Source organism: Saccopteryx bilineata, chromosome 5, assembly GCF_036850765.1.
Source record: "Saccopteryx bilineata isolate mSacBil1 chromosome 5, mSacBil1_pri_phased_curated, whole genome shotgun sequence".
In the NCBI taxonomy this organism is placed as follows: Eukaryota; Metazoa; Chordata; class Mammalia; order Chiroptera; family Emballonuridae; genus Saccopteryx; species Saccopteryx bilineata.
Window position 1 is genome coordinate 5,476,613 of NC_089494.1, and position 142,177 is coordinate 5,618,789.

Consider the following 142,177-nt stretch of genomic DNA (forward strand, 5'->3'; position numbering starts at 1 on the left):
CGATCTTGGGCAGGCGACTTTGCCGTGCCCTAACCGGCTCTGGTTCCCTGTAAGTCATGTGATGGACTGAACGGGACAGCATGCCACGCCCGTGACCCTCGCCACACAGCCAGCCCTCGAGACTCAAACAGTGAAGAACGGGTCGGCTCTGGGAGTCCAGGGACGGGACGGGCTGGAACCATGGCTCTGTCTCACGTCTCAGATTCCCCCCCGCTCTGCCCTCGGCAACGCGTCAACCTCTCCGTGGAAGGAGAAAGGCCTGTAAAACAAGGCAATGTGTCCAGCAGCCTCTAGCAAACTCCCCCTTGCTCACCACCCCTCCCACCCCAGCCTGAGCGGATTCACACGCCCATTTCTGAACCCGAGGCTGGGAGGAGGAGCTGGTACTCCCGCCACTGGCTCAGGCCACTCTGACCCAGGTGTCCAGCGGGGTGACACTCAGGCCATTCTGACCAAAGTGTCCAGCAGGAGGAGACTCAGGCCACTCTGACCAAGGCGTCAGTGAGGAAGGGGGGAGGGAGACTCGGGCCACTCTGACCCAGGCGTCACTGATGGGGGGGAGGGAGAATCAGGCCACTCTGACCCAGGCATCCAGTGGAGGGAGGAGACTCAGGCCACTCTGACCCAGGCATCAGCGAGACCGGGAAAACTCAGGCCACTCTGACCCAAGTATCCAGTGGGGGAAGAATCAGGCCACTCTGACCCAAGTGTCCAGCGGGGGGCCACTCAGGTCACTCTGACCCAGGTCTCCAGTGGGGGGTAGACTCAAACCACTCTGACCCAGGCGTCCAGCGAGGTGACACTCAGGCCACTCTGACCCAGGCATCAGCAAGGGTGGGGGAGACTCAGGAAACTCTGACCCAGGCGTCCAGCGGGAGAGAGGAGACTCAAACCACTCTGACCCAGGCATCCAGCGAGGTGACACTCAGGCCACTCTGGGACCCAGGCATCCAGCAGGAGAGGGGACTCAGGTCACTCTGACCCAGGTGTCCAGCGGGAGGGAGGAGACTCAGGCCACTCTGACCCAGGTGTCCAGTGGAGGGAGGAGACTCAGGCCACTCTGACCCAGGTGTCCAGTGGAGGGAGGAGACTCAGGCCACTCTGACCCAGGTGTCCAGCGGGAGGGAGGAGACTAAGGCCACTCTGACCCAGGTGTCCAGTGGAGGGAGGAGACTCAGGCCACTCTGACCCAGGTGTCCAGTGGAGGGAGGAGACTCAGACCACTCTGACCCAGGTGTCCAGCGGGAGGGAGGAGACTCAGGCCACTCTGACCCAGGTGTCCAGTGGAGGGAGGAGACTCAGGCCACTCTGACCCAGGTGTCCAGTGGAGGGAGGAGACTCAGGCCACTCTGACCCAGGTGTCCAGCGGGAGGGAGGAGACTAAGGCCACTCTGACCCAGGTGTCCAGTGGAGGGAGGAGACTCAGGCCACTCTGACCCAGGTGTCCAGTGGAGGGAGGAGACTCAGACCACTCTGACCCAGGTGTCCAGCGGGAGGGAGGAGACTCAGGCCACTCTGACCCAGGTGTCCAGTGGAGGGAGGAGACTCAGGCCACTCTGGGACCCAGGCGTCCAGCAGGAGGGAGGAGACTCAGGCCACTTTGACCCAGGCATCCAGCGGGAGAGAGGAGACTCAGGCCACTCTGACCCAGGCATCCAGCGGGAGAGAGGAGACTCAGGCCACTCTGACCCAGGTGTCCAGTGGAGGGAGGAGACTCAGGCCACTCTGACCCAGGCATCCAGCGGGAGAGAGGAGACTCAGGCCACTCTGACCCAGGCATCCAGCGGGAGAGAGGAGACTCAGGCCACTCTGACCCAGGTGTCCAATGGAGGGAGGAGACTCAGGCCACTCTGACCCAGGTGTCCAGTAGAGGGAGGAGACTCAGGCCACTCTGACCCAGGTGTCCAGTGGAGGGAGGAGACTCAGGCCACTCTGACCCAGGTGTCCAGTGGAGGGAGGAGACTCAGGCCACTCTGACCCAGGTGTCCAGCGGGAGGGAGGAGACTAAGGCCACTCTGACCCAGGTGTCCAGTGGAGGGAGGAGACTCAGGCCACTCTGACCCAGGTGTCCAGTGGAGGGAGGAGACTCAGGCCACTCTGACCCAGGCGTCCAGTGGAGGGAGGAGACTCAGGCCACTCTGACCCAGGCGTCCAGTGGAGGGAGGAGACTCAGGCCACTCTGACCCAGGTGTCCAGCAGGAGGGAGGAGACTAAGGCCACTCTAACCCAGGTGTCCAGTGGAGGGAGGAGACTCAGGCCACTCTGACCCAGGTGTCCAGTGCAGGGAGGAGACTCAGGCCACTCTGACCCAGGCGCCCATGGTGGGAGGAGAATCAGGCCACTCTGACCCAGGCATCCAGCGGGGGGACACTCAGGCCACTCTGGGACCCAGGCGTCCAGCAGGAGAGAGGGGACTCAGGTCACTCTGACCCAGGTGTCCAGCGGGAGGGAGGAGACTCAGGCCACTCTGACCCAGGTGTCCAGCGGGAGAGAGGAGACTCAGGCCACTCTGACCCAGGTATCGAGTTAGAGGGAGGAGACTCAGGCCACTCTGACCCAGGCGTCCAGCGGGAGAGAGGAGACTCAGGCCACTCTGACCCAGGTGTCCAGCGGGAGAGAGGAGACTCAGGCCACTCTGACCCAGGTGTCCAGCGGGGGGATACTCAGGCCACTCTGACCCAGGTGTCCAGCGGGAGAGAGGAGACTCAGGCCACTCTGACCCAGGTGTCCAGCGGGGGGAGACTCAGGCCACTCTGACCCAGGTGTCCAGCAGGAGGTAGGAGACTCAGGCCACTCTGACCCAGGTGTCCAGCGGGAGAGAGGAGACACAGGCCACTCTGACCCAGGTATCCAGCAGGAGGGAGGAGACTCAGGCCACTCTGACCCAGGTGTCCAGCGGGAGAGAGGAGACACAGGCCACTCTGACCCAGGTATCCAGCAGGAGGGAGGAGACTCAGGCCACTCTGACCCAGGTGTCCAGCGGGAGAGAGGAGACTCAGGCCACTCTGACCCAGGCGTCCAGTGGAGGGAGGAGACTCAGGCCACTCTGACCCAGGCGTCCAGTGGAGGGAGGAGACTCAGGCCACTCTGACCCAGGTGTCCAGTGGAGGGAGGAGACTCAGGCCACTCTGACCCAGGTGTCCAGCAGGGGGACACTCAGGCCACTCTGGGACCCAGGGTCCAGCAGGAGAGAGGGGACTCGGGTCACTCTGACCCAGGTGTCCAGCGGGAGGGAGGAGACTCAGGCCACTCTGACCCAGGTGTCCAGCAGGAGGGAGGAGACTCAGGCCACTCTTACCCAGGCGTCCAGTGGAGGGAGGAGACTCAGGCCACTCTGACCCAGGTGTCCAGTGGAGGGAGGAGACTCAGGCCACTCTGACCCAGGCGCCCATGGTGGGAGGAGACTCAGGCCACTCTGACCCAGGTGTCCAGTGGAGGGAGGAGACTCAGGCCACTCTCACCCAAGCGTCCAGTGGAAGGAGGAGACTCAGGCCACTCTGACCCAGGTGTCCAGTGGAGGGAGGAGACTCAGGCCACTCTGACCCAGGTGTCCAGTGGAGGGAGGAGACTCAGGCCACTCTGGGACCCAGGCGTCCAGCAGGTGAGAGGGGACTCAGGTCACTCTGACCCAGGCGTCCAGCAGGAGAGAGGGGACTCAGGTCACTCTGACCCAGGCGTCCAGCAGGAGAGAGGAGACTCAGGCCACTCCGACCCAGGCGTCCAGTGGAGGGAGGAGACTCAAGCCACTCTGACCCAGGCGTCCAGTGGAGGGAGGAGACTCAGGCCACTCCGACCCAGGCGTCCAGCGGGAGGGAGGAGACTCAGGCCACTCTTACCCAGGTGTCCAGTGGAGAGAGGAGACTCAGGCCACTCTGAGACCCAGGCGTCCAGCAGGAGAGAGGGGACTCAGGTCACTCTGACCCAGGCATCCAGTGGGAGAGAGGAGACTCAGGCCACTCTGACCCAGGTGTCCAGTGGAGGGAGGAGACTCAGGCCACTCTGACCCAGGTGTCCAGTGGAGGGAGGAGACTCAGGTCACTCTGACCCAGGTGTCCAGTGGAGGGAGGATACTCAGGCCACTCCGACCCAGGCGTCCAGTGGAGGGAGGAGACTCAGGCCACTCCGACCCAGGCGTCCAGTGGAGGGAGGAGACTCAGGCCACTCTGACCCAGGCGTCCAGTGGAGGGAGGAGACTCAGGCCACTCTGACCCAGGCGTCCAGTGGAGGGAGGAGACTCAGGCCACTCTGACCCAGGCGTCCAGTGGAGGGAGGAGACTCAGGCCACTCTGACCCAGGTGTCCAGTGGAGGGAGGATACTCAGGCCACTCCGACCCAGGCGTCCAGTGGAGGGAGGAGACTCAGGCCACTCCGACCCAGGCGTCCAGTGGAGGGAGGAGACTCAGGCCACTCTGACCCAGGCGTCCAGTGGAGGGAGGAGACTCAGGCCACTCTGACCCAGGCGTCCAGTGGAGGGAGGAGACTCAGGCCACTCTGACCCAGGCGTCCAGTGGAGGGAGGAGACTCAGGCCACTCTGACCCAGGCGTCCAGTGGAGGGAGGAGACTCAGGCCACTCTGACCCAGGCGTCCAGTGGAGGGAGGAGACTCAGGCCACTCCAACCCAGGCGTCCAGCGTGGGGAGCTTTGCCTGCTCCTGCTGTGGCCCTATGAAGCTTCACCTAATTTTAAAGACTCAATAAGTTTTGTGAAATATAAAAAACAAATAAATTAAAACAGAAAAAGTAAGGAAACCAGAATAGTGACATGATAAGAGAAAGAAATTCTTTTATAGAATTTAACTAAACTGTCCCTGGGTCTTCCAATGATACTGTGCTCAACTTGACGACCAGTGTCTGCTGGCTCTTTGTTAACTTCAAAGGGGCGTTGGTGGATGTGACATCTTGTTTCCTCATATGAAGTGGTGTCATCCCTTCCCAGAGAAGAGGAGAGGCATCAAGGGGAAGGGGAAGGCTACTCTGTGTCTGTCCTGTCCCAGTTAATGTCTGTGCACACGTGTGCCGTTTTTATGCATCGTAGGCATGTATATATAATACATGCGTATTTTGTGTTTCTCTCTTAGAACCAAGGAGTATGATTCAACAGGACTTGGTTAAACTAATAATGAATCTCCTATTTGATTGTACTAATCAGTATCTTTCTAGACTAAACAGTGAAGCCCAGGTCACAGTGATATAGACATTCTATAGACCTGTTTATGTCAGGTCGCAGTCTCTTATAAACAGGCAAATGAGACATAATAGTTAGCTGAGTGATGATGCCATGATTAATTTTATTGTCTCTAATTACAGCTTTGTGTATCCAGATAGCAAGTGATGTAACAATCCGATGTTTTATTCAACTGGATAAATGCGGTAGGCCCCTGGGACAGCCGCGGTGAGTGGTCTAATGCAGTGGTCCCCAACCTTTTTTGGGCCACGGACCGGTTTAATGTCAGAAAATATTTTCACAGGCCGGCCTTTAGGGTGGGATGGATAAATGTATCACATGACCGAGACAAGCGTCAAAAGTGAGTCTTAGACGGATGTAACAGAGGGAATCTGGTCATTTTTTAAAAATAAAACATCGTTCAGACTTAAATATAAATAAAACGGAAATAATGTAAGTTATTTATTCTTTCTCTGCGAACTGGTACCAAATAGCCCATGGACCGGTACCAGTCCACGGCCCAGGGTTTGGGGACCATCATTTTGAGGTTGTTATCTTGGCCAGGTCTTCGCGTCGGGTCCCGCGTTCGAGTGAGGCACTAGGAAGGGTGAAGCACTCCAGACACGCTGGCCAGTCCTGAGACACACGCTCGCCAAGGCCAGGCCAGTGGGCCGCCGGAAGCACGTTCGCAGGCGGATAGAATCTGGGGAACGGCAGAGTTCGTTTAGCCCACCGGCTCTGGCCACCCAGGGGACGTCACCAAGGTTGGGTGACCCAAACACTCTCAAGATGAAATGAATATGAGATGCCAGCAGACTACAAATTGAATCCCAGATCCTTTGCTTCGAGATACATATAGTTGCAGTCATTTTTTTTTTTCAACGTTGACTTCTTTAGAACGAAGATGTCCACAGACTCCACAGGGTAACATGACCCCCAACAGCTACGACGACGACGATGAGGACGTTTGTGTTTGTTATTCAGTATTCAGGACGGAGGAAGGAGCCTACCCAAGCCACGTGTGTTCTGGGGGTTTAGGGACGACTTGTTATATAATATTTCCGGGCTTGCTTTTAGAGTTGAGACCAGTAAAGGAAAAAGCACAAAGGGACACATTTGTAATACACAACTGGCACCAAATTGAGGGATGTCAGCTAATTGTGACTGAAATGTCTCAGATGGGCAAGTACAGGCTAAGTACCAGGTGTGCCCCGGTTTTCAGAGGTGGCTATTCAGGCTCACAAGGGCAGCATCTGTAAGAATTGTTATAGAAATGAGTCACAGAGTTATTACATATCTTGTACCAACCAACATAAAATAATATTTACAGAAATTACAGGCTTTGAGCAATTGGCTTCCTGTGTGTGTGGGGGGGGGGGCACAGCAGAGCCGAGGGTGCAGGCTTCGCCCCGATAGGGCCACCTCCAGGAAGCCTTCCTAAGGAAATTAGCACACACTCGACCTGTACTTTCAAGTGCATTTAATTCTTTATCTTTCAGTTTGTTCAATTTTTAAATATTGAACATTTTATAAGAGAGTGTTGATAGGTTTCCTTGTATGACAGGATAGTGTGCTATCATTAAAAGTAATTACCACGATGTCTAATAACAGGGGAATATGTTTATGATATAATTAGTGTGCTAGTGTTCTGGGACTTTCATAACAAATTACCACAACTGGGTGGCTTAAAACCACAAAAAAATGTATTCCCCTCACCCCTGTGGAGTCTCAAACTCTGAAATCAGGGTGTCGGCCAAGGTGTCAGCAGGCCAGCTCCCGCCCGAGGCCCTGGGAAGGATCCTCTTCCGACTGCTGGTGGCTCCAGGTATTCGACGGCTCAGACTGCATGAGTCCCCCATGCCTGCCTTCACATCACTCTCTCCTCTGTGACTTTTTTTTGTGTTTTTCTGAAGTTAAGAGCAAGCAGGCAGACAGATAGACTCCTGCATGCGCCTGACCAGGATCCACCTGGCATGCCCACCAGGGAGCAATGCTTTGCCCATCTGGAGCCATTCTAGCACCTGAGGCAGAGGCCACAGCCATCCCCAGCGCCTGGGTCAACTTTGCTGCAATGGAGCCTGATTGCGGGAGGGGAAGAGAGAGACAGAGAGGAAGGAGAGGAGAAAGGGTGGAGAAGCAGATGATTGCTTCTCCTGTGTGCCCTGGCGGGGAATCGAACTCAGGACTTCCACATGCTGGGCAATGCTCTAAGCCAACCAGCTGGGGCTCCTCTGTGACTTCTTGTAAGGACACCTGTCATTGGATTTAATACCAACCCTAATTGCAAGAAGATCCGAACTTGAGGTCCTTAAGTGAATTATATCAGCAAAGGCCCTTTTTCAAAGTATGATCATATTCATGGGTTCTGGAAAGACATGTCTTTTTAGGGGGAAAGGCATAATTCAACCCACTACAGTTTGCTGGAAATGTCTCTCTATTGACTTTGTACAGCCCTACCTCAGCAAGGTAACACCGTATTCATGTCCACAGCACAGGTAACAGGTGCTAGGATGGAGCTGGGGGACTGGAATGAGGGTGAGAAGACTCCACCACGACCCCCGATGTGCAGAATTTCGAAGGGAATGAAGGAGAACCCGTGGCCCAGTGCCTGGACCTCTTAGCAAGACCAGACTTGCAAAGGGATCCCAGGAGGGGCAGTCTCTGAGGAGGAGACAGTGAAGAGGTCCCCTTGGAGGGAACAGTCACCTTGCTGTGCAAGCCCACCCTTGGGGGGAGAGGCAAGGGGATGCTGGGGCCCCACTCATAGCTCGGTGAACGGTCAAAGCGAAGGCGGGTGACACCGAGGGCTGGTGCCTGGTCCAGGGCCGAGAAGGGGAAAATGAACTGTGGACGGGTGTCCAGCTGCCCCCGGGACACTGGGAGCTGAGCAAAGGCTTTGGAGGCAGGGCCAGGGGACGGCTGCCCTTGGGGGACCCACCTGCCCTCCGGGGTCTGTCGGGGCAGATGGGGCGTGGGTGCTTCCTGGGACCAGACGTGAGTGACTGGGGGAGGAGAGTCAGTGTGTTCATTCCCTGGGGCGGCCCTCATCTGCTAGCATCTCATATACATAGACAAGGAAGAACCACAAACCAGGGGGCTTACAACAGCAGACGTGTATCCTCTCATGGTTCCAGAGGGGTCAGCAGGGCCGGCTCCCCCTGGAGGCTCCGAAGGAGATGCTGGCCGGGCCTTGCTCCTGGCTCCTGTTTGCTCCACAATGCGTGGCTGTCTGTCCGATCTCTGCCCCCAACCTCACATGGACTTATTCCCTCCGCTCCTGGGTCCCTGGGACAGACCCACCCTAATCTACCACTACCTCATCATAACGAGTCACATCTGCAAAGACCCTTACATCCAAATAAGGTCCCGCCCCGGGATTCTGGGGAGACATGAATTTGAGGGGATACTATTCAACCCAGGGCAGCTGGCATGGGGCCATCGTGAGCCAGTCGAGCATGGCTGCGTGGAGGGGCGAGAAGTCCGAGAGAGGGAGGGTGGGGTGTCATGCAGGACACCTCAGGGCTGGGCGAGGGGTCACAGGGACTACTGAAGGCCCATGCCGAGGGAACTCCAGGAGAGAGAGCAGTGGGGGAACCAGCCTTACTCTGCGTCAGGCCCCAGGACGCGGGGCTACCCGGCCCCCAAAGAACGTGCCGGCCCTTCCCAGGCCTTGCAGACCGAGGGTGAGAACAGACCATGACCCGTCCCCTTCTGCACGGCAGGCTCGGCCCAAATGTGCCTGAGACCAGAGACAAGATGTGACACTCGGCTCTTAGAGTTTCGACTGTATCACAGGATGTATGCTAATACGTATCTATTTGTACATAATATGCATACATGCCCTACAACAGGGCCTTATTCTAATTAAAGACATGAGTCTGCTTTAGGACTAAAATTAACCAGGGAGCTTTTTACTAACTGACCGTGATCAGAAAAGAAGGTGGGGGAAGCCAGTGTCTCATCTGTGGTGAAATTTTTTTATTTTTTTTTGTATTTTTCTGAAGTTGGAAACAGGGAGGCAGTCAGACAGACTCCCACATGCGCCCGACCGATATCCACCCGGCATGCCCACCAGGGGGTGATGCTCTGCCCATCTGGGGCACTGCTCCACTGCAACCAAAGCCTTTCTAGCACCTGAGGCAGAGGCCAAGGAGCCATCCTCAGCACCCAGGCCAACTTTGCTCCAATGGAGCCTTGGCTGTGGGAGGGGAAGAGAGAGACAGAGAGGAAGGAGAGGGGGAGGGGTGGAGAAGCAGATGGGCACTTCTCCTGTGTCCCCTGGCCAGGAATCAAACCCAGGACTCCTGCATGCCAGGCCGACGCTCTACCACTGAGCCAACCAGCCAGAGCCCGTGGTGGGATTTTTGGTGTGTTTTATTTATTTTTAAACTTAATCCTTCTTTTTTTAAACCATGCAACGCATGTTCTCTAAATGTGGGTAAAGCTCAGTGTTCGAGCTGAGAACGGAATGCCCTGATCCTGATGCATGGTGTGGAGCGGGAAGCAGGGACCGCACCCGCCCTCGGGGTTGGCCAGGGCCAGCCCATCAAGGGGACCTATGGGAGGACTCGCTATGACAGAGCAGCAACAGCGACGTTGCTCCTGCCCCGAGAATGACACACATTTCCCAGTGTCGCTGTAACCTAGTTACGGGGACCGCGAGAAAGCACCCAGCCTGCGCCCCTCGACGCCAGTGCCCGGGGCCCCTCCTGCTCCCTAGTGCCCGGGGCCCCTCCTGCTCCCTAGTGCCTGGGGCCCCTCCTGCTCCCTAGTGCCCGGGGCCCCTCCTGCTCCCTAGTGCCCAGAGCCCCTCCTGCTCCCTAGTGCCCAGAGCCCCTCCCGCTCCCTAGTGCCCGGGGCCCCTCCCGCTCCCTAGTGCCCGGGGCCCCTCCCGCTCCCTAGTGCCCGGGGCCCCTCCTGCTCCCTTATGCCCAGGGCCCTGCGCCCCGTGCCCCGCGGAATCAGGCACCCAACCGCCAGCTCTCTTTCCCCCTCTCCCATGGCCCCCAGCTCAGAGGAATAAACAGGCTCAGATGTCTTCTCTGCTCATTCATTTTGATTTCTCAAGGTGGGTTTGTGTGCCCTTCAGGGATGCCAGCTTTCTGTCGACTGGTCACCAAGGCAGTGTCTGTTTGGATATGAAAAGAGAGCTCGCCGGCCTCATGGGCAAAGGGTCACTGGGGAGGAGCCCCCGCCTCTCCTCTAAGGTCCCAGCTGGGACTCAGAGCCTTCTGTCCAGGCGAGAAGAAAATGGAAGGGAAACTGCCTGAGTGTCTAACAGGTTTCTCGGGGTAAAACGATTCCCCGCCCCGGTACTCACGGGGTCCCTGTGGCTGATTCAGAGAACCAAGCTGGCGGGATCGCTGTAGCGCACACGTGTCAGGGCAGGTGGGACAGCGGTGGTGGGGGGGGGGCCAGAGCGGGGGACAATGGTTTTATAAGAAACATCATGGCGACATCTGACGGCCAGAATGACCCATCAAGCCAACAATTTGGCAGCTACCTTCTTCTTTGAGAGACCTTTAGACTCATTGGTTAACTTTCTAAAGATTTCATTATGATAAATAATATTTTCTCTTTCTTTTTTTTGGGAGGGGAAGGAAGGGCAGAATTTTGGAGAACTGAGATATGAGCCCTATTCACAGAAAACAGAGGTCTCCACACAGGATGATGGACCAAGATGGAAATCTCCAGCTTTGCCTTCCTGGGGTTGCTGAGGACTGACCACAGCACAGCCCAGGGGAGGAGAAGACAGGTGTTGAGGAGAGAAAACAGAGCAATAAGAAAAGAGGCAATCCAGAAACTCAGAGCTGATCGATCTGAGCCTTGTTGTAAGAAGGCCCCAAGTTGGCATCAGCAGTGCAGAATGTTCTGTAGGATGGTCCTTACTTTGCCCCCGTCCCCCTGCCTCTGAGCCACTAACGCCCCTGCAGCCACAGAACACATCAGACCACCTGCTGTGAGATGTGCATAAAACCAATCATGTGATCAAAATTAAATTGCCTGCAGGCCCTGGCCGGTTGGCTCAGCGGTAGAGTGTCAGCCCGGCGTGTGAAAGTCCCAGGTTTCATTCCCGGCCAGGGCACACAGGAGAAGTGCCCATCTGCTTCTCCACCCTTCCCCTTCTCCTTCCTCTCTATCTCTCTCTTCCCCTCCCGCAGCCAGGGCACCACTGGAGCAAAGTAGGCCCGGGCACTGAGGATGGCTCCATGGCTTCCACCTCAGGTGCTAGAATGGCTCTGGTTGCAATGGAGCAATGCCCCGGATGGGCAGAGCATTGCCCCCTGGTGGGCATGCCAGGTGGATCCCAGTCGGGCGCATGCGGGAGTCTGCCTCTCCGCTTCTAACTTCAATAAAATAAAATAATAATAAAAAAAAATTAAACCATTTGCTACAATCCAGAAAGAAAAATAACCCAGCACCCTAGGAAGCTGCCCCAAACGTGCAAAGGACACAGGTGGATGTTTGGGCGGAGGCGGCCCCAGAGTTGAGACCTTGCCCATGTCCCTGGGCAAGGGAGGAACGCCACACATTGGTCACAAGCCAGGCCACATCGAGACATTCCAGGAATGGGAAATAAGGAAGAACATTAAATATTTGAACTCTGGACAATTTTTAATCCAAGCTGTGAAGAAACAAGGAAGGTAAACCCGGTCCCTCGACAGAGGTGTGCGCTGGTCCCCGGGAGACGAGCCCAGTGAGACAACATCGTCATTCCGCTGCCACCGCTGAGAAGTCCCACATAAAAATCCACTCCAGACAGGGTGACTCTGGCCACACCTGCCCCTGGAGAGAGGCCAGAACTGTCCTGCTGCGAGCTTCAAAGTGGCACGGTGACATTTTTATGGAGAGATTTATGGATGTTTTGTCTCATACGGGATTTTTATAGGGGTGGCTGTTGGAAGGACAGGAGTGCATTGTTCAAAGGACAGACATGAAACCTCTTTTTTAACAGAAAATTGCTCTCCTGAATTCTGACCTGGAGGAATCGGATCACGTGTGTCCTTGGAACCAACGTCCCTGAGCGCACAGAGCGTGTGGGTCCCCGGCCCTCCATTTGCATTTTTCACGAGGTCTCCCTTGTTGCTGGTTGCCGCGAGCCCAGCCCACGTCCCCACTGAGGGCAGCCGTGCTGGGAGCAGGCCTGGGCTGAGCGAGAGCGTGGATACCGTGCTCGGTGAGGGTACAGGCTCACACAATCACAATGGACACGTTCACTGAACAAGTCAGACCGTTCCTTCCCCAGATGCACGAGCCAGCAGAGCCCGGCCCCTCAGACCCTCGAGTCGATCACGAGTCTCTCCCTCCAGAAGAAGGGGGAAGCAGTGTGCTGGCAAATTCCCCAAAATGTTCGGAAAGGCAGGTGAATTCAGAGATTGGCAAATTACAGAAACATCTAACTTACTACTTTGTATGTAATGACTCTCCTATTCTGACCACTAAAGGAATCGCACCTGCCCTCCACCACTGTTCCTGTGTCAAGCCAGGGCGTTGGGAGTTGGTGGACAGGGGAGAGAGGGTAAGCAGAGACTGGAAAAGTGTCACAGAATTGATACCAAAACCAGAGGAAGTCAGCACATCCGGACTTCCTAAATGAAAGAGCAGCAACTATTCCTCGGCAGCATGGCAACAGAGTAGCAGCTATTCCCCCGCAGCATGGCAACAGAGTAGCAACTATTCCCCGGCAGCGTGGCAACAGAGCAAACCACGAGCTCGTGGGGTTGCTCCAGAGATGGAAAGGTTTTTCCATGTAGGCAACACAGCAATGTCATTCACCCTGTTGTTTTTTTTTTAACAAAGAAGAAAGATAAATTCTGAATTTGAATTGTACGTACAAGAAAGGACAAATTTCAAAAGATGTTGGATTAAATTCGATAGACATGTAGGTTGTAAACTCTTGACCGTGGAAGAACAGACACAGCCTCAACAGGATTCAAACTATAAATAGCCACCGAACCAGAAGCCAGCGTTGTGCTCAACGCTGAAACACTACACACTATCTACGTGAGGCTATCTACGTGAGGAACAAGACGGGGACGTTTGTCACCGTACTGTTTGTTACCCAGCCCTGTTGGAATATGTTCAAAGAACATGGGAGAAAAGAAAGACGTGACAGCCAACAAAGGAAGAGGAGGCACAATTACTATCATCTGCAGAAGTTACATTGTATGCATGGAATACCCTAGAATATTAACTGAAAACCTATTTAAAAGAGTCTGAGAATTCAGTAGGAAGACAGGCCAAAAACCTAACATATATTAGTCAGTTTTATATCATAAGATATAATGACAAAAGATCTCATTTATAATAACAACAAGAAGAATAACACCGATAAATAAATTATAAACAAAACATGCCAAATACACACGCGCGCGCACGCGCGCGCGCACACACACACACACACACACTCTGAAACTCTATTAAGGGACATAAAAGAAGACGTCGGTGAATGGACACATGTATCTTATTCTTACAAAGCAAAACTCAAAATTTGAAAGATGTCTTTGTTTCTAAATTCATCTACAGATTTGATGTAATTAATTTGATTTTAAATATCAACAGACTTTTTGTTCGTAACTGGATAGGCTGATCTTGAAGTTGAAATTAAAAAAAAAAAAAGTATATGGGAGCATCCAGGAAAGTTCTGGAAACGTATGGGGGGGGCGAGGTAGACACAGCCCTCGTCGGACATGTGAAAGCTGTGGTCAGCAGAGTGGTTTGCTACGACGTGGAATAAACAGCCACAGCTGAGTCAAGGTGCCAATGCCTGAGAGTGACACAATGCAGCACCTGTCCGGAAAATAATTCTCGGGGCCTCCTGACATCTTCATGGAGAGCCGTGGCTACTGACGTGGGTGACGTGGGTTTCAGCCCCTCTGGGAAGGGACCGCATTCCAATCTGGGGGTTCTCGAATCTTCTAGTGCCTCTCACTGCTCAGTCAACCCCCACTGCAGGCTGGATGCAGAAACACCTGGCTCCAAATTGGAGCAGCCGCAGATTTCTTAAGTAAGCGTCCTGGGGACACAGTCCTTGGGTACTTTTCTGGTGACACCTGCTATGTCAGAAAGCCAGCTTTGCCATCGATTCTGTGGATGAAGAAATCTGAAAGGGAAGAAGCAAGGATGGCTTGTAGGTAGGGAAAGGGGGGAGACTGCCTCTTGTCCCTAATCACCAGACGGTTTGTGTGCTGTTGTGTTTTTAATTAAAATTAGTCACAAAAGGAAAGACATTCTTGGACACGGAGCTGCCTGGGATGGCTTGTCTTTGTAAGAACAAGGCATTTATGACCGTTGCATATTGATCTAAAGCAGGGGGTCCTCAAACTATGGCCTGCGGGCCGCATGCGGCCCCCTGAGGCCATTTATCCGGCCCCCGCCGCACTTCCGGATAGGGCACTTCTTTCATTGGTGGTCAGTGAGAGGAGCACATTGACCATCTCATTCGCCAAAAGCAGGCCCATAGTTCCCATTGAAATACTGGTCTGCCCTGGCCGGTTGGCTCAGTGGTAGAGCGTCGGCCTGGCGTGCAGAAGTCCGGGGTTTGATTCCCGGACAGGGCACACAGGAGAAGCGCCCATCTGCTTCTCCACCCCTCCCCCCCTCCTTCCTCTCTGTCTCTCTCTTCCCCTCCCGCAGCTGAGGCTCCATTGGAGCAAAGATGGCCCAGGCGCTGGGGATGGCTCCTTGGCCTCTGCCCCAGGCGCTAGAGTGGCTCTGGTCGCAACAGAGCGATGCCCCGGAGGGGCAGAGCGTTGCCCCCTGGTGGGCAGAGCGTCGCCCCCTGGTGGGTGTGCTGGGTGGATCCCGGTCGGGCGCATGCGGGAGTCTGTCTGACTGTCTCTCCCCGTTTCCAGCTTCGGGAAAATCCAAAAAAAAGAAATACTGGTCAGTTTGTTGATTTAAACTTACTTGTTCTTTATTTTAAATATTGTATTTGTTCCCGTTTTGTTTTTTAACTTTAAAATAAGATATGTGCAGTGTGCATAGGGATTTGTTCATAGTTTTTTTTTATAGTCCGGCCCTCCAATGGTCTGAGGGACAGTGAACTGGCCCCCTGTGTACAAAGTTTGGGGACCGCTGATCTGAAGCATGCTTTGGACATGACTGTGCTGACCATGGCCACATCAGGTCCCAACTCCTCAGATCCTTAGCTGATACTAATCCTCTCACGGCACTTGCCCTTATCTAAAAATCTGACAGTTACTCTTTTTTTAAAAAAAAAAAAAAATCAGACAATTAAAGAGAAAAGGTAAGGGCTTTTTATTAAGGACTACAACCAACCAAAAGGAAAACTTACATAACCCATGAAGTGGCTTTTTTCACTGGAACTTTTCCTTCCAAAGCATTTTGCTGTTAAAACGAGAGAGGGACGAGAGGATTGACTAGCCCCTGGGGCATGCACCTCACATTCTTGCAGTGGAGGTGCAGGACCCGGGAGGGCGAGGAACCCAAGGTGGCACCGGAGATGAGCTGTGACCAGGCAAAGCGTCCGGCTCCCCGAACCAAGTCCAGGTGGAGGAGACACAGCCCAGACAGGAAGCCCGGGTCTCAAAGACGGACGGTCCAGAGGGGCCCCCGAGGAAGGGTCGCAGTCACGTGCTGGGGCTCAGGCTGATCTGAGGAGCAGTGGGTGGTGGCAGGTGGGAGGGCAGGAACCAGTCCAGCCAGTAGAGGGGAGGGTGGCCTCAGCTGCCGGTCATCCGAGGGTGTGGGGCTGGCGGCAAGAAGGGTCAGTCATTCATCCATTCAATGAACATGTAAGCATTGAGTACCTATTGGGAGTTATAAAGATCAATAAGGCATAATAGCTCCAATCACCAATAGGAAGGAAGGAAAGAAAAAAGGGAGGGAGGGAGGGAGGAAGAAAAGGAAAGAGGGAGGGAGGGGGGAGGGACAGAGGGAAGGAAGGATTTTAAACTAATGGAGAAGACAGAGGCAGAGGACAGCGCAGTAATTTCCAGAGACGCTATGTGCAGGGAACCCCAGGAAAGGGGCTCCTGGAGAAGACAGGAGCTGGATCCAAGGAGAGCTGAGGGTGGGGTCCCAAAGTCCCGCAGCAGGGACATGGGCATGTGCTGAACACATGCTGAACACATTGATGAAACCACGAGTCGGATTCTTTTCACCCTACAGTGACGGACAGAAGGCCTCGCTGAGAATGGCCTCCTTTGCTGGTCGTGGGCGTAGAGTTTAAGAATTCCACACCAACCGACAGTGTGAAGGAAAATGCGTCACTCACGCCGCTGCGGTGCAGGCGCACTTGGTGTGGTTTGTGGTCTTCTGGCCACTACGTAATGAACATGTCTGCACTAGTCCAGCTAGAAAGACCAAGGAAGGGCGAGGCCCTCCGGCAGGAGTCCTTTCGACATGCGTGTTAGGGCCTGATTTGCTAGCGTTCCTCTTTCAGAATAGCAAATAGGAAAAAGCTTCAGAGCTCTTAGTTTAAATAATACCTTTCACGAGCCACTCGATCTAGGAAATGGTTTTCTAGTAACCTGGAGGATTCCTAGAACAGTGTTTATGATGTTATAAAAACACTTATTCAGCTCCTATTCTGTCCCAGAAACGGGGCCAGGCTCAGAGGCGTCTGGGCTTCGTGAGCCGAAGTCTCCGCCGTCAGAAAGCCACCACGGGGGACAGGCTGCTCACGATTTGAAAAGGGCCACCCTGGTTTTGACTGCACAATCCTTCCTTCCTTCCTTCCTTCCTTCCTTCCTTCCTTCCTTCCTTCCTTCCTTCCTTCCTTCCAACCTGACTGAACCCTTCGTATACTCTAGACACCGTTCTCTTTTTAGCATTATGAAACAAAGGACACTATTATTAATAATTTAAGGTAGACATCGTTAACCATGTTTTTCTTATGGTTACACTAAAATAATTCATGAGGACCACAAGAAGCCAAGACATTCTCAAGGAGTTCATGGTCCAGTAGGGACAAAAACAAGTAAACAATAATAATAATAATAATAATAATAATGAATCTCTGAAGGACCTGAGTCTTAGAGGTTAAGGAGTTGAACCCTTGTCCCAGCTCGTTAGTGGCGGACTGGGCTGGGAGGCAGGGCGGCTGGTTCCAGACCCTGCGGGTCAGCTCCTCGCCCGACTCCCTGGGTGCGCCTCACCAGCCTCAGTTTATGATTCTAGGAAGCTTCGAGCACAGTGTGGACACCTGCCCTGCAGAAGGTCACGGGAAGGCAGGGACACAGCCAGGATTGCAGTCACAGTGAGTGTCCCAGCCAGGGTGGCAGCCTTTGGCCTTTCATCTGTGCAGTCTTTAAAGAGACGGTTTCTTTCTAGAAATCAGGTCAGGAACTTGTATAGCAATCCCATGGACGCACGCCGCACATAAGCCTGTTATTAATAATAAAACACAGCGCATTCATGGAGAATTCTGTCTCTTACCCCTGAGGAGGCTCTGTAAATCAAAAAAACGATTTCAGTTTATATAAAAAGGAATGTGATGAGTCTGTTCCCTCCTAATGAGGAGTATCTCGATCTCGGTCAGAAGCTGGTTTTCGTGTTTAGGGTTCGCACAGATGAAAAAGCAACCCTAACCCTTGGCCGTCTGCCATCCAGGGTGACCTCACTGGTAAGCTCTCCTTCTATTTTAGTAAAAAGTCAGTTGACTTCTTTCCAATTCTAATGGCTAAAAGTTAATTATACTGTGCTGGTCTGAGTTTGTTTGTGTTTTAAATAAGAATCTCAAATTCTCAAAGCGAAGAATTCCATCGTTCACTCAAAAAATAAAAATAGAAATAAAGAACAGCACACTTCCTGAAAGCCGGCTGTGTGCCAAGCTCTGTGTGGAGCACAGGAGGCAGTGGCAGCTCTGTGCCCGGGGAGTCTGTCTGGCCGGAACGGGCGAGGCAGACAGGAGACAAGCAGTCGGTCGTGGTGTCCTGGGATGAGGACTTCCGGGAGCCGTACGGGGAACACATCTCTGACTCGGGAGGGCCCCTGAGCTGAGTCCTGAGCGGTGGGGAGGAACTAGCCAGGTGGTTGTTCCAGGTGGAAGTCACAGCAGGAGAAATGGCAGGTGCGTGAGTTCTGCAGGAGCACAGGGGGGTTGGGAGGGATGAGGCTAGAGAAGTGGCCGGGGGCCAGGTCACCAGGCTTTTGTGGGCCATGCTACGCAGTCCAGACTTTGTCCTGAAGGCACACAGTGCTATGTACACTGTAAAGCCTGTGGAAGCCCAAGCTTTATTATTAACTCGTGCGTGCGTGCGTGCGTGTGTGTGCGTGTGTAAACGAATGCCCCCTGAATCAATACCTATTATTGCATCCAAAGACTCTGTAAGTGTGTCCTTCATGATGTCTCTTTACCAAATGCCTTAGAAGAGAGAGAGCTGCACTTGCTGCAGTCCCTGGGAACTGGGGATTGCAGCCCCCGCGAGTATCGGTGCTCAGCGCAGGTTTGGAAACCCAGGGCTCTGTCTCCAGCTCCCCACAGTGCTCCCTCTGGCTCCAGGGCTGACTTCTGCACAGCTCTGCTTTACCCCATAAGTGGAGCAAGCATGAGGGGTATGAGAGGAGAAGGACCAGAGTCTCCTCTGTGTTTCCAGATAAACCTGGGGGTGGCATGCAGGTGGACATCGTTGGACCAGGACCTGGGCCAAGGCCAGAGAAAACGTGTGGGCAAAATCAATAATTTGCCAATGTTAGGAGAAGACAGAGGGCGAAGAGTAGTCCATGGTGTGCTAAAACTTTGCACCTGTGGGCCCTGACCAGTTGGCTCAGTGGTAGAGTGTTGGCCTGGTGTGTAGAAGTACTGGGTTCTATCCCAGTCAGGGCACACAGGAGAAGTGACCATCTGCTTCTCCACCCCTCTCCCTCCCTTCTCTTTCTCTCTCTTTCTTCCCCTCTCACAGCCAAGGCTCCAGTGGAGCAAAGTTGGCCCGGGCGCTGAGGATGGCTCCATGGCCTCTGCCTCAGGCACTAGAATGGTTCCAATTGCAACGAAGCAACGCCCCAGATGGGCAGAGCATCGCCCCCTGGTGGGCATGGGGGGTGGATCCTGGTTGGGCGCATGCAGGAGTCTCTCTGACTCCCTGCTTCTCACTTTAGAAAAAAAAAACTTTGCCTGACCTGTGGTGGCGCAGTGGATAAAGCATCGACCTGGAAATGCTGAGGTCGCCAGTTCAAAACCCTGGGCTTACCTGGTCAAGGCACATATGGGAGTTGATGCTTCCTGCTCCTCCCCACCTTCTCTGTCTCTCTCTCCTCTCTCTCTCCCTCTCTGTCTCTCTCTCCCCCTTTCTCTCTCCTCTCTAAAATGAATAAATTAAAAAAAAAAAAAAGAAAAAAAAAACTTTGCACTTGTGAAAACTACGTGGCTGGTAACATCTTCCGTGGAGAAAGGGAGCTGGAGAGGAGGCTGGCTGAGTTTCTTCCGCTCCCAGGGTATCCTCAGCGACTGCATCTAGCAGGCCGTCACCACCAGGGCCTGGATCCCGGATGGAGCAAGCAAGAGATGCAGTCTCGGAACTGATTGCGCCTCGGTGAGCACGTCAGGCAGGCGGGAGAGATGGCAGAGCCAGCGCAGAAGAAGGAAGGGACCGCGTGACAGAGGAAATACAGATGGCCCCCAGGATTTACATCGTCGACCAAGAAAAGGAAGGCAGATCAGATTCCAGAGATGTGAAGAACTGAAATCCAGTGTGCAAACAGTAAAAAAAAAAAGTGAGCAGGAGGCAAGGGGGTCGAGCAGGAGCTGTAGACAGGACTGTGTCGGAAGGCCCAGTGGTTAGAGACAGGACCATGTCGGGAAGCCCAGCGGATGTAGACAGGACCTTGTCAGGAAGCCCAGCGGGTGTAGACAGGACCTTGTCGGGAAGCACAGCGGGTGTAGACAGGACCTTGTCAGGAAGCCCAGCGGGTGTAGACAGGACCTTGTCGGGAAGCACAGCGGGTGTAGACAGGACCTTGTCGGGAAGCACAGCGGGTGTAGACAGGACCTTGTTGGGAAGCACAGCGGGTGTAGACAGGACTGTGTCGGGAAGCCCAGCAGGTGTAGATGGGACTGTGTCGGGAAGCCCAGCGGGTGTAGATGGGACCGTGTCAGGAAGTCCAGTGGTTATAGACAGGACCGTGTCGGGAAGCCCAGCGGGTGTAGACAGGACCTTGTCGGGAAGCACAGCGGGTGTAGACAGGACCTTGTCGGGAAGCCCAGCGGTTGTAGACAGGACTGTGTCGGGAAGCCCAGCGGGTGTAGATGGGACTGTGTCAGGAAGTTCCAGTGGTTATAGACAGGACCATGTCGGGAAGCCCAGCGGATGTAGACAGGACCGTGTCGGGAAGCCCAGCGGTTGTAGACAGGACTGTGTCAGGAAGCCCAGCGGGTGTAGACGGGACCTTGTTGGGTAGCCCAGCGGGTGTAGACGGGACCATGTTGGGAAGCCCAGCGGGTGTAGACGGGACCGTGTTGGGTAGCCCAGCGGGTGTAGACGGGACCGTGTTGGGAAGCCCAGCAGGTGTAGACGGGACCTTGTTGGGAAGCCCAGCGGATGTAGACGGGACCTTGTCGGGAAGCCCAGCGGGTGTAGACAGGACCTTGTCGGGAAGCACAGCAGGTGTAGACGGGACCTTGTTGGGAAGCACAGCGGGTGTAGACAGGACTGTGTCAGGAAGCCCAGCGGGTGTAGATGGGACTGTGTCAGGAAGTCCAGTGGTTATAGACAGGACCATGTCGGGAAGCCCAGCGGGTGTAGACAGGACTGTGTCGGGAAGCCCAGCGGGTGTAGATGGGACTGTGTCAGGAAGTCCAGTGGTTATAGACAGGACCATGTCGGGAAGCCCAGCGGGTGTAGACAGGACTGTGTCGGGAAGCCCAGTGGGTGTAGACAGGACCTTGTCGGGAAGCACAGCGGGTGTAGACAGGACCTTGTCGGGAAGCACAGCGGGTGTAGATGGGACTGTGTCAGGAAGCCCAGCGGGTGTAGACGGGACTGTGTCGGGAAGCCCAGCGGGTGTAGATGGGACTGCTTCAGGAAGTCCAGAGGTTATAGACGGGACCGTGTCAGGAAGCCCAGCGGTTGTAGACGGGACTGTGTCAGGAAGCCCAGCGGGTGTAGACGGGACCATGTCGGGAAGCCCAGCGGGTGTAGACAGGACTGTGTCAGGAAGCCCAGTGGTTGTAGACAGGACTGTGTCAGGAAGCCCAGCGGGTGTAGATGGGACTGTGTCAGGAAGCCCAGCGAGTGTAGACGGGACTGTGTCAGGAAGCCCAGAGAGTGTAGACAGGACCTTGTTGGGAAGCCCAGTGGGTGTAGACAGGACCTTGTTGGGAAGCCCAGGAGGTGTAGATGGGACTTTGTCAGGAAGCCCAGCGGGTGTAGATGGGACCGTGTTGGGAAGCCCAGTGAGTGTAGACGGGACCTTGTTGGGAAGCCCAGCGAGTGTAGACAGGACCGTGTTGGGAAACCCAGTGGGTGTAGACAGGACATTGTTGGGAAGCCCAGCGGGTGTAGACGGGACCTTGTTGGGAAGCCCAGTGAGTGTAGACAGGACCTTGTTGGGAAGCCCAGCGAGTGTAGACAGGACCATGTTGGGAAGCCCAGCGGGTGTAGACGGGACTGTGTCAGGAAGCCCAGCGAGTGTAGACGGGACTGTGTCAGGAAGCCCAGCGGGTGTAGACGGGACTGTGTCAGGAAGCCCAGAGAGTGTAGACAGGACCTTGTTGGGAAGCCCAGTGGGTGTAGACAGGACCTTGTCGGGAAGCCCAGGAGGTGTAGACGGGACTTTGTCGGGAAGCCCAGCGGGTGTAGATGGGACTTTGTCAGGAAGCCCAGCGGGTGTAGACGGGACCTTGTTGGGAAGCCCAGCGAGTGTAGACAGGACCGTGTTGGGAAACCCAGTGGGTGTAGACAGGACTGTGTTGGGAAACCCAGTGGCTGTAGACAGGACATTGTTGGGAAGCCCAGCAGGTGTAGACGGGACTGTGTCAGGAAGCCCAGCGGGTGTAGACAGGACCGTGTTGGGAAACCCAGTGGGTGTAGACAGGACCTTGTTGGGAAACCCAGTGGCTGTAGACAGGACATTGTTGGGAAGCCCAGCAGGTGTAGACGGGACTGTGTCAGGAAGCCCAGCGGATGTAGACAGGACTGTGTTGGGAAGCCCAGCGGGTGTAGACAGGACCGTGTTGGGAAGCCCAGCGGGTGTAGACAGGACTGTGTTGGGAAGCCCAGAAGGTGTAAACAGGACCATGTCAGGAAGCCCAGCGGGTGTAAACGGGACCGTGTTGGGAAGCCCAGCGGGTGTAGACAGGACCATTTTGGGAAGCTCAGCAGAGGAGGGAGGGAGGGCGCTGGGTAGGAGGAAGGGGCTGCCCACTTGTATGTTATTCACTGTTGGTTTGCTCTTCAAGTGGAAGCACTTGACCACATCCGTGGCGACCCATTCGAAAGCCAGGGGACCGAGGCTGGGGGGCAGGAGTGACCAACCGAGCGGGGAGCAGTGTCTGGGAGGAGCAGGGATGGAGGGAGAGAGGGTGAGGACGAGCAGGCAGATGGCGGGGCGCGGACGTGTGAAGCTGGGGGAGCCGCCGTGGGAAGGCATTGGCTCCGGAAGCCTGTCTGTGTGCCCGTGTTTGCAGCCGCCTCCTCTTACCTCCAGGCTGCTACTCGAAGCCAGTGTGCGCCCTCGCTCTCTGCCGCCAGCTCGGGATCCTCCTCATTCCAGGGGGAAAGACCCCTCTCGTGACCTCTAAAGACAGAAAGGGAATGCATAGGCTCCGTCATTCACAAGATCTGAGACAGTGTGGGCCACGTGACGATCAATTAGTGAGAAAGATTGTGACCAGCGTAACCAGACCCATCCTGCCACGAAGACCCGAGAACACGGTGACTTCGTCCTCCCTACCGAGCTGTCCACAGCCTGTCCTGCATGGCATCTCAGCCGGACCTCGTGCTCATATCTCTCCACCCCGGGAGCTGGGGCTCAGTCACAGCTGGTAGCCCCCAAGGGCGTGGCCTGTCATGTTTCTCTTTCAGCCCTCTGTGGGTCTGCCCCCGGCTTGTCACTCAGATTTGTGGCCCTGAACTAAACTGTCACGTTCAAAGTCGTCTCCAAGATGGCTGTGTGTCTGTGTCGGTGACGCTCCCAAAGCCCAAAGGTTTTTAGAACTCAGCTCTGGAATTACCTTCTGAGACATATGAGAAGGATGGGTCACATTCATTTATACCCATCTAGTTTTCTGGGGTTTTTTTTCTTTTTTCTTTTTTGTTTGTTTTCCCTTTTTATTGAATGTAGTGGGGTGACACTGGTTAACAAAATTATACAGGTTTCAGGTGCACAATTCTACAACACGTTATCTGCACACTGCACTGCGTGTCTACCCCCCCAAGTCAAGTCTCCGTCCTCACCATCTGTCCCCCCACTCTCCTCTACCTCCCCACCCCCACCCCGACAGTCACCACACTGCCGTCCATCACCATCTATGCCCCCACTCTCCTCTACCTCCCCACCCCCCTCCCTGACAGTCACCACACTGCCGTCCATCACCATCTATCCCCCACTCTCCTCTACCTCCCCACCCCCCTCCCTGACAGTCACCACACTGCCGTCCATCACCATCTATCCCCCACTCTCCTCTACCTCCCCACCCCCTCCCTGACAGTCACCACACTGCCGTCCATCACCATCTATCCCCCACTCTCCTCTACCTCCCCACCCCCCTCCCTGACAGTCACCACACTGCCGTCCATCACCATCTATCCCCCTATCCCCCACTCTCCTCTACCTTCCCACCCCCACCCCGACAGTCACCACACTGTCGTCCATCACTATCTATCCCCCACTCTCCTCTACCTCCCCACCACCCCCTCCCTGACAGTCACCACAATGCCTCCATGTCCATGAGTATCTCTTCTACCTTCCACCCCACCCCCGACAGTCACCACACTGTCGTCCATGTCCATGAGTATTTTCTCTTTCTTTTTCTTTTTTGTTCCATCTCTCCACATGTGCCCCTACCCCTGTCCCAAATGGCATTTCCCGAAGGCAACAGCCACCCTCTACGATGGCCTCCTGATCATACACACTCTTGGGCATTCCCCTTCCGCTCTGAACCCGGGCTGGTCTGTGTCATTAATAGATATGCAAAAATGATCATCTATCACTTCTAGAATTAGGTAATGCCTCTGTCTTGGGTGCTCTGTTGCTTGCTCATTTCTCTCTCTCTCTCTCTCTCTCTCTCTTTCTCATAATTTTCTTGGGGGAAGCTGGCTGTCATGTTTTAAAGACATCCAGACAGCCCTGTGTGAGACCCAGATGGTGAGAAACTGGAGCCCTCAGTCCAGCAGTCCATGAAGATCTGAGGTCTGCCAACAACCACGTGAGTAACCCTGGAAACTTGTGAATGCTTCAGCCCCAGGTAAGCCTTCAGATGACATCACAGCCCTAGTCAACATCTTGTCTGTAACCTTGTTAGAGACCCTGAGCCAGAAACACCCAGCTAAGCTGCTTCTGGGGTCCTGATCCTCAAAAACTACGCTAATAAACAATTGTTGCTTTAAGCTGTTAATGTTTAGGGTCATTTGACACATAACAATTGGGTATCAATCTGATTAGTCAGATATATTTCCAAGTGTCTTTTGGCTATTTCTAAAATCAAATCTAATGGCAAATATTTCCCAGCACTTCAGAGATTCAAAAGAATGGGCCATAGCTTCTGACGGCAATCGCAAAAGAAGCATTCAAACCATGTCTTCAGCAGGGGTCACACTGGTGGAATAACTGTATATTCTTCCAAAGTGACAATTTGTAAAGAGTCTAAACCTTACACTTTTTTTTTTTTTAAATCAAGCCTCAGATTGTAAGCCATAGCACTACAAATAAATCAGAATATTCCTAATGAGGCTCAGACGTTGAACTCAATGTAATAGTCACATCTATTTTATTCACGGTAACAGAGAAGTCTGAACACAGAGTGGGTTGCACGATTCTCCTGGAAAGCAACATGGACATCAGAGCTCGAGAGTCTGACATCCGTATCAAAGTCCTGTCTCTGCCGCTCAGTCTCTGGGCCAACGTCCCACAGCGCCAGTGTAGCCTTGAGCAAGTTACAGAAACTCACTACGCCTCCGTTTGCTTATCCACAGAGTGGGAAGGGACACGGCACTGCCTCACAGAGCGGCTGTGGGGACAGACGGAGAATATTGTGTCAAGCACCTAAGACAGAGACTGTGTTTTGTGCATACCATTCGTGCCACAAGCTGTTACTCACTTCTTCTACATGAGCAGTAGTAAGCCGGGGACAGAGCTATCAGAAAACCGATCCGTAAACGGGAGAAAGAGACTACTGTTCGTTTTGTCTGCTTACCACAAGATACAGCTAGCATAGCATGGAGGACAGAGAGAAGAATTTGGGGTTGTTCTGAAAACACCCCAAAGTGGGCAGGGAAAAAAGGTCAATGCAGATTCTCCAAGCCAGCTTTGATATTTCAACAGCTGGCAACATCTGGACTTTCAGTGCCTCAAGTTTACCTTTTAAATGATTTGCAAAGCAATTTTATACAGTACAGTACTTACTATCTTTCCATTTTCACTTAAAATATTTTGCATTTCAGGGGTTTATGTCCTAGGCAATGACTTCTACCGAGTCTGGCTTGATGGGAACAGGGTCTTCCGACCTCAGGGAGAAAATAAGACCACTTACCAAATGGCCGCTCATAAAATTGTTCATGTCTGGGATTGTCAGGGATGAGACCTATAACACAATAACAGTCGTAAGGCCTTGTCATTTCCGGAATATTCTGTGATTTTACCATTGACGCCCCAGATGTGCCCCTTACACGAGGAGGAAGTGGGAGATCACCAAAGACTTTTGGCCCCAACAGGAAAAAGCCTCAGGAACATAAAAACGGCTCCTAAGCCACAGAATACTACCCCAAGGCCACATGAGAAGGAAAGAAGGGAGAGCCTTCCTCCCGCCCCAAGCAAGAGATTCCTAAACGATGGCCAGCTCTGGCCGCATGGCTGGAGGATTACCCACATCACCCCGGCCGGTTAGCTGGGCTTTAGTCCAAACCCTCCCAGCGACACGGGATGGCACGCCCAGCCCTACACCTTAGGTCCTGCCTCCAGGAGGGTGGAGCACCGTGTTCGAGTTTAGAGACCCTCTCAAGGCAAACACCAACACCTGTCCTGACTACAGGACAGAGACGTCGGGGCCACCAAATGAAACCATGGCTGGAAAAGCTCTGGACAGACACAAAAGGGGCACCTGCACGATCAGCTGTATCGCTGTTGCCTGGTGCGGAGAAAGAAACAAAAAGGCAAAAAGGAAATGTGTATTTTTCTGTCGTGACTGTAAATGTTTAAAGGAGATAGATAGATGTGTCTAGTTTTAAAGGACCCACCAGCGGAAAGCGTCCATGTGAAACTGTTTCAAGAAACAGACATTAAAAAATCAGGTTGCAACTTACCAAGCAGATAACTGTTTCTCCAGTTAGAGGACCCCAGCATGTCCCGGAAGAGCATCTAAGTGAATCCCGGCACCAGCACGTGAAAGAGAGGAGAGGGAAAGACTCTCAAATATCTATCTGGGTAAGGAGAGGAGACTTCTAGCAAATTTAGAAATTTATTTTCTTCATATTTCTTTATAGCTTCTCTACTTTTTAAAATTCTGTAGTGGAAAATCCAAATGTCTTATATGCAAGACAGTCTCTCTCATTATCTGCTTATCAGATATTTTCCATTTAATCTGAACCCTTATTTACCATAATTTGCATTTACAGTTGTATTCACCATGGCTGAAGTGCTCTTCATATCACATTCCTTTCCCTGGAAATTCGTTTACAGTCTGTATGTTTTTCAAGTGATCTTTATTTTAATTATTCTGGGAATTTTTTTTTTTTAGTTTTAGGTGTTTTTGTTTTTTCTTTCCTACTTGTTTTTTCTTTCCTACTTTATTTGTTCTAGGTCTAAATTCATCCTAGTCTATTATCTTTCATGTTTGTAAAAATCACCATTTATTTCACTGAAAATGGTTAACATCCGTATTCTAATTTTTTTTTCTTTTTCCTGTAAAAAAAATCTACTTCAGAGTTTCCAGGAATTACTTTAAATCCCTTTCTTCTTTTTCTTTTGAACTGCAGAATTCTTTAATTTAAGGAATTCTCTTTATTAAATTTGCTCATAATTCTTCACGACCTCCTGATCCTTGAGGAAATGCAACCTGAGAGTTTATATAAAAAACTTGTCTGTTTCCGGGGCTAACCTAAGTTAGTATCAGCGTCTTCTTATAAAACGGCATTTATTTCCTTCGCTTAAGATGAAGAAGCTGCAGCCTGACCAGGCGGTGGCGCAGTGGATAGAACACCGACCTGGGACACTGAGTTCCCAGGTTCAAAACCCCAAGGTCATGGCTTGAGCGTGGCTTCATCCAGCTGGAGCGCAGGGTCACCAGCTTGAGTGTAGGATCATGGACATGACCCCATGGTGGCTGGCTTGAAGCCAAAGGTCGCTGGCTTGAGCAAGGGGTCACTGGCTCAATTGACATTCCCCCTCCCCCCGCATCAAGGCACATATGAGAAAGCAATCAATGAACAGATAAAGTGCCGCAACTAGGACTTGATGCTTCTCATCTCTCTCCTTCCTCCCTCTCTTTAGGGGGAAAAAAAAAATGAAGAACTGCAGTTCATGAAGTTTAAGTATCCTGACCTAGACTGCAGAGACAGCAAATAGTTTTGAACACAGGTCCAACATAAATGTCCACCTCTGTTCCACTAAACCACAGAACCAGTAAGCAGCAAACTTAGTTCTAAAACTCAGATTTGCTAATTGTTACTTTAAGCTCCTTTCTTCATGAATCTTGGAGAAGCAGAGAGAGAGAGAGAGAGGAAAGAAAGAAAAGAAGAAAGAAAGAAAGAAAGAAAGAAAGAAAGAAAGAAAGAAAGAAAGAAAGAAAGAAAGAAAGATACAGACAGAGAACAGGCTAGACTCTAGCCTAGAAGAAGTAGGGATATTGAAAATGAAGTCGCAGGTGTAGAAGGGAGAATCCAGCCGAGCAAGCAGACGTAGGCTTGCCCACACCTGTGACGATCTGACTACACTGCCACCACAGCCTGTCACTGACTCACAGAGACCCTCAGAGGCGCGGTCCTGGGGGACCCCGAGCCCCTGGTCCTACCTCTTCGCTGCTGTCCGACTCGGAGCTGGAGGCCCAGCGGCAGCGAACCCACACGTCCTGCACCTGCTCGCCGGACATGCGCACGGTGCTTCTGCAGGCGGCTGAGGGCTGGAATAGGCAAAACAGTGAGCTGTACCTTCAGCAGCTCACGGGAGGGTCAGCCCCTGCCCGAGAAACCAGGCAGGACTGCTGGGCTGGACAAAATGACACAGATAGGAAGGAGGGTTTCACAGAGGCATTTGGGGTTTCTTTCCAAAATGAAAATTTCTCAAGACCTAAGGAGAAACAAATGAAATATTTAAATATCTCTTGGGCGTCGGATCCGTTACGAGTGCCCGGGGAAGCAGGTGTTCCCTCCGTGAGCACTGAGAGGGCTGCCCTGAATCTTTCCCCACGTGAGCAAGAGGTGGGAAGAACCCCAAGGTCCTCCTTTACCCTCAGATTTCATCAGAAACAGATGCTTGTGACACTTGGGATTGGGTGCTTTGTAAAACACAGGCCATGGTGAAATCTCATGAGACAAATAAATAAAACATTTCTTTTTTCAGAATTGTAACTCCATTTCGCATCATTACAAAGCAATCTCGACATAAGCTGATATAAACGGATAGTGTCACAAACCCCCCCACCGAGAACTCATACATCTCAACACAAACACCTCGGGAAGCAAACACTGGGTTGACGGTACTGCCCGTGGGTGCTAAGCAAGTGTGGGACTATGTTCTGGTCACTGGGGATACAACCGGATATGCCATGGTCCTGACGTTTATCACCCATGGAGCCCAAGCCGGTGGGGGAGACAGATATCGTACAATAATCAGCCGCAAAATAACGCAACCCTCCCCGTCCCTGCTTTAAAATTATTTTAAGTAGAATTGGAAATGTCTCTGGGATTTTTGTTCAGGGTTGCCTCTTTGTTTCCATTTTGCTTAGAACCATCATTGTCCCCATTCTGAGAGGAGCAAACCGAGGCAACAGGGGTTAAATAATTTGCCAGGATCATTCAGGACCCTGTATCCCAGAGCTCAAGCCCTCAACCCCCTCAACCACTGGGCAACACTGCCCCCACCCAGGGAATACAGCATGGACCCAGCGCCTCCCAGGGTGGCCGGACAACAGGCAGTGGCCAAGCTCTCGGTGTGACATCAAAGCAGCTCCCGGTCACGGCACAGGTCAAGGCACTTCCTCCTCTTAGTTCCTGGGTTGGTGGGCGGGCCCTGCCCACCACACTCACCACGAAGTAGCCCTGTTGGAAGCCACAGGTCGCGGGATCGTCTCCGGAATCCCTCCTGCACGTTGTCTCTCGAATGCTGAATTCTATATCCATGCTCGTGCTGTCCGCACCCAGGACATTGACCTTCACACAAGGAAAGCATCAGTTTGCCATTGGTGCGTTTCTGGAATCGACATTGTGAGAACTGTCTCTCCCTGCACCGCGAGAGGATGAGAAAACATTACAGGGCCACCCACCCTGTAAGAACAGCTGTCACTCATCTCAGCAATCACCCAGTTCCATGCCCTCACTCTGAAGGCCAGAGGGGAAAGTGCTCTACCAAAGGCATACGGTACTTTGGGGAGAAATGGAACCAGAACTCCGGGGTCCTGACTCCAAGGGAAACGTTGCATCTAATGACTTACATTCACGACTGATCCCCATAATGTGCAGGTGCCATTCTTGCAGATTTGCCTGCTGGCTAAAGTTTACTTGTAACTCCAGATTTCAATACGCAGGGTCCTTTTGCAGTCATCCGTGGATGGGGAAGTTTTCATGGAAGGGGCACAGTGCGTGTCAACTGACCAACGAATTTGAATGATCAGAAGCGGCGGGAGAGAGGCAAGGATAGGCCGGCTCCCGGTAGAATGGAGGCATACGGGCCAGAGAGGCATTGCCTAATGAGTACATACTCACCTGGGGTCACGCACAGGCATGCATAAGCATGTGTATTTGCAGGTGCATGCGTGTCCGGCTCAGATCCATACCAAGACGGTGCACACACCGAACTGTGCCCCAGGACGCTGTGACTCACACCAGCTCATCTCCCCAGGCCAGGTTTCCATGGTGACAGTAATTGACTCTCTCAGGACCTACCCTCCTATTCTTATTCATTTAATTAACTGCTCTCTTCCTTCTGTAGTGAGCACAGCTAAGTCACAAATAAATTGGGACTGTTCATCTGCCGGCCTGGCAAGAGGACACCGATTTCCCCACACCGCAGGTAGATTCCGTGACACACAAAGGACAGAAGTCATTGTCACTGGTGTGCAGGAGACGAGGCCCAGAACTCTTCCAGAACGAATTCACCCCTCAGCCCGTCAGCTGACTGCACCCAGCTCATGTCGCCTCCACCTCACGGCACCCAGGCCGAGTGAGCCCACGGTGGCCATGACAGCCTAGTTCTGGGCTGGACACCCAACTAAAGCCATGACCCATGGTCCAATTAGGAAAGACAGCCAGGGCAATCCGACTGATTTCCCGGGACTCGGGAAATGGGGCATGGAGCCATGTTCTGAAGAAGAAGAAGGGTCAAGATGGATGTGCTGTCTTTGGAGGCTGGGGCCAAGACACCATGAACTATGCGCTCTTCACAGTTCGAGAGGGAACAAGGCAAGCGTGAGTGAACGGGACACCCAGTCGGGACGGGCGACACGGACAGGCAGAGAGCATCGCCACTCCTTCCCATGTGGCCTGTGACTCACAGAACCTGTCCTCCTCCCGTCTCCACCTACCCTGACGTGGGGGCATTTCGGCCCTTCTTTGCACAGGGACCCTTTAGACCAGTGGTAGTTAACCTGGGCCCTACCGCCCATTAGGGGGCGTTCCAGCTTTCATGGTGGGCGGTAGCGGAGCAACCAAAGTATAAGTAAAAAGATAGATTTAACTATAGTAAGTTGTTTTATAAAGATTTATTCTGCCAAACTTAGCGAAAGTCTGACATAAAGTACTTGGTAAGTAATTATTATTATATGCTTTAACTTGCTGTAACTCTGCTTTATAAATTTTGTAAAGTTACTTCCCTACTTTATAAATCACCATGACTGTGGAACCGGTGGGCGGTTAGAAAATGTTACTACTAACAGAGATATACAAAAGTGGGCGGTAGGTATAAAAAGGTTGACTACCCCTGCGTTAGACAGTGAACACCTGGGGACAGGGAGTGGGGGAGGCGGCTCACTCTCCACACACGTTTTTCATTTCCTTGGCGGGATATTTTCGCTTCTCTTAGCCGATCACAGACTTGGTCACGGGAAGCCCAGGAACCCCCTCTCTCCCTACTTTCCACGCTAACAGGAAGCAGACTCCTACTGCATTGCCAAAGGAAGGGGACTTCTTCAGCCCGAGGGCCAGAACTCGTTTCCTGTACATCTTAGCAGCAGAGCTGCAGAACTTGAATGCGCCCCGTTTCTAATCAACAAGCAGTTCTGAAACAAGACTCTGCAGAGGGACACGAGGCCCGAGGGGGGTGCACGGCACGGCAAGAACTCGGGCCTCGGAGGAGCCTTAGGACAGAATCATAATTGTCTGCAAGAGAGGGCTAGCTATTATCATTGCAAACCCAACAAACGGACAGTAGAAAAGAAGCCAGCAAGCAAGGCACAGAGGCGTGGAGAGAGGCGCTGGGCACTTACCCTCCGAATGGAGCTGCGGAACGGCCTGAACAGGTAGGGGCTCAGGGACCGCGCGTTCACGTCTGCCACCGAGGCGTCCAGGGCTGCCCGCAGGGAGGACGGGGCGTAGTCGTACACCGGGAAACCTGGACGTGCAGGCACATGGGACACCGTGAGACCAGCTGCCCTGGCCGGACGCTCCGCAGACTAAGTGGCGGCGAGGCCCTTACCTGCACAGAGCCAGCTGTTAATTCCAAGAGCAAACACGACCGATATTTTCAACACCACCTTCTCCATTCTGGGAAAACTAATCTTCTATTCAGAGCCAGGGGGACTGTCTCTCTGTGGCGTTTGGGGGTGACAGGTCCTACGGAGAGCGGCTTTCTTTATCAGGCGTGCCCTGGCTTGCTCTCTCGGACCAAGGCCGTCGGCAGCTGACCCAGAAACCGTTGATCCGGGGTGAATATTGACCGCGGCCTTTTCCTGTGGAAAGGTGCCCGTTTGAAGTTGCGGCCTCCACATGGGACTTTAGCCCACGGCAAAAACATCAAGAGGTTAGGGACTCACATGCGGTGTTTGTTTATTCTCTCCTTTAATTCCATCCACTTAGCCCACATCTCTTCCTTAGCTTTGCATTGTTGGAGGGAGGGAGCATATCTTATTTTCAACAAAAACTTCATTTTAAATTGTTGTCTCATTATTTCCCTCTCATATTCCTCATGATCTTGCAGTTGACTGCATATGAAAAGCGTGTGGTTATCCTAAGATCTTCTTGGGAATTGTATCTGCAAAGAAGGGAGTTCAATCTCTAGGATTTAACTATGCCCCAAGCCAGGACCAACCCTCTCCGCTGACGGGCACGTCCGCACTTCTCCTGAGCAAGGCGGTATTGGCACACTGACGGTGTTCGTGCACTACAAAACCCCACGGTAGCCTGTGCACCGTGAGAAAGGAGGGATACTTAACAGTGAATGCAGTTTGTGTGACCTGCAGGTCCTCGTGGTCTCATTCTTAGAATTCTCGATAAGAAACTGCACTGTGTCGTAGCTCAGAGAGGCCTGGACCTTCTTGGCTCCACACTTGTCAGGAGCGTGTCCTTGGTCCTGGCACTCAACATCTCTGAACCTCAGTTTCCTTGTCTATAAAATGGGCAGGCATCGTTAGGTGTGAGGTATATTGTTAGTCAGGGTTCTACAGAGAAACTGAACCAACAGGATATATATATAGATGTATTATGTGGTAACATATGTTTATATATAAACCTTTATGTTTATAGATGTTATAGATGTTGTAGGTATCTACATATAAATTATAAGTATATATTTTGATACCATATATATGATAACACACACACACACAGTTTAAGGAATTAGCTCATACAATGGCAGAAGCTGGCAAGCTCCGAATCTGCAGAGTAGGCCAGCAGGCTGGAGACCCAGGAAAGAGTTGCAGCTCAAGTCCAAAGGCCAGAATTCCTTCCTTGCTCAGGAGAGGTCAGTCTTTGTATATTCAGGTCTTAAACTGATCAGATGAAACCCACCCACCTAATGAAGAGTAATGCGCTTACTCAAAGTCTATTGATGTAAATGTTCATCTCATCCGAAAAATAAATATCTTCAGTGAAACATCCAGAATAACGTTTGACCAAATACCTGGACACCACGGCCAAGTTGACACATAAAATTCACCATTGCCTAAAGATAAATCAGGAACCCTTGAAAGAGTGCCTGGAAAATGAATTGCTTGCTAAATGGTAACTGCTTGTAAGAATTCGACTCACTAAATATCTTAGTGTCTGCCAGGTTGAGGGCAACAGGTCCCGACGGTTCCTGAATGAACTGAGCATCGAGCTTGCCCTGCTTAAATAAGACCAAGGTGAGTGCCCACGTGGGAAACATAAATCACTGTAAGCACCTTGGAGATAATGGGGACACTAGCAATTTGTTCACTCCTCCTGACCTCGGTTCTCAGGTGGTCATATGTCTGATTACTATTAAGTAAGAGACTGGGAGGCAGAGGGACAGACTCCCACATGTGCTCTGACCAGGATCCACCTGGCAAGCCCCCTACCAGGTGATGCTCTGCCCAACTGGGGGGTCACTGCTCCGTTGCTCAGCAACTGAACTATTTTTAGCACCTGAGGCAAGGACATGGTGCCATCCTCAGCACCCAGGGCCAATTTGCTCAAACCATTCAAATCATGGCTATGGGGGAGGAAGAGAGAGAGAGAAAGAGAAGAGGGAGGAGTGGAGATGCTGATGGTTACTTCTCCTGTGTGTCCTGACTGGGAATGGAACATGGGACCTCAACATGCTGGGCTGATGTTCTACCACTGAGAAAACCAGCCAGGACTTCATGTGTTTGTTGAACTAGGCATTGACAGGTACAGAAGTGTCTGACAGGAGAGGTAGAGACTTAGCCAGGAAAAAAAAAAAACAGAAAGGAAACCACTTGGGAGGAGACTGCAGCCATTTACCAAAGGACATGGCACAGGGCAGGATGCTCGCCAGAGGCTGGCCAGGCTGCTGCCAACAGAAGAAGGAGAGGGAGGAACTTCTGGGTAGATTTAACATGACAATGTCCCCTACAGAAACTGCCACATTACAAATTCTAAATTATTGCTGCTACCCAAGTCTAACTCATCAGCGCACTGGCACAAAGGTGGATTAAAGTCCCCGATCATTTCAGTGTCTAAACGTCCCCTTTACCCCACGCAGAACCCCGGGTCCAGCAGCTCCTGGCTTCATCCCAGACCTCTCTCCTTTCCCCACGAGGTTCCAGCCACACGGGCATCCTTGGGGACACCAAACAGCTCCCACGCCACAGGCTTTGTACACATTATTCCTTCCAGCAAATATAATGACTCTTCCAGTTTTCCTCAAGTCCGCTCCTTCCCGGCCTTGGGGTCTCTGCTTAACCAGCACCTCCGCAGCGAGCCTCCCTGCCCACCCACCCACACGTCATCATCTTCCACCACCCCCCACATCAGCTCCGGCGTCTTCCTTCCAGGCACTTACCGCGTGTTACGATCTTGCTTTTTTGATTTGATATTGTCCTTCTCTTCTAGGACACTATGAGCTCCATAAGGCGGAGACCAGGACTGTCCTGTGCACGCAATACTGCGACACCCAGACAGGAACATAATTAACTATTTGTTGAATGAATGAATGAATGAATGAATGAATGAATGAGGGAGGGAGGGAGCATACTTGGTGTCTCTGAGCCTTAACAAAAGTCTTTCTTTTCAGAGCCTGCAATGATCTCTGCTATATCAGTGGTCCCCGAAGGGTGTGCTAGGAGATGAGATGACAACCACTAAGATTTGTAAGTCTGTTCCTCTTAACCCGGCGTGAACTCAATTCCATTAGCGTCTCCCAGACTTAACTATCGACACCAGCTGGCTCCCAACTCCAGGGTCTCATTAAATGAGCAGTAATAATAAAAGTAATTGCCAAAGAGTAGAGGAGATTAAGGAGACAACAATAAAACAACGTGGCCAGCACAGGGACTATTGATTTTGCCTGTAGCTTGCTGGTGTATCGATGGGTCGTTTTGTTCCTCAGATTCACTAGGCTGCAAGAGACGTCGGCACTGGGCACGCAGAGCAGCCCCTGGTTAGTGCTGAAAGGTGACGGTCTGAACAGGCTTCGGCAGAGTCCCCGTCATGTCTGGCAAGCTTAGAAGACTGAATGTAAGCCACCCACTAAAATTCAGGACATAGTGATTTTTTTCATTATTCTTTTTCCTGTGTGCAGGAATTGTACGACACTCGTCCCCAGCAGTTTCCTACTCTTCCAACAAGAGTTACTTAAAGTATTTTTTTTTTAAATTATGTGGCACTGCCTGACCTCTGGTGGCACAGTGGATAAAGCGTCGACCTGGAAATGCTGAGGTCGCCAGTTCGAAACCCTGGGCTTGCCTGGTCAAGGCACATATGGGAGTTGATGCTTCCAGCTCCTCCCCCCTTCTCTCTCTCTGTCTCTCCTCTCTCTCTCTCTCTCTCTCCCTCTCCTCTCTAAAATGAATAAATAAAAAATAAAAAAAAATTTTTTTTTTAAATTATGTGGCACTAAGCGAGGAGAGTTGTATACCTTTTTTGTTGTTGTTGTTTAAGTAGTTCCTAAAAATGTATATAAAATTTATTATAGGAAGCTTAAGGAGCAATTGGGAAAAGGTTCAATAAAGATGGGTGGATATTCCTATCTTAGACTAATAAGAGTCTTTGCTTTCATCCTTATTGTTTCTCTTGAGATTTTTTTTTTTTCATTTTGAGCATCTTTTTTTCTTTTCTTTTTAATTTAAGTGAGAGGAGAGGAGATAGAGAGACAGACTCCTGTGTGTTCCCCAACTGGGATCCACCTGGCAACCCCTGTCTGGGGCCGATGCTTTATCCATCTGGGGCCATGCTTCTAACTGAGCTATATTTAGTGCCTGAGGTAGAGGCTCCATGGAGATATCCTCAGTGCCCAGGGGTCAATGCACTCAAATCAATTAAGCCATGGTTGCAGGAGAGGAAGAGGGAAAAAGAGAAAGAAGGGGAAAGGGGAGAAGAGGAAGAGGGAAAAAGAGAAAGAAGGGGAAAGAGGGAGAAGAGGGGAAAAAGAGCAGATGGTCACTTCTCCTGTGTGCCCCGACCAGGAATCGAACCCAGGACTTCCACATGCCATGTCGACACTCCACTACTGAGCCAACTGGCCAGGGCCTGGGCATCTTTATAGTACTATTAGTTGAGAAAAATCACCAAGCTTAGAACAAATGTAAACCAAATCTTCATCTGATTAATAAACCACAAATTGTGAAACTATGTTCCAGTTTTTTATTTTTGTAATAGCATGGTTTCTAAACTACTGAACTCCACTGTCAAGATGTACCTTGATTGCCTATAATCCCAACCTTTCCGTGTTCCAGAAATGTCAATAGTATTGTCCCTTTAATTTTTTTAGGAGATGATGTTTATTTGCAAGCAAGATAGTATCAGAGGTTCTCAAAGTGTGGTCACTAGACCTGCAGCTTCAGTACCACCTGGTGGTCTGAGCCCACCCCAGACCTACTCCATCAGAAACCCGAGGGAGAAGACTCGGCCGTCGGGGTCTGCCAAGTCCTCCTGGTGATTCCGGTGCTCACTGAGGGGTGAGGACCGCTGGTGTAGGGCAGTGATTCTCAAACACAGAGGTGAGTTTGCCCTTAAGGACACGTGTCAATGTCTGGAGACATTTTAGGTCGTCAACAACTACAAGAGAGGGTGCTATGAAGCGTCTTGTGGTTAGAAGCCAGAGACTCTGCTTAATTAACATCCTACAATGCGCAAGATAGAGCCTCGTAACCAAGAATCGCCTTTCCAAAACTCAACAGGGCCAAGGTTGAGAAACCGTGGTTAGAGGCCAGCACCTTTCAGCAGCAGCCTGAGTTTTAACTACGGCTTCCTATTTCTTTTCACTTATTTTTGTTTGTTTGTTCGTTTGTGGCGTTATATGTCTTATAGAAATTGCCGTTTTTGTTTTAAATTCACAGAAATGCACTCACAGCGACCCAAATGACCAGTAAGGGAAGGTTCTTCGGGGTGTCCTGCCCAAAGCTCGACCTTCCTTTCTTCAGGGACGGCAGGATCCAAGCGCGTCTGAGGGGACAGCCGGGGCAGCGGTCTCGTTCCACGTGTCTCCGCTCTAACCAGGGAGGGTTAGGGAACCACCTCTCCCGAGGGTGTCCTTGGAGAACAGGACAGACTGCGCATTAACTCAGGCGGACCTGATGCGGGGGCGTGCGGCCGGTGCTTGGGAGAAGTGAACGGAACTTCCTTTCTCTGAGCGCAAAGCTCTTCGTCCAAGGCAACCGCCTTCCCAGTGGGAACACGAAAGCCTCTTTCCTCTCGTAGGGGGAGAAAGTGTGTCACTTCATTACAGAAGGAGCCGAAGAGGAAACCCCAGAAAGAAGGGGCCTTCACCCGGGATTCTGGGGCTGGAACGCAGAGAGCTCCGGGGAGCGGAAGGAACGCCGTCCTGACCTGGAAACCACCCTCGCGCGGAATGAGCTTCTCCTGCTCCCTGACGCGCCAGGGACAGCGGGGGTCGAAGCCCGGGGTGTAGCTGGGCTTGCGGGGCTGATGGGTAGAGAGGGGGAGGTCTTCAGGGAACAGGGGGTGCTGATGGGGGTGCTGGGCCTCCCGGGGAGGTGGGCTGTCAGGGAAACCTGCCCCAGAGCCACAGCTCCCGGGCGCCCGCAGTTCTGGGTCACCGAAGACACGTGGCTCGGAGGAGAGCGTCCATAAATTGCCTGATCCGCCTAAAGGAAGCAGACAGCGGTCTTGAAAGGAAGCCCGTTTCTGGAATAATCCCCCGTGCGGCAGGGCCCGGTAACGCCCAGGGAGCCGGGGGCAGGGCTGGGGGTGGACTGCCACTTCGCAGGGGTATTAGGGGTCTCAGGAGCTTTCTCCCGAGGACAGGAGAAGTGAAATGGGAGGCGAACGCTCTCTCCATCAACCCAGAAGGCCAGTTTCTCTTTTGTTCTTCACTCATCCCTGAGAAAGACGGACTAGACATCAGAGCCATTTGCCAGCGACAAGTGGAAAGAGGGAGACAGTGAGGGGAGAAAGGACACAAGGAGCCAGCTGGGGGCAGGGCGGAGTGCGGAGGAGACAGGGACGGGGACTCCTCACTTCTAACAACCACGGGGATGGGGGTGACAACGTTCCTAGGGAGTCAGGCCTGGAAGCGTAGTGAGCCCCTCCGCCGTTATGTAAAAGCAACAGGCAGCGTGAGTGTGGGCTTTCCCTTGCGTCCACGCAGAGCCATTGTGAACATGGCCCCCCACCTCAGACCTAAACCAACAAATGAGAACAAAAAACTACAAAAGCTCTTAATTTGGGAGCTTTGTCAGTTTTGCTAATTTTTCAAATAAAAAGCCCTCTACAGTGTGAAGCATGCCCTTCAGGGTTGAGGGTGGGAAGGAGCCATCGAAGATGTGCCTCAGTGCCCCCCCCACATGCACACACGTGTGCACACACAGATGCATGTACAAGCATGAACACATGCTTGCATGTGTGCCTACACATATACACAGTGCACACCGGCGGGCACACGCACACAGTATGCACATGTATGTACACGTGTGCACACACATAGACACCGTGTGCACAGCACACACATACACACGCACACGGGCGTACGCACACACACATGCATACATGCGCACATCCCCTGAGCCCCAGCAGGAAGTCCCCTGCCCTCTTATCTGAACAAGGATGGCTCCTGGAGGTGGTCGGCCAGTGTTCATTTTTCCTGGCAAAATCTTCCCTGACATGTGGGGGCAAACTCTACAGAGCAATCACACACAGTGAAAGGTTTTGCCCAGAACACATAGACTTTAAACGAAGTTACTAAGAGACCCACAGACACAACAGCTAATGTTGCGAGAGTGTGGACAGCTGCCGGCACAGGCCCAGGTGTATTTCAGAGTCAGGACCTGGACCTGGGCGAGCTGGCTCCAGTGTGTGCTCCCACACTGTTGTCCCTCCTCCCTGCTCTCCTGACACCTGCCTAAAGTCCCCGTCACAGTCCAGAGTGGACTTGGGACCGCACACATCTTGGACTTGCTTCTCCCTGTAGACACGAAGGCCCCAGACCGCAGGGTTGGGTACACCCAGGCACAGTAAGGTACAACCTGGGTGTCTGAGTGCACGAGTTAGTGGAGTGAAACGAGAGGCCAGGACTGTGTCCTACAAGAGCTCCTGGGCCAGTGGGTGACAGACCCCTCTCCTGTGACCATGCTTTCTCGTAGGCAGGCTGCAAGGGTCGCTGTCAAGTTCATGAATCATGTCCCAAACTCCCACGGGGAAGGGTGGGAAACCCCTGCCCAGGAGGGACAAGGAAAGAACCGGATGGTGTTTAATCAGGGGTGGAGGGCGAAGAGATACGCAGACCATGATAGGGACCGAGAATCACAGCTTTCCTACCAGAGTGCCCCACCGAGATCATGGCCCAAGTGTGTAAGGCGCTGAGCCTTCATTGCTGAGTGGCTCGGTGGGACCTGGCCGGGACCTGTGGCTTCCAGAAGACCTCATCTAGCATCAGGTGAACCTCAGATGTTTCTATTTTCCACGTGTGCCATGAGGTAGAAGCATTAGGACGCCCTTCAGGACAGAGCTGCCAGAGGCTGCTCTGGGAGTACAGAACCAAGGCAGGCTTCCTGGAGGAGGCGATTCCTGAGTTGGACCCTGACAGTAGAGTAAGAGGTCATCAGAAAGGCAGGTGGAAGAGACTGCAGACCAAGGAAAGGCCAAGGGTGGTGACAATAACAAAAGCTAACGTTCACTGAACAGTCACAAAGTGCCAGCCAGGACCTAAGAACCTCTCATTATCTCATTTAATCCTCTCAGTCCTCTGAGGGGGGGGGGTCACTTTACAGATGAGTACATCGAGGCACAGAGAGTTTAAGTAACTTTCCCAAAGTCACACAGCCAGCAAACAGTGAAGCTGGGATTCCCAGCCAGCACCTATGTCCTACAGTTCTGAATCACAGCACCACACCTGTTAGAAAATCCACTGAGGCTTAAAACCACAGGGGCGGGGGCCCAGGGGGAAGGCAGGACACACAAGCAAAGTGGTGTTCCTGTAGTGTCGGCAAGAGAAATGGGCTGGGAAGGAGACACAGTGTTCAACTCGGGCCAGGAGAGAGGCACCGGCAGTTGGCACGGGGTCTGTGACTGCTCGGTGCTTCTGGAGTGTGGGAACTAGTCAGAGATGGGTAGGGGCCAGCTGCCAATGTTGTAAAGCTGACATCCATCATGAGCAGGGACGGCACACATCCTCCCGAGTGCTGGAAGGGAACTCTCAGAGCAGGGTCGAGAACCAGGAGACCAGGAGGGGGTGGGGGCAGCGCTCAGAGGGACGTGTGTTGGAGGACGCTGCTGTAATCCGACACAGTGGGAGGCCACAGGGCACACGGGCATGCTGGTCCTGCGATCGCTGGCAGTCAGGATGGTCTAGTCTCTGCGTGGAGAAGTCAGCTCAGGTAACTGGGAACCTAATCTCTGCAGGAAAAAACCCGACCGAGCTAAGGAACGCTCTTTTGTCCCCTCTCAGAAGAATGACAACAACACGGACGATTCCTCCACTATTTAATTCGTTATCGCACTCACGGACACCAAGCTGCGGGCTTGTTAGCAGCCGTGGACAGGCACACGGCCCCTCGGATGAGAGGTACTTCAATACCTGCGCCGTTTCCACGAGCGACACCTGAGATAACGACTAATGTCTTTTCACACAAAAGAAAAATCCCAGAGTCGCCATGCAAAAGAGCTACCAGACAAGGCAGGGTAAAACGCCGAACACTGTCCCTCTCCTGTACACACGAGTGCCGAGTCATCGTCTAAGTTCCGGGTGTACTATCGACGGAGAATTCCTTTAGCTGCCGGTGCTGATATATGCACACAGGCCTTATGTCTTCAACCAACAAACATACGGTCAGTGGAAATACGAATACATGGACAAACGCTTAATGAAGGGGCCCAGCCAACAGTTACACCAATTCTCATCTTCTGGGAGGTTTTCAGTTAAATGTACCGGTTTCATTTAAATTCCCTGCTTGAGTCAAGGGTAAGGGCCTGGAACCGTCATTTCCTGCCGCACAGTCGTACGCGGTGCTGGGTGCTTCATTGTTCCAGTTAGTGCGGAGATGACAGAAGCCTGTCCCTGGTGGCTTCGAAGAAGGCCGACATTCTAGTTGCCATGGTGAAATGGAAGCAGCACACTCCCACTGACAGAGAAGTTTCGAGCATGCCTTTCATTGACAATTTTTGTCATGTAAATTTGATCCCATCCGTTTTCAGCATCCAATGCCCTGAACTGATCGCTATTGACCAAGGTCCCCTTTGAGGCCATTAATGGGATTTTTAAGTAAATGACAGCTTTTGTTTGAGCTCATTCCCTGCCAGCAGCGTGAACATTGTCGGGGGTCATTTTAACTGAGCTGCTCAGACAAAAATTAAAAAAAAACAAAAAACTTTTCACTTGTTTTTCAGGCTTCTGTAGTTTTTCTCATTAGGTGATCTTTTAATAGCTTCTTTCTAAAATGTTCTTCTGCAAGCCACTGAGTTAATAGTCTATTCAAAGCTGAAGAAAACTAATTATGGACATTTCAATTGCCTTAGGTACTGCCAGCCTATCTCTTTGGGGTGACGACCCCACCTCTTCCAGAGAAAGCTGGGACCAGGCGTGTTCAGTAAGAAAATCTCCCCAGCTCTCTACCAGTGCCTTTACTATCCGTAATATTTAAGTAAGCATATTGGCTTCTCCCCAAACTAAGGATTAAATATAATATTTTATGTTAAGGGTTCTAGGTTCATGTATCTCATGTCTTATACTAATAATTCCTAGTTGCTATACATTTATGAAAAAGCCTCATAAGTTATTTGATCATTTACACACATTTGTGGGAATCAAACCATGGAGAATTTTCCAAAAGGCAGAAAAATTCATGCACAAAGATACTCATCCCACTAACCAACGTTTCAATGACCAACGTTATGAAGCTCGTTGGAGGTTGACTATTATGCAATTATGAATACAATGTTCAAGAAGACCATGATTATAAAGAAGGTATCTTTGATAAAATATGCAAATGGGAAAATTATACAAGATTGTGTACATGGTATGAGGACATTGGGTAAAATTTTTGAAAGAGAAGTAACACATGCATAGGGAAAATACAGACTTGGGAAAAAAGACCCCGAAATGTTAGCTATGATTACCCTTTAGAAGATGGGACTATTTACATTCTTTCTACTTTTATGCCACTAGCCCCAAAATTTTCTATAATACCCATGAAATAGTTTTAATGGGACAATATATAAAAGAGGAGAAAGAGGAGCACCCAATGGAAACGAAAGCAGTAGGGGGCACCTCTCGGGGTCCGTTCTGGGTGATTTCCTCTCAGTCAGGAGTGGGCTGCTGCCCACAGCTGGGGTTCCGGTGAGCAAGCAGAAAGGATGCTTCTCCATGGCCTCCTCTAAGCTGAAAGGGGAACAGCTTCTCCTAAAAAGAGGGGGGTCCTCTTACAACAGCACGTTTTAAAGTCTGACCGGATTTGGGAGACTTTTAACAATAGGCCCAATAATTAGTCACCTGATGAAGGAAGGAGGGAGGGAGGGAGGGAGGGAGGGAGGGAGGGAGGGAGGGAAGGAAATAAGGAAGGAAATAAGGAAGGAAGAAAGGAAGAAGGGAGGGAGAGAGGGAGGGAGCAAGGGAGCGAGCGAGGGAGGGAGGAAAGGAAATAGGGAGGGAGGAAGGAACTGGATAGTTGATTGGAGATCAATCAAGTTGCCCTGCAGATAGGGCGGGAAAGCATGGCCAGGCTCTCAGTCCAAAGAGAGACGTTCTCCCACATCTGACATGGGCCAGGCCAGGGAACGTATGGGCAAAAGGAGGGAATGGACTTCGAAACTCTCAACAGCAAGTGCTGGTCACTGAGACCCAGAGGGACGGGCAGCCTTCGGGGAGCAAGGGACGGAGGTGCTGTTCCTTCCCTCCATCCTCTGGGGGAAGTCAGTCACACGTCTCAGTCTCGGGTCTGAGCACAGTGGCGGGGATGAGGACCATGGCTGAGCAGCTGTCCTGCGGTAACTAAGTTGTCCTCAACCCTCGGGGCGTCTTTCCCACGCAGAGGTCTGACATTCCCTGTGGAAGCCGAGGAAGGAACACTTTGGGAAGGACGGATTTCCCGCTTTCATTCTCAGGCACGATGTACTTCAGAATATATTAGTAATAGGCTGGTCGTGGGTACAAACAGACCAGCAAACACTGAGAGGTGTCCTTCCCGTACCGAAGAGGTTACGAGACCATGTTCTGCATTCTGACCAGTTTGCCAGTGGGAAGAGCATGACCACGGTTGCATGGTCACGGCTCAGTCAGTCTAGGTCACGACCCAGAACGTCTCTGAGGGCTTCAGTTGCTGGGCAGTTTCTGCATAAATAAAAGGATGAGTTGATAATAAAGTTAAGAACAGCGGTAATTTATCAAAAGGATGTTGTATGATGACTCCCAAAGGAACTTCAAATTCTTTCACTGAATTAGAATTTCAGTGCAGCCAATACAAGAATCAATGGGTTATTATGTGGAGATTAATCGGCTTCCAATGACCATACCTCCCCCCTTGACCCTCGGGTCCTAAATATAAAGCTACAAGAAAACAAAGGTCTTTCCTTTCACCCTGGGTCTTACTCTCTCTCCACCTTAGTGCGATATATATACAACTGTCTGCCTGTCTCATCCCCAGGCCCTGGGTTCAGGGATGAAGAGCCCAGAAGGGCTGATGGGTAAAGACTTGTGCCCACATGTGTGCTCCTGCCCTACCTCCACCGTATCAGAGCACGCCTACCTGGCTTGGCAGTCTCTTCCCTTGTCCCTGCCCAGGGGAAGATTACTGTCACCCCTCCAGAGAAGAGAAGTGTCAAGGAGACACAGGAAAAATCACGTTGGCAGCATGTAGCTGGTTGCCTGGAAAATCGCGTTTCCGGTTAGCTTTTTAAAGACACTCCAGGCAGATCACATCCCCAGAAAGAATGTGGATCTTGTGCCCAGAAGAAAAAAGCCTACCAAAAAATTGGGCGTGCCTTATTCATTGTTTCTAAACATGCAAGTGGTTAAGAGTGGACGGGACACCTGTGTCCTCACACGCTCCTCTCGTCCTATTTCTCTCCTGTGGGGTCACACAGAGAGACAGGAGGGAGGTCCTTTTCCCAGTTCACAGTCATCGGCCAGTTAATGGGCTCTCCACGTTTCAATGCAAATTTACGTTTGAGCAAAGGGCAAGCTGACAAGACATCAGTCTGTTGTCTCATTTTGCTCACGATCCACACATTTGGGAAAGAATAAGAGGTGGAAATTGGGGTTGTAAGAGGTGGATAGACACGTCTCGTTTAGAATCTTTTCTGATTATTACACTTCAGTGGTTTTTAAAAAATCATTATAATGTGGTTTTTTTCTTCTTGATTAAAAAAAATTTAGCTCATAACTCAAACAAAACGGCAAATGTTCTAAAATTCAAATTATAACTTATTGTAAGGGAAAATATTGTTTTCACTGAACATCATTAGGAGAGAGCTGTAAGACATTCTTCCTAAAATGCAACGTTTATTTTCTTGAGCAACTTGGGAGGCTCTGCCTGCCTTTCCGATTGTATATAAAATAGGCATTCATCTTACTGTCACAAAAGTCCTCCATAATAGGGGCTTTTTAATATGACCTACAGTTGTCAGACCCCCAAGGAAAAGTACTAGGTGTCCAGATATACTGAAAAGAACCTGGTGATCACAATTACCCTACAACCCCTTGGTGAAGAGAAACTCTTGGTGAAGAGAAACTCTCCGGTGTATTTAATGCAGGGGCAGGACTCCATGTGTGAGCCTCGGCGAGCTCCTGGCACGACTCTCTCTGCACTTAGTAGGCACTTAGTAAACAGCAAGGGAAAGCAGGGAGGGGAGAGAAGGGAGGAAGGGATGGAGGGAGGGAGGGAGGGAGGGAAGGAAGAAAGGATGAAAGGAGGGAGTCCTGTTTTCATTCCTCAAAATTCACTTTCTCAAAAAAAAATCTGCTCAAATGAAAGGCCCTTAATGCTTTTCCCCCAGCTCTCTGTGTCCCTAACAACATTTTAAGCCTTGCTTTCAGAATCTGAACGGGTAATGGGAAAACATAATTAAAGCAAATGATAAGATCCAGGAGAAAGGCCTTGGGTTCAACTCCGCCCGTTAATAGAACTACATTTCTATTGTGCAAACGAGCTATTGTGAAAAGACCTTGATGGCCTCACTGAAACATGCTCAGCAGTAAAAGGTGATCAATACTCATCTGCTGAGAGGGAGACAGACTAGCAAACAGACATCTGCATAACCCACAGCAGCACACACGAACGATGTATCGAAGAATCAGGTACACTTTTTAGGAAAATGACACATCAGAACAACCAGACTCCCCCCCAAAAAACAAACCCCCGCCCCCCCAAAACAAAGCCATTACAATGACTTACCTTGTTGTAATTAGATTTTTCTCCATTACGGTCTATGAGTTTTATTTGATTTTATTAGCAATCTCTTTCAGAAGACCCTTGAGATCGTTAAGCTCCGGGGAGGGAAAAAAAAAACTGGTCTTAAGATTGATTTTCCAACTTTGAATTTTAAATTCTATAGCTTTTCCATGAAACAGGGATGTACATTGGATAGTGAGTATGGCGTATGGTAGGAATGGGGCTGAATGAGTGATGTGATTTGTCAGACCCTGTCCGCTACGTACTCTCTGAAATCACATGACTAACAGGTGATCATTCGCATCAATTAGTATTAGTTTGACTTAAATGCAAATTACTAGTGATTCTTACACAGAAACAGTAAGTTTTTAACAACACAGAGAAAGAATATTTAGAAATAACGTTATATATAATCGATATTAATACAATTATAAGATACCAATAAAGTTGTGCTTTGAATAATGCTAATAAATACTAATAAAATAATAAAGAATAATAAAAAATATATTTTACATGTAATATATAGTAAAGAATAATATATAATAAAAGTCATACACAATATTAATAAAGTTTTTGCAAAGTGTCTCCGCTCACAAAAAAAAAAAGTATAAATGCTAGAACAATTTAGGTAAAAGGCATAATATAATTATTTTGGATGCAGGCATATCTCACAAATTCATTTCACAAGATGCATGAAGCGCATTTGAAATTGCACGCCACCATTGTACACGCAGCAAAAGCTTTGGGCACGAGGCAATTTCTGCACCGTTGGCGGCTGCACTCAGAGAAAAATCTGTGTTTGACTTGGGCTTATTTTCAGTAATAACCTCTCCATTTAGCTTTCTTTCTCTTTTTGGTATTTTTGTTGGTTTGTTTTAATAACAAAGAGAAAGCATAAGGGTTAGCGGCTGCTTAAAATAAGGAAGGCATGGGAAGATCCCTCCTTACAGACTTGAGGCCAATGAATGGTGAATGCCTGTGTTTCCCGGTAACATAATGAGATGGACGAATTCTTTAGTCACCGGAGGGGCTTTGGGGAGAGCTCCGTGGTTACTGCTGGTGGAATGGCTTTACTAAGCTGCTTAAAGTTGGGCGTAAGACCCCAAGAGCTGGCTCAAGAAACGAGCGGTGACCCCTAGATTTTCTCTGGCTGGAAAAAGGACTTGCTGTCACTCAGAAGAGGAGACGTGGAGGATAAGGGGGGGGATAGATAGCAGGGGGCAGGGGAGCAGGACGAGCAGGGCACAGAGCCTTCCCAGGGACCTGCCCAATTTCTCCCCAAACCTACAGCATGCACAGCACAGATGGGCTTCTCTGGGGACCTGAGCTCCACAGCCGGACGGGTGCAAAGGAGAACGAACCTGCAAGCACTTCTCTGAGGTCCCAGGAGGCCCCTGGCTTGCACATGTGTGTGGCCAGCCTTCTGTATGACTTCATGATACATGACTCCCTCAGGCTCCACCTCCCAACAACACCCACTGTTCAGGTTCCTGTCCTCACAGACGGTGTCCCCTGCCCAGAACCTCACCGGTTGGGAGGTCCCCCTGGTCCCTGGGAGTCAGGCCAGCTTACCCAGCGCCCTATGTCTCCTGATGACCTCTGCCCAGACTCAGCAGCTGTCCCGGAGGCCCGAGGCCTGAGGCCCGTGTCCTGCTCCTGTCTGCCCCGTCCACGGGTGCCTCCGCCCTGTCCCTTCTCCGCACGCCCCAGAGTAGGCTCAGCGCTGAGGGGTGGCTTTCATAGCTCCAGCCCCAGCCCTAAGCCCTATTTTCCCTCAGCTTCTTCCAAAGCCACCCAAGCGAACCCACAGGTAAAACAAACAAACACAGCCCATGCTCTCTACAAACACAATGCCTACACGAGTCCCTCACTGCTGCAGCCCCCAAAGCAGACAATCCGGAACGCATGGGAATACCCCACGGAAAGTCGTGGTGGCTACCCCGTCCTGCACAACCCAGCCATGCCCGGCACAGGGCAAGTGCTCAGTAAATTCTAGGCGTTATGTGGTCTCTAGGCACAGACACACCAGGCACAATATACATCTATAATGTGGACAAGCAAATCTATCCTATAAGGCCGCCTACATAGCACACATGAAATGTCTAATAGAAATCTCACAACACTATTGCTCCTTTCATACATTCCCTTGATAGTCTAGAATTTTTTCTCCTGTTTAAAAATATCCAGCATTTTTTTTTCTTTTCCCTTTCCACTGTTATAATCATGATACACACCCTAACATGATCACTTGTGTACAGTACTCAAAAACCGAAGCCTTCCTGGCCCTTTCGTTAAACATCAGCCACAAGGCGACATCAGAATGAGAGTAGCCGGAACAAGAAACACTACACGGTGACAGCTTATCTCCAAAGATGGCCGTCCCCAGGTCCTTTCTCCCCTCACACATGTGTCGCTCCCACACAGAGCCGTTGGCTGCTCCTCCCCCGCCTGCATCGGGCTGACCTGGGTCAGCTGTGATCCACAGACCTGGGTGGAAGGGACGTCCTGCAGGTCCAGGCCTGCTCTCCCTACGCCTAACGTTCACGTGAGTATTTCTGTATCTTGCAGTGGCCTTCAAAGGGCATCGCTAACAAACCAGACTGGCATCAAAGCCCAACATCAAGGCTCACTGGCTCCTAGACTGCTCCTCCGGGCCTGCCTGGTGTTCCCATCATCGCCAGCATCTTACAGCTGCCTCTACAGCTGAGAGAAAGACCGGCGGCCCTGGGTTAGAGGGACGAGATTTTATAGGTGACGGAAATGGGACTTCAGGACTATCCCCTGAGGGCTGGAACGTCCAAGAAGCAATTCTGTTCTAGCACCCGGACCTTACACAGCGAACGAAAAAAGCTGAATGTGGACCAGACTCACATCGGTTGTTTTGTTTTGTTTTTTAAATAATAAACTTCCTTAATTTTGGAATACAGTCACTGGCTTCTAGCTGACGGCTCGAACATAACAGAGACGCAAATGACATTTCTCAAACTAGAAACAAAAGTGTACCTTTGTATCCAGCTGTCTAAACCGATGTCTCATTCTTCAAGGAAGAGAGAGAGAGAAGGAGTGAGAAAGAGTTATTAGGCTTCGTTTTAAAGTCTTTTTTAAAGAACAAATACAAGTCACTTTCATTTCCAGTGTCAACTGCATTTCCCTTTTTTACTTTCTTCCTAATCCCCAAGCGAAGCAGAACCACCCCCGCCCCCAGCCCAGGTACAAGTGCAGCCCGCTGATACTGTGATGCTGCCTGGGCTGGTGGTATGGTGTTAGGGGACCCGTAAGGTCCGCCCCCACCCCAGCCCAGGTACAAGGACAGCCCGCTGATGCTGCCTGGGCTGGTGGCGTGGTGTTAGGGGACCCGTAAGGCCCCCCCCCAGCCCAGGTACAAGTGCAGCCCGCTGATGCTGCCTGGGCTGGTGGCGTGGTGTTAGGGGACCCGTAAGGCCCCCCCCCAGCCCAGGTACAAGTGCAGCCCGCTGATGCTGCCTGGGCTGGTGGCGTGGTGTTAGGGGACCTGTAAGTTCCACTCCCCAGCCCAGGTACAAGTGCAGCCTGCTGATGCGGCCTGGGCTGGTGGCGTGGTGTTAGGGGACCCGTAAGGCCCCCCCCCCAGCCCAGGTACAAGTGCAGCCTGCTGATGCGGCCTGGGCTGGTGGCGTGGTGTTAGGGGACCCGTAAGGTCTGCCCCTCCCTTCCAAAACCACTGGTTCGGGGTCTAGACGTGGAGAAAGCTCAGGGCTCCTGCCTTGTGTCTCAGAGAGAAAGGGCACACACCCCACGCTCCCCAGGAGTGGCACCGGAGCTCGCAAAGGACTGCACCATGCTTGTGCGCACTCACTTTTGTTCGCGCGGCCTCTGGGTGTGTTTGGAGCTCTCGGTATTTGTGACATCTGACCATGAACCATGTTAACCCGCTCGGTAAGAAAGGCACGTTCCCAGAGGCCCTGGGTCACCAGCACGGGTGGACCGTCTATGGAGTTAGTGGCTTGTCTAGCTCTAGGATGTGGATAACAAGACCCTGTGATCCGTAAAGGATGCTCAGAACTTCTCAGGGACAGCCTGTAACACATCAGCCCTGTGGCTTTTCCATCTGCTAATGTCATTCCTCCTGCATCACAAGGATAGATGTGTGGCACCTGTCAGGTGGTGCCCGGTGCCCGCTGTCTGAGGGTCTTCCTGGAACCCTCCTCTGTAGCCATGGCAGAGGGACCCACACTCTTGTCACCTGGTTCTGAAGCCCTGTCCTGCAGGCTCCAAATACCTCTTCCTCCCCCAGGGCCTTGAAGGACAATGAGGGTGGCCAGCTGGTGGTGGTTTCGCCCGTCTGAAAGGCTGACCCCTCCTCCCATTTCCTGTTTGTCATCCTCCGTTGCCTGGGCGATATCTTTCGGTGCCATTGCCCTCTGCCGTAACTACTCTCTACACGGCTCGCTTAGACCGGTGGCCTACGCTGCGGGCTGGGGACACAGGACATTCACAGAGCAGAAACGAAGGGTTGACGTACTCCTCTGAGGTGTCGCTGGCTTTCGTGTTGATCTTGACGAGGTAATTTTCTTTCATGACACCCTCCCACGCCAGAGTCTCGTTGTCTTCATTTTTCAAACCTTGAATAATGAGACAAAGAAAAACATTCAAATGGTTTCATCCGTCCCTGTACTCCCGGATCAACACCCACTGGGCACTGAGTGGAGCGGGAGAATCCGAATCGTCCTGCACCAGTGGACCGGACTAGCGTTACTTACCAGTGACAGCCGCAGACAGGTGGAGCAGCAGTGAATTTCTCAGGCAACAAGGACGCACGGGCCATGCCCGCATGAATAGGAATGCAACCTGTATTCTAAATAGAAGAAGCGACCCATTCCCCTCTCTCCGTTCCATGACCCAGCACGGTTATTTCGCTAGTGAATTCGGTTCTCATTTCCTTGGGCTCCTTCCTTTTTCATGACATGAGAAGACACCCGCGGTCATTCTGTGGAAGAACCACCGGTGGGTTGCCTCCCCTCAACCAAAGGCTGGAGAGGAACTCTGAAGGAGAGGCAAGCAAGGCCTGACGTCATTTCCACCCTCCTGAGGGGTGACATCTGGGCGTGGACCTCCCGGGAAAGGCTGTCGCATCTTTTCCTCCACAGGCAGCAGAGCAAAGAACAAGCAACACATCGTCTGTGTTTCAGGCACCCGTGCGGCGGACAGCCTTCCTCACCCTCACGTGTCCTCGCCGGTGCCCACTTGGAGTACGTGTATCTAGCTTTTCACTTGTAAATTTGTTCCTTGACATGTTAGAGTTTGGAGAAAGTTACGTAATCTTCCTGGATTTAAAAAAAAAATTAATGGGGAGTCAAAGATAGCCAATCTGCAGGAGGCAGGGGTTTTTTTTGTTTTTTTTGTTTTTTTTATTGATTCATTTTTAGATAGGAGAGAGAGGGAGACAGAGAGAGAGAGAGAGAGGAGAGAGGAGAGAGAGACGGGGGAGGAGCTGGAAGCATCAACTCCCATATGTGCCTTGACCAGGCAAGCCCAGGGTTTCGAACCGGCAACCTCAGCATTTCCAGGTTGACACTTTATCCACTGCGCCACCACAGGTCAGGCATGCAGGAGGCAGGTTTGAAGCAAACCCTTCCTAGCGAATACAGATTTCTTTATTTTTCTCATCCTTCTTTTTCTTTTTTTCAGATTTATTTTTAAATAGTGGTTATTCGCTCTAGACTACACTTCCTAACCGCACTCTTTTCGACTGTACCTTCCCTAGCCACGTCGTGCCCGGTGTCTTTTCCTCCTGATAAGATGGAGGCAGGAGCCCCAGAGGAGAACCTCAAACCCGGTGTGGGGAGGACGGGGCGCTCCTACCCGCAGGTGGTCAGTGAGCAAGAAGGACAAACGACCAAGAAAAATCACCCGACTTCTCCATCAGTCAAGGAAACAGGCTGGTGGAAGTTACAATGTGGCATTTTTACCAACCAAACCAGAAAGTAGTCGGATCTACAATACTGACTATATCTAGTGTTGGTAAAGACATAGACCACAGGCTTCCCAAACGCTGGAAAATCCGCACACTGTCACAGCCTCGGGGGGTTAGGGATGAGCACAGCTCCAGACAAGAGCAGAAGACTTCATTGTAGACATACTCTTTGTCTAGAAATTTCTCTTTTAGAAATAACTCAAGGGAGGGGGAGGGGTAATCACTCATGTGCTCAAAAAATGGATGCATGGGACTGTTTAGCATAATACTATATGACAACAAAGGCATCAAAAGTCTACATGCTTAATAACAAGAGATTGGTAAAATTAATTATGGAACATTGATACACTGGCATATTTCAGTTAAAAACTGTCATGCAGATGTTTATTTGTGGATTTGGAAAATGGTTGGATGTATTATTAGTTAAATGAACAAATCAGATTGTGAATGTATATGCACAGTTCAATCTAATTATTATACACCCACCCATGAATGACAGAATGAATACCCTTGTGTTAATATTTATCTCTGGGTGGTCAGTTACATGTGCCCTTGCTCTTTATTATATGTGCTTTAGTATATTTTTCTAGTGGTCTTCAATGGATACAAATTACTTTTTAATCATGAAAAAAAACAAAAACTTTTATTTTAAAAAAATACAGTTACTGGGTAGCACACTTTTTTTATGACCTGAAGATGTCACCAAAAATGGAAGTTTGGATCCTACCTTTTATGAAATTTGTTTGCAAATCCTTGCACTTTTCTCCAAAGGAGAGCAATTTCAAGCTTAAAGCCCATGCCTTTCCCCGTCACTGGAGGCCAATGTAAAGTAAGTTCAGGAAGTGGATGACCCTGAGAGGCTATGGCAACCACAGAGGGCTGTGGTCTCTGGGGTTAGAGGTCTCCAGGGAGAAACAAGTGACCAGGTGGTGAACAGACACCTCCAGAAGTCTCCGGCGGGTACGAGCTCCCGGGCGCCCTCCCTCCTGTCCTCACGGCATGGTGTGCAGAGAAGGGTCCTGTCCCTCGGTGGCCTCTCATCCCCCCTTCTTTCCTCCTTCTTGAGAGTAAGACCTGTTTGGAGAGGGAGCGTGTCGAAGGCTCACGCAGTCTGTTTCTCCATTTGTAAGGTCATCGCTCTGCCAGGGCCCCACGGGGGAGACAGGTGCACGTTGACAGGGCCACTTCTGACCTACCTACTGGCTTCCTCAAGTTGCAGGTCCTCTCCATTTTCTGGCCAAGTGGGGGAGTGGCTTCCATTTTAGCGTCCGCATTGTGCTTAATCACTGAGGAAGTCTTGAGGGAGCGAAGAGCGTTCTGTCCTCCCTTCTGAACCCAGCCCAGCCCAGGGACGGACTCGTTTTCATGAGACACTGAATTCCCGGCTTCTGCTGATCCGGGGCGGGGCCCAGTGCATCTCTGGAGGGGGGACCTCGCACCCCCGTTGCCCTCACGCACCCACACCCAGCTGGAATCCCACCAGTGACGAGGTTTCGCCGCCTCACTCAACTCCTCATTCTTCCCCTCAGACAGCACTGATGGTTGGACATCGTTTTTAGTTTACGCTGAGTTCATCTTCCTCCCTGCGCCTTTTAACCGCTGTTTTCTGTTTTTGTCTTGTTTTTCTGGAACCGCTCAAGGAAAAAATATAGACACTGTTGCCGGAGTCTCTTTCCTAAATTTACTTGGCATTTTCCTCCAAATATAAAGGCATAGACTGTCCCCTCAGCTTTCCTCGAGGTCCTATGGACACTCACCCATGACCTGGCTTCAGGACAGCCAGGGACAGCCCCGGGACATGCCATCAGGAGCCCCTGTCCCTTGGGTGTGGTGTTTGAGAACCGTCAGAGCCCAGGCCTCAATTTCCCATCCCCACCTCTGATACAAAGACTCTGCTTCCTTTGCGTTTGAGTGACTCACTTTGTCAGCCAAGGCAGAACGACGGGAGGAAAGACAGCGGCTCATCCGAATTGTCAGAACACTTCTCTTCATCAGGAAGAACTACAGAGGCGTGATGGCTAATGACACTCCCAAAGTGACATTCCATCTCTTAAAACGATGCTGTGAAAGGAGTTGGCTACAAGGATTCTTTCACCTGGGACGTGAGTTGGGGGTCGCTGGCACACTTACCCCCCGAAAGCCAGACTTCAGGGGGACACAGCTCCAGGGAGCCCACAGAAAAGGGTGTTATGACCCATATTGAAGGTCATTTCATGACTAACTTGCCTCCATTTCTACATAGTTAAGGATTTTTTTTTTAAATGATGGTTCTTGGCAAGTTAATTCTTTTCCTAATTGTCATCAGTTATCACATTTAGGTTAGTAAGATTCGTTGTTTTACTTTCTGAATCATCAAAATAAAAGGTCTACTGGAAAGTTCTGTCTGTTTCTATCACAAGTTTCAACACGTAAGCACATGTTTATTTGGCGCATGCGTGCCTCTATTTTTATCACTTAATGTATACATACTGACGTAGCAAATTAACTAAAACGAAGTTGATTCACGTTAGTCTTATGTGTGAAGCCATAGTGTACACATGGCTACTGATAAAGTTCATTTACGCCACTGTAATTTTTACGAATTCCAACAAGGAAGAAATGCTACAGAAGCATGTAGAAATTTATTGAAAGTGTTTGGTGAAGGTACAGTTTCTGATAGGACATGCAGAAGATGGTTCGAAAAATTCGAAACAGGTGATTTTGACCTTTCTGATAAGCCACATTCTGGGCGACCATCTTTGATCAATGACGATGTTGTTAAGACCATGTTGGAGCAAGATCCTTTTCTGACAACATTGGAGATCGCAGAAAGGCTTAATTCAGCTCAGCAAACCATTTCGGACCATATTCGGAAGATAGGATTGGTGTGGAAATATATTATTTAATAAAGTTTTATTGACAGTAAGAAAAATTTGTATTTTGTTTTATTCCAAAAACGGACAGAACTTTCCAGTAGACCTTATACTTGGGTTACACTGGCAGGACAGGAATGACCATCCCGATCCAAGACACAAACCCACTGCCCGTCGCCAGGGGCCATTTACTCAGGTGCAACAAAGAGAAGACCAGAGGGAAACACGCACACACTCACACGCACACATGCACACTCACATTCACACACACACACGCACGCACACACACATACACACACGCACGCACACACACGCGCGCACACACACTCACACTCACATTCACACACACACGCACACACACACGCACGCACACACATACACACAGGACGCCACGCCCAGGAACAGAGGGAGCGCGGCATGAACTGAGCAGAAGACATTGTGACATGTGACATGATGGGCTGGGGACAGGAGGTGGAGGGGACCGTGTGGAGCTAGAACTTGGCCATGGGACAGGACCCAGGGTCTCTCACTACTCCCTCTGCAGCCCTGGGCTCTAGGGACCCCTCTCTTCTCTCCTCTGACCTCCCGAACTTCCTCCTCATTCTGACCGCACTTCATTCAGTGGTTCCCTCCCTCCCTCTGCCTCTTTGCCTGGCTAATTCCTGCTCATTTTCTGGGTCTCAACTTAAACATCCCCTTCTTCCAGGAAGTCTTCCCTGACTCACTCTAGTCTGGGTTAAAGCGCCCGCAGCGTAGCTCTCCTGGCACCCTACACGTTTCTGCAAAGTGAGTGGTCCCCACACTTCTCAATGAAAGCTTTTTCATTTCTGTTTTGCTCCCTGAAATTATGAGCCCTGTTTGAGACAAGGATAGCCTCTATCTTATTAGCACCTATTGAGACATTTTATGAGAACTTTCCCACAGGGCTTGGAGGCTGTCAGAATATAAGTGATAAGACTAATGGAATAACTCAGAAACATTGAGGCACCTATTTCTTTTCCAAATTGCTAAAGGTCATTTTCTGGAACCAAGTTTGTGTGTCTTGCTAATATTCACAACTATCGCAGACCCTGCTTAGATGGGAAGGGCTTGGGAAAGTTTCTTTTCATGGAAGAAAAACAGCAGATATTCAAGTTACTCATGAAATGTACCCATCGTGGGAAAGTAGCACAGGAGGATCCTCAGTTCTGAGAAAGAGGAAGAAGCCAGTTCCTGGAGATCTGTCTTCCTTTTCCTAAGCTTGGTGAGCCTCGAGCAAGGCACAGAATAGAGGGTCAGACACGTCCACAGGGTTACATGCATCCGTGGCCACAGATACGTCCTCAGGGTCCGATACGTCCGCAGAGTCAGCCTATATTCTGGTCACTTCCCGGAGGCTGGATGCTTTGTAGCTTTTAGAGTACAGAAAATTTTATTTTCAATTGTTCCAGGCATCAAAGATCATTTTGGACTGCTCAAAACTGTCTGGTTAAAGAAACGTTTTTGTTTCTAGTGTGTCAAATCAAATTAATATGGCAGATGAGTTCATGAAACCTAAGGCCCCAACAGCACAGCTCCCCTTAACTGTGAGTGGCAAGGTGGAGAGGGCAGTGAGGAGCTTGCCTGCCTCTGATAGGCCCATGCTGGGTGGGGGAGGCACTCTCGGGGGTCTGCACACCCAGCTTGTTCCTCCCCGTCGGGAGGTGGGGCCTCATTCTCCACTCCCCAGCTCTGGGCGAGCCTGTGACTCCCCTTCCCCAATAGCACACGGCGGAGGTGGTGGCATCTGACTATGCAGCAATGGCTTCGTGCGGGAGCCCAGCCTGCACGGGGGAAGCCTGAGCCAGGGGACACTGATTGATGCTCCCCGCTGAGGGCCCAGCCGGCTGCACACATGTGAGTGCACGTGGACATCGGGACCAGCCAGCCCATGGCCCGCCTGCCAAGTGATAAACGCCGGGAGGAGCAGAGACCAGCCATCCCCGCTGAGCCCTGACCACGGAGAGACAGACGCACAGAACCGTCAGCCAACAAAAAGTGGTTGTTTCAGGCAACCAGGTCCCGGGGGGGTTCATTACACAATAATATACACTAGATCTGCTTAGAGAGCTGAAGTGGCCCATCTCCCCTCTCTCCACAGAAGGGGACTGAGACCGGAAATCCCGCCAGTACCAAGGCTGGGTCCAGCCTGAGCCCCTGACTGACCTCCCCTGTCAGCCCACCAGGTCACTTTATGACAGGAACTGATGGGGTTGCTGAGGCGTAAGACTCACCATTTTACAATCGGGACAGTCCCAGGCAGACTGGGATGAACTGGTCACCCTACCTGGACGTCCGGGAGCAGCCCTCGGGCAGAGCATTGGCACGTCGGAGCTGTGGTAAGCAGGGCCAGCCAGGCCACCCCGAAGGACCCACCAGGCGCCCACACAATGGAGGAGGATCGTCTGTGAACATGTGCCCGGCCAGAGAGCCTGCCAGCAGCCTCGAGAGAACCGCTGTTTCCAGAAAGCGTGATCTTTCTCCTCCTTCCCCCCCCCCACCCCGTGTTGAGGGTCACAATGGCAGCTGGCGAGTGGGACAGGGTCAGTGAGACAGGCCCCCTCCCTGACAGCTCCGCCAGCTGAGAGGAGGTCGGTGTCCTACGGGAGTCTCCCCTCTGAATGGCAATGAACGAGCTGGTTAATATATTGGACCATCCATTCTCATTTCTAAGTTGAAACTATTTTTGCCAACTCAAGTCACTATAAGCTTGCTGATTCCTTCAGGGTGACCAGAAAAGTCACCAGCCCTGCTGGGGTCAAGGCTGACGCGTCCCAGAGAGTAAATTTCACAGCAGCCACTGGCAGCAAAAACAGCCAGGTTTGCCACCATCCCATAAACCACGCTTGTTCAACATACTATTTACATTATCCTGATGTCCATCCCAAAGAGGGCCACCCTGGCAGACGGACAATGGGGTCTCTCTCAATCTACCCTTTCTCATGAGTAATTAATTCCTGGGCCGGCCCGATGCCCAAGCTTCACGGACAGATGGATGGACGTGAGCGGGGAGGCAGGTGGGTCAGCCCTTTCCTCGCTGAGCTGTGGGCCGGGCAGGGCACGCCCCCCTCCCGCTGGCATGAACCCCTGCCTTCAATCCCCAGCACAGAGGGCCCGCCACTCACAGCAGGAAAACGGCTCTACGGGCTTCTCCTTGCAGCAGCACCTGAAGCACTTCTTCACCACCATGTAGAAGTAGGCGAAGACGACGAAAGGGAAGGGGATGTTGAGGCGGCTGCAGTACTCCTGCACCAGGAAGTACCGCTGGAACTTCCAGACCTGGTCGTTGTTCTCCTGGACGGTGCCCACGGTGTAGCTGGGGGGGGCGGGGGGACAAGGTCACGACTGAGCTGCCTTCCACGTGCCTCTTATGTCGCTGCCAAACACGGCTCTGTTGATTGTGTGTGTGTGACAGAGACAGAGAGAGACAGAGAGAGGGACAGATAGGGACGGACAGACAGGAAGGGAGGGAGATGAGAAGCATCAACTCCTTGTTGCAGCACCTTAGTTGTTCATTGACTGCTTTCACATATGTGCCTTGACCAGGGGGCTACAACAGAGCAAGTGCCCCCTTGCTCAAGCCAGTGACCATAGGTTCAAGCTGGTGAGCCTGTGCTCAAACTAGATGAGCCCACACTCAAGCTGGCGACCTCAGGGTTTTGAACCTGGGTCCTCTGCGTCCCAGTCCGATGCTCTATTCACTGCACCACCGCCTGGTCAGGCAGCACTGTTGATTTTAAGCAGCAACCTTGGTAATGTAGGTCCGGACAGAACAGATAGTCTATGCTGGTACCAAGGTCAAAACCGCTCAGCACCAGGCACGCTCCAATTCAAGTAGGACCAGAATGATCTCTGGCTTTTGGTTCTTCTTTTTAATTTTATTTTCAATCACATACACACACACAAAAAAAAAGGTCGAATGAACACTAAAATTATATTTATGACAACACCTTTCAAGGGCTGTCTTTTCCCATTCGTCTGTTTTTTTGGTTAGCTACAAAGAGGCACAAGGTGTCAATGCTCTTATGAGTAATGTGCCCTCATATTTATCAAGGGCCTTGAAGATGTGCATCCCTCTGAACATTCACCCGAGACTAGGGAGCTACGGAGAGCCGGCAGGATGCGCGTGGATGTACACACGGCTATTCGCCACGCTGTCCATAACCGCCGTCCCCACCTCCCCCCTCCCCCAGCAGGACGGACGGGACAACTGAAGTGTTCTGCTCTAAAAATATGCCTCACACATTACGGTTCATCAAGACGGTTACATGCAGCAGCCATTAGAAATCGTGTTGATGACTAATTTTTGTATTCCGGGAAGACACTTCAATGACAATGGTGAGGCTCACACTCGTCTTTAACAAGGTAATCTCACTCTATCAATCACATCTGGCCAAAGGGAAGCTGGACCTTACAGAACAAGTCAGCCACCCCTGGTCAAGCATGTTCTCAGGCCAGTGCTCATAAAAGAAGGTTTTCCATTGGTGCAGTTGGCGATTCTGAAGAACTCAGCCTCATGGCAAGGTCTCCGCTGCCGCTCCTGTGGGATCCCCGTGTCCTCTACACCTCAGGGCACAGGTGGACCCAGGGAGCAGCCTTCCTTTCCTGGGGAAGAGGGAGAGCCCTCCTCCACGTCCCAGGGGCAGTGGGGAGCTAGCCCACTACAGGACACTCATCCCCCAAAGCCCCTCTGCGTGAGTCACGCACTGCCAGGGTTGACCGTGGGAGGTTAGTTTGTACACGGAGGTCCGCCTCCCCGCACGGCAGCAGCTTCCTGACGGTGCTTTCTCTCTCAAGTCAGATCCCAGCTCGGCCAAAGCGACAGGAAGGTTCTCTGGGGAAGGCTGACGGCGAGCACCGCTTCAAACAGCTTGGCTGAAACGATTCTTATGGTTCTTTAGACATTGTTTCCCTTCCTGTCGAGTTGCCGCTGGGGTTCGGGGATGGCACACGCTCACCCCCTCGGCAAGCCCGGCACGTGGAGCAGCTCACAGGTCCCCTCTCCCGTCCCAGCTGTCTCCCCCCTCCACCCATAGGCTTTCCGGTCCCCCTGCCCACCGATGACAGCCTAGGTGCCCTCCCTGAGAGGAGCCGGCAAGGTTCCCTCTGACTCTGCGCCCCCAGCTCCCCAGCCGGTGGGGGAAGGTCTGTGGTGATAACTGAGCACGCTCCTCGGGGCAGGGAGGAGGAGGAAACGGGGGGTTGGGGGAGAGACAAGCTTCCAGAAATTCGCTGACACTGAAAATGTGACCAGGAGACAACAAAAGTTTAGGATTCCGACAGCCTTGTACAGAAATGAAATCCAGCCGTCCGCTGAGAGAAGGATCCGCCCCGACCAAAGAACAGAGGATGACTAAATGTGAAGAACATGTTTATAATTCATCACTTTCATAACCCATCACAGATGAAGAGGAAAAATAGGATTTCAATAGTTGCCAGAGAGCCTCCTGCCAGCATTCGGTGTCCATTTCCGATTGGAGGGAGGGGATAAAAAGAAGAAAAGAGCTTAATAAATAAGAAGTAGGAGGAAACTTCCGTGCCGTGATAAAAAAGAATAAAAAGAATTCAGTAAGGAGTCCTTGCTCTGAAATAGATAAGCACAACTTGAATAGCTTCCCTGCCTATCAAAAAGTGGTTACTGGGGGGAAAAAAATCATATCTTAGAAAAAATATCTCGCACACAACAAATGGCTAAAAAAAAAAAAAGTAACGAAAGTCTGCCTGATCTGTATGAATAAAACTTCACTGAGAAATGACACATCATTGAATAAATGTAGACTGACATCAATTTTTCTGGATGGTAAGATACTTTGTGTGTTTAAATGTCAGCTTCCCCTAAATGATTTTACAAAGTTAATATTATCACAATAAAATTTGCAAGATTTTTTTTTTTTGAAGGAGAAAGAGAAAGGATTTCAGAAAACGAGGCTTAGGCGTCTCCATATGATTAAATACACAAGAAAAGCCAGGAAAGTTTGAACAAGAATAATGAGGGAGGCTTGTACAACAGATGTCAAATGTTTTTGTTTTTTTTTTGGCGGGGGGGAGGCAGTAATTAAAGCCATTTGGTAGTAAAAACCAAAACAGAAAGATTGATCAACAGACCAGAATGAAGAGTCTGAAAAAATAAAATAAAATAAAATAAATCACAAAGAAAAAGTAGATGCTGAAGCAAGGGCCGATTTTAGAATAAACTGAAGCACGAGAAACTTGCCAGGTCGACGTCAATCAGACGTGTCCCTCCCGAAGCTCCTCTTCGATTTCATACGTTTTCCGTTTTCCATCTCTTGCCCACACGCCAGCAGGCTCCAGCCGGCGCTGCCCACGACCCCCGCAGTGCCCCAGAAGGTATGAGGTGTTCCCCACATTCCGGGTTGCCTCTCCTGCCCCAGCATCCAAATCCAAAAAAGCAGGTTCAAAACCACTGGCAAGAGACAACCAGAGAGCCTCCCGCGACAATCTACAGACGCTCACACGATTTAGTGTGGAGCTAACGCTGGGCCATAGGCCTGGGTCGACCCATGAACTCTGCCGCCACCCACAGGGACATGTCCAAACCCTGTGCCGTGACATAAAGGACAGGCTATCACCTATCCCTGACACCCAGCCTGCCGTCCACGGCTGGCCGTGCTCCCCAAACTACCTCTAGCTCCTCACTTCTCCCTCCCTGCCTCCCCGGCCAGGCTCTGGGCTCCAGGTCTGGAGTCCGCTTAGCAAATGTCACCTCTGCTGGCTGCTGCCGGTCCTCGCCACACCCCCAACATCCATCACAATTAATCACTCTGTCCTCCATTTGCCCAGTGGTCAATAGCACTTTTTTACTGCTCATATATTATACTATATTATATCAATCATATCATATCATATTGTATTACATCATATCATATTATATTATATTATATTATATTATATTATATTATATTATATTATATTATATTATATTATATTTATTATATCATTATATGTTTCTGAGCCCATTCCTTCCCCTACCAGCAGAACTAACCTCTCCAGCTCCAGCTCCACATTCATAAATGACAACACCACCTACACAGAAGTGATTAATAATTCAACGAGGTTGCACATGTGAGGCACCCAGGCGTGCCTCACACGAGAAGTGGTCAATAAATACTAGCTATTGCTCCTGGGACCGTGGTCTGCTCTCCCCCCTCCCACACCACCCAGACCCTCTTACACTGCTATACCACGTCCTGCTTTTCTTCTTTTCTTACTTTTTCTGCACATTCACAATGAGCTTATTCTATTCCTAAGATTTAAAAAGTATATATATTTTATTCTGAGAAGCTATCCTGGCTCAGGGTACATTTGCTGAGTCCTTTTTGGGAGAAACACCTGGGTGGATCTATCTCCAGGACGCAGCATCTGTAGCTCCGTGGCTCTGGGGTTGAGATGACGCACAGTCAGCTACTGTCCCTTCCTGTCCTTCATAAGCCACACAGGGCCTGTGATCAATCCTTTTAATGTAGAATGTCCCTTCCCCCTTGAACACCATCTAGAGACTGCTCTAGCACTGAGTCAAAATTCCCAAACATGCATTTACGTACGTTACAGTTTGTAAGGCTGCCATGGTGGGCAAGGAAGCTCACTGCCCTGCCCTTCCGAGGGGTGATGTCCCCGGAGGCCCACATCCCCACCTGGCCTCAACGAAAAGGCCTCTCTTCCACCTCAAAGTTTAGCAAGTAGTTTTTTACTTGAATTCTGTTGCTAAATTGTCTGTCTGTCTGTCTGTCTGTGCCAGGACCCCTGTCCTCAAAATGACTACCTCCCCTAAAGCCACAGCATAAAACTGAGATACTCCCACCGAAACTGCCACGTGGGGCTCTTTGGAACTCTCCTAAGAAAAAGGAAGGGGAAAGGAAAACCGCGGTTTCCTAAATGCTTAGAAGGCACTGCCAGAGGCCACGGGAGTGTCCAGAGCCAACACCACATTCGCCCTCAGCCACGTCAGACACAAGCCCAGGGAGAGCCACGCTCCTGACCCTTCTCCCTCGTATTTCAACTGAAAAGTTTAAAGCAGCAAGTGGATAAAGGCTGAGTCCCTTTTTTTTTTTTCATTTTTAGAGAGGAGACAAAGACAGAGAGAAGGGGGGAGGAGCAGGAAGCATCCACTCCCATATGTGCCTTGGCCAGGCAAGCCCGGGGTTTTGAACCGGCGACCTCAGCATCCCAGGTCGATGTTTTATTCACTGCACCACCATAAGTCAGGCAAAGGCTGAGTCCTTTAAGCCCTAGAACCCGTACCACTGAGTCCCTCGGACAACAAGAACCGTGGAGGTGAGCTGACCGGCACGCTGCACTGTCGTGCCAGCACCATGGCACACGGGGCAGATTTCTAAATGGACGCTGAGTACCCACAGTGTCCGAATGCATTGGAGGGTGTGACAGGGGCTGATCTCTGATGTCAAATAAACTAAGAGGGTCACATTGTATTTTTAACATAGTCCCTTTAAGGTGCCACCCTCTCCAGGCAGCCTGTCCCCTAAACCATGAGGCCACAGGGACGACCGGGGAAACACCAGGGAGCTGAGAAACGTGACCCATAAAGCCCCCCAAGGGGGACCTGCACAACTCTGCTCCCAGTCCCTCCCACCCCACCCACCCCCCGGCCCCGGGGTCCTGGCATGGCACAGACACCCGGGAACGTCCGCCCGAACACGCACCCAAACATGGCGACCAGCAGGTTGACCAGCAGGATGTTGGTGGACAGCATGTAGATGCACACCAGGGGGATGGTGATCCACTCGGGGAAGCGCGGCAGGTTCTGCTCGTCCAGCTCCACACACAGGGGCTTGGACTCGTTCCCCGTGAACGTGCAGTGCGCAAAGTCGTACGTGGTGCCTGAGGATGTGGGAACCGAAAGGCAACGTGAGGCCCCCCCCCTGGAGGGACAGTGCTAGGCCACCCACCCCAGGGGGGGGCACAACGTGAGGGCCCCCCCGAGGGACAGTGCTAGGCCACCCACCCCAGGGGGGGACACAAGACGGTGATCACGGTCCCACAACGTGTTGGGCACTGTGGTTTGTTCTAAGGCGCTTTATCCAAACAAGGCGCGAGCCTTTAGAATCGCGCATTCATTCATTCATCCAGCAAGTGTTTGTTGAGCAGCTAGTAGGAGCCAGGGGCCACAGCGGGACAGGAGAAAAGGGGAAGGGCAAGGCAGACAGGGGCTGGGCCCTCAGGGAGCCGCCAGCCTCTTTGGGCAGGCAGACAAGCAACCACACAAGTTCAAAACGTCAGCCCGTGAGAGTTCTAAGAGGGACGTGCACGGCGCAGTCTGTGAGCATACACTGAGGCCGCCTCTCCAGAACAGCTTCCCCAGGAAGGAAAGGTCTTTAACCTTGACCCTAAAAACAACGGCTAACCGGGAGAGTGCTTTACGCAGAGGGATGACATCAGATTCTCTCCACCTAAGGATCGCTCTGGCCATGGCACAGGGGACACCAGGTCACAGGGAGTGTGGGAGGTCACCACTAAGAGCCAAGCAGGTGGGCTGTGAGGATGGCTCGTGGGGGAGGTGGTGGGGGTGGTAGCAGGGGCTGATTGCAAAGACATTGAGGAGGCAAAACCAACAAAAATAGCTGACGAATTCGACACAGGGAGTGACATCCCAGGAGGTGCCCGGGACGTGACACGGAGGCTTCTGATTAGCACGACTGAGTGAACAATGGCGGCAGCCTGGACAGAATGGGGGCCTTGGAGGACGTCCGGGTCTCGAAGGAAGGACGGGGTGCTTCCGTTTGGACGTGCCGAGAAATCGCAGAGAAGGAAGGGGGCTAAGCGTCCGGCCCTCCGAGAGCTGCTCCGGGTTAGAGACCCCGGTCTGAGTGGGCGAGGCTGCCCCAGGCTGCAGCGCCCCACACCCTCCCAGTGTGAACTCGGTGTGGCCAACCCACGCAGCCTGGGCCACCATGAGCCCGCCTCCAAACACTAGGTGGCAATGGGAGGGTGTTGGGAGTTTAAAGTCCAGGTGCCAATGCAAAATGTTTCAATAGTGCTTTTTTTTTTTAATCAATGGGCACCCAGTTATTTTAAGAGAGTACAACTCACAACACTCCCTTCTAAATGCATGAGGCTCATTGCTCTCAGTTGACACACTGCTGCTGAAAATACGAGAAATACTTTTTTTTTTTTGGTGAGCAAGAGAGAGGACAGACAGGGACAGACAGACAGGAGGGGAGAGAGATGAGAAGCGTCAGCTTGCTGTTGCAGCACTTTAGTTGCTCATTGATTGCTTTCTCATATGTGCCTTGACTGGGTGGGGGGGCTCTAGCCAAGCTAGTGACCCCTTGCTTTTAAGTCAGTGACCCTGGGGTCCTGTCTATGATCTCACACTCAAGCCAGCGACCCGCACTCAAGCTGGATGAGCCCATGCTTAGGCCGGTGACCTCTGGGTTTCGAACCTGGGTGCTCAGCATTCCAGGGTGTCAGAGAGACACTATTTCTTAAAAGTTTGTAAGTTACAGGCTGAAATGTTGGGCACACACTTGCAAGGTGAATGTAAAATTCTGTTCAGGAGCAAAGAACAGTTCTGAGGGTTATTGCTTACTCCCTGGTGTCAGTTTAACTCAGGCCACGTGCTTCTCAGGCGGCCCCCAGGGTCGGCCCCAGCCTCCTCCCGGCTGTCCCCGCCCAGGCCAGTCAGGCTCACCGTCCACGTCGCTGGGCACCTGGCCGAACATGGCCAGGTAGGGCTCATAGACGACCGAGCGGAACAGCCACCTCCAGCGGTGCTCGTTCTTCCGCAGGATCCCCTGCCTGGCCACGCCGAAGGCCATCATCCACACGGCAAAGAGGAACAGGAAGAAGAACACGTCGATCAGCTGTCAAGGGAAGACGCCAGAACGGAGTCAGGACGCTGCCAGGTGTCTTCCCTGGTGGCGGGTCCCGCTCCACTGACCGTGGAGAGAGCAGAGGCTCGGGGCCCGGGGAAGCTAAGTCAGCCAGCGTTTGCTCCCTAATTTTAAAAATAAATGGCCATCATCACCTTCGGGCCTGGGGGCATCTGTTTTCCAGAATTAAAACCGACTGACACATTTCTGTTTGCAAGTCTCCAAGCCAGCTCAGCCACAGACAGAAGCTCTCTGAAGGAGGGACCCGCCAGAGGGCAGAGGAGGCCTGAGGCTGGGCACCTACCTCCCCCCCCCACCCACCTACCGCACGGGGCATGCTCTCTCAACCCCTACATTAGTCCCTTGGTGGCTCTTTTCTTTCTTTCTTTCTTTCTTTCTTTCTTTCTTTCTTTCTTTCTTTTCTTTCTTTCTCTCTTTCTCTCTTTCTCTCTTTCTCTCTTTCTTTCTTTCTTTCTTTCTTTCCTTCTGAGAAAAACAAAAGCTGCCCCTATTAAACAAGAACGCACACTTTAATTATTTCTGAAACTTTCTTGCACCCATAGCATGACTTCATGGTGACTTGCTGCCTCAGATATGCTTTGAGGGAAAACCACAGGCTGGAAGAGCCTGGGCGTTGGAAAGGACCTTCCCGATGAGCTCACCCAGACGCCCATCTGACTTACAGACGGAGGCGGGAGCGAGGTGGGGGCTGTCTGGACGCGAGCTCAGGACAGCCAGGTCCTCGGTGGGCGGTTCTCTCTGCACTCTGCGGTCAGCCAGGCCCCCGGGGCTGCTCCCCTCCCCCCCCACAGCACAGGGCTATAAGGCTGTTGCTTCTCGCTCCCTGCCTGTCTCCAGATAAGCCCACTAGCCTCCTGGGACCCACTGTCCACGTCCGTGAAATGGGTGCGAAAGCCCCTCTCCTGCCGATGCTCTTAAGTGAATTGTTAAGACTCAGAGGAAAGCACACGATCCCGTGTAGAAACCTAAATGGACACCTTCCTCACAACTCGTTGAATGAACGCTTTTGGCTCCTCGTGGTCATCTTTTGTTCAAGTTCAACCTGGGAGAGGCCTCCCCCCCCCCCCCGCCACCCCGGTGCAAATGCCTCAGAGAAAGCAAACCTCACGGGACCGTGAGATGCAACAGCTACTGCTGGACAAGCCCTCCCATTGACCAGTAGAGGAGCTCCGGGGTGGCCAAGAACACTGACAACGGCGGCGAGTGTCCACCCTCACCATCCTCCGGGGTGGCCAAGAACACTGACAACGGCAGCGAGTGTCCACCCTCACCATCCTCCGGGGTGGCCAAGAACACTGACAACGGCGGCGAGTGTCCACCCTCACCATCCTCCGGGGTGGCCAAGAACACTGACAACGGCAGCGAGTGTCCACCCTCACCATCCTCCGGGGTGGCCAAGAACACTGACAACGGCAGCGAGTGTCCACCCTCACCATCCTCCGGGGTGGCCAAGAACACTGACAACGGCGGTGAGTGTCCACCCTCACCATCCTCCGGGGTGGCCAAGAACACTGACAACGGCGGCAAGTGTCCACCCTCACCATCCTCCGGGGTGGCCAAGAACACTGACAACAGCAGTGAGTGTCCACCCTCACCATCCTCCAGGGTGGCCAAGAACACTGACAACAGCAGTGAGTGTCCACCCTCACCATCCTCCGGGGTGGCCAAGAACACTGACAACGGCAGCGAGTGTCCACCCTCACCATCCTCCGGGGTGGCCAAGAACACTGACAACGGCGGCGAGTGTCCACCCTCACCATCCTCCAGGGTGGCCAAGAACACTGACAACAGCAGTGAGTGTCCACCCTCACCATCCTCCAGGGTGGCCAAGAACACTGACAACGGCAGCGAGTGTCCACCCTCACCATCCTCCAGGGTGGCCAAGAACACTGACAACAGCAGCGAGTGTCCACCCTCACCATCCTCCAGGGTGGCCAAGAACACTGACAACAGCAGTGAGTGTCCACCCTCACCATCCTCCGGGGTGGCCAAGAACACTGACAACAGCAGTGAGTGTCCACCCTCACCATCCTCCGGGGTGGCCAAGAACACTGACAACAGCAGCGAGTGTCCACCCTCACCATCCTCCGGGGTGGCCAAGAACACTGACAACGGCAGCGAGTGTCCACCCTCACCATCCTCCGGGGTGGCCAAGAACACTGACAACGGCAGTGAGTGTCCACCCTCACCATCCTCCGGGGTGGCCAAGAACACTGACAACGGCGGCGAGTGTCCACCCTCACCATCCTCCGGGGTGGCCAAGAACACTGACAACGGCAGCGAGTGTCCACCCTCACCATCCTCCGGGGTGGCCAAGAACACTGACAACGGCAGCGAGTGTCCACCCTCACCATCCTCCGGGGTGGCCAAGAACACTGACAACGGCAGCGAGTGTCCACCCTCACCATCCTCCGGGGTGGCCAAGAACACTGACAACGGCGGCGAGTGTCCACCCTCACCATCCTCCGGGGTGGCCAAGAACACTGACAACGGCGGTGAGTGTCCACCCTCACCATCCTCCGGGGTGGCCAAGAACACTGACAACAGCAGCGAGTGTCCACCCTCACCATCCTCCGGGGTGGCCAAGAACACTGACAACGGCGGCGAGTGTCCAGCCTCACCATCCTCCGGGGTGGCCAAGAACACTGACAACGGCAGCGAGTGTCCACCCTCACCATCCTCCGGGGTGGCCAAGAACACTGACAACGGCGGCGAGTGTCCAGCCTCACCATCCTCTGCAGCATGATGATCTTGGGTCCTAAATTTCTGCTGACAGTGAAGATGTGGATCAGCCTCAAAGTGAAGATGATGTAATCCAGGCAGAAAATGACCCGTCCGGAATACAGAGCGGTTTTGTTAGAAGAATGGAGCCTGCGCAAAGAAGGGGAATGGCGCTCGTGAGATACCGGGAAGGCATCTCAAAGTTCTGTGCTTTTCAAAATAACCAAATGTGAAGAAACAGCTGAGTCAGGGGAGGGGAGGGACTGGGAATGAGCAGAAATGGACCATGGGTACCAGCCACCTGCCCGTCACTGAAGACCAAAGGCCATGGTCTTCTGCTCTCGTGGGCTCCAGTAGAGGCAAGGACGTCACATAAAATGGAGCTTTCAGAGGTTCTGGCTACTTCCGTCTTTCTTCATCCTCAAAGGCTACTGCCAGAACCCGGTCACGTCATCACTCACCACCTTCCTGGCTCACGAGGCTTCTATAATGACCCCAACCCCTGCCCCAGCCCAACCACCTGGGACTTGAGCCTGCCAGGTGTCCCCTAAGGAAACTCACCTCATCCCCACTAGAGTATTTGTTTGCTAACCACCTGCTAAGTGATGCGTGAGTCTAAAGCCCCATGTACTTTCAACCGGAATGTTCTAGAAATCACATCCACCGTGGTTCAAACGCTGGGCCCTCGCCCCACGCAGAAGGGGGGTAACTGGGGGAGGACACTGAGTTTTCACTCCCTTCAAGTGGGAGAGCGAGCACCCACTGGAAACACGTCACCCTGGGGAGGTGTGACGATGGACAGTCAGGCTTCTCTGCAGAGGGGGGGGGCTTCATGTGCTGCTCAAATGGAACCCCGAGCTTTCCCTCGAAGCTCTTCGGGGACGGCAAGCTTGGGGGGATGTGGGCAGGGGCGGCATGAGCCACAGCGTCCGGCAGACTGCAGTCGCTCTACCCCGTGGATCACACATTGCCTTTAGCCTCTGACCGTGGTTTTTGATTGGTTTCTCTAATGCAGGGGTCCCCAAACTTTTTACACAGGGAGCCAGTTCACTGTCCCTCAGACCGTTGGAGGGCCGGACTATAAAAAAAAAAACAACTATGAACAAATCCCTATGCACACTGCACATATCTTATTTTAAAGTAAAAAAACAAAATGGGAACAAATACAATATTTAAAATAAAGAACAAGTAAATTTAAATCAACAAACTGACCAGTATTTCAATGGGAACTATGGGCCTGCTTTTGGCTAATGAGATAGTCAATGTGCTCCTCTCACTGACCACCAATGAAAGAGGTGCCCCTTCCGGAAGTGCAGCAGGGGCCGGATAAATGGCCTCAGGGGGCCGCATGCAGCCCGCTGGCCTTGTTTGGGGACCCCTGCTCTAATGTGATTGCTTTTAGATCGGGCATGTGCTTGTAACTGGGATGCAGGCCCCACGACCAGCACTCAGGCTGAAGTTAAGGGCACACACACAGACTGTATGGCCCGAAACGCAAGCATCCCGCGATGTCCAAGAGCCTCATCATTCTCTACCCTCCTCACTGCCCAGTGATCTCTCCCCAAGTCCTATGGAGCACAGAGTGGGAACACCGTGCAGAGCCCCTCTTCCATCGCAGACTGCCAGGAGGGGACGAGAGGAAGCCAGCTCTACGCCAGCGCTGTGTCTCCAGGAAGCGGAGACGGTGGCCTTCTGTCTCTATCTCTGACGGGGTGGGGAGCACTCTTCTGGGGGCTTGAGCACCGGGGGTCCTTCCTCCACCTTCTCCCCCGAGAGAAGCCCCAACCGCCTGAACCCGGGACGGCAGGGAGGGCGACTTACCGAAACCCGATGCCGGCGATGAAGTAGAAGAGGCCGAGCGTGTCCATGACGTTCCACAGGTTGGTGAAATAGTTCACCCCGTTCATGTACCACTGCAGCAAGGAAGGGACAGGGACAGAGCGAGCACCTGAGCGGCGGGGAGCCGTCCGCCGCTTCCAGACCTGCGCGTGTCCCCACGCTCCCTTTCCCTCCAGATCCCTTGTGAGCCCGTGCTGCGCGCGCCCAGCAAGCCCCGACCCACGCCCCGTGCTGCTGGAGGGGGGCTGGGGGGGCTAGAGAGGAACCTCACGTCTTCCCTTCCCTCAGTCGTGTGTCGCTGACAAAGGCAACAGGCAGGACTCGGGTGGCCTTACCGTTCTCGAAAACGAACCCGCAGAGAGCGAGTCCAACCTGTGGGGCAAATGGGCCCCCCCCAGCCACCAAATCCAGGGGTGTCAGCTGCGCTCTGCACAGCTCTGGAGGGCACTGTCCACACTGTCAGCCTCACAGACCTGTGTGTTTATGGTAAGGATTTTCTCACATGGCAGCAAGAAAGCATCTTGATTAAAAAAAAAAAAAAGAACCTTTGTTTTTAATTTGCACTAAGGTGCTTATAAGTGGCACCTCTGAGGACAGAATTTGGCCACACACACACACAAAGTGGCAGGAACAGGATATGCCCCGGTGACTCTTCTGTCATGATTTGCATGTATGGGTCCTTCAGGGAAGAAAGCACGTCAGGACCACTCTGGGGTGGAGAGGGGGAAGGGTCATCCATCAGAAGACTGCCTCTTGCAAGCCATGAGCTGGACATGGGTGACTCCAGGGTGGTCATCCAACCCTTCACTCTGTCATCTACTCAGAACACGTTTACTGGGAGCCCACAGGGTTCCAAACACCTGTGCCAGGCTCCTGGGACATAGGGATGGGGCATTAAGTGCAATGCTGAGTCTCAAGGAATCCACCGGCCTTTGGGAAGGACAGATATTAAACCTGTTTAAAACAAAACATGGTAAGGGAAGGGGGGGAGGATGGGGCGGAGGGTAAGACCAAAGCCTCATGGGAGCTCAGATAAGAAAACCACCAGAAAGCAGGAAAACAGCGTCACCAGTGGAACACACTGCTTTTCAGTCTTACTAAGTGAAGTCACGAAGATGGGGCTGTCTGATAGTCAGATATCGTATTTCCTGTTTTGCAGCTGAAATCAAGGTCAATCAATAAATAAATAAGCTAAAGGACTTGCCCAAGGGCAGACGGCCAGCAAGTGGCCGCCTCAGGGATCTGAACCTTCGTTTTCTGTCCCCAACACCCCCTGCATCTATCTCTAGATCCCACAGAGACCCAGCCACCTTAGACTTGGCAGGTCTCAGAAAGCATCGTCGGCTTCTAGAGGATTCCCTGGCCTTCATTTATAGATGCAAACGGCAATGTCTGTGGGCCAAGGGGGGTCAGCGCATGATGCACTGAGGAGACACGAAAACCTCCCAGGCTGGACCACGTTCACTCTGCGGAGACTCAGAAATCACACCCAAATCCCTACCACCCATCTGGGCGGTCGCCGGGCACCGACCACCACCCACTGGACATGATCTGCAAGAATAGAGTGGTTCAGACAGGCCCTGTGAAACCCTGGTCCAGGGACAGGTGGGCACAGGGCGGCCCAGCCGCCCCAGACCGGCTCCGCCTCTGCCCAGGGGACTCTCAGAAGCCTGGCCTGTGTGACAGGAGTAACCCTGTGTCGATCCATTCTGGGGCTCGGAGGTACCGCCACAGTGAGAAGATATTTTTTTAAAAAAAATAAATAAATCGAGGACTCTTTTCTGAATGGAGTGCCAGTACAGACTCTTCATCAAGGTGCAGGACCGTATTTCATCCTGTCTTTCAGGATTTAGGGGTTCAAAAGGCCTCAAGATCGCACAGTGCTTTCCATAATGAGATGATGGGACTTATTTTAAACAAACACCCACAATCTGTTGAGTGGAACCAAAAGCTATTTCGTGACTATGTTTGAGCTTCTTGACTGCCTTGGTTAAAAATTCCAAGTTAGTGTATCCACATCTGCCCCGCCACGCAAGCGGACAAGGGCATACACTGAAGAGCCCGCTGTCTGACCCCCAGACACAATCTAAAACAGTAACATCCCGCTTGGGTTTGGTTTTTCCAGCGAGTGTGAATCAGGGTACTCCTGCACCAGGCCCGCAGAACCGACTGCCACAGGGACCCAATCAAATCGAGGATCCCCAATGCAGGCGTCTGCAGAGAAGAAGAGAAACAGCGCCCCCGAGTGTCGGATGCCTTTCATGACACGAATCTTCCAAGGCTGTGTGTCCTGTGGACTCTCGCTAGCAGACCACAGAGCCAGAGCTGTCCTCAAAGGGCGGGGATGCACTTGAACCCACGCTCCTAACCCGCACCATCACCTTCATACCAGGTATCGCTGCACTGAAACTGGCCCGTGCAAAAGTAACTTCCGAAAAGGAAAGGGAAGAAACACTTGGACAAAGCTATAGCTCCTCATTATCACCCTCCGTGTCGAACATCACCCCTTCCGTCGGTAGACAGGCTAGCTGGAGCTCGGCCAGACCCTGCGGGCATCATGCCCACCCACCCCTCGTGGACCCAGGGGTGACTGGGGGGGGTGTTGCTTACCCAGCACTTCCACGGCCTTTCCTCAGCTTCCTCCCCTTTCCCACCGTCTCTGCCACTCGGTGTCCCTGCACATATGTCTCCTGGACACCATGTCCCACAGCACCACCCAGGACCCTCCCCCCAGTAAAGTGCACCTGTCCTGTGTCTCCCTCCTGCACCACCTGAATAAGTGACTGAGCAGCTAAATGTACATCCAGATTTTTACGGAGATGTTTGTGACCTAAGGACAAATGTTGCCAATCCCTGGGGCCAACCTCCCAGTAAAGGTAAGACTCACTTCACTAACTGGTAGAAAGAAAGAAAAAGAAAGAGAAAGAGAGAAAGGGAGGAAGGGAGGAAGGGGAAGGGAAGGGAAGGGAAGGGAAGGGAGAGAGAGAGAAAGAAAGGAAGGAAGAAAATACCTCCCTAAGACAGATACATACTGTTCACAAAAATTAGGGGGTATTTCAAAATGAGTATGAAGCCGTGTATTTGTTGCTTTACTGTTGTGTCCTCAGTACCTAGAACAGTGCCTGGCACATAGTAGGTGCTCAGTAAATATTTGTGGAAAGAAAGAATACATGAACAAGGTGTGTCTCCCTGCATCTTCCACCCAGGCCCAGCTCTGCCCTCCGAAGCAGCCCAAACAAGCCCTCTCTCTGGACCGCATGGCTCCTTTAGATGCCCGGAGGAAGGAGATGATGTTTGGTTCACAGCCGCTTCCGTGTCTTAGTGCCACAGGGGAGGCAGGGACAGGAACGGGACTGCTGGGGAAATGTTGGAAGCATGGGGGGGGGGGGGCAGGAATGGAACGGGCCCCCGCTTGGGGTGTCCTTGTGACAAGGGGAGATGGGGACACAGGCAGGCACACAGGGAGGACTCCAGACGGGCATGAGGACAGGGTCCCAGGGACACCTCCCGCGTCAAGGAATCACAGACAGCTGGCCCGTCCCCACATTCTCCTTCAGAGGGGACCAGCCCTGCCGGCAACTTGATCTTGAACTTCAGGACCCCAGAAATAAGATGATGCTCTAAGCCACCCAAGCTGGTGGATCCTCGTCACAGTGACCCAAACCGACGGATAAAAAGGCGTGAGCTGGACTGAGCTGTGACCTCAGGAGTCAATGCCCGGGGCTCTAACGAGGCTGATCTGACGTCATAGAAGTCCTCTGCATGTCGGCAGGACCCTTCTTGGGGGGGGGGCACATTCTGGCAGACAGAGAGCCTCATAATCTTGGCATGCTCTATACTAACTTGTTTCATTTTCCCCCCGTTCTTCCCTCCACCTCCACCCTGTCTCCACCCCCCACCTGCACCTCCCACAGACTGGGCAGTGGAAAGCAGGACCCCTCCCACCCCTCACGCCCGTGGCAGACATCCCTAGTCGATCAAGACACTCTCCCGCTGAGAACAGACAGCGCCTTGGAGTTTTTCTCCTCCCAGGACTCCGGGAAGTCTCACACACACACACACACACACATGCACACGCACACGCACACACATGCACACGCACACGCACATGCACACACACGCACACACACATGCACACGCACACGCACACACACACATGCACACATGCACACGCACATGCACACGCACGCACACACGCACACATCCACACACATAAAATCTATTAGAGCTGACATGATAGTTGAAACCAATTTAAGATCCCTTTACTAGCAGCGACCCTGTGGGGTCAAGAACAGCATTCTTCATCCCTCCAAATCTCTCCAGCGCTCGGCAGTGTCTCATAAACTGTAAGCACCGAGGCCATGCGTGTCTAATGGTTGCGACGTTGGGTTTGGACTCACGCAGAAGGGACAAGCAAAGCGACAGCGTCAGCCGTTCTCAGCTCCTCGGTCAACTGCTAAGTCTGAAAGGATGTTCCGGGATGACTTTTTATAATAGCTCAGGGACAGCGCCGGCCTTCGCCATCAATATTTATTTATTCCACAATTAGGAGCTGAGCACCTGCTCCGTGCCAGGCCCAGACTAACATTTTGGATTCAGTGGCGGAGAGAGGATGCCAACAAAAAGAAATGCAGATCCCAAGGAACGGCAGGAGAGCATCATGAATAATTCACACACACTCGCCCTGATCCACAGGGACTTACATGACTTTCCAACACTGTCACTCCGACAGGCTGGACATGAAGGCTCTCCGAGCTGGAGAGCCCCCTCCCATGGAGACGCTCCGAGCTGGAGAGCCCCTCCCATGGAGACGCTCCGAGCTGGAGAGCCCCTCCCATGGAGACACTCCGAGCTGGAGAGCCCCCTCCCATGGAGACGCTCCGAGCTGGAGAGCCCCTCCCATGGAGACACTCCGAGCTGGAGAGCCCCTCCCATGGAGACACTCTGAGCTGGAGAGCCCCTCCCATGGAGACACTCTGAGCTGGAGCCCCCTCCCATGAAGACGCTCTGAGCTGGAGAGCCCCTCCCATGGAGACACTCTGAGCTGGAGCCCCCTCCCATGAAGACGCTCTGAGCTGGAGAGCCCCCCCATGAAGACGCTCTGAGCTCGAGAGCCCCCTCCCATGAAGACGCTCTGAGCTGCAGAGCCCCCCCCATGAAGACACTCCGAGCTGGAGAGCCCCTCCCATGGAGACACTCTGAGCTGGAGCCCCCTCCCATGAAGACGCTCTGAGCTGGAGAGCCCCTCCCATGGAGACACTCTGAGCTGGAGCCCCCTCCCATGAAGACGCTCTGAGCTGGAGAGCCCCCCCCCATGAAGACGCTCTGAGCTGGAGAGCCCCCTCCCATGAAGACGCTCTGAGCTGCAGAGCCCCCCCCATGAAGACACTCCGAGCTGGAGAGCCCCTCCCATGGAGACACTCTGAGCTGGAGCCCCCTCCCATGAAGACGCTCTGAGCTGGAGAGCCCCCCCCATGAAGACGCTCTGAGCTCGAGAGCCCCCTCCCATGGAGACGCTCTGAGCTGGAGAGCCCCCCCATGAAGACGCTCTGAGCTGGAGAGCCCCCCCCATGAAGACGCTCTGAGCTGGAGAGCCCCCCCCATGAAGACGCTCTGAGCTGGAGAGCCCCTCCCATGAAGACACTCTGAGCTGGAGAGCCCCCCACCATGAAGACACTCTGAGCTGGAGAGCCCCCTCCCGTGAAGACACTCTGAGCTGGAGAGCCCCTCCCGTGAAGACACTCTGAGCTGGAGAGCCCCCTCCCGTGAAGACACTCTGAGCTGGAGAGCCCCCTCCCATGAAGACGCTCTGAGCTGCAGAGCCCCCCCCATGAAGACACTCCGAGCTGGAGAGCCCCCTCCCATGAAGACGCTCTGAGCTGGAGAGCCCCTCCCATGAAGACACTCTGAGCTGGAGAGCCCCCCACCATGAAGACACTCTGAGCTGGAGAGCCCCCTCCCATGAAGACACTCTGAGCTGGAGAGCCCCTCCCGTGAAGACACTCTGAGCTGGAGAGCCCCTCCCATGAAGACACTCTGAGCTGGAGAGCCCCTCCCATGAAGACACTCTGAGCTGGAGAGCCCCCTCCCATGAAGACGCTCTGAGCTGCAGAGCCCCCCCCATGAAGACACTCTGAGCTGGAGAGCCCCCTCCCATGAAGACGCTCCGAGCTGGAGAGCCCCCTCCCATGGAGACGCTCTGAGCTGGAGCCCCCTCCCATGAAGACGCTCTGAGCTGGAGAGCCCCCCCCATGAAGACGCTCTGAGCTCGAGAGCCCCTTCCCATGAAGACGCTCTGAGCTGGAGAGCCCCCCCATGAAGACGCTCTGAGCTGGAGAGCCCCCCCATGAAGACGCTCTGAGCTGGAGAGCCCCCCCCATGAAGACGCTCTGAGCTGCAGAGCCCCCCCCATGAAGACACTCTGAGCTGGAGAGCCCCCTCCCATGAAGACACTCTGAGCTGGAAGGCCCCCTCCCATGAAGACACTCTGAGCTGGAGAGCCCCCTCCCATGAAGACACTCTGAGCTGGAGAGCCCCCTCCCATGGAGACACTCTGAGCTGGAGAGCCCCCCCCCATGAAGATACTCCGAGCTGGAGAGCCCCCTCCCATGAAGACACTCCGAGCTGGAGAGCCCCCTCCCATGGAGACACTCTGAGCTGGAGAGCCCCCTCCCATGGAGACACTCTGAGCTGGAGGGCCCCGCCCCAGCTCCCTGGCCACGTGTCTGGCCACCTCTCCCCTCCCCCCCGCCCCCATGACAGCGAGGGCCATGCCAAACACAGAGGGCTCCTGATGGCAGGGGAGGGTTTACAGCCCAAGGTCAGTGTGCTCCCTGAACGGGCGCCCGACGCTGAGGAATTCCTCTTCACCGAGGGACACTAGTTGGAGAGCAAAGAGCGTGCCTGGTACTCAGAGGACTCGCTGGAGGACGAAGAGGCGGGAAAGCTCTTTACCACCTAGCAAGAACACTTGGAGAAAGGGATGCCTTTGGAGAAGGCAACCGCTGCTCCTCCTCGGCGTGAGGACGCCACCGCCCGCTGAGGCAGGGAGGAGGCGCCCTGCCCGGGGCTGTGCCTACCTGTCTCACTTCGTCACAGAACAGGACGAAGACCAGCGCGTAGAGGACCAGCTCGGGCAGGCGAGGCGCCGGGTGGAAGTCCATGAGCAGCACGTAGGCGAACAGCAGGAGGAAGGCGATGTAGAAGACCACGTTCCAGGAGAAGACCACGAAGGGGGACGTGAAGAAGGCCGCGTAGCGCCACAGCAGCGTCCTGCGCCTGTCGGCCGGCTTCTTCCTGGACGCGGGGAAGAGCGTCATCTCCGTCCCCGCAGGCCCCACGGCGTGGCCCCCCCGCCCTCCCTCTGAACGCCGGTGGACACAGCCCCACGGCTGAGGTGGGAGGCAGACTGTGTTCCGAGAGGGACCGGCCAAAATTCAGCCCTTGGCATTTCGTGGTTATCAAATCCAAATTCTGCCCCAGAGAGTAGAGATTCAACCCCACCTCTAGCCATTTGAAATCAAACCCAGGGCAAGCCAGAGGTGATCCCAGACCCAACTGTAGGTGGTAGAGTGAGTAATGTGATTTCCAGGCCTTGCGGTAAAGGATACAAGACTGCACACACGTACACACACAAGGGATTCCGTCTTGGTTTCATACCTAAACGACACAAAGCCACAGCCAACCAAGGGGATGATAAACAGACACAGGATGATCTTCCAGTTCTTGGTGTCCCGGGAAATCTCCCCATACCATTGCTTGGAAAGAAAATTCTAGGGGGGGACAGAGACAAAGGACACGGGTCCTTATTAATGCAGCGAAATGCAGGGCGGTGTGCGACCTTTCTCTCCGGGCCAGGCACCTCCCCCAAACAAACACGGTTCTTTTCTCTGCTCATCTTAGTTACCCAGATTCTAAGGGGTTATGGCCAACAGTTTAAAATTCTGCTTGACTCTCAGTCCTTTCTGTACTTGGGTTCTGTACGGTGAGATTCATTTCACGGTCAACGAGAACAAATTCTGCCCGGGATATTGAAGACACAACCCCATCTCCACTCGTTTGAAATCAAACCCAGAGGAAAGCCAGAGACAGAAAGGGAGAGACCGCTGGCATCTCAACATCAGTTTGAGCTGAAAGGCATGAAAATGCTCTTCCCAGACTGTACCAACCCTGACGGGGGGCGTGGGGACCTCCCGTGAAGGTGGTGGTCAGGACACTCAGGTTGCCTCTGAGTGACAAACACGGAGTCAACAGAGAGTGTGAGCGCAGACTGGACCACACCAACACAGCTCTCAGAAAAGAACGTGCTGTCCGAAGGGACTGGTGCCTCCCCTGGCAGGGCGAGCGGAAACCCCGGGGCCTTCCCAGCACCGGCCCGGAGGGCCAGGACCGGCGTGTCCCACCCACACCCTGACACGTCCCTCTCGGAGAGGAGGGCTTCTCCTGTGAGCCTGCCACACTCTGCCTGGGCGGCTGCGGCCGGGCGTGTGCTTGGCCCACGAGGGGCAGCCACCAACCGACGGCAAACTGCAGCAGGTGGGCACGGGCCGGTTTACTCGCTCTCAGGTGGGCAGTGCCACCAGGCAGGTCCCGTGCAGTCCCCAGAAGTCCCCGACTGGGCAGAGCGCAATTCCACACAGCGCGCTTCCTCCTTATCACACCTGTACCCGCGTCTGTCCCTTCCTCTCCCACTGCCCCCATCCCCACACACACACGCCTCCTGGGCACCCCCCGGAACAAACACGCATTCAGATCCTCGCTTTGGGGCCTGCTCCTGGGGCGGGGCCGCTCCCAAACACAGGTCACATCTCCCGGTCCTGCTGGACTCCTGCTGAGAGCAGCACCCCTAGGACCCCGGCACAGAAAGCTCTCCCCTAGCTCGGGCTCCCGGGCCTCTGCGACCTCTGCCCCCACACACAGCTGCCGAGAGAGAGCAGACGCCCAGGTCTCGTGGCCCAGAATGGACATTTTCCATAGACATCAATGAACCCTCAGAACGGAGACATGAGTCCGCGTCCAAAGCTCCAGGACTCCAGCAAGGTGGGGTTCGGGGCCCAAGACGCGGTGAGCAGAGCGTGCCACCCTGACAGACCGCCCAGTCCCCACGGCACCTTGACCTTGGGCCCGCCTCACTCCAGACTGACCCTGAGCAGAGGCTGAACCGGAGCACGTGGTCCCAGTCACGGGCGACTGTTCCCGTCTAGCCCAGCTCAGCTATAGGCACAACTCTTTCATAAACACTGTGCTCACTATTGGCTGCGTGGTTTAGTGCACAAGACGGACAATTAACACAGAATCAGCCCGGTGCTGCTACTTCCTAGCAGGGCAACCCAGAGAATGTTCCAGAACCTCTCTGAGCTCCTGAAGCCTCATCAGTAAAATGGGATGACGTTCACCTTAAAGCATGCTGTGAAGGGGAAACATGATCACGGGCGGGGCAGAGAAGTGGTAGCCTGTCCACCTCTTCCCTACCCCCCATTCACATCCAGACCCTTCCAACCGGGGTTGTGGGTAGAAGATCTCCCCTCTGCATCCTGAGACACCGGGTGCAAACTGGCAGTAATTTAACTCAGTGCAGAGTACCTCTCTACGGGTTATATCCACGTCTTACTAGCATCTCTACTGCTGTTCCTACTGTAATGCTACTGTAACAGCAACAGCTGACATCGTGGGCAGGCCCCTCCCCCACGCTACCTCACTGACTCCTCACCACCCCCCTTCCCTGTAGCCCCACCTGTGCCCATCTCACAGATGAGGCACCAAAGCCAACCACCACACACCTGGTTAGGGATGCTGTGGACTGAGACCCAGGCCTGTGGTCATGGCGCTATGCTATTCGCTCTGTGAACACTCAAAGGCTATTCTATCTCCAGCACCATCTCCTGGAGCAAAGGCCCCTACCAATGCCCATACATCGCCACCTTCTCCTGCTGTGGCTTTCCTGCGGCAGGTAGGGTTTGTTACAAAAGTGTTGTACTTTTCTTTCTTAAGTGGGAAGCAGGGAGGCAGAGACAGGCTCCTGCATGCGCCCTGACTGGGATCCACCCCGCAAGCCCTCTATGAGACGGTATTCTGCCCATCTGGGATTATTGCTCTGTTGTTTGACAGCCAAGCTATTTTAGCACCTAAGGTAGGCCATGGAGCCATCCTCAGCACCCAGGGCCAACTTGCTCCAACTGAGCCATAGCTGTGGGAGGAGAAGAGAGAGAGATAGAGAGAGAGAAGGGGATGGGGAGGGATGGAGAAGCAGACAGTCGCTTCTCCTGTGTGCCCTGACCGGGAATCACAGGAGACTTCCATACACTGGGCCCATGCTCTACCACTGAGCCAACTGGCCAGGGCCATGTTGTACTTTTCAATGTCGACATTAGCATCTGATGTATCAATAGCAGGCATGTTTCCAGTGGTGACTGCGTATTGCTTACCTGGACCCCAGGTTGGGCAATGAAATGCTGGTCCGTCGCCTCCACCGCTAGCTCCAGACAGTTGCTGCCCCCCCAGGCCTCACAGGAATAGACCAGCAGCTGCTCGGCCAGGTCCTCGTCGCTGCTGTAACACTCTGTGAACAGCTCTACAGTCACATGCGCACCAGAGAGAGGGCAGCTGAGGCAGGGCTGGCCCATACCCAACACCGTCCTCCCCAATCCCCCCGCCACGCCCTGACCGTAAGAAAAAGCCAGGGTATGAGTGCTCTGGTGTGCAAAAGCAAAGAAAATGCCGGCACAACGTAATTCTTTACAGAACACAGGGACCCTACTTTCCACACCATCCCCAGCGTAGGTCCCAAGGCAGCGGCACCGATGCACGCTCACAGGAATGAGCTGCACGGGGCACAGGAGCCCCTCTGGGCTAGGGCTCAGCCACTGGCAGGGGGTGGGGGCTCAGACCCTCTGCTTCCCCTTCCCAGAGCAACCCCCTCTCATCTACCTCTGTCCTTTCTGAGGGAGGTTTCTCTGCAGATGAGGTGCAGAGCAAAAAAAAGCCAACAAGACGTCAGAAACCCTGACCTATTGCACGAGGGGTGTGGTTCATGTTTCGAGATGTAATGACAAAGAGACTAGACGGCAGATCCTCAGAGAAAAGGCTGTAAAATCTGAGGAGCCGTTGCCTAGCTGAGGTCAGTCATAAATCAACATAACTGAATATATTAGAAGGAAGCACTGGACACCGTTCTTCCCAACACAGACCCATGAGCGTTCCTCCGTCAGCTATGACAAAACAGACCAAAGGGCGTGCGTTTTGCTGTGTACCCCATTGCAGGCCTGACGCGCCGGCTGAGAGGGGACCTCCGAGCAGGTCTGACACCTGCTGTCGGGAGGCTGTTGGTCCTGTGCTTCTCACGTTCCCGCACTGTCCAGACCTTCTGGGCAAAGGGCACTGACAAGCCTTGTTCAGGGGCACTGCCTGGTGACAGACCAGGACAGTGACTCTCAGTGCTGCCTCTCTGGGCTCCCGTTCCTGGTGCTGAGCCACGTCACCCTGGAGGGGGGCATGGGCAGGTCACTGGAGCCCTGGCAGATGCTCGAGCATCCTAACTTTCGGGCGCTGCGGGGCAGGCAGGCCAGCCCTTACTCACATCGCTGACGGGGAATCGGGGCACAAGGCAGCAAGCAACCCAGGATGCCTCTCTGGCCACTGCTGCCCCTGACATCAATCCACCGGGCGTCAGGGGTCCCATCCGCAGGTATAGACATGGAGCTGGCAAGCTAACTCAATGACTTGCACGTCAGGTAAAACCTCAGACCTATCAGTTTCTTTGTAGCATCCAAAAACAAAGCACCCCAAGCCTCCCCGTGGTGCTGAGTTACGTGGACCCAGGCCTGGGAAATGGGAGAGCCCAACATTTCCCTCTTATTCTTAGCAAAGTCAACAAGTATCAGGACCAGGACCGAGGGGCCTGAGGCTTCTGCCACGACACATGTACCCCGAACCACATGGTCTGCAGCCCGCGAATCAGGCCAGATCACAGAGTGTGGACAGGCCACTGCCCTCTGCCCTCTGGTCTGTGAGCGGCGCCTGCACCCGTGGGACATCCCGCCCGGAGGCTTACCCACTGCGCGGGTCTCGTACTCATTGGCCAGCTCCTCGGACTCGCCGGCCGCATTGATGTCATTCTTCACCTTGGCCAGAGTCTTCAGGAGCTTGCTGGCCCCCAGGGCTGCCAGAGTACAGCCCCTGGTCTTTCAGAAGGGCGGAGAATGTCAGAGTTAATTCGCGATGCCTTGAAGGGGTCGAGCCAACACTAATGTCAAGCAAGGACGAGCTCATGGCAAAGGCTGAAATGGCAAATTCTGAACTGTTCGTGATGATTCAGAGCAAAATTTGCAAAGTGCATCAAGTGGCCTTGGATGTGCAATTAGCATATAAAAGGAAAATGGCGAGGGGAGAGCCACCAGAGACTGGAAGTTAAGACATGGACAGTGAGAGGCCTGACTACCCACTCCCATACTGTAACCCAGTGGTAGTCAACCTGGTCCCTACCGCCCCCTAGTGGGCATTCCAGCTTTCATGGTGGGCGGTAGCGGAGCAACCAAAGTATAAATAAAAAGATAGATTTAACTATAGTAAGTTGTTTTATAAAGATTTATTCTGCCAAACTTAGCGAAAATCTGATATAAAGTACTTGGTAAGTAATTATTATTATATTCTTTAACTTGCTATAACTCTGCTTTATAAATTTTATAAAGTAAAGTATCTTCCCTACTTTATAAATCACCATTACTGTAGAACCGGTGGGCGGTTAGAAAATGTTACTACTAACAGAGACACAGAAGTGGGCAGTAGGTATAAAAAGGTGGACTACCCCTGCTCTAACAGTTCAAAGAGCAGGAAGTGGATAAGGCCATGGAAAACCGGGTCACGTGGTCAGTGAGACTGTGTGTGAACTCGGTATTCGATATCCGACTTGATGTGCTAAAAATGGAGAATGCAGGTTTTTTTTTCAACAGCCTATAAATCATCTACAAAACATTGTTAGGCGGTAAATCACAAAGAAAAACTCAGTTAAGTTTCCCCAAGCAGAGTGGGTCCAGGCCCTGCTTCCTGTCCATTATGCAACAAAGCTAGAAATTTGGAAAGCACGCACACACCCACACACACCTGAGGAGCTGGGGCCTACAGGGTCGTCCACCAAGCACAGCTCCCTTCTGGGGACCTCTACTTGCACCCACACCTCCATCGACACCGAAACAAGCACAACCGCAACCCCCCAACAGCAGACGTGCCTTTTTTTTTTTTTTTTTTAGTGTGTTTGAGATCAGGCATGAAGAGCGTGGAGAAGGTCAGGACAAGCACCACAAAGCACCGTTTGGCCTGGATCTGCACAGTTACCTGCTCCCAGATGACTTTGGAGAGCTCCTTCTTGTTCTGCAGAACGGCCCAGATGAAGAGCGCTTGCAGGGGGTGCCGGGTGATAGGAGACACATCCTGGGAGGGTGAGAGCACGTGGTCAGCACATGCAAACCAGGCATCGCTTTAGCCGCAATGCTCTCAGAATGAGAACGGGGGTCAGGACGCCCTCGGAGAGAACCTCCACCCCTCACTGGGAGGCTCTGTAACTGGGTGGAGGAATCCATTCCAGCAGCACAGTGATGTGCGTCGCAGCTCCGCAAGTCACCAGGTGGTATAATTTGACACAAAACCTTTTATCGATCATAAAAGACAATGGAACAGCTAGATGGAGTGGCATCAAGGGTGAAACTCTGCTGAGAACAATTTAGAAACTGAATGGCTTCTGACGGCCGAAGAGAAAGCAATTCCACCACATAAATAGATTTCTCATCTGGGAAAAAAATCGTTCTGACTGAATTCTAACCTTCCTATAGTTTAAGTTCAATTGCCACCACATAAAGCTGTGGCTTATCACTTTGGAGTTTCGAGTCCTGGTGCATTAATGAGCATCCCAGCTCCTACTCAGCATCCCAGGTCTCCCAATGGAACCTCCTTGGACAGACAACAACTGAATGTGTATTTTCCTATATATGCAGGTGTTACCGAGGTCCAAAGTGCTTCGGGCAGGGTCATGGATTCTGCAGAGGGTTCCTACATAAATACTGTCAAAGAAGGGCTTTCTAAAGACTTCCAGTTCCTTCAAGCACCAAGTCATTTCGATTTTTGCAACACACACACATGTACACACGCATGCACACACACCCATCCTAAAATCCTGCAATCACAAAAGACAATGACGTTGTCTTCCCAGAAGCAATCCTGAGACAAGGATTTGAGACAAGTCATTTACTTGAGAGATGATCCCAGAAAACCCAATAGGAGACTGAGCAAATGAAATCCTAAAAGAAAGAACCAATTAAGACACACCGTGAACACACAGTCACAGTGATTGGCTAGAGATCGGACCTGCTAGGCAACCCTCGGAATCAGGGTAGAAAACACGCCTTGGCATTATCTGTCCATGCGGGAGAGGGCTGGGGTTTTCACATACCAACCAGCAGGCACCAGGCATGGGGCTCAGAGCAGAGCCAACCTTCAGCAAGGAGGTGCAGGTGCTGGTGTTTGGGAGCTGGGTCTGCCTATGCTTAGGATAGAAAGCCCTAGAGATTGTCACCCTCCCCAAGGGGAGCCTGGTTTCTCACTTTGGACACACTCACTGCCCCTTTTATCCACAAAAGAAAACCTAGGAAGTTCTTCAGTCTTTTACATGGGCAAGCAGAGAGCAATTTTAGGCATGTCCTGTCCAAACGGCTAAGACGTGAGCAGGCAGCCTCATATGTCTCTGTTCCCTGATAGATGCCTTCTGGAAGTGTGCGCCACACCAAGCTCGGCAATTAAGAAAAACCACAACGAGCCTGACCTGTGGTGGCGCAGTGGATAAAGCGTCGACCTGGAAATGCTGAGGTCACCGGTTCGAAACCCTGGGCTTGCCTGGTCAAGGTACATATGGGAGTTTGCTTCCAGCTCCTCCCCCCTTCTCTCTCTCTGTCTCTCTCTCCTCCCTCTCCCTCTCTGTCTCTCTCTCTCTTCTCTCTAAAAATGAATAAATAAAATTAAAAAAAAAAAAAAAGAAAAACCACAACAAGTACCTGGAAATATAGCCCAGAGCATCAAGCAAACGTCAGAAAAACTCACCAGGGAGACTTGTTATCTTAAGTAAAGGCAGTAGAAAAAAATAAGAATGGCACCGTGTTTGTTACTTTATGGCAATGAGGTAGGGAGTGGGAAGGGTGGAGAAAAGAAAAAAAATTTTTTTGAAGGAAGACTCAAAAGGTCAGAGGATTCAAGCAGACAGTTCCCCCGGTACATACGTGAAGCTCCACGTCGGTCTCGTCCCTGCTGTTCCTGTCTTCCTTCCTCGAGCCTCTTCGGAAGTTAGCCACCAGCTTCCAGACGAACGTGAGGAGAGCGTCATTGTAGGAATTCTTGGCGATCTGCAGGTTCCGGTAGACGAGGCTGCTGAAGTGGCTGGAGAAGAGCTCGGTGAGGACGTCGTTGGTGAGAAACTTGCGCAGGTTCAAGCCGTTCTCCAGAAACAGGCGCACGAACTTGGGCCTGTCCTTGATGAGAGCCGTAAACATGACTTCTCGAAGGTCAGCAGACTGAGGAGAAAGAAAGAGCAGAGAGAGGACTCACGCCCTGAACCCAGTACAGGAAACAGAGGGCTTTTCTTTCGGGGTATTTCCAGCCACAAAGTAACAGTAGCTTCCACTCCTCTTGAGCTCCTGTTTTGAGAATAAAACAGGATTCCTGGCTCATTAGCCAGCAAGGTGAGATAATTCCGCTACGGGTTGATGTGGGGGTGAGGAAACTAACACAACGAAACTCTGGGCAGTGTCAAAGGTCACACCAATATTAGCATTACTCCAACGGTTTTTATGTATTTTTAAACAAATACTTGCATTGTGCTTACTATGAGCCAATATTTCTAAGCACTACAGAAGCATCATCTCGTCTAATCATCGTAATAACCCAGTGAGGTAGGTACTGCTGTTATCATCTCCGTGTCCAGATGAGCAGTGTTGTGCTGGTCAATGTTTGATAACCAGCTCTCTGGAAGAAAATAGTAAACCCCAATACCTGACCTGTGGTGGTGCAGTGGATAAAGCATCAACCTGGAATACTGAGGTCACCAGTTCGAAACCCTGGGCTTGCCCAGTCAAGGCACATATGGGAGTTGATGTTTCCTGCTTCTTCCCCTTCCTCTCTCTCTCTCTCTCCCCCTTCTAACATGAATGAATAATTTTTAAAAACTGTTTAGTGATATTTCTAAAAACAAAAAAAAGAAAGAAAAAAGTAGACCCTGCTTTGACGTCCTTGCCAATTCCTGTGGTGTAAATGCTCCGGCTGAGGCTACCTGCCAGCTACCAACATGACCTCACTGAACGCAGAATTGAACACAGACCCGGAGAAGCACAGCGTCTGCACTAGTTCCACCATGCAGGTACAATAGGCAGAAATAATATCCAGAGCCTAGATAATGATCCCTGTGGCAAAATAATTAGAAAAGGATGAGTTTCGATTATTTATAACCTTTGTTTTTTTTAATAAAATGTATTTAGTTCTAAGTGGATACCATTGACTTTTTAATGATGACTGACTTTAACGACTGACTCCCAAAATCTTTAAAATTTCAGCAGCCAGCTCTAGCCAGCCCACCTGAGGAGGCCCCGACACACCACTGGGCGCGGAGGGAACTGGGGCACAGGGAGGGTAAATAACCCCCAGAGGTCAAGTCATGCCGAAGGGCTGGCTCCGAGCCCCTCCATACGCTTAGCCACTCATTATGCCCTTCGCCCTTAACTGTCTTAGGCTGAGTTAATAAAATTAAATGTGGCGTTCAGTGTGTGCCTGAGTTTATGTTTATTTGTGCCCTCTGACCTTACTCAAATAGACCACTTCGCACACAGAGATCCATCTACGACTCCATTAACTACATCCACTTCTAATTCTACTTTCCCTCAGCTGACGACAGCTTTGCAATGTGTGATGGGGCTCATTAAATGCAAAGACCAAACACAAGACAATGTTTACTACCGGAATGCATAATTCAAAACTCCCTAAGCCACTACTTTATTTGCATCCTATTACTAAAATTGATCACGTGTTAACATAAATCAAGTCTCCGTCCCAGATTCCACAAGTCAGCCTAACAGTGTTTCCTAAACCTGGCTGGGAAGGACGACCGTTATGAAGTGCATGCACCTTCAGATCTATGCATGCAGGGGTATAAAATTAGATCAAGTCTAGCCGCTCCCTGGTCACTCAGACTAACTCGGAGGAGCAGAAAGCAAAGACGAGCAACAGCCCTGCAGGTCCAAGTTGCGACAGTTGGCAATTACTCCTGTGAAACGGAGCTCCGGAGGCTGATTTCACTTGAGATGTGCAGAGGAGGACATTGTTGGAAACTGGTTCTATAACTGACCAAACTGAAAGTGAGAAGTCACCATGGGGGAGGGGGTGGCTTTTATTGGACATGAAACTTCCCTATATTGGAGGTGCCCCTCTGGCTGCCAGTCCCCACCTTCTGGCCCCAGGAGGCTCGCTGGGTGTCTTCACCCTGCTCTGCTTTACCCCGTGCACCGCAGAGAGCAGCCCTCTCATCAGAACCCAGCTAGGCCGGCGTGGCGCGGTGCAAAATGACCACCGCTGTCTTCCCCGTAAGTTGAGCTACTTGCGATACCCCTTTTAACCATCTGGCTGGTATTCTCTCCATTCTCCTGCCCACCCACTCCCAGGAGGTCTGCGCTCTCTACCCCCAGACGGAGAGGCAGCCCTCACATCACGGCTGAGGGCTGGAAACTCTGGATGGCGTTCGTGGGTCGAGATTTCCTTCTAGGAGTGCATTGATGATCTCTTCACAACACACCTGCTAAGTCAGTGTCGCTACCCCATACCACACAGGAGGACGGGGAGGCTTGGCAACACCAATGGACCAGAACGGAAGGACCCTTTACGAGATTCAGGACCTGCGGGCGGGCTCCCCAGACATGGGGAGAACCCAGGAGGGCTCTTCCTCACCTCCCACCGGCGGTCGTTGGTGAAGATCTCATCGTTGGCGAGGTCCAGCTGGTTCCACTCCAGCAGCAGCTTCAGCTGCCCGTTCCAGTTGTCCCGGTCCTGCTCGTTGGTGCTGAAGGCTGTGGGAGGGCAGAGAAGAATCCACTCACCAAAGACCCAGAAATGACGGGCTCAGAACCATTCCACAGGGCTCATTATCTGAGCCGCTTATCACAGGGGGTTCTAAACACGTTCTCCGAGAAGCCAACGCAATCGTCATGTCGCTCTCCTTTCACGCGTTCTTAGCGATACTCTGTGTGCACCAAAGGATATCATGAGGGACGCTTCAGGTGAAAATAATATCTTCTTGGCCCTGGCCGGTTGGCTCAGTGGTAGAGCGTCAGCCTGGCGTGCAGGAGTCCCGGGTTTGATTCCCGGCCAGGGCACACAGGAGAAGCGCCCATCTGCTTCTCCACCCCTCCCCCTCTCTTTCCTCTCTGTCTCTCTCTTCCCCTCCCGCAGCCAAGGCTCCATTGGAGCAAAGATGGCCCGGGAGCTGAGGATGGCTCTGTGGCCTCTGCCTCAGGCGCTAGAATGGCTCTGATTGCAGCAGAGTGACGCCCCAGATGGGCAGAGCATCGCCCCCTGGTGGGCATGCCGGGTGGATCCTGGTCAGGCGTATGCGGGAGTCTGTCTGACTGCCTCCCCGTTTCCAACTTCAGAAAAATACAAAAAAATAATAATAATAGTAATAATAATATCTTCCCACTTCATATCCTAACCATGTAACTATGGTATATTAATATTTTTTCCATAGACACAGATTTCATAAATACTATATTTCAGCGAGTACGTCTGACTTACACTCGCATCTAAATCGATGAAATAATAAGCGTGATTCCAACAATGTTCTACTTGTCTCCTCCAGAGCTAATACAGTACGATCTGTGTTCCTCTACTGATGTAATCCCGTTGCGATAAATGGTCTTACAACCAAATTTCTGTCAAGCACAACAAGGATGATTCTACTAAATAGCGAATGTTTACACCGCACTTCCTACGAGCCTCGCCCTGCTCTGTGTACCTTACACCTATAAACCAGGCGGCTCAACTCTAGACAGCCATTGCCAAGGTTTTATGTACTTTGGGTGACATCCACCTCGATGAAATTCTAGGATGACAGAGATCACAGGTGAGATTTTTTTTTCTTTTCTTTTCTTTTTTTTTTTTTTTTGTATTTTTCTGAAGCTGGAAACGGGGAGAGAGTCAGACAGACTCCCACATGCACCCGACCGGGATCCACCCGGCACACCCACCAGGGGGGCGACGCTCTGCCCACCAGGGGATGATGCTCTGCCCCTCCGGGGCATCGTTCTGTTGCGACCAGAGCCACTCTAGTGCCTGGGGCAGAGGCCAAGGAGCCATCCCCAGCACCCGGGCCATCTTTGCTCCAATGGAGCCTCGGCTGCAGGAGGGGAAGAGAGAAACAGAGAGGAAGGAGAGGGGGAGGGGTGGAGAAGCAGATGGGCACTTCTCCTGTGTGCCCTGGCAGGAATCAAACCCAGGACTCCTGCACGCCAGGCCGATGCTCTACCACTGAGCCAACCGGCCAGGGCCCACAGGTGAGATTTTTTTAAGTTGAGCTTCACTCCCAAGCTCTAGGAGACTCGTAAACCCTGAAACTGATGGAGTCACTGACATGTGTGTCAGTGAAGTGTGTGCATGAAGTGTGTGTGCATATATACCGTACTGCTCACAAAACTTAGGAGATATTTCAAAATGAATATGAAGTAATAAAAAAAGAAGCACTTGGGTTTTTTTTATTAAACAAGAACATCAGAAAAGCAAACGACAAGTCAAAGAAAGTTGTTTGATTATGCAAGTGGGAGGCAAAACAGACTTTTATTTCATTGGTGAAAATGCACAATACAAAAAGGCTGAAAGTACTAGAGTATTTGCACATTCCCTGAGCCCCTAATTTTTGTGAGCAGTTTATATGGGACCCTAGGACACATGCCCGTAGCTATATCACATTCTCAGAGGAGTCTGAGACACAGAAGAAAAAAAAATTAAGCTACTGTTAAAGACAGGTCTTTGAAGAGTGCTGCGATCAGATCTGACCAGCATTTTAATGACATAAAAAGTTTTGTTCTATTAAAAATATGTAAACTGAGGCTCACAGACATAAATAAAAGCGAAATGGTTACCCAGAGAAGGGAGGGAGAGTAAAGAGGAGTGAAAAGAGGCAAATATAAGGTGACGGAAAATGCTTTCACTTTGGGTGATGGGCACACAAGGCAATCAACAGTCTGAATGCTACAGAGATGTTCGCCTGAAACCTGTGTCCTCTTCTTGATCCACGTCAGCCCGTTAAATGTAATCTCAAAATAAAATACCATATGTGACCAAGAAGATTTAACTCAGCAGGTCGACAGTAACTATCCTAGCTCCTAATCTACAATAACTAAAGGTAAGCGTAGGATTATATTTCAACTAGAAAGCCCGGCGGTCATACGAAATGACCGCTGTTCTAGATATTATAAATTGTAATTAAAATGATTTGTGCAAAGGTGTCTGCTAATTCAAACTGAATTACCCAGGGCAGGCGGCGAGGACGCCCCTTTGCTTAGTGCCCCACGGGGTTTCCCCCTTCTACTTGCTTAATTGCTTAAAGTAGAGTGCAATGAAGGAAACCACTGGCGGTATATTTCTTAAGAGCCACCACTAGCTCAAAAAATAAAGGTGTGAGGCAAGCCTTGTTTCTCTATCTATGCTCATCAGTCTCATTTTGCCGAGAAAGACGCATTTGCTCTGCGACTGAAGCAAGCCTTGTCTTTCTCTGCTCAGTGATTTCTTTTTGTCGAGAAAGCCGTTTTTGTGCAGCTTTAGCTCCTTTTCTCTCCTCTTCAGTGCTGTATTTTCTAGGAGGCATTCTTAAAAGAAATTACGTTAAGACGTAGTTTTTATGTAAAACAGATGATTGCCAATGCAAACAAATGTTCACCTTCCCCCTGACCCGCTTAATTTGCGTTCAGCCGTGGCAACTTCACCCCATTGGCTAGTACAGTTATGCAAGCAACCAATAAGCTATCGGCGACAAACAGACACTTAAGCCACATATAATAAAGATAACACCGCTTAAGAAAATAAATACATGTCACGGAACACAACTCAAAGCTGGAACTTCCAAAACGGCTATTTTTACTCACCTTTGTACAAAGCATAGGAAATAGCGTTGCTCACAATCTCGTCCCCAGCTTCCTCCATTTTGATAACTGTTAACAGGTGAGCACTCTCGAGAATTTCTTTGAGCTGGCAACAGGTAAAGAGAAGAGTCGTCAGCCAACTGGCTTTAGACGGTGGAAGTACAAAGTTTGCTCTTCTGGTGAGAAATCTTTTATTCTACTTTAAAGAAAAATCCCATCTACAGGGGTGTTCCAGACCTCCTCCCCGCACCTGCAGCTGCTACACCCATTGAGTCTAATTTCTTTTCTTTTTTTAGAGAGAGGAGTGGATGCAGAGAGACAGACTCCTGCTTGCACCCTGATTGGGATCCACTAGGCAAGCCCCCTATGGGGCGATGCTCTGCCCATCTGGGGCCCCTGCTCCATTACTCAGCATCTGAGCCATTTTTTTTTTTTTAGCACCTAAGGCAGAGGCCAGCGAACCATCCTCAGTGCCCGGGGCCAACTCTCTCAAACCAATCAAGCCATGGCAGTGGGAAATGAAGAAAGAGAGAGAAAGAGAGAAGAGGAAGGGGTGGAGAATCAGATGGGTGCTTCTCCTGTGTGCCCTGAGTGGGAATCAAACCTGGGATAGCCACATGCTGGGCCGACGCTCTACCACTGAGCCAACCAGCCAGGGCCAAGTCTAATTTCTAAATTGGAATAAGAAGTCCTTGGCCACAGTGAGAATCAAGGTTGTACAAGGGCACACCAGTGGAGTGAGTGTGTGTGCACATGTGCATGCATGTGCGTGTACATGTGTGTGACCAAGGCTGGCACATGGTTCTCCATTGTTGAATGAGAGAACACACGAGGAAAAGGCAACAGGGAATCACAGAAATGGTCTACGTGGCCATAAGGCCTTAAATGATCAGAAAGGAAAGTTCCACATGAACAAGAGCTGAGAGGACTCAGTGATTAGATAAAGAGTGACGAGATTTGCCAAATCATCCTTTGTGATTGTTCTGTAATGTTTAACTGCAAAGGAGTTTTTAAAATTAAAGAGCTGGGGGGACAGGCAGAGCCCCCCAATTCCGAGGTTTCGGGCGTTGGCTTGCGTGGTGGAGCTTGGTGAGGATGCTCCTTCCTGAAGAGGAAGCGAGTCTGGATTCGGTTACACTGACTCTGAGGCGGTGGTGGGTTTTCCCGGCGACGTTTGGGAATGAGGATCTGGAATCCCAGGGTGCCGGCTGGGCAGAAGAGGGAAGCCTCGGGCCGGGCTGGAAGGGTGAAGGAGCTGCACGGAGAGGGGTCCCTGGATGTGGACTCCGGGGGTGACCTTTAAGACTGTGGTTTCCAGGCACCAGAGGCTTTAGTTCAGAAGACGTGGCCCCCAGGGTGACGAGGGCATAAACCAGAGCTGCAGGGAAACAACACGCCGCGGGCAGTTTGATAGCAAGAGCGGGAGGGGTGACGGCATGAAGGCAAAGCCTTCGTTCAGGCAGAAGGGAAGGGGTCCAACTAGAATGCCCCAAAATTCTGGGGCACGGTGAGATCGGGCAGCCCAGGGTGGTTCCGTCTTCTTTTTCTTTGAAATGAAAAAGAAGAAGAGAGGAGGGGATATGGACACAGAGCGAATGGAGGGGACCCAGAGATAGCCTCAGGGGAGCCCATCTCCCTTCCCCCACATACTCTCACCTCGTCCAATCCCGTTCCCCCTCTGCAGCCAGTGTGAGCTTTCCTGAACACCGCTCTGATCACATTCTCACCCTGTGTCAAACCTTTCCATGACTTCCCGTTACACTTGAACAAGATCCAAACCTCAAAACAGTGCTCAAGGAGCTCCCTGCCATGGCCCCTAATAAGCTCTCCAGCTTCCACTCACAATGTCTACCCTCACTGCCATCTTGTGGTTCCTCGGGTAGGCTGTGCTCACCTTGCACCTCAGGACCTTTGCACATGCTGTTCTCACCAGCAGAATCTGGGCCCTCACCCTGCTCACTCTACCCAGCTTTCAGATCACGGCTCCCACATCACTTTCTCTGAGAAGCTGTCCCCTTTTTAAGGGTTTTCCACGCCAGGCCACGCTCTCTTGGCTCACGCCCTTCTGAATCCGTGCTGCCGTTCTTCAGAACACCCATTTCATTTGAAATTATACAATGCGTGCTATGGTAATCACTCGACATGAACTTTGCAATTTCTGCTTTCTCTATGAGAACAAGGACTCTTTCCGTTGCACATACTTTCTCTCTGAAGTGTCTGTTCCAGAGCCCATCGGATAGTATGTGCTCAATAAATGTCAATTAAATAAATGAAAGGGTCTGGAGTGAATGAATGACTGATAACTAGGTTGGCTGGTTGTTGGGGAGGCTATGAAGGGCCGGGTCTGGAGAAGTGAGGGGGAGATGTAGCAGAATATCTCTGAGAGCTGGTCGGAGTGGAGGGCACAGTGGCCGGGAAATTCTGGGTCTCTTGGCGAGGTGGAGAAACCGTGAGTTCGGGTTTTGGGGTTGGTTGTGCATGTCATCACTGAGGTCGCCCACAATCAATCAGGAAGTTTCTCAATTAATATCTGACTGAGTGTATACATTTGTTAATTAATAATTCTATTCTTGAGCACAGTCTTCTGGGAAATCTGTTCTGATTGCAAAAGCCCACATGACAACGTTATTAAAATTCCAGGCTTTTATTACTGATGTATGTTTTCTGACTGACAGGATTACAGTGATGATACATTTAGCATATTAGATGTGACTATGAATTAGATACGAATCCCAGGAAGGACAACATAATTGCAGGTGAAATGTGTCTGAGCTTCAGCCTGTTTCAAATCAGTTCCCTGATTTCTGCTTTAAAATCAGTCCTTCATAAAGGGTGTGGAGACCCATCAGGTGGCATGGCCCTTGGGACACACCTGGTCTGGACTCCACAAGCCAACGTGCTTGACAAATAAGAGGAAAGTCACTGATGTGGACCCAGGGCCATCTCCAGTGGGTAAGTTAAGAGTTATCTGTTCCCCCTTCTGTGGGTATCCTTGCACTGACCACTGAATTTCTTCCACCCACCACAGGAAATGACCGTGACTATGGCGCTCAATACACACAGTCTTACACTGATATTTCAAAGTCTTACACTTTGAAATTGTTACGCAGATAGGTTTGGAATGACTCACACTGTTTAGGTCTGAAGATGTGGGGAACTGAAAATCTACAACCCCTTTGGGGACGGGAGGACCCTTTTCCTCACCGCACATGTCCATGCAGAGGCAGCTCCATCTGAATGAGGCCCCTAGACATTCTCCACCCCTGTGCTTCCTACTCAGGGTGAGGGACGTGACATATCCGATTGGCGGCTCAGCCGTGACCAGCCTGCCCTTCCCTGCTTCTCTACTGGAACCTGCTCCTTGCAGAGAGCTCGTGCCCTGGTCTGCGGTCAACCACAGGCCTCGTCCGGCGGGGGGCGGCACTTGTCCCGGGCTGCCTCTGTCTGGGTGGGCTCATCTCTCCCATTCTGGGACTCAGCAGGAGGAGGCTGCACCCCTAAGCCACGTCATTCAAGTTTGCCTTTATCATCAGTGAAGCTGATAAAAAACGTTGATCTCTATTCATCTGATTCCTGTGTCTGTCTCTACACTGGACTCGGACAAGATACAAGAAAATCCCAGCATGAACTTCATATACAGTCACCAGCTTCCTCTTATTTTAGTAAAATGTGCAAAATGCAATGCCACACGTGGGAACGTCAGACACGCACTCAGGCAGGATGTCACCCAGCACCTGCACTGACTCAGCTACGAGAAGAAGACGCATCTGAACTTTCCAGTTCTGAGCTTCAGATCATGAGGCTTATCTTGGAAGGGACCTGTCTCCTGGTCCCCTACACCTCGTCAGGACTACTACGGCACCTGCCCAGTCACTGAAGTTCCATAAGACCAGTGAGATCCCACTGGATGTTGGTTTGCTGCAAGCACCTGCCAGCCTAGAGTGCTGGTTGGTTCTTCCCATTATTTACAAAGCTACCACGAACAAGATAACCGGCACCACTGCAAGATGTTTGTGTGCTAAATTTGATCTTTTTAGCCTCTTCCACGATGAAACACTGTTGAAATGACAATCTAACTCAAGAACTCTTTTCATTATTTACAGCTGGTCCAACCTTCAACTCCCGTGATGAACTGCGCCCTACGATTAAAAGAACTCCAGTTGCTGTCTACAGCCTGTTATTTCCTTAACAGGAAAATGTCCAAAGGCAGACACGGGCTCCTCAAAATAACCCAGATATCGAAAGCCACCTTTGAATAAGCTGCTGCGAACTCCCCCTGCTGATATGCGTGTGAGCTGTCTAATGAACTAAGTAAGCAGTCAACGAGAACGAGAGTCACTTCAAGTCAGCCACAGTCGTAAAACAGAGAGAAAAAGGGAGAAAAGCATAGCACTGTGTTAAAATACTCTCATAGGCTTAGCAACGAGACGCATAGTAGATATTCTGGTAAGGACACATATCTTGCATGATCTAATGGGAAAGGTGAGAGGCTCTGAACTGAATCACAGACCAGTTTGTTCAGAGAGGCAACCACTCTGTAGTAACCGCTTCTCCCACCCACACGGCCTCCATTCACACTCTGCATTTCTCAAACACCCTTCCCAGAGGTTTATTTCCTCCCCGCCACTGATACATACAAAACGTGGCTCAACCCTCGCTGACATCACGGCATACAGGCAGGGTGGCCAGCTTTGCACACAGACAGACTTGCATGTAAACCCCGTGTGCTGTCCCGTATGAGGTACAGGGGCTTGGCGACTCATTTAACTTGTATGTGTTTCTGTGTCCCAAACAACTACCAGCATGGCATGAGTCTCTGTTTCCACCAGAAACTGGTTCGGGCCAGGGCACAGCGGCAAAGTCACCGAGAGAGGACAAAACACCCACAGCTGCTAGAGGGGGCAGGCTCTCCCTGCCCGTGAACTTGGCTGCCCTTCTTCTCGTCGTCCTCTGAAGCCTCCCCCCACAACTCACCCACTTGATCCAGTTCTCAGTCTCCTCCTCCGGCAGCCGGGACACCGTGCGGGGTAGGAAGCGCACCAGCTTCTCCTTGACGACAGAGGAGGTCAGGGTGTCCTCCAGCTCCACCAGGCTGGCGACCACATCAGCCATCTGTCCCGAGCCCTCCACCACCACGCAGGGGATTTTGCTTTTGATGGAGGTGTTGATGGCCTGGGAGAGAGGAGGCAGAGCCGGCCGGATGGGTCACCAGCACCCAGCTCGGGACCCCCAGGTTCTAAACCAGGGCGATCGACCAAACACAGCGTTCCTGCACGTTTCCCTTCGGAGTCCCACGTTCAGTCAGAAGCAAACCCAACGTCTGCCACTGCTTTATGAACGAGAAGCGTAAGCCGGGGACGTTACATCCTGTGCTGGTACCAAATTCCACAGCACGGACACACGTGACTAACTGACGTTCTCCATCAATATGTGCTTGAAAGCATCCCTATGGACAAAATCGATCACTCCAAATCCTGACGCCATAGATTTGAGTGACAGCTCTTAAGACAGCATTCAGCATATCACAGGCAGCTCCTCTGATGAACGTTAATAATATTCATACTCAGGAGGTCTGAAAACACCTTCAAGACAGTAGCCACATAGTTTCCATTATGTTGACTCATATTTCCCTCTTCAAATAATTTCCCTTGCTCTTTTAATTACAAGAGAAAAATATGTATATTTGCTCCCTGGGTAAACAACTTGCTTATATGTCCTGTACGAAGACCAACCACAGCGGCCAGCAGAGGAGAATCAGGTGTAAGAATTTTAATGGCCAGGCCAGGTGCTACGCCTACAGGTACAGAGACACTGTGAGGCCCCTCCTCCAGCCCAGACTGGACACTTCCCCTAGAGAAGACGTTGCCCATCCAGTGAGTGGTCCCTTCGTCAGAGCGAGTAGAGGGCTGACTCACAGCCCTGGCTGGGACGCCCCGTCCCCTCACTGCCTGCGCTCGCGGTGGGTGGTGGGTGAGTCACAGCCCCGTCCCCTCACTACCTGCGCTAGCAGTGGGTGAGTCACAGCCCCGTCCCCTCACTACCTGCACTAGCGGTGGGTGAGTCACAGCCCCGTCCCCTCACTACCTGCACTAGCGGTGGGTGAGTCACAGCCCCGTCCCCTCACTGCCTGCGCTAGCGGTGGGTGGTGGGTGAGTCACAGCCCCGTCCCCTCACTACCTGCACTAGCAGTGGGTGAGTCACAGCCCCGTCCCCTCACTACCTGCACTAGCAGTGGGTGAGTCACAGCCCTGTCCCCTCACTGCCTGCGCTAGCGGTGGGTGGTGGGTGAGTCACAGCCCCGTCCCCTCACTACCTGCACTAGCAGTGGGTGAGTCACAGCCCTGTCCCCTCACTGCCTGCGCTCGCGGTGGGTGGTGGGTGAGTCACAGCCCCGTCCCCTCACTACCTGCACTAGCAGTGGGTGAGTCACAGCCCCGTCCCCTCACTACCTGCACTAGCAGTGGGTGAGTCACAGCCCCGTCCCCTCACTACCTGCGCTAGCAGTGGTTGAGTCACAGCCCCGTCCCCTCACTACCTGCACTAGCAGTGGGTGAGTCACAGCCCCGTCCCCTCACTACCTGCACTAGCAGTGGGTGAGTCACAGCCCCGTCCCCTCACTACCTGCGCTAGCGGTGGGTGGTGGGTGAGTCACAGCCCTGTCCCCTCACTACCTGCGCTAGCGGTGGGTGAGTCACAGCCCCGTCCCCTCACTGCCTGCACTAGCAGTGGGTGAGTCACAGCCCCGTCCCCTCACTACCTGCGCTAGCGGTGGGTGAGTCACAGCCCCGTCCCCTCACTACCTGCGCTAGCGGTGGGTGGTGGGTGAGTCACAGCCCCGTCCCCTCACTGCCTGCACTAGCGGTGGGTGGTGGGTGAGTCACAGCTCTGTCCCCTCACTACCTGCGCTAGCGGTGGGTGAGTCACAGCCCCGTCCCCTCACTGCCTGCACTAGCAGTGGGTGAGTCACAGCCCCGTCCCCTCACTACCTGCGCTAGCGGTGGGTGAGTCACAGCCCTGTCCCCTCACTACCTGCGCTAGCGGTGGGTGGTGGGTGAGTCACAGCCCCGTCTCCTCACTACCTGCGCTAGCGGTGGGTGAGTCACAGCCCTGTCCCCTCACTACCTGCGCTAGCGGTGGGTGGTGGGTGAGTCACAGCCCCGTCCCCTCACTACCTGCGCTCGCGGTGGGTGAGTCACAGCCCCGTCCCCTCACTGCCTGCGCTAGCGGTGGGTGGTGGGTGAGTCACAGCCCCGTACCCTCACTACCTGCGCTCGCGGTGGGTGAGTCACAGCCCCGTCCCCTCACTACCTGCGCTCGCGGTGGGTGAGTCACAGCCCCGTCCCCTCACTACCTGCGCTCGCGGTGGGTGAGTCACAGCCCCGTCCCCTCACTACCTGCGCTCGCGGTGGGTGAGTCACAGCCCCGTCCCCTCACTACCTGCGCTCGCGGTGGGTGAGTCACAGCCCCGTCCCCTCACTGCCTGCGCTAGCGGTGGGTGGTGGGTGAGTCACAGCCCCGTACCCTCACTACCTGCGCTCGCGGTGGGTGAGTCACAGCCCCGTCCCCTCACTGCTTGCGCTAGCGGTGGGTGGTGGGTGTCAGGGTTGTGTGAGGGCAGGAAAGGGGATGATAAAGAAGATGCTGAAAGAGGGGGGACACAGAGCTGGACAGAGTCTCAGCGGACATCCTCCCTTCTTCCCCCCTTGCCTCCCCACACTCTCTCCTGTGCTCTGTGCCTTAGGCTATGACTTGGGGGAGCAGACAGTTCTGGAAAAGGCTGTAGCAAGGCAGCACCCTGACCCTGCAGCAGCTATCTGGGAATCTGAATTCTCAATCAAAAAATTGAGAGAGACCCTGGCCATTTGTCTCAGCTGTAGAGCGTCAGCCTGCTGTGTGGAAGTCCCGGGTTCGATTTCCGGTCAGGGCACACAGGAGAAGCACCCATCTGCTTCTCCACCCTTCCACCTCTCCTTCCTCTCTGTCTCTCTCTTCCCCTCCCACAGCCAAGGCTCCATTGGAGCAAAGTTGGCCCAGGCGCTGAGGATGGCTCCATGGCCTCTGCCTCAGGCACTAGAATGGCTCCGGCCGCAATGGAGCAATGCCCCAGATGGGCAGAGCATCGCCCCCTGGTGGGCATGCCGGGTGGATCCCAGTCGGGCACATGTGGGAGTCTGTCTGACTGCTTCCCCACTTCTAACTTCAGAAAAATACCAAAAAATAAAAATAAAATAAAATAAAATTTGAAAGAGAGATAATAGGTGCAACCATCGTTCAATGACTTCCTCTCCACTTCTCTTCCTCTCTTATGTGGCCGCCGCTTCTTCAAGCAACTAACAGTTTTGTGTTTAAAACTATCTCTATTTTAATTTCACTCTTAAAGACTTTTATTTAACAACAGTCTCATAGTAAGTCCCATAGCAGGTGTTGTTGTGGATGAATGAATGAATGGATAAATGAATGAATGAATGAAACCACTGTTCTGTAAAAGGGTAAACAAAGAGGAGTGCTAGCTTATAAGAATGCAAATCACTTTGCCAGAAATCACTTGTAACTCTAGGAGTGTATTCTGGGTAAAGGTCAGGACCTCAGACATTTGTAATCTGACCCCGTCTTAGAGTTACAGCAGGTTAGGGGAGATGGAGGGATGTGCAAGTCAACATGGAAACAAACTAAAAGAGAGAGTTAAAATTACTTTCCTATGATGTGCTGTTTCTAGAAAGATGAGATCATGAGAATGATGCTTGTGCCTTCAAATACTGACTAACACGCCATCACACCCATGTTTTCCGAGAAGTCAAACAGCAGCCCGGCTGTAGGCAAGACAAGCTCAGTAATATCAAGTCTGAGGGGAAGGAGTGGGAAGCAGAATTCTTGCTCAGTTGCTCAACACTGCAGGAGAGTAACCATTCAAGAAGCTTTCTATGATCTCAGGATCACTTGGGGTTTCCGATTCCTTCATGTGGAATGCTCAGTCCTTGGGTGCCCAGAAGGCACGTGGATGGGCTCTAGGCGGTCTGGGAACAGCGATTTGGGGGCAATCTATGTGTGTCTGATCACAGCTCATCTCATGCAGATGGGGTGGCATGCAGATACATGCTAGTTATGACCCTTAAGTCTCATGAGTTCACGTCAACCTTTCCCTTCGGCAGGTGGATGGGCAAAGCCAACAATGCGTACCCAGCTTACCTGTATCACTTTAAATTCTCTTCCTCAACCTTAGCTGAGGAAAAAACCCCAAGCCTGTGAGGGAAACACTGTATGCTGGGGGCTATACTACCTACTTGCTGTAGCAAAAACTAACTAGTCAGGTTAGATCAGGTGAACCCTAAAACCCTGAAAATGCAAATGTCATGAGTGAGCTTGTGAACGAATTCTCTAGAACACCAAACCAGGACTCACTTTCAAAGTCTCTCTTCCGCCGCCCTGGGCAAAGCACACAATGGGGATCTTGCCACCATAGTTGGAATCTGGAAAACACAAAACTTATTTTTGGACTCATTAGAAATGCTCACTCAACATAGAATAATCTATTTGATAAATTCTTAATGGTCATCCACATTTTGGTCACAATCCCACATTTGAAAATAATAGTATACATATAAAAATATTTTTTAACCAAATAAACTACACCTGTTCTTTATTTAAAAAAAAAAACAACTCACTGACTTCAAAGAAGAGCTGGACCCGGAGCTTCTGCCCTGTGAGCCCCAGGTGTGGGGTGACAGCTACAGGTCTCACAGACTTCACTATTGTGACCCCTTCATCACGGCAGATTTGTCTTTGTGTCCCAAACGACTAACAGCATGACACAGGTCATGCTACAATTTGTTACTGGTATGTAAAATGCTAAAAAGTCTGTAAATGCTTTACTTTCACTAATATATATTAGACCAGGTTCAAGATTATCCTTACAATAAATACATTCACTCATTTGCCTAATCCTATGCTTTCCTGAGCAAGTGAAAAATTTGCCTAATTATGTATTCTCTCCAGGGAGAGTATCGCATATAGAAATGTCTTCCTTTCTTGTCTGTCCCACTGATGAAGGTGACAGATGGAGACCATCTCAAACAGGCCCCTGTGACAGAGTTGATCGCTACATCAGGAGCAATCTGGTTCCACAGCAGGACACCTCTCAATCAACCGGAAGAGAGTGGGCGTCACTTTCCATGGCAAATACAGGCTCTCACCCAGTTGTTGCATTCTCCCCTTATTAGGTGGTTCTATTCTATAGAAGTAGCCTAGCTTCAAAGAAGTAAGCCGTTTTAACTGTTAAACCTAGTGGGTTGGTTTTTATAACTTCTACACTAGCTAATTGCATTGCTTCGTAAGCTCGTATCTGCCATTGTGGGGGTTTTTTTGCTCTGAAGCATCATCTGGCGGAAGAGACAATGCTTTGTATTCTGACACACCAGAGGGGGACAAGTAGGCACTTGTCAACACTACAGCATGTCAAAGGGTACCTGTCTCAGTGACCCTGGAAAAGCACTCTGAGGAAGTTGGAGAAAGAAGAGAAATAACAGCTCTTCTTCGGCAACAGGACGCCCAATCGGGTGGGTCGCATGCTGCACTCAGTGACTGGAGGCTATTGCTCTTGTTCTCATGTCTGCCCAGCGCCCCGCTCCCGAAGCCCTGACCTTGGATACTGCGCTCGGAGATGTACTTCTCCAGCTGGTTCCGGAGCTTCGCCTCCACGGAGGGGTGCCCGTGGCAGCCGTTGTCCACCAGCAGCAGGTGGGTGTGATTGTTGTCCAGGATGTACAGAGGGTCCCTCTTGAAGTCGTCCATAATGTACTGAGCCGAAAAGGAACCCTGAAAAGCACACAGAAACTCGTCTTTGAGGTTCTCTTTGTTGGCCAAGGTGCATGGTGACATTTGTATATGTGCCTACAAAGACTAACCTTTTGGGTTCCACTCTATTAATGCATTCTCCCAGATTCCTTTGTTCAGAACTCCTTAGAGAGGAGTCTGAATAGGGCTTTGTTTTAGAATGAAGAAATAAAGGTTCAGAATGGGTGGATCACTTGCCTATTGTCACATAAGTGACCCTGACTGTGTAAGGATCAGATTCCCAATCCAGTTCTTGTTTCATCCCCTGTGCTCTTTTGAATAAATTCATTAAAACTGATAGCATTTTGGAAAGGGTAGCACACATGTGCATATATATATATATATATATATATATATATATATATATCTCCAGACACACACACACATGCATCCATATACACACACATATATTTGTGTATGTGTCTGGATACAGGTAGAAGTGGACATGGATATGCACACAGACACATTAGTTTGTAACCCATCATATGCCAAGACCTGTGTCAGGGTCTAGGGAGGAGAAAATGAATATGATGGAGTCTTTGCCCTTGAGACACGCATAGTTCCAGAATCACAAAAAAAAGCAATTAAATAGATACTTTGTCCTAACACTTAATACCAGAGAATGAACTACTGTTGTGGGAACATAACGAAAACAATTGTTGACACTCCTTTCCCATTCAAAGGTGCTTAGTTTTTAAAGTATTAGGGTTGCATTAAAAAGGTGTTTCAATCTGAACTCCAAGAATACACGCCGAAAACTCAATGGGGAGAGGAAGGTTACTGACTTTATTAACAACAGAGATACAATCAGAACAAAGGCAGAATGAAAAGTAAAGTTCAAATGGCATAGTTTGATTTAAAGATCTCATGTTTCTGTATGTGTTGGAGACTACAAACATTTGGGGTTTTTTTTAATTAGCAATTAATATCTTCTTTTTAATTGCTGGGGGAAACCACCTGACCCAGAGCAATGTTGGAGATAACTTTTTATTTCTCTTTAAACTCATTCATTGATAATTTATCTAGTCAGATTTTCTACTTCTTCATGAATCAGCTTTAGAAAACTTTAGTTTTGTAGAAAAAATATATAAATTCTCAGGGTGTTTTCAAATTTATTGACATATATGTGTATGTAGCATCCACACAATATTTCTTAATATTTACTATTATATTTGGTTTACTGGTTCTATTTATTCCTTTTATTAAAAATTATTTCAGAGAATAAAAAATATTTTTATTCTATCTCACTTTTTCTAATTTATTTCTAATTGAATGTTAGTTTTTTTCTCCTGCTCTTCTTAAGTTTGTTGGTGCTATTATTTTTCAAGACTATTAATTTGAATATTGTTGTGGTTAAAAGACCATGAACCATGGCTCTGCCACTTACTAACCGTATGAGTTAAGGTTTCCTGCTTTCTCTATGACTGTTTCTTCATCATAATGAGTAGTACTTAACTCCTAGAACTATTGGGAAGATTAAATGAGTTAGTGTGTGTAAAATATTTAGAATGGAATCTAATACATCATGTTATTAAATAAATGTTAGACATTATTATCATTATTTTGTTTATGTTTTTACTAATAAAGATACATGACGATGCCTTTCACTCTGAGTGCAGCTTTGGCGCTATATCATTAGTCTTAACAGACAATGTTTTCATTTTCAGTGCTAAGTGATCTGCAATTGTATTTTTTGAAAGTTTATGTTTGATCCAAGAGTTACTTAACAAGAGAGTTGTATTTCTTAATTCCCAAGTGATTGGAATACTTGGTTTAAACCTCATATGTTTATTTCAAGTTTAACATGTTGACAGAGAATGGGCCCTACAAACTGCACCAGGGAGACATTGAAGTCTTTGTTGCTGCTGTTTCACTCCAGGGGTAAAAATACCTACTTCACAGGGTTGTCTTGTGATTCTGAATTACTATATGGAATGTATCCACCATGGGGACAGGTTGACTCCCATACCCAGTATGAATGTCACTAACAGACACCAACGCTCTTTCCCATCCAGCCTGCCACTGTACTCACAGTCCACCCTCAGACCACTGTCACCCTGATGTTGGCATTGAATGTGAAATCATTTTCCCATCCCTGGCTGAGTACCTAGTAATAACAATAAAAGCTACCATTCAATTAATTTATCCCAAAACAGCACAACGTTATATTATAAAAAATCCAAAGAAGAAATCGCTAAGGAGTGGTGACTCCCGCCCAGACTTCCCTGTCCCCAAAGCCCAGCCCTGTCCCCCTCCGCCAGACTGCCCTCCTGGTGCACTCTCAGGAAACAGCTCCCCACTCTCCTCTGCCCCTTATTCACCTCAAAAGTGCTAACAGACACAAAAGCAAAATAACTTTTAAAAATAAAACACAGTAATTCCTCAAATCCTGAACATTCACCACCTGACCTTCTAAGGAGTCGCAGATGAAAGATTAAATTGGGATTTCTGAGCATCTGGCCCAAAGCTTCTGAGTAGGGAACACCTGTTGCTTATGGAGGTCTTCAACTCACTGCTGTTTTCAAAATCCCACACTTGAAATAAAACCCTGTATATCTATCTTGTATATGCACATTCGATTACATTACTCTTTAAATGTGCCCATAAGAAACTTTGGGGGAGGGGTGTCTCACAGCACCCTTCATGCCAAATTAACCAGAGGCAGTAGCATTAACTTCAATTCCTATGGGTGTGGCCAAGAAATAAGATGGCAGCCAGGCTTGAGCCCTCTGTGATGAATTAGGCCATGGGTCTAAAGCAGTGGTAGTCAACCTGGTCCCTACCGCCCCCTAGTGGGCATTCCAGCTTTCATGGTGGGTGGTAGTGGAACAACCAAAGTATAAATAAAAAGATAGATTTCACTACAGTAAGTTGTTTTATAAAGATTTATTCTGCCGGCCCTGGCCGGTTGGCTCAGTGGTAGAGTGTCGGCCTGGCGTGCGGAAGTCCCGGATTCGATTCCCAGCCAGGGCACAAAGGAGAAGCGCCCATTTGCTTCTCCACCCCTCCCCCTCTCCTTCCTCTCTGTCTCTCTCTTCCCCTCCCGCAGCCGAGGCTCCATTGGAGCAAAGATGGCCCGGGCGCTGGGGATGGCTCCTTGGCCTCTGCCCCAGGCGCTAGAGTGGCTCTGGTTGCAACAGAGCGACGCCCCGGAGGGGCAGAGCGTCACCCCCTGGTGGGCAGAGCGTCACCCCCGGTGGGCATGCCGGGTGGATCCCAGTCGAGCGCATGTGGGAGTCTGTCTGTCTCTCCCCGTTTCCAGCTTCAGAAAAATACCAAAAAAAAAAAAAAAAAAAAAAAGATTTATTCTGCCAAACTTAGCAAAAATCCGACATAAAGTACTTGGTAAGTAATTACTATTATATGCTTTAACTTGCTGTAACTCTGCTTTATAAATTTTATAAAGTAAAGTTACTTCCCTACTTTATAAATCACCATTACTATGGAACCAGTTGGTGGTTAGAAAATTTTACTACTAACAGAGATACAGAAGTGGGCGGTAGGTATAAAAAGGTTGACTACCCTTGGTCTAAAGGATAAAGAAGCTGACTCTAACACAATTTACTGGGAACAGGTTTGAACAAACCAAAAACATCCACTGGCAACTCCTTCCCAAGAGGTCTTCGACTGTGTCATCCTTGTTTTTAATTCCCAAGGCTCCGAAGGCCTTCCTTGCAAACTCCAACTCCACCATGGATCTCCAAAGCCCAGGCCAGAGCCCCACGCCGTGGTCCTTCCTCCCGGGCGACCCCAGACCTCCTCCCGCCCCGCCCATACCTCATCACAGTTCCTGACAAGGGTGTCCCTGTTGGAGACCATGCCCCAAGCCGCGATACCAATGGCCACAATGTTCTCCTCCGAATTCCGGCTGATGGTGTTGTCTCTGACCACCTCCCCGATGAACTTCATCAGGCCGTAGTGGGTGCCGCCGGTGAGAATCCACGCACCTGCCGAGGAGGAGAAAGCGAAGGCTCAGCTGGCTCCCAAGAAGCTTCCTGTCCTGCCCTCACAGTTGGCAACAGCCCCCCTTTAACAGAGGCCATGGGAAGTGAAGTGGCAGTCCACGTGGCCACCGCAGGGTCCCCAGAGATGACTGACTACCCAGCTCTGGTCCTTTACTTCAGCTCAGGAGATGCTTTAGGCCAGGGGCTTTTTGTCTGTTTCGTTCTGCTACGTTCCCAGCCCCTAAAACAATCCCTGACACATAGTAGGAATTTGATAATGAATGAATGGTGTGTGATCAGGATTTAGTAGTAAGGAAGCTGAGTTACTAGGTTTCATAACAAAGTAACTATGTACTGTGGCGCCCTGTGGTTGGTCAGGAAATTAAGAACAAATGGGGATAAAAACATCTCGCAGTTTCTTCTTGACATTCAGAAAAACTCATGGCTAAAATAAGACATGCTTCCTTAGTTCCGTCATTCAACAAACATCCTTAATAAAGAAGGCTTTAAAATGTTGGGTTTGGATAAACTGAATCTAATCGTGCAGAAGTATTGTCAAACTCAAGTGGAGGAACAGTCTGCAAAAGCCATTTGCCTTCACTCTTCAAAAGATATCCTCAAAGAGGAAGAAAGGATAAGAGTAATTCCAGATGAAAGAAAGCGTTATGGTTTTCTATGACGTGAAAAGCTAAATAGATTGAAATCCAGATGGAGAAAAAAATTTTTTTTCTTTGTTCTAAAGGATACTGTTAGAATAATTAGCAAAATTAAAATATGGACTTTGTTAGATGACAGTCTTGGTCAATGTTAAGTTTCTCAACTTGGAAGATTGTCCTGGGCTGTACGAGAGAACACCAGTTCTTCGGAGATGCAGGCTGACACAGGGCTAAGGATCGTGATGTCTGTAAATTACTCTCAGAGGATTCCCCCCAAATCCGTACTATGTAGATAATCATGCGAAGTGATAAGAGAACTGAGGGAGAATGCTAACAGTTGGCGAGTCTATGTGAAGGGTTATAGACATTCACTGTATTGTTCTTACAGCTCTTTTGGGGGGATTGTTCATAATACAAAGTTAAAAAGGAAAAAAATGCTAAACTAATACACCACATAACAAAGCCACAGTTGTTTTGAACTCTACCAAACTCTCTCTGGGGCTTTACAACCTGCCAGGTACAGTCACTAGTATGTCATTGATATAAAAATTAAAGAGCAAGGCCCTGGCCGGTTGGCTCAGCGGTAGAGCGTCGGCCTGGCATGCAGGGGACCCGGGTTCGATTCCCGGCCAGGGCACATAGGAGAAGCGCCCATTTGCTTCTCCCTCCCCCACCCCCTCCTTCCTCTCTGTCTTTCTCTTCCCCTCCCACAGCCAAGGCTCCATTGGAGCAAAGATGGCCCGGGCGCTGGGGATGGCTCCTTGGCCTCTGCCCCAGGCACTAGAATGGCTCTGGTCACGGCAGAGCGATGCCCAGGATGGGCAGAGCATCGCCCCCTGGTGGGCAGAGCGTCGCCCCCTGGTGGGCGTGCCGGGTGGATCCCGGTCGGGCACATGCGGGAGTCTGTCTGACTGTCTCTCCCCGTTTCCAGTTTCAGAAAAATACAAAAAAAAAAAAAAAGATTAAAAAAAAAAAAATTAAAGAGCAAACAAATTAAACTTCCCTTTTTGATTTGCCAGAATTCTCCAGGTAAAATTTTACACGTAGAAATAAGACAATGAAACACTTAAACAATCAGAGAACCATTAAATTACCCACAAGGAAGCACCTTAACGCTGATTTTAAAGAGTTACTTGGTGAACACCCCCCACCCTCCACCTGCCAGAGCTCCCTATCCACTCCTTTCAGGTTCTTGCTTTCTATAAGATAATGATTGATCATCTCGTTCTAGAGCGTCTGGATTCAGCACACGCACTGCTTATGAGCCTTCCGTTCTGTCCCCGAAGACCTCCTGCAGGGAGGATGGCCTATTCCCCCGGGACTTCCCACCGCAGGGGCCGCGCACCTTTGGACTGTGCGATGTAGATCAGGCGGCTGAAGATCTTGCGCATGCGCGGCTTCAGGGCGAAGTTTTTGGCGCCTCCGGCCACGGAAATGACAAGGTTGGGCGTTTTCAAGTGCCAGTGCTGCGTCAGCAGCTCGTAGAGGACTTCGGCGTCCGTGTCACAGGATAGTCGGATGTACTGTGGGGAGGAGGGAAAGCGCCCGGTCCGCACGTGCGCCCTGGCCACCAGAGCATAGCTGGCTTACCTGCCTACAGGGTCCTGCTAAGTGGGGTCCCCATGGGGAAGTGGAAGGAGACCAGTAGACTCAGGGCACCTAGGTGCCACCAAAGGGACTTCCAAGCCAGTTGCAGAACTTGGGACTGTGTCCTAATGGCAGCAGGGCACCTGTGTGGTGTTCTCAACAGAGTAGACACAGGATGGGGTCTAGTTATGTCCTCCGGTGGCAGAGATGACTACAGGGCGAGGAGGTCAGAGGGAAGGAGAGCCCTTGGGGGGAGAGGGCCAAAGACAGTGCTGGCCCATCCCAGGGCAGAGATCCTGGGGAAGGACAGCAGTGCAGGGGGCTGGGTCACCTGCCAGGGCTGCAAAGACAGGGCGTGGGGGTGTGAAGAGTCAAAGCCCAGGCTTCCAGCCACCTGTGAATGGTCTGTCACTGAGACCCAGGACACGGGAGGATTTGAGGAGATGCTGTTAACAAGCGTTAAGCTTTGTTGTAACACCCCTGTGAGACCCTGTCCTGTGGGTGTGTAGCGGAGGTGTGCAGACCTTATCTGGGGCCATATGCATTCTCGAGAACACCCTATGCCAAATTAAACAGGACAATTGATGGAAGTGTACCTCGGTCCCCTGAGCCAGCGAGTGTCAGCATGGGTGACCCACAAGTGCCTGCGGTGTGCAGAGAAAGGTCACTGGGTGAGGAGCCGGCCATCATCCCAGTTCTCCAGCGGCACATAGTCTAATCACAGCCTTTACACGTAGACATGGTTTACACGTAGAGATGGCGTTTGGACGGACTGCCCTTCCCTCCTGTCTCCCTACTATGAGATGGTTCGAGGCACCTCGAGGTAGCCCAAGTTGTGTTAGTGGATGAATTAGCGAGTTAGAGTAGGGCGCTCACCTTCCCTTTCTTCCCCAGCATCTCAAACTGGATATCCCCGAAGGCGTCGGTCGGAAACTCCTTGGTGTGTTTCCTGTAATTCCATTTCTCGCTCTGGTTGACCTGGGTGCCTTCGACATGCTGGCTCTGGGCATAGCCGCACTTGCACACGTTTTCCCTGAGCGGAGGGACATGGATGGAGAGAACAGATTTTTATGAACCTACTTAAATATAGTTCATCATGTTTTTTTCCAAGTAAACCAACACATTATTCGCTCAAATTAACACAAAAAGAGATTTGACCATCAAGGTTTATGTAGACTAACTTCATCATCTCGGTTGGTTGTCTAGAATAGCGGTTCTCAACCTGTGGGTCGCGACCCCAGCAGGGTCACCTAGAGCCATTAGAAAATACATAATGCATATCAGGTATTTACATTCCGAATCATAACTGTAGCAAAATTACAGTTATGAAGTAGCCACCAAAATTATTTTTTGGTTTGGGGTCACTGCAACATGAGGAACTGTATTGCGGGGTCACGGCATTAGAAAGGTTGAGAACCACTGGTCTAGAAACTTTCGTAGTGTTTCATCTCTGCCGTCTAATGGTCCATCCACCAAAAAGCTGGCTCTGGGTTGAGAGCTGGGACCTAAGCAGAGCAGAGCCTGTCCTCACGGAGTCGAGCCACCGCAACGGTACATGCTCTAGCCAGTGACTTCTGGTTATGGTGGTGCCATACATGCAAATCAAGGAACAGCAGAGGCAGTGGCAACAGAAAAGAAGCAAAAAATACAGTAAAAAAAAAAAAAAAAAAAAAAAAAACCAGCAACAACCTGGAAACACATCCATGACTACTTTGGCTCCTCTGTCCAGGGCTGTGTTGCATCCTGAGGCCGTGGTCTCCCAAGAGATGAACAACCACCACAGAAACTTCATGTGGCCACAGCCACTCCCCCTGGGGGGCCACTGCTCACTCCCCTCCCGCTGTCTTCCTGCCCATCCTTCCACTCAGCCCTCCCTGCTCCTGCTCCCTCCCTACAAGCTTCAGACGAGATTCAGAAGGGTGTTAAGAATTCACGGGGCTTCGGCCAGTAGACATGGAGAACAGAGTTCTGTCCCAAGAGGCTGGACAGTAGCAAGGTGAGAGCCATGTGTGGCCACTGCAACCAGCCGGAGGGGCAGACCCCTCCCTGTCCGGAAACAGCACAGGAATGACGGAGCAGGACAGAGCCACCCCCGGCAGGTGAGCAAATGTCCTATTTGCCCGGAACAGTCCCTTGTGGCTCAAGTCCTCGTATCAGTGCCCACCTCACTCTTATCAGTGTCCTAGGTCCCCCAATAAAGTATGTAGTCCCTCTAATCACAAAGCTACTAGGAAAGGCACCCCCTCTGGCAGATGTGGGCCTGGTCAGGGTGTAGGGACAGCACAGGACTCAATCCCACTGGCCCCTAGCACCTTTGAGCAGTCACAACCTGGACAACCACACCTAGTGACCCTGGAACCAGGATTCCCTACACAGGGTGGGTCAAATAAGGGTACACAAACTGGAAATGTCTGTTTATCTTATACTCTGTGTTCCCAGCACGTAGGGCATTCAGCAAACATCCTCTGAATGAGGAAGGAATAAGTGAATGAGTGCGTACACTGATTGCTCTTCTTATAAATAGTTTGTATCCTCATCCACCCTCCGTGATTTCTGTGAGATGGGTGGGTATGTTTGCCTTTGGGAAGATGGGCTTCCGTGTACACAGCTGCTGGGACCATAGGAAGGGCTGTCTTCTCAAGGTCTTCTTCAAGAGTAAGCTTATTTGAAAGATGGCAAAATGGAGATTTACTTCTGCGAGTCCCTGCACTGTCGGCCGCCCTTCCTGCCGCCGTGTTCCCTGAGCAGCCAGGCAGGAGCCCCCCTCGAGTAGCCCGGAGCGCAGAGGCGGGGGAAACAAAGCGACCGGCAACCGGCAACCGCGGGAGGCGGGAGGGACCCGGGGCCCAGCACCCGGTGCCCCGGCCCAGGCGGGGGGAGGGTGCCTTCCGTCCGCTCGGCTTCTTCCCAAGATTTACTTCTAAAAACACTCTGTGGTCGTAGATCACATTTTCACTCTGCGAAGTGACAGTGATAAGCTTTTCTGTGAACGCGTCTAAAAACACAACGGGAGCAGACCCTCGTTGCTTTGTAGGTGAGTTTTTATGAACATTCCAGAAGCAGATGGCTTCCCACTGTGGCCAAGGTTCTCTGGCCTGGAGGAATCGGCTTCAGTTGTGTCCCATGAAATGAGTTCCTCTGCTAAATCGCTTCTGAAGCCTGGGGTAACTCCCAAAGCCACGGAGCAGAGAGACTTTATAGTGAGGAACAAATGTGTCCTGGCAGGAGCCTTCGCGAGCGGCTCATTCTGTTGTGAACGGTGCATCAGTGCGGGTCCCTGCTGGAGGCTAATATTTGCTTCTAAATGGAGGCGAGGCCAGGAAGTCACTGGGAGCCCAGATGGGGTGACAGAGGGAGAAATGGAGCAAAGAGACCATCGTGACCCCAGTTCTAACTCTCGAACCAAGTCTGAATCCTCTAAAGCTACCCGGTCAAAAAGGCAACCAAGAGCCACACGTGACTATTTAATTTTACATTCAAATTAATTAGAATTAAAATTTAGTTCCTTGGTTGCACTAGCCGCATTTCAAATGCTCCCTAGCCACATGTGGCCAGCGACTACCGTACAGGACCAGGAAGACACAGAATATTTCTGTCACAGCAGGAAGTCTCATTGCACAGAGCACCTCCTGAAGAAGTAGGCTTCTTCCTGTTTCTACCTGGAGCCTTGCATGGCTGGGGCACTGGAACCGAGGAGGAGAAGCCCAGATCAGGGTCTACAGCTTCAGGAGTCCAGGTGGCAGCCCTGACGCTGGGCAGCAATGTCCTAGGGGGAGCCAGCAGCAGGGACAACAGTCAGACATCGCTGCCCAGTGACCACTCAAGAAAAGTTAGGGAGGAGAGACATGAGTGGTCTGGGCTTAGTGCCTGGGGCCACGCTCAGGGACTCTTGTCGGCTTGTGCGGCAAGTAGCCACAGAATTGGAGTGTCAGTGTTGAGAGACTGGATCCCCTCGTCTGATGGGTAATTATAGATTAACATTGTTCCCACTAGCGATGGAGAGATAAAAATAATAAACACGGAGAGTTCAAAGAGTATGGAGTCTTGACCTAGGTCTACCACCTTGTGCCCCTTCCGAGAGGGGACCTGGAAGACTCTGGGATGTTCCTGTCCTCTGCTCCTGTTGTTACAGTGGGGACTGCGCCCCACACCCCCTTCACTTGAGACTCAAGCTATCGTCAAGCGCTACCAGGTGGACAGCTGTAGGTGTCCGTATCTCACACCCATCTCCTCTTCTGCAAGCAGATGATTCCCACACTGGGTCCGTGGGGACACAATAGCCAAGTCTGGCCAATCAACACGTTCCATCCCCCAGCCTCAGCAAACAACATCGAGATGGACACAGGGCCCCAGCCAGGCCAATAAGAGCCGTGAACATCATCAGCTCAGGACTGTCATCGGTGGAATCGCTAAGAACGAGGCCCTCTTTTCCCCTCTGGTAAAATGGTTAAGTTGATAACACAGAAGCCAAAGATATAATGACCATTTGGCCATCACTGTGAGGAGCCTGCTTACCCCAAGGAATAGCAGAAGTGACGGGTGGAAAGAAACAAGGTCTTGGTGACATTGGGCCCTGGATCTAGCTGTGCTTGTTAGCCAGGAGTTCCTGTGACCACCCCTTTTCCCCTAAGCCAACTGATCAGATATCTGCAGCTAAGAAGGTACTGATGGGCACAGTCTGCCTGCGGCAGGGTCTGGGGCAGGAGCTGGGGATAGAAGAACATACATACAACCCAGTAATCACAAAACCTGGGTTCATCCTCATCCGTCTCCCACACTGAACCCTCTGGGCCGCACGCACTTTGTCTGTCAACAGTTGTAGCTGCCTTGCGGGGGGGGGGGGGGGGGGGACTGTAGAATTAGCAACTAAGTACAGAAAGTTCCTGTGACACAGTAGATGCCCAATAAACGTTTGTGGAATAAACGGATGTACCCAAACTGTGTTTTCTAACAGTCGGAAAAGTAGATTAACATAAAATCCGTCACTGAAACAGTCGGAGACGCGGGGTGGTAAACAGCGGATTCATGGAGTTGATACTCCATCAGGTGACCCAAGATGGGTAAGTTCATACCGATGACAAAAGAGAGATTCTTCATTTTTCTGATGCTCACTTTCTGATTCACACAAAGTAAGAAAACCCATTTATTAAGAGCCTCTCCTGCCCTGAGGCACTAGGGTGGGTGTTTATGTGTTAGCCACTGAGCCCTCACCACACTCCTGAGGGACACTGTGCTAGGGTTTTAGGATAAGGGAGTTGGTTCAGAAAAGAGAACCACTGGCTCAGGGTCATGCCATGAACAGGCAGCCAGGCCAGGGGCGGGCGTGGGCTGATTCCAGTGCTCCCATTCCTGCTTGTCCTTACACCTTCCTGGGTTCACTGCCTCCGCTCGGCCGAGGGCTGGTGCCTCCACTCAGCTGAGGGCCACCGCCTCTGCTCGGCCGAGGGCCTGTGCTTCCATCATCAGCCACAGCAGCAGCTCCCCACCCGTGAACAGCTAGACTCTCCTCTCACCAGCAGGCGAAGGAGAAAAGGCAGAGAGGGCAGAGGGGAGAGGGAGCTGGGGCTAAATTGTTCACTGGGACCCAGGAGCATCTTCTGGGGGCAGGTCAGCGGTCAGTCCACTCTCTGCCTTGCTCATTAGGTGACAGCCAGGGAGGAGCTCCCTCCAGCAGAGCTGCTGGGGGCCGCTCCCTGCGGCTTTTGTAACCCAGCCTCAACGTCTCAGCACCCAGGAGACTCACAGCAGAGTTGACAGGAAGGCCCACAGTCAACAGCCTGACAAAGAGCCAGTCAGATTTTACGTGTGCACGGGCGCGGCGTCACCTGCCAGCCACCACAGGAGAGCGCCATGCATCGCCACGGCCACTTGGGTGGGCTCGCCCACCCCCCGCCCCGGCTTGGGGAATGCTGAAGGGGGCGACAGACAACTTCTCCTGGAGCCCTGACCACGGGCAGCCAACGCTAAAAACACAACGCGAGATGCCTTCGCTCTGGGGACCAGCTTCAAACTAACTTGCCAAACTCCTCCTGCTCAGGCGCCATTTCTGAGAATTGCAAGATGGAGACAGCTTTAATTATGAACCAGCGAGCATCTGTTTGTTTGTTGAAACGGCGGTTAATAATTTATGCTCAAACATGGAAGCAGAATCGGAGGGAAAAGCGTTGCTTACGTGGCCTTAGAGTCTTTGGTGAAGAAGACACATTCCCGTTTCTTGAAGTTGGCTTGAATAAAGTTCGCCAAGTCCTTTGGAGAAAGAACATTGGACAACATGTTATTAATTTGTTCTCCCCACCCCTCCCTTGCTGTGACTAATGAATACTGAATATGACCTGAGCCCTCCGTAAAGCCTTTGATAAAATGGCTACTCAGCCACCGTCTTTCTTCAGCACAATGCAGGCCTGAAGGAGGAAGGAGGACTTCCCTACTCAGTAATCCAGCTCAGACCTCCCTTATCGCTGGATGCTGAGAAAGGACGATTGGATTAAGGTGCAGACAGTTTTGAGGAACCGTGGTGCCAGTCCTAACCACCAACAGAAGAAGTTTTCTTGCAGCGGCCTCTGCCCAAAGCCCTTTGACGGACCCATATAACACCCCCCACCCCTGCTCCATCCTTCCCTCGGGGCTGACGCCCTCTGCTGGTCTCAGCCCGCCTGCACCCAGGCGTTTTTAAAATAAACTTCCCTTTGGGACACACTAGCCTTGTGTTTTTGGTTCGGCCCATGGTTTCTGTCTTTCATTAAGAATTTACTACATAATTGTAGCATCCAGCATCCATTCATGTGTTTAGAGTACACACTTTTTTTTTAAAGAAGCCACTGTTTAACTATTTAGAACTGAGTGCAAATTCTTCTAAAAATTACTTGACTTTATCTCGTCGTACAGGTCATTGTACGCATACAAATTATGTTTTTTCTATCTCTAAGGCTACCGAGGGGAATTTAAGCATTTATTGATCGTTTGGAATAAATAAAACGTTATTGAAGATGCTAGGCCTCTTGTGCCTGCTTTTCAAAAGGAGATATATTACAAAACATATCTGTTGGTAGTTGTGTCTGTCTACTCAGGGTCAAGGTGCTACAGCATGTCTGGGGCCTAATTCTGACAAGGAACCAAAAGACTTCCCTTTAATTGGAAACAGATAAAAAATAACTTCAAGAATACCTACACTCGTCAAAGTGGAAGAAGATATTTGCAACATATATTAAGCATAGAATTGGCAAGCAGAACATAAATTACTAAGAATAAGACAGACGACTTAACGGAAAGGAGGCAAAGCCTTGAGCAGGGACTGAAGGAAAGAAGGAGACACACAAACTGCCCCTAAGTGTGTGCAAAACAGCTCAACCCCATCAGTCATGAGGCAAGGCTGCAGTGAGGCCACAGTGACATGCCGTTGCACACCCACCAGGTCGGAAGCATCGGCAAGTGGCACAGGATGTGGGTGCAGGGGAGGCAGCAGGGCCTCACGCCCACTGTGCGTGGGGGAGCGAACTGGTAAGACCACCCCGGAACACTGTCCACCGCTGACAGTGATGTTCACCCCGAGAAAGAGTCCCTTGCGGATGAGAGGGTGGGCTGTCCCGCGAGCAACCTGCCAGCTCAGACTGGCTGGCGGTGGGCTGGCGGCTTCAGGGCCTGTCGTGCCCTGGGGAGGAGGGGCTGGTGGCCCAAATCCACTCCCCTCGGGTCACCGGGCGCTGGCAGCTGGAGTGCTTGAGTAGCTTCACCCAAGTTTGTCCTCCCAAGTCAGGCCGCTGCCACCAAAGCCAGCCCTGACTCCTCATCCGCCACAGGGAGGCCGTCACCAGCTGTCACCACAGAAACGTGGGCAGGGACAGTGCGTCCCCAGGAACAAAGCTCACAGTGCACTCACCAGTCTCCCCACTTTGCCGCCGCACCCTGGACACCCTAAGACCAGAGGACGCGTCTCCTCCAGCCTCCTGTTCCCTGCGTTTTGAACAAAGTTTCCCCATAAACCCTGTGTGTTAACCGAACCCCCGCAGAGAAAGGGGTTCATCTCCACCACCCAGGCTCAACCCAGAGAGGGGTTTCCAGCAGCCTGGCTCACACATCCGAGCACGTCTAGAGTAGCATTGCCCCCAGGAGCAAAACCTGGGAACCCGACTGTTCACGTACACACACACACATGCACACACACACGCATGCATGCACACACAGACACACCGTGGAGGCCACACGACAGGGAAGCAAATCAATAGTCTCTACTCCCTCTCAGTGTGGGGGAGGGTGGTGACAACTGCTTTGTTGCTGAGCATTCCCTCTAGAATGAGCTTTGCAGGGCTGTGTGTTCTCAGGGGACAAACAACCCTCCCCCCAGAACTGAGACGACCTCGGGTGGTCTCAGAAGTTCTCCCCATGGGCTGCAGCATCTCTGCAGGGCAGCCGGCGGGGTGCAGGGTGCAGGGTGCAGGGGAGCGGGATGGGCACACAGGGATGCCTTGGGAGCCCGCAGGAGGGCCAGAGGAAGACCCAGCCCTGCCCGTCCCGAGGCGCCAACACCTGAGTCCCCGCCCTGGCGCCCAGGAAGACTGAAGGAGGAGAGTGTTGCAGAGGCCAGAGGCCATTCGGGCTCCCCTGTGTGCTCCGCACAGGACCAGGGCCGAGGGGAGACCAGGGGCAAAACTTAAGCGGGTGCTTGTTGCAGGGAGTGGACAGGGCAGGGTCAGTGCCCGAGAGCAGCGACTCCTTAAATACACAGGGCGGGGCGGGGGGTTCTGCTCCCTGGTCTGTTCTCCTGCGGCTCGCTGACGCACCACAGAGTCAGCGCACATGAGCGCCCGCCAGGTCACAGCACCACCTTGCCCGGCACACAGGAGAGCGCCTCCTGCTGGCCCTGCACAGCCCCTCCAGCAGCAGGGACGCTGTGTCTATGTGTCCTGAAGGCGATGAGGCCATGGGTCTGGGCCAGGTGAGAGGCTGTGGCCATACCACACTGAGACCCCAGCCTTAGAGTGACCATAAAAGACTTAGAATCAAGAATCGTTTCTGACCTAAACCGACGGGAGCGCTGAGTAATGGATACTGAAATGATTAGGAAGAGTGCAGGGTGCCCAGTTTCATAAAGGTCAGTTAACACGACTTAACAACTTACTAAGGCTACGTACGCTACAGTAACAATCTTTTTAAAGAAAAGGGTCGCTTGAAAAACAACACAGAGGAGAAATTGCTTCTACATTCAACAAAATATAGCCCGCAGGAGAAAATACTGCACGTTGAGACAGCACTTCTTAAGGAGGGAATATTGGATCCCAGAGAACCCTCCTTGCCCGGGCAGTGTTTTCTGACACGGTGCGACGTGTGCTGGACGCCCCTGGACTCACGCTCTCGCTGGAGGACACGTCTGTGCTCCGGGACATGGTGGAGTACAGGGTTCGTGTGCTGTCCAGGGTGCCGTTCCTTCTGTTCCTCATGCTGAGCCTGGCGCCCTGGAAGGACATCTGTTCTCCTGTGGAGAATGGGGGGGGGAGCTAAGTTTAGGTTGCAGACAAGAAAGGGGCTTCACAGAAAGCTTCATCACAGAGCCTTGTCCCACCACCCTCTCCGCCCCGCCGTTTGCCAAGTACCCAGGCTCTGTCCACCCCGGCCCCACCGGGCAATGATACCCCTGCCCTGCACCTCTCGCCTCCCCCTCCCTTCATCTCCAGAAACCCAGTTTGAGTCTCCATCATTTGCTGTATCTCTAGTCCCTCCTGCGTGGGCTGGGGTCCTCCTGAGTGACCCCTCTCCATGGCGAGATGTACGTCACAGACCTCCATACACTGCAGCTTTAAAATAGCAGCTACTTCTAGGCCTTCGCTGGTTGGCTCAGTGGTAGAGTGTCAGCCTTGCATGTGGAAGTCCTGGGTTCAGTTCCCAGTTAGGGCACACAAGAGAAGTACCCATATGCTTCTCCACCCCTCCTCCTCTCCTTCCTCTCTGTCTCTCTCTTCCCCTCCTGCAGCCAAGGCTCCATTGGAGCAAAGTTGGCCTGGGCGCTGAGAATGGCTCCATGGCCTCTGCCTCAGGCACTAGGATGGCTCTGGTTGCAGTGGAGCAATGGCCCAGATGGGCAGAGCATCGCCCCCTGGTGGGCGTGCAGGGTGGATCCCAGTCAGGTGCACACAGGAGTCTGTTTCTTTGCCTCCCCGTTTCTAACTTCAGAAAAATACACACAAAAAAATAAAATAAAATAATAAAATAAAATAGCAGCTATTTCTAAGCTAATGGATTTGGAGTAAAGAGAATTTACAAAACAAACTGTCACTAGCACCCCGTATCATCCAGAGGATGAGGCTGTCAAGTGGGGGAGGGGAATCCTGGCCCTGATCCTAGCCAGCGCGGCGGAAGGCCCTGGGGGCGGGCATGGCCTCCTGGTACCCCGAGACTCGGCTGCCGTGGGCCCCAGGGACACTGGTAAAACCCTCCCAGGTGCGGGAGCAGCCTCCCGCCTGGTCTCACAGGGGCTTCGGATGCCATAGGGACACCTCCCCAGTGGCCCTCCAGCTCTTCTCACACTCAGACCCTCCCCTCCCACATGGCAGGAGCCTCTGCCTCCCAAAGACCACTCCCCAGACTGCAGACAACACCCACCACTTCCCGGCTGTCCGCAGACACAGTAAACATGGCGTTTCTAAATGGCAACACCACCATCCTTCCCATACACCCATCTTCCCCAGTCTCCTCCCGGCACCAAGCTCCCCCCAGAGGCCCGGGACACCCCCGCCGTCACCACCACCTCCCTCACCCCTCCAGCCTCCTCAGGGGCCCACAGCTCCCCCCAGAGGCCCGGGACACCCCCGCCGTCACCACCACCTCCCTCACCCCTCCAGCCTCCTCAGGGGCCCACAGCTCCCCCCAGAGGCCCGGGACACCCCGCCGTCACCACCACCTCCCTCACCCCTCCAGCCTCCTCAGGGGCCCACAGCTCCCCCCAGAGGCCCGGGACACCCCGCCGTCACCACCACCTCCCTCACCCCTCCAGCCTCCTCAGGGGCCCACAGCTCCCCCCAGAGGCCCGGGACACCCCTGCCATCACCACAACCTCCCTCACCCCTCCAGCCTCCTCAGGGGCCCACAGCTCCCCCCAGAGGCCCGGGACACCCCCGCCATCACCACAACCTCCCTCACCCCTCCAGCCTCCTCAGGGGCCCACAGCTCCCCCCAGAGGCCCGGGACACCCCGCCGTCACCACAACCTCCCTCACCCCTCCAGCCTCCTCAGGGCCCACAGCCTGGGCCACTGGCTTCCCCTTCCCCTCCCCCCCCCCCTGGGGCTCTCCGCTTTCTGCCTGGACCCTCTCCTCAAGCCCTTACTTTCTGGTCATCTCTTGCCCATCCTCTCTCACGAACTGTTTCTTCAGGGTGGTACCCTGTGACACCCAGTGGCCCTCTACCCTCTGCCCCCTACCACCCCTGTGGCCCCCGGGAGCTTGCTGAGGTCAGGGACCAGGCCTGCCTCCTTCAGCGCTCTGTCCCCACAGCCTGGCCCGGCGCGCACAGTCGATCTGTACAAACGCGTATTGAGTGAACAATTTAAATGAATAAATAACGCTCCCACACCCTCCAAATCGGATGGTGACCAGGGAGCAAGACGGCACTCTCCCGGTTGCAACCCAGTGAGCAGTCTCTTCGCTGGGAGGCAAATGAAATCATTTCCTGACCGGCAGAGTGCTACTTAGAAGCAATTTGCTATTTGGGTCTTGACCTGCGGTTTTACCATCATGTATGTAAAGCACCAATTAATACTCAGAGCCCGTCCTCCAAACGCCTAGGGAGAGGAGTAGAAGAAGCACTTGTTTTAAACAGCCTGGACCGGCCTTTCCGAGGGAGGTTTAGAGAAGCTTCGGTCTCTGGGGGGTGGGAGGGTCGGAGGCTGGCCTGGGACAGCCCCCTGGACGGAGGCCTCGGGGCTGTGTGGCTGAGCGTGGGTCTCAGGCCTTTCCTTGTCGGGACTGTGGGCGGCAATGTGGAAGTAGCCTGCAAACCGAGGGAGGGTTGGGAGAGTGTGGGGGGCGTTGTTTGTTCATTTAAACTATTCACTCAACACGTATTTGTACAGATCGACTGTGTGCACCGTGCCAGGCTGTGGGGATGGGGTGCTGAACGAGGCAGGCCTGGTCCCTGACTTCCCTCAGCATAGGAAGAGCCGCAGAGACCTGTGCAGTGTTACTGCATACAAACAGAGGGACCGGGAGGGAGGTGCGAGGACAGGGTCAAAGGAGAGGGAGGCTCTGGTAGAGCAAGGGGCTCACCCGGCACCTGAAAGATCTGCTTGTGGGGGAGGGGGGGTTGCTAAAAACTGCATCCAAAGCAAAGAGATGAAACGGCATCCCCACAGCACCCCTACAGTAAAATCAAGCCCATGTGCTGGAGACAGAGGCCATGGGCGAAGGGCTCCCAGGGGCGGGGCAAGGGGGCGGTGCAGGGGGTCGGGGTAGTGTCTGGCCAGAGGGGGGGGGAGGGCGGGGCAAGGGGGTGGTGCAGGGGGTGGGGGGTAGTGTCTGGCCAGAGGGGGGGGAGGGCGGGGCAAGGGGGCGGTGCAGGGGGTCGGGGTAGTGTCTGGCCGGAGCAGGGGGCGGGGAGGGCGGGGCAAGGGGGCAGCGCAGGGGGTGGGGGGTAGTGTCTGGCCAGAGCAGGGGGCGGGGAGGGCGGGGCAAGGAGGCGGTGCAGGGGGTGGGGGGTAGTGTCTGGCCGGAGCAGGGGGCGGGGAGGGCGGGGCAAGGGGGCGGTGCAGGGGGTGGGGGGTAGTGTCTGGCCGGAGCAGGGGGCGGGGAGGGCGGGGCAAGGGGGCGGTGCAGGGGGTGGGGGGTAGTGTCTGGCCGGAGCAGGGGGCGGGGAGGGCGGGGCAAGGGGGCGGTGCAGGGGGTGGGGGGTAGTGTCTGGCCGGAGCAAGGGGCGGGGAGGGCGGGGCAAGGGGGCAGCGCAGGGGGTGGGGGGTAGTGTCTGGCCAGAGGGGGGGGGGAGGGCTGTGACTATAGAGGGCAGCTGCAGCCATCTTTCTAGCCATGGAACAATTCTATAACTTGATTGGGGTGGTTTTTACACAAATCTACTTGTGCCAAAGTTGCATGAAAAGATCCACCCGTGAGTGCACGTCACACTGGTGAAGTCGGAACAAAGTCTGTGGTGTCCCGGACGTCAGTTTTCTGGTTTCAATAACATGCTAAGGTTATGTGCCGTGTCACCACTGGGCAGGCTGGGGGAAGGAAGCATGGGACCTGTGAATCTAGCACTATTTCAAAATAAGTTAAAAGGAAAAATAAAATCCTGTGGAAAAAAAAAAAAAAGACCGACCAACACGGGTCCTCACGCTGGGCAACACCTTGACTGCCCTCAGCGCCAGCCTGCGGCTCTTCCTTACAAAGTCCTGAATGCAAGTCGAGGACCGATCCCTAGAGGAAAATTCAGTGGACGCAGTTCTACAGCAGCCCCCAGTGAGTATAGGTATCTGAACGTCTGGCCAGAGTTAGGACTTACTTGTTTAACTGTGTAAAATCATTGCTTTCATATTCTCGTCGGTACCTTGATTATCTTTGTTTGTGATCATTGTTCTCAAAGAACGCAGACAGGTCTGATGAAATGAATGGCATCGTCATACCCTCGACAGAGGTCACCCCAGAAAAATTAAAGTCAGAATGGACTCCGAAAAACCATTCACCCTTTTCAGAAGCTCACAGCAGCTCGTCAAGATCCTGACTACCATGGGAACCAGAGAGGCAGCTTCTCCAGTCCCCATCCCAAGAAACACGTGTTCGCTCCACACAGTGAGTCACAGAGACCTCGTGAAAACTCAGAGAGGTGGCAGGCCCCACCTGAGGTGCCCGGCAGCTCTGCCTCTAACAGGTTCCAGGGGGACCCCCGTGAGAGATGCCCTGGGCTAAACCAGGGTCCTGCAAACAGCACCCACGCCTTCCCCATCATCAGCTGCCATCACATTCGTACAGAACCAGCACTGAACCTCCCTAGACCACGAGCATGTAGTTCACAGGTGCTTGAGAGGCAGGAGTGGACCCGTTCAGGCTTGGAATTCCTCTGTGGTCACGGCCTGAGTCTACAGACAGTGCCATCCGCCCTGCCCACACATCCTCCTCAGGCCGGGAGCGGCGTCCTCACCCCAGGAACAAACAGCAGCTACGTCTCGGGTAAGGCCAATCACGTGCTGGGCACCGAGCTACACTCTCATGTATCAACTCTCGACCTTCCCAGGAGTTCCATGAATTATTGTTTTCCCACTTAAACACGTGAGAAAACCAAGGCACAAAGAGATCAAGGAACTTCCCCCAGGTCACACTGATCAGGAGAAGATGGTTGGATTCAAACCCAAACCAGCTGACCCTGAGGGCACAATCCTTAGACTGAAGCCACTTTGGGTTACTTTACTACAACTACCTCTCTGTGAAGGGAGAGGTTGTCATGTTGACCTAATGTTGTGTTTATTATTGGTTTTCATGAATAATTTTAAATAAAAACAAAAAGCAATCTGTGATGGTTTCGTCCCAACACAAGAATGGTGTTTGGCCTGACCAGGCGGTGGTGCAGTGGATAGAGCGTTGGACTGGGATGCGGAAGACCCAGGTTCGAGACCCCGAGGTCGCCAGCTTGAGCGTGGGCTCATCTGGTTTGAGCAAAGCTCACCAGCTTAGACCCAAGGTCACTGGGTTGAGCAAGGGGTTACTTGGTCTGCTGTAGCCCCACAGTTAAGGCACATATAGAAAACAATCATTGAACAACTAAGATGCCACAACGAAAAACTGATGATTGATGCTTCTCATCTCTGTCCGTTCCTGTCTGTCTGTTCCTCTCTATCCCTCACTCTGACTCTGTCTATTTCTGTAAAAAAAAAAAAAAAAAAAAAAAAAAAAGAATGGTGTTTGGCATGTCTTTATACAACTGCGTGGTAGCGGCCAACCACCATGGCCATGGTTCTAAGTCTCTTCACAGAAGGAAAGGAAAGGAAAGGGAGGGGAGGGGAGGGGAGGGGAGGGGAGGGGAGGGGAGGGGAGGGGAGGGGAGGGGAGGGGAGGGGAGGGGAGGGGAGGGGAGGGGAGGGGAGGGGAGGAGGGGAGGGGAGGGGAGGGGAGGGGGGAGGGGGAGGGGAGGGGAGGGGAGGAGGAAGGGAGAAAGCGAGGGAGGGAAGGAGGGAGAAAGGGAGGGAAGGAGGAAGGGAGGGAGAGAGGGAGGGAGGGAGAGAGGGAAGGAGGGAGGTCCTCCTTACATAATTCTGAGTGAGAGAGGAACTAAACTGTTCATGCTCATTGGGAATGTGCCAGAGGGCCCATCCAAACTCCAGCCATCGCACCCTTCTCTCCCATCAATTATTCACTGTACTGATGAGTATGACACTTGCAGAAGCTTCACACGAAAATGACACCATCCAGAGACACCTCCCAATTCCCCTGCCAGCACGCGCGCTCCCGTGGTGCACGCAGGAGCGGCAGTGACCCGCAGGCGTCAGCGTACACCTGGCCTCCATGTCCCATGCGCTGCTAGGGGGCTGGGGGTGTGGTGTCACCCTGCTTTTCTAGTTGCCACATTTTTGAAGTTTGACTAGATGGGAAAAAGTTGAGAAAATGGTAAAAGCCAACAGAGGCACCTGATGTTGCTGATCCCAATGTTTCCCACCCCAAAGGGTAAACATGAGAGACAAGAGGTGGGAGCCGGCCACAGACATTTGAAGGTGCTACATCCCGAGAATCCCCTAGAATACGGAGAAAGGCAAGGGTCCCTACAGTACCTGGAGCCCGACTGTCTTCAGAGATACTATGAATAACATCAATTCTCAGACAACACAAAATAATTAATGATAGATGATAACTGCTTCAAATTTTAAAGAATTACAAATCCAAAGTCTTTGAAAAGAGAAAGTTCTTGGCACGCTCAGAATATTGGCGAGCTCAAACCCCTATGGTGATATGTGTATTTGTATCAGCACATCGTTAATAAAACTAAGAAGTAACCATTTCCTTACGTTCAGCTTAAGAATCTTCACGCGGAAACTCAGCCCCTGGCCATTAATGGGTTCAAAATTAAATAGAAATAAAACCTTTAATTATTCATCCAACTCCACAGTGTCTCTTGCTTCTAAATAATACAAGCGATGAGTGTGCTTCAGAAGCTGAGAGAGAAAGGAAGGGGAAAGCGTATGTAAGAATCAGTCAGATGCACGTTCTCCTTCCAGGACCAAGGAACGCCGCCTGTTTGAATGCGTTCTTTCTCGATATTGATGTGTGTTTCAACCAGCCTTGGTTTAAGGAAAACCCGTGTTCTTGTGTTACCAGTGGTTTTCAGAACACGGGATTGGGTTACACACTCAGCCGCAGCCTCAAGATGTGAATTTTCTAGCAAAGCTCCTTTGAGGAAATTTGTGACTCTATCAATCAGAGGTGAAGAGAAAGAGAGAGAGAGAGAGAGAGAGAGAGAGAGAGATCTGTAATTATATTTTAAATCATTCAACAATCTAGCAAAGATGTCTCCACTTCTAAATAAATCCGAGCGAGCGCTAAAAGGTGTCCGTGAAAATTTGGCCTCCCTTCGGTGTCACATCCTAACTAAAGGATGCCCTTCCTCAGAGACGCCAAACCCGCACCAGTTCTACGCGTTACAACAAGCACAAGGTTTCCGGAAGAGAGGAAAGGCAGAAGAGGGTAACTTACCAGCCAGGGGATGATCTCGGGCAGGCAGGGTTCGCCGGCACTCCAAAGGTCCTGCTCCTGCGGGAGGAACGGGCTTTTATAACCAGAGTTCCCTGGGCCCCACCTTCTTCTCTGAGGCTCTGTCAAGAGGAGGAGCAGAAGAAAACTTCAGGCACTGAAAGAGGGCTCTGAGAGCAAGGGCAGTTAGCAAGTGCACGGGAGAGAAGCCGGCCGTGTTCCAAGCCGGGCATTTTAAATGCTCATCAAGAGAGAACACAGATTCCCCACCTGCGACGTGCCCAGAGTGAGTGCCACCGTGTTAAACCATGCTGAAACTTAAACTTCTTACAATTAGTGGCGTATTTTTAAAACCACAAATAAAATAGGAAGTGTTCATTATGGAAAGTGATGATAAGAATAACTAGAGGGTTAGAAGCTCTTGATTCAAGGGGGAAATTTTTAAATAGAGGAAATGTAATAAGCATTGGGGGTGGGTTGGTTTCTTTCTTTGTTTTTGCAGATGTTGCTAACTTTCTCCACACCATTATATATTCAGAACAGGGCTAGCTGGGGGGAGGGGGGGGGAAAGGCTCAGCAAGGCAAGCTTCATTAATTTAGAGTCATTTCCATGCCCCTTGGAACTATACTTTGTCTTTGTGAGAACTCCACAGGAGAGGTGAAGTAATGAATGCTATGCTGGTAGACAACTTTCAGTCATTTTACTTAACTGATGTACCACACACATCACTGAAATAGTTCTTTTTAAGATTTTATTTATTCATTTTAGAGAGAAGCAAAAGGGAGGAGCAGGAAGCATCAATTCCCACATGTGCCTTGACCAGGCAAGCCCAGGGTTTTGAACCAGCAACCAAAGTGTTCCAGGGTGAAATTTTATCCACTGCACCACCACAGGTCAGGCTGAAATAGTTTTTTTATAGCTCATGCTTCTTGAGTGTTCGTTGTTATTTCTATTATGTATTTACACAAGGTATATGCAACAGACAAGTTGAAATATGATAGCATAATTTCAAAATTGATTACACAGAGCAAACACATGCAGAGAGGTTGGAGATTAAATGTAATGAGTACCAAGGGGAATTTTGTAAAGGCAGAGGGATTTGAGCAAGATCTCAAAGGAGAGATCAGATGCAATTAATTTCAAGAGCAGCCTGACCAGGCGGTGGCACGATGGATAGAGCATCAGACTGGGATGTGAAGGACCCAGGTTCAAAACCCCCAACGTCACCAGCTTGAATGCAGGGTCACTGGTTTGAGCGTGGGTTCATAGACATGACCCCATGGTCACTGGCTTGAGCCCAAAGGTCACTGGCTTTAAGCCCAAGTTCGCTGGCTTGAACAAGGGGACACTCACTCTGCTGTAGCCCCCTGGTCAAGGCACATATGAGAAAACAATCAAACAACTAATGTGTCTCAACGAAGAATTGATGCTTCTCATCTCTCTCCCTTCCTGTCTGTCTGTCCCTAGCTGTCCCTTTCTCTGACTCTCTCTCTGTCTCTGTCAAAAATAATAACAATAATAATAATTTCAATTCAGGGAGAAAACCCCTTTGATAAAAAGAAATAAACCCTTAACATAGGATCACAAACTCAAATATTCCAAGGGTCAGGCAGGTAATGAAAATGAATGGAGTATAAGGCACTAAGGGAGGGTGGAGACTGGAAAATTAGAAAGGACAGATGCTTGATCTGAATGAGGACCCATGTCAGAAGAGATCTAGCCAGAAACTGAAAACAACTAGAGGATGAGTGGGGGGGGAGGCTAGAGAGAGTAAAAACTAGAGAGAGAATCAGAGAAATCTCAAAACCGCCCTTAATGTGGATCTGAGGACTAACATCTCCCAGACCCCTGTGACTTCCTCCCCTCCTCAGAGCCAAGGGATCCTGTTCTCGCTCTCCTAAGCCTGCAGTCTACGCAATATCCTTCCAGGTACTTTCAGAAAAAAGGTAGAATTGCAAAGCAGAACCTAAAATCTAGTTTGAAAGCCAAAAATAAACGAACGGGAAAAGACTAAAACGTTAGAAAATTGTAGACTGAAGAACAAAGTATATCCTGAAGGCACCCCCTCGTGGAAGGAAGGTGCCGGGACTGTGATGGCCCCCTCCACTCTCACCGCAGGCACAAGGAAGCTGGTGGCAGACGGAACGAGCTTGGAGGGGCACAAGAGAACTGGGGGACGACGCACACCTAAGTTGGACGGAATACTGCAGAGACATTGAATTAATCTTGACTTAGAGCTGTGGTCCCAGGGAAAGATTCAAAATACCTGTTGCCAAGTGATGGGTGTAGGTGGCAAACCAGGGTGCGTACAATTTCACCTTGGGTTTAAAATATGCCTAGAGAGAAAGACCCAGAGGACAAGGAGGCGCACCCACCCCACCCCACCCCACCTCACCTCACCCCACGTCCCCACCTTCCGCCACGCGGGTCCATCTCAGGAGCAGCAACATGGGCATTCCCATACTGTCAGAAGTATCAGGAACCCCGGTCTCAAAGTCAGGCTAATTACGTTAGGATAAACTTTTCTCCTTTGTTTTCTTGATTATTAAACCATCAGGTTCTTTGCTCTATCCTAATTTCCATCCTAACTTCAAACTTGTTGTATCCAATTATCATCTGGCCTAAACAAGTTCTATTCAAATGTCTTCGATAAGTCCTTAAAGTCTTGTGTGAGTTTCAGCTCTTTGCTGTAAGTAAATACCCTCAGGCAAAGCGAGGGGCAGAGATACATAGATATAGGTAGAGCTGTATAGGGAAGATAGAGATGTATAGGTGTAGATATATAACCTACTGATTTGCCATTGTATCCAACTTGAGGAAATGCCCAAATTCTTCGCTGGAGGCAAACCTGTAATTTTTTTATTAGGATTTGAACTACTGTATTAAGTTGCTGCGTTGCCTGTAAGTGCCAGAAGGTGGCGTCTCTGAGCAAAATCGTTGCCCACAGCAGAGATGATTTCATGCACCTACATCCGTTCCCAGAACAGGTTCCGTGGGTGAATCAGGACATTGGCCTGCGTGGTTTTCCAGAGCCTTCTTCGCCCCGCCGAGGGAAGCAGAACCTGTCAGCACGCTCCCTGCCGAAGTGGTAGACCTGGTTCCCGGCTTGGCCTCGTCGTTTTCTGTGCTGCGAGAAAACACATCACAACAGAATGAAACGGGGGGTGGGGGGCGGTCACGAGGACCACTGGGCAACAGCGTGAACGTGCATACTTATTGGTGGAGAAGACAAAGTTTATGTTATGTCTATTTTGCCACAGTAAACATGATTTTTAAAAAATATTGAGTGAGACTGCCGTGGGTTTGAGATCCCAGCTCTGAGCCTTTGCTAACTAACTGTGAGAGCTTGGACGCACCACCCACCCAGCTCTTCCTTAGTCAGGTGGGGTCCTACGCCTGCGTCGGGGGCTGTGTCAGCGTGCTGGGGTGGAGGAGGGGACTCCTGAGAGGACCAGCCGCGGGTGTCCTTCCTCCCTCCGGTGTCCTCTGTTCCTCTAACTCGGGGTCAGGGTGCTTGGGGGTCCCACGCCCATCAACACCCAGCCCTGCGTGCTTCCACAGGGTGGGTCACTGGTGACCACCTGCTCCCACACCAGGGGCACGGGGCGAGGTAACGCTCCCGGCCCCGCTCAGACCTGCTGAGCCCGGACCTCCGTGCCATCAGAAGAAATGCCGCTGCTCGGCAGGAACCAGGCAAAACCGCAGCCGGCTGAGCCGTGGTCAGTGAGCTGCCCCGGAGCAAGGACAGCTGGCTGGAGGTGGGCCACCACCGGAGGAGGGGTCACACGCCATGGGGGTACACCCTGATTCCATCCCCAAGGCTCGTTCTCTACAAGGGAGGGGAAAGGTCGACACTGACGCCCGAACTCTGAAGTGCACATAGCTCACCCGGAGAACGCTTTCCATGACCCCAGAACAGCACACGTGCAACGGATCTGGTGCCGAGACCCAAGTGCTCGGTAAGTGTATTCTCTCCAAACCGGCAAACTGACCACACCCGCTCTTGGCTTCCCGGTCACCCCGGGAAAGCCCTGAGGATGGCAAGGGTAGGGTGTCTACCCCGCCAGTGGGCCGGGCTGAGGACACAGGCACACGAGGGCAAGACAGTTCTTCAGTGGGCAATTCAGGTTCCGAAAGCATGGCCACGGCCCAGGAGGAGGCTGGTGACGTCATGTCCAGAGCAGCACCCAGAGCTCTCGCGCCCGGTGCCCCGCCCGAGGGTGCCGACCCCTGAGCCCCTCCACAGCAGCTCGGCAGCACCCAGAGCTCTCGCGCCCGGTGCCCCGCCCGAGGGTGCCGACCCCTGAGCCCCTCCACAGCAGCTCAGCAGCACCCAGAGCTCTCGCGCCCAGTGCCCCGCCCGAGGGTGCCGACCCCTGAGCCCTGAGCCTCCCACAGCAGCTCAGCAGCACCCAGAGCTCTCGCGCCCGGTGCCCCGCCCGAGGGGGCCGACCCCTGAGCCCTGAGCCTCCCACAGCAGCTCAGCAGCACCCAGAGCTCTCGCGCCCGGTGCCCCGCCCGAGGGTGCCGACCCCTGAGCCCCTCCACAGCAGCTCAGCAGCACCCAGAGCTCTCGCGCCCGGTGCCCCACCCGAGGGGGTCGCGTCCGACCCCTGAGCCCCCCACAGCAGCTCAGCAGCACCCAGAGCTCAGCAGCACCCAGAGCTCTCGCGCCTGGTGCCCCGCCCGAGGGTGCCAACCCCTGAGCCCCCCCACAGCAGCTCAGCAGCACCCAGAGCTCTCGCGCCCAGTGCCCCGCCCGAGGGTGCCGACCCCTGAGCCCTGAGCCCCCCACAGCAGCTCAGCAGCACCCAGAGCTCTCGCGCCCGGTGCCCCGCCCGAGGGTGCCGACCCCTGAGCCCCTCCACAGCAGCTCAGCAGCACCCAGAGCTCTCACGCCCCGTGCCCCACCCGAGGGGGCCGCGTCCGACCCCTGAGCCCCCCACAGCAGCTCAGCAGCACCCAGAGCTCAGCAGCACCCAGAGCTCTCGCGCCTGGTGCCCCGCCCGAGGGTGCCGACCCCTGAGCCCCCCCACAGCAGCTCAGCAGCACCCAGAGCTCTCGCGCCCAGTGCCCCGCCCGAGGGTGCCGACCCCTGAGCCCTGAGCCCCCCACAGCAGCTCAGCAGCACCCAGAGCTCTCGCGCCCGGTGCCCCGCCCGAGGGTGCCGACCCCTGAGCCCCTCCACAGCAGCTCAGCAGCACCCAGAGCTCTCGCGCCCGGTGCCCCGCCCGAGGGTGCCGACCCCTGAGCCCCTCCACAGCAGCTCAGCAGCACCCAGAGCTCTCGCGCCCGGTGCCCCACCCGAGGGGGCCGCGTCCGACCCCTGAGCCCCCCACAGCAGCTCAGCAGCACCCAGAGCTCAGCAGCACCCAGAGCTCTCGCGCCTGGTGCCCCGCCCGAGGGTGCCGACCCCTGAGCCCCCCCACAGCAGCTCAGCAGCACCCAGAGCTCTTGCGCCAAGTGCCCCGCCCGAGGGGGCCCCGCCCAAGGGTGCCGACCCCTGAGCCCCCCCACAGCAGCTCGGCAGCACCCAGAGCTCTCACGCCAGGTGCCCCGCCCGAGGGGGCCGCGTCCGACCCCTGAACCCCCCCACAGCAGCTCAGCAGCACCCAGAGCTCTCGCGCCCGGTGCCCCGCCCGAGGGGGCCGACCCCTGAGTCCCCCCACAGCAGCTCAGCAGCACCCCTTTGCCTCTTATTTCTTGTCTGTTTGACCCTTTGTGCTAAAGCCCCACATTGATCCAAACTTGACACTAGCGCCCAGAAACCTAGCCGCTGTTCTCTGACCGCCGCCTGCAGTTCACCGCGCAGGTTCTAGAAAGCTCTTCACGGCTGACACAACCACGATCTGCATGACCAACACACTGAGAGTCAAAAAAGAAATGAAACTGTTGGCTACATTCCTATGTCAGCATGGCTGGTCCATTGTCTCAGCAGCTCAGCGTGGCTCCTGGCTTAGGCAACGTCTCCATCAAGAACGCACCATCCCTGGTCCTCATGTCAAAACTAAGCTCTGACTCATCTGGCGGGGGGGGGGGAGAATGCACCATCCCGTAGAAACTGGGGCTTTCAACCCATCCCCTCTGAACCGCCACATGTTTGCACCTGGAGGCATTTCTAGCCAACACAGCGATCTGCAGGACTCGCCAGCGGCCAGTGAGCAGGACACAGAATGCACTTACGGCCCCAGAAGCAATACTCCGATGGGGAGTTCCTAGGGTAAATGAGCCCTTCAACATGCATCACCCACCCTCGCAAAAACCGCCGAACCCTTCTTAGGGTATCAAGTGTCACCCTAACATGAACCGAATCCACGCATCTGCACGATCTCCCTCAGTCCCCTCTGCCTCGCCTTCCATCTCATATCCCAGCATCTGCAGTGGAGTAAAAAGAGTTCACGTCTCAAACTTTTGTGTGCCCACGAATCACCAGAGGAGCTTGTTACGTGCAGGTTTGGGTTCAGCAGATATGGAGCAGGACCTCGGATGCTACATCTCTAACAAGGCCTTTCCCAGGGAGCTGATGCTGTTGGTCCATGGTCACTCTTTGGATAGTGAGGGCTCAGGAAGAACCAGATCCCTGCCAGCACCATGGTCAGCTCCATGGCTGGCAGCCAGGAGAGACGTAGCAGACAGAAAAGTGGTCAAGATGAACATGCCGCCCACCTGAAGACAGTCCACCTGGTTGACCCTGGCCCACCTCTGCCTAGGGGAGAAGGGGCCGTCTGGGTTCGGTGCTCTGGGAATTCTGCCCTCCCTGACAGAATCGGATGTAGCCAGCTCCTTTGGGCACCTGTCTCCCCTGTGGTGTCAAGTGAGAAGCTCCTGGTCCATCCCTGCATCCCGCGTGTCTCAGCATTGGCCACCCCAGCCCGGCTTGCCCTGGACCCCTTGTTTAAACCTCATATCTTCCCAAATCCACTGAAGATGACTGCACCAGAGAACTGTGGGGCTTGACACCTCTTTAGAGATCAAGGTTTTATTGAGTGACTTGATAAGAAGTAGGAGCTTGGAACTTTTTCATGCTTATGGAAAGCCTTCCTCAGTTACACCAGACTAAGGGGCTAACCAACGCTCCTCAATGATTTTTCTATGTCTGGCATTCAAATTTCTTTGCATAAGAGAAGCCACACTGGGACTAAAAACAAAAATGACCAGTAGTTGATACAGACAGAGATAGAGACAGAGACAGAAATAGAGGTAGAGACAGAGATAAAGATAAAAATGATATAGATAGTGGAGACGGTGGAGATGGTGGAGATAATGGAGATGGTGGAGATGTGGATGGGGATGAAAGTAGAGAGATACAGAGACAGAGATATAGATAGAAATGATAAGAGATAATGGAAACGATGGAGATGGTCAAGACGATGGAGATGAGGGAGATTATGGCAACAGTGGAGATGGTGGAGATGGTGGAGATGGTGGGGATGGTGGAGATAATGGAGATGGTAGAGATGGTGGAGATAGTGGAGATAATGAAGATGATGGAGATTATGGAGATTGTGGAGATGGTGGGGATGGTGGAGATAATGGAGATGGTAGAGATGGTGGAGATGGTGGAGATGGTGGGGATGGTGGAGATAGTGGAGATAGTGGAGATAATGAAGATGATGGAGATTATGGAGATGGTGGAGATGGTGGGGATGGTGGAGATAATGGAGACGGTAGAGATGGTGGAGATGGTGGAGATAGTGGAGATAATGAAGATGATGGAGATTATGGAGATAGTGGAGATGGTGGGGATGGTGGAGATAATGGAGATGGTAGAGATGGTGGAGATAGTGGAGATAATGAAGATGATGGAGATTATGGAGATGGTGGAGATGGTGGAGATGGTGGAGATGGTGGGGATGGTGGGGATGGTGGGGATGGTGGAGATAATGGAGATGGTAGAGATGGTGGAGATGGTGGAGATGGTGGAGATGGTGGAGATGGTGGAGATAGTGGAGATGATGGAGACAGTGGAGATGGTAGAGATGGTAGAGATCAAGATGATGAAGACACTGGAGATGGTGGAGATGTGGATGGGGAGGAAAATAGAGAGAGACAGAGATATAGATGGAGGTGACAGATTCCAAAGTGAAAAGAATCAAGAGTAACTCAGACTCACAGATCAAGTCTTTGCTATTCACCAACATAAATGTAAACAAGGACAATTTTCCTTATGCATTTAGAGTAAATCGCTCAGAATAAGGCAGAAGACTGCAGTCACTAAGAACCCCATCTCTGGAAGGTAGGTCGGGATGAAAGCCCAGGCTCCAGGGCAACAACAACCTTGGGCAAGGCCCCAACCTCTCTGAGCCTGGTGTCCTCTCCTCGAACAATAACACCAGTGTGACCCTCTCAGCTTGGGATCCAGAACGCAGAGCAAAGAACCGGTGAGGGTGCCCACCGAGGGTTAAGCCATGTGCTCACAGCAATGCATAAACATTCCACGACAGCAAGACAAGCCTGTCTGCCAAACTGCTAAGCGAGGAGTTAGAAACAGGGTTTGAGACTGAATGTATTGATAGATCATTCTGAAGAGCCTCCCAGGGAACTACATTCAAAAATCTGCGATTCAAATTAGCCAAGGCAACCCGGGTGCCGGGGCGTGGGTGGTGGGGGTCTTCTGAGGAAATATTTGGCCCTGACTCCAGCCCGAGAGGGCTTCGGCTCCCGAGCGAGACGGGAGAGGGAACGGCTCTGTGTCTGGAGAACTCACGGCGGTCAGTCTGGCCTATCTGACCCTGCTGCCCCGGTTTAGAGCTCCGGGCGATGAGAGCCCGTTTCTTCCCTTTTAGCCGCATTACTGTATCGCGGCTCGGGCTCGAGGAGACAAAGTAAGTTCGGAGTGATTTGTGACCACTTCTGCGTGGACGGGCCGGGGAGGAACACAGGCTGCGTGCCCGCTGGGTCCGCCGAACCGTTCTGTCTGCCTTCTGCTCCGGGGGGTGAGAAACCCACCCCACGGCCGGAGGGACGCCTGAACCCGGCTTAAAAGCATAATGGCCACGGGAGACAGAGTGTAATGGAACGAGGCCGGGAGGCGCGGCGAACAATTAGGATTATTAGAAGTATTACCAGCCCACAGATGGGTCCCTCAGTGGAAAAGGGTTCTAATGTCAGAGGCAAAAATAGCCCAGCGACCCTAGATAATAAGGAAATATTTGCCCCCAGCAGTGAGCTGACGGGAAGGGCACTTTCGAAGGGGAGAGTGGGCACTGCAGTGTGATGACCCCTAGAAGGCCGTTCCATCCATCAGAGGGGGACGGGCGGGGGGCTGCGGATTCCGGCTCACAGAGGAGGCGAAGCCCCCACACCAGGAAGCCAGTCCAGTAAAAATCGTGTTAGGGGTGAAGGAACCGGTGCCGGTTCCTTCAGATGCGGACCCGTCTGTTTGGGTGAGGCATTCGTCCCAATGGGGACCCGGTCTGTTTGGGTGAGGCATTCGTCCCAATGGGGACCTGGTCTGTTTGGGTGAGGCATTTGCCCCCTGACCGAGGACTAGGCCTTTTCCTCATATCCATTCCCGCAGGGTGGGAACTCTGGCAGGAAAGTGCTGACCCGCTCGCCCAGTGGAGACTTCCTCCTGTGAACAGGTTTACATCAGAACCTCACTGCAGCTGTGTGCGTGTGATAACAGCTAGCTAACTGACATTCGCTGAGCGCCCGTTCTGTGCCAGACACACGGTTCCCAGCGCTTCACATGAGCTGACTCACTGAGACTCCCAACAGACCTGGAGGGGAGTGTCCCCTGTATCATCAGCCCCATTTTACAGGTCACTCGCTCAGGCCCACGTAGGTCACGTAACTCTCCCTCAGTTAGGTCGCTGTCGCTCGCAAGCAGAGGAGCCAGGGTTGAAATCCAGGCTGTCTGGTTCCAGGGGCCTTTTGCTGTCCCTCTTTGCTCAGCTGTGACAGGCACACATGTATGTAGACACCGAAACACACAGGGACACACCCACACACAGAGACATGCACACAGGCACACATAGGCAGACACACAAAGACACATCTACACACATACAGGCACACGCTCTGAGTCACAGGGAGGCAGGTTGGCCCTAATGAGACCCAAAGGTCAGGGCTAGTTCAGCTGCCTTTCGTTAGGAGATAAGGGATGTTTTCAGGAACTTCAGGACTGTCCCTGATGTCTCCATTTATGTGTCTCATAAGCCTCTCGGACCTACCAGGTCCCAATCAGAGTGCCCAAGTCCAAGCTGCCCCCTGCCCCTTCCTTGCCCACAGCCTTCCTGCTAGCAGCTCCAGACACCATCGAGTTCGCTGGGCTCACCTTGGTCCTTCTCTTCAACAGTCGTCCCTGTTGGCTCTGCCTCCCATTCTGATTCTATGCACCCCAAATCTGCCCACCTATCTGGTCACTGCTTCCTTTGTTCAAGACACTGACATCTCTTTCCTGGAAGCTGGTCACAGCGCCTTGCTGGTCAGTCGCTTCCAAAGTCACCTCCTTGTCCAAGCACTTGTCAGATCCCATCAGATCCCTTTCTAGAGCCCTCCTGGGGTTCCCCATCGTAGCCGGGATAAAACCGCCGCTGTACGGAGGCCTACAGCAACCTGGTGACACTCCCAGAGTCTCCCCCATTGTCCTGCCTCCCATGTGCCTGGTTGAGAACTCCTCCCACGACCGACATGGGAAGAAGGAATAAGCTGTTTAGGATCAAAATCAACCCGATCCTGACAATGAAGTTCTTTCCCCACCCTCTACCCCCTCAACTTGGGGTGAGAATTTCTACAGCCCCCCTTCTTGTTCGCCATTAGCTCCCCAGATTCCAGAGATGATGCTCATCTAAGAACACAGCCCTGCTGACACTTTGATTTTAGTCCCGTGAGACTCAGGCTGGCCTTGAATACATCATCTTTGATCAGTTGCTGACCATGGGTTAAGGATCCGCTCCAATGTCTATATCATTAGCCTTTACACAAAAACCAATGGTATAAGTGACAACAGCCACAATGGAGCGGACGTCACCATGGGGTCCCAGTCCCTGAAGGGGCGTTGGTGTATGCTTTCACTCTGTTGGCCTGACTAGCTTTTTACTAATCCTGGAATGGGATACACCACACAGACTGAAATATGTTCAATGCCTCTTGTCCATTTTCCAGAACCATTTTCCATAGACCAGAAACAAGTGCAAAATTAAGTGAAAAGTCCCTGTGTGATGTGATATCTCAGGTATAAACAACCAGAAGCCTTAGAGAGGGCGGCGACCAGCAGGACACCTGTGCCCCCACCCCCTCCAGCTCCTGGCACGGCCGGTGCCCAGGAAACATTGGCTGGCCTGCGGAGCATCCGCACACCACGCGGCCCACTTCAAACGGCCGTGCTGCACACCTGGAAGAGGAGAAGGCTCCTTTATCACGGGACTCTTGTCTGCAAACAGTTCTGTTTCTAGAGTTAAGTAACGGAACATCCCCAAACACGGACCAGCGGCAGGGCCCATCCCCCCACCCCCCCACCCCGTTCATTCTGCAAGGAGGGGCGGAAGTGCATGTGAAGACTTCCCTTCACAGCACGATTCTTTCTCCTGGAAGGAGACAGGGTGGTCCTAGCAGTTGCCCGGGCTGAAAACCCCCTCTCGTGCCAGCCCAGGCCCTCACTTCTGCTCCTGCAAACTTCTGAAACCCGGATGTTCCCTGCGGCATGGCGGGGGACGTGCTGGCAGGGACAGGGAGCTGAAGTGTGCCCACGGGTGCCCCTGGGCGTCACAGCCCCCTCCCGCGGTGTCACTGGTCCTGGTCAGGAGGAACCAGAAGACAAGAAAGGGGTGCCCAAGTCACAGGCTTCTCGGCTGCTCCTTTTGACGGGGTGCTCGGACGCTGAGAGCACTTGAGAGCCATTATTGAAAGCCATTTGGATCCTAAATACACTGGATTTTAGAGGGGAAAAAAAAGAATTTGCAACGGAACAACACTTTTATGAAAAATATATGAGGATGCTTCCAGTAATTATAGATCAGTGAGGATCTGTTTCTTTCATTGGCCATTAATTTATATCAATTATTTATCAAGTCCTGTGATGCTGTGCGCTTAAAACCACTTAGGACTGGGTGCTTTAATGTGTTCTTTAAAGGGCCGGGTGATAGATTCCACTTCGGGAATTTTTGTTCTCTCCCACGACCGACACGGGAGGAAGGAATAAGTTATTTAGGATCAAAATCAACCTGATTCTGTCATTGGAGTTCCTTCCCCACCTTCTACCATCAAACTTCAGGTGAGAATTTTTACTTTTTTTTATTTTTTCGTTAGCTTTCCTGATTTCAGAGATGACGCTAATCTTAAGAATGCTCCCAGGTGGTTTGACACGATGAGCATTTGAGGAATTGTCCTAGCTCAGATACACACTGGGTGTACTGGCCACACCCGTAATGATCAGATCAGACCTTTTCCTGGTTTCTTCATGACACCTACCTGGTCCACGCGAACTCCTAACTCAGGCCCAGCCCGGGATATTGAACAGACAGCTGTTTCCTCTCGGGCTGTTTTCTGTTCCGGCTCTCTCGGGCCTGCCCCATGCGGAACGGGGACTTCCTGAGTGTCAAGGAGGAAAACTGAGGTAGGAATGGTGAAGATGGCCTACAGACAGGAGAAGTAGTGCCCTTGGCAACGTTGGGGAAGATGCTTTCACGTGGTGATGAGCTCGAGGGCATGGGGCCCACTAACGGGGAGAGCTCTTCGCCAGACTGGCTCCACCGACTGGATTGCTACCCGCCTTACAAACTTCCTTCCTCCCGGCTATGTCTGAACACCAGCCAGCCGGCTGGCCAACAGTCTCCTCTGTCTTCACCAGGGCCTTGAACCTCGCGTTCCGGCGGTTCCCCTCCGCCGGGGGCTCCTTCTCTCCTCCGGGCTCTGCACGCTGGCGTGCCCTCTCGCCTGGGCACGTTCTGGCCGCCTCTTCGCCTGGCCAAGCCCTACCCTCAGCCTCGAAGGTGCAGCTCGAGCACTTCCTCGTTCGAGAACCTTCCTCACCTGTCACCAGCCACTTCCGCCCTTTGCTTCTCTGAGTCGCACGTCCTGTGACCCCAACTGCCCCTTCATCTGTCGGGCTCCCCCGCAGTGTTGTGACTCTTCTACGGAAATAGAGACGATGTCTTCTGCATCATGGAATTCTGGGGGCATTCTTGTATTCCTAGAGCTGGCAGACCGAGAAACGAACCTCACCCAAAACCGGCAAACCAAGCCCCGCCCGCTGTGCCGAGGGGGCGGGGCTGTGCCGGGGGTGGGGCTGTGCCGAGGGGCGGGGCTGTGCCGGGGCGGGGCTTTGTGAGGGGCGGGGCTGTGCCTGGCTGACAAGCTTAGGAAAAGGCCTCCCTGGTGCCGAATCTCACAGGTGAATTCTTTCCTTCCTAGTATCCACACACTGGATTTCTTCCCCAAACGTTCCAACAATCGCACTTTTTATTTCAACTGTAGGTAGTTAGTAAAAGTAACCCCGTAGGAGAAGAGTTGACTGAAGACCTTGTTCATAATAAAAGGATGAAGAACCTGGTGTCGGTCAAACCATAGGTTCCACTCAGTAGAAGATTGTAGATGGAACTACTACGAGCAGAAATAATAATTTTTCATTTAAATACTTAGCCTTCCTTATGTTACAAATGACATCTGAGTATGTCATATCCTTTATTTACCCGTATTTCAATTAACTGTGAGACTAGATCAGATTAAGTCCAGGCATCTACAATTTCAAGATAGTACACAGGCCATATAGATCTTGCTTAAGAGGGTCAGCTCTAAAGTCAAGCTGCCTGCATTCCAATTGCAACTGCTGTGTGGCCCTAGGCAAGTTGCTTAACCTCTCTGTGCCTCATTTCCCTCACCCCTAAAATGAAGGTGATAATTGAATATCCCCTCTAGGGTTGCTATGAGATATAAAGTGAGTTATACCTGTGGTTTTAAACCCAGCTGGCATATTAGAGCCCCTAGGGACAAGTAAGAGGGGCTTTTAAAGCACAGGAAAGCCCAGACCACCCCAGGCCAATGACAGCAGAACACCTGGGGTGAGGCCTGGCCATCCAAATGTCACTATTTTAAAAGTTCCCTAGGTGATCTGGTATGCAGACAACATGGAGACCCACCAAGTGGACTGATGAAACTCTCAGCCAGGTGCCAGGCGCCCAGGGCACTTGGCCGTGGAACTCCCTGTGCAGCAGCACTGTGGGCGCAGCTTGGGGATGACCTTGACTTCCACTTGAATTATGGATTTTCCTCTTCCTTTCAGCTATGCCTGTGGGAATGCTTCTTAGCACGTGCTCCTTGTCTTCCTACATCCTGTTGCTCTTGGTGTTTTTAATTCACACAAGCAATTAAAAATTAGAAAGGCAGTGGCACAGTGGATAGAGCGTTGGACTGGGATGCAGAGGACCCAGGTTCGAGACCCCGAGGTCACCAGATTGAGTTCGGGCTCATCTGGTTTGAGCAAAAAGCCCACCAGCTTGAACCCAAGGTTGCTGGCTCCACAAGGGGTTACTCGGTCTGCTGAAGGCCCGCGGTCAAGGCACATATGAGAAAGCAGTCAATGAACAACTAAGATGTTGCAATGCGCAATGAAAAACTAATGATTGATGCTTCTCATCTCTCGCCGTTTCTGTCTGTCTGTCCCTGTCTATCCCTCTCTCTCTCTCTAGGAAAAAAAAAATTAGAAAACAGAAATATGCAAAAACACATTTAAGTCTCCAGTAATCTTACACTGGGAAAGAAAAGCGATTCACAGTCGTTGGCACCATGTCCAGATTTTAGTAAACGTGTACATTCAAAAATTGGATGGTTCCAGAGGTACTATTTTATAATGCGCTTTTCCCACGTTAACATCTCGTGAATATTTCTATGTCAGTAAGTACATTTCTAAGACTTATTCCATTTAGAGACCACTAGGATCTATTTAACCAGGACCCTTCTTTATTATTTAAACAAATAAGCTGTTTCCAGTGTCTCTGCATTAGAAATCGGAGTTGCAGTAAGCATTTACTCATGCGTCTATTCATTCTCTGATACAAATATTACTAAGTATCTGTCTCGCGCCAAGTACTGATCAAAGCAATAAGGGCGTAGCGGGAGCTTAGTGTAGTAACAGTTCCATTGTTCTAGGAGCTGCCGCTTCCCCCTATTGGCCAAGCTCCTGAAACACTGCCCACCAACCAGCTCCCTTCCAGCGCTCGCCTGCTCTCCCTGTCCCCACACACCTCCAAAGAGGGTGGCGACCCCAGTCTCCCCTCTGTGTCCGGCTCCCCTCAAAGCCCATCTTACCACCTGGGTAGTGGGTCGAACAGAGAGCCCCTCAAAAAGATGCCTCCCAGAAACTGCGAATGGCACAGCATTGGGAAAAATGGTCTTTGTAGATATAATTAAGTTAAAGATCGCGACCTGAGATCATCCTGCATCCTGGATTGGGTAGACCCTGAGTCAGTGACAAGTGTCTTTATTAAAAAGCAAGAGAGGCCTGACCAGGCGGTGGCGCAGTGGATAGAGCGTCGGACTGGGATGCAGAGGACCTGGGTTCGAGACCCCAAGGTCGCCAGCTTGAGTGCGGACTCATCTGGTTTGAGGAAAAGTCCACCAGCTTGAACCCAAGGTCGCTGGCTCCAGCAAGGTCTGCTGAAGGCCCGCGGTCAAGGCACATATGAGAAAGCAATCAATGAACAACTAAGATGTTGCAACGCGCAATGAAAAACTAATGATTGATGCTTCTCATCTCTCTCCGTTCCTGTCTGTCTGTCCCTGTCTATTCCTCTCTCTGACTCTCTCTCTGTCTCTGTAAAAAATAAATAAATAAGAATTTAAAAAAAAAAAAAAAAAAAGCAAGAGAGGTGACGTGAAGACGGGGACAGAGACTGGAGCGAGGCTTCCTTAAGCAGAGCACGCCAAGAGGCGGTGCCACCTCCAGAAGCGGAGAGGGGCGCAGGATAGACTCTCCCCAGCTCCTAGGGCCCAGGAGCTCCAGGAGAACCCACTCTTAGCCTTCCAGCCCCAGAACAGGGAGAGAATGAATACCTGTTGTTTTAAGTGGTCATTTGTTATGTAAGGTATTCCCCCCCACCCAGGAAGAAAGAAGGGTGTAGCCACGAAGTGTGGAAGAGCAAAAGCTTTATTTAGTAGAGCGCATTCTGGGCAAGGTTCTCTGGTCCCCAATATGGGCCAGAGAAGTCGCACAGATTCTCCAGCCTGAGGGTAATTTATTGCGTCCGTCAGTAGGGTGGTCCGGTTAATATGATGTGGCGAAGTTTCATTGGCTGACAGACGGAGGTTCTTTTCCAAAGTGTTTCTGGGAAGTTTCTTTTGGTGCACACGGGTGTGTGTGGTTCCAGCCAAAGTTCCCAGGCCTGGTTCCTCACAACCGGCCTCACATTCCGATCTTCTATGTTAGACAGGTGTGCTGCTATTCGTCTGGCTGCTTCCTACTGGTTAGGGGCGTCATGGGGAGGGAAGGTTGGAAGGAGGTGGCTCTGAAGGGAGTCACGTATATGGGTGTAGGAGCATCTGGTTGACTGTGACTCGAGAAACTTCGCAGATGTGGTCCTGTAAGAATTTTAAAAAGGGGAGTAAATATGAGTAATATTTTGATAATTAGAAGAGGATTTAGGATAGGGGCAGCCCAGTGAGGATGGGTGGCTGCTACCAGGAGTTAAGCAGGTTGTAGGAGGAGAGATTTTTGTGTAGTTTCTCTTGCAGACGGTTGAGGACATTGATGGTTTCTTCCATTGGGCCAGTCTCATTGAAGAGCATTGCTTCCTGCTTTAACTCACTCTGGATGCAGATTTCTGGTGGGAGGGACAGGAGCAACAGGAGGATCTGCAGGGCCCAACCTCTTAGTGAGCTGGAGACGGGTAGGGCCCAGTGGTTCCGACTGCCAGCAGTCCTGCATGGGGGCAAGCCTGAGGCGAGAGACATGGTACCAAGGTGTTTGCCCCAGGACCTTGGCTGCAGTGGGAGTAGTCAATATTACCGTATGGGGTCCCATCCACCCCCATAACCGAGACCTGTGAGGGAACTAGAGGTCCAGAGTATGATGGCAAAACAGAGAAGGTAGCCCCCATGTCCACAGAAATGAGATGGACTTACCCGCTCCTGCAGCATTACCCTGGGCTTGGCGAGGGAGATGGGGGTCTTCGGGTCTGGGCCGTGTCAGTCGTCTATGAGTCCGAGGAGTTCAAGCAGTGGGCCCACCTGGCTGGCTTGGCCTCCCATTTGG

The 142,177-nt window shown here is 52.1% G+C and overlaps 3 protein-coding genes and 1 long non-coding RNA gene across 8 annotated transcripts; 1 reads left to right on the forward strand and 3 right to left on the reverse strand.

The window, feature by feature from the left end:
* Positions 1 to 15,400: 15,400 nt before the first annotated feature.
* On the reverse strand, positions 15,401 to 32,497 carry SPP2 (secreted phosphoprotein 2). 4 transcript variants are annotated; one of them, XM_066279971.1, is made up of 8 exons: positions 32,129 to 32,496; positions 31,920 to 32,044; positions 29,527 to 29,649; positions 28,293 to 28,400; positions 26,587 to 26,641; positions 25,818 to 25,868; positions 22,769 to 22,864; positions 15,401 to 15,878 (listed from the first exon to the last, which is right to left on the reverse strand). In XM_066279971.1, the coding sequence occupies exons 1-7, from the start codon at positions 32,193 to 32,195 to the stop codon at positions 22,779 to 22,781; spliced, it is 615 nt and encodes a 204-aa protein (XP_066136068.1). In that variant the 5' UTR covers positions 32,196 to 32,496; the 3' UTR covers positions 15,401 to 15,878; positions 22,769 to 22,778. The 4 variants fall into 4 exon arrangements, with proteins under 4 accessions (XP_066136068.1, XP_066136067.1, XP_066136070.1 ...); XM_066279970.1 differs by having other exon boundaries at positions 15,401 to 15,936; positions 32,129 to 32,495; XM_066279973.1 differs by lacking the exon at positions 15,401 to 15,878 and adding an exon at positions 15,999 to 18,211 and having other exon boundaries at positions 32,129 to 32,497.
* Positions 20,387 to 22,432, reverse strand: LOC136306413 (nascent polypeptide-associated complex subunit alpha, muscle-specific form-like). Its single transcript, XM_066233007.1, has one exon. The coding sequence runs from the start codon at positions 22,430 to 22,432 to the stop codon at positions 20,387 to 20,389; it is 2,046 nt and encodes a 681-aa protein (XP_066089104.1).
* A 470-nt stretch (positions 32,498 to 32,967) lies between the features above and the next one.
* On the forward strand, positions 32,968 to 38,003 carry LOC136338014 (uncharacterized). 2 transcript variants are annotated; one of them, XR_010731904.1, is made up of 5 exons: positions 32,968 to 33,773; positions 34,966 to 35,222; positions 35,462 to 35,589; positions 36,842 to 37,070; positions 37,410 to 38,003. It is a non-coding gene; the product is annotated as an uncharacterized lncRNA (long non-coding RNA). The 2 variants fall into 2 exon arrangements; XR_010731905.1 differs by lacking the exon at positions 35,462 to 35,589.
* A 7,952-nt stretch (positions 38,004 to 45,955) lies between these two features.
* TRPM8 (transient receptor potential cation channel subfamily M member 8) lies at positions 45,956 to 117,795 on the reverse strand. Its single transcript, XM_066280064.1, has 24 exons — positions 117,679 to 117,795; positions 114,507 to 114,580; positions 109,211 to 109,367; positions 108,093 to 108,270; positions 105,925 to 106,094; positions 101,955 to 102,129; positions 100,717 to 100,784; positions 96,292 to 96,489; positions 91,321 to 91,423; positions 88,133 to 88,251; positions 85,423 to 85,713; positions 83,492 to 83,587; positions 82,212 to 82,341; positions 80,587 to 80,732; positions 77,822 to 77,934; positions 77,242 to 77,458; positions 70,145 to 70,236; positions 68,332 to 68,473; positions 65,401 to 65,572; positions 63,413 to 63,590; positions 57,860 to 58,050; positions 50,413 to 50,512; positions 48,915 to 48,948; positions 45,956 to 46,006 (listed from the first exon to the last, which is right to left on the reverse strand). Exons 1-24 carry the CDS (start codon positions 117,793 to 117,795, stop codon positions 45,956 to 45,958), a joined length of 3,312 nt encoding a protein of 1,103 aa, XP_066136161.1.
* Positions 117,796 to 142,177: the final 24,382 nt, after the last annotated feature.

Coding starts and splice junctions, on each gene's coding strand:
- LOC136306413 (XM_066233007.1), bottom strand. CDS start 22,432: ATGGTCCTGTCTACACCCGCTGGGCTTCCCAACACGGTCCCGTTTACA.
- SPP2 (XM_066279971.1), bottom strand. CDS start 32,195: ATGGAGAAGGTGGTGTTGAAAATATCGGTCGTGTTTGCTCTTGGAATT. Junction 26,642..28,292: donor AGTCGGACAGCAGCGAAGAG/GTAGGACCAGGG, acceptor GGATTCACTTAG/ATGCTCTTCCGGGACATGCT. Junction 22,865..25,817: donor ATTTTATGAGCGGCCATTTG/GTAAGTGGTCTT, acceptor TTCTGTCTTTAG/AGGTCACGAGAGGGGTCTTT.
- TRPM8 (XM_066280064.1), bottom strand. CDS start 117,795: ATGTCCTTCCAGGGCGCCAGGCTCAGCATGAGGAACAGAAGGAACGGC. Junction 109,368..114,506: donor ACCAAAGACTCTAAGGCCAC/GTAAGCAACGCT, acceptor CCCTCCGCTCAG/GGAAAACGTGTGCAAGTGCG. Junction 80,733..82,211: donor GTACGAGACCCGCGCAGTGG/GTAAGCCTCCGG, acceptor ATGTGACTGTAG/AGCTGTTCACAGAGTGTTAC.